This window comes from Setaria italica, chromosome IX (assembly GCF_000263155.2).
Source record: "Setaria italica strain Yugu1 chromosome IX, Setaria_italica_v2.0, whole genome shotgun sequence".
NCBI classification, from domain to species: Eukaryota; Viridiplantae; Streptophyta; class Magnoliopsida; order Poales; family Poaceae; genus Setaria; species Setaria italica.
The window spans coordinates 47,916,140-48,056,210 of record NC_028458.1 but is presented as its reverse complement, the minus strand read 5'-3'; the positions used below and the strand labels follow the sequence as shown (position 1 = coordinate 48,056,210).

General features: G+C 47.0%; 14 protein-coding genes, 1 long non-coding RNA gene, 1 other non-coding gene and 1 pseudogene across 18 annotated transcripts; 14 read left to right on the top strand and 3 right to left on the bottom strand.

Annotated features, from left to right (window-relative positions):
- Positions 1-217: 217 nt before the first annotated feature.
- On the top strand, positions 218-1,731 carry LOC101768282 (annotated as a pseudogene).
- Positions 1,732-15,531: 13,800 nt separating this feature from the next.
- LOC101769741 (galactinol synthase 2) lies at positions 15,532-17,230 on the top strand. Its single transcript, XM_004984522.3, has 3 exons — positions 15,532-16,005; positions 16,111-16,434; positions 16,523-17,230. Exons 1-3 carry the CDS (start codon positions 15,676-15,678, stop codon positions 16,889-16,891), a joined length of 1,023 nt encoding a protein of 340 aa, XP_004984579.1. The 5' UTR covers positions 15,532-15,675; the 3' UTR covers positions 16,892-17,230.
- Positions 17,231-29,278: 12,048 nt separating this feature from the next.
- Positions 29,279-31,969, top strand: LOC101769340 (ABC transporter I family member 20). Its single transcript, XM_004984521.4, has 7 exons — positions 29,279-29,555; positions 29,660-29,793; positions 29,932-30,051; positions 30,934-31,029; positions 31,119-31,271; positions 31,361-31,438; positions 31,517-31,969. The coding sequence occupies exons 1-7, from the start codon at positions 29,405-29,407 to the stop codon at positions 31,754-31,756; spliced, it is 972 nt and encodes a 323-aa protein (XP_004984578.1). The 5' UTR covers positions 29,279-29,404; the 3' UTR covers positions 31,757-31,969.
- Positions 31,970-32,826: 857 nt separating this feature from the next.
- LOC101768930 (pentatricopeptide repeat-containing protein At1g56690, mitochondrial) lies at positions 32,827-35,143 on the top strand. The gene has a single exon (XM_004984520.3). The coding sequence runs from the start codon at positions 32,944-32,946 to the stop codon at positions 35,062-35,064; it is 2,121 nt and encodes a 706-aa protein (XP_004984577.1). The 5' UTR covers positions 32,827-32,943; the 3' UTR covers positions 35,065-35,143.
- Positions 35,144-47,436: 12,293 nt separating this feature from the next.
- Positions 47,437-48,780, top strand: LOC101768532 (aspartic proteinase nepenthesin-1). Its single transcript, XM_004984519.2, has one exon. The coding sequence runs from the start codon at positions 47,437-47,439 to the stop codon at positions 48,778-48,780; it is 1,344 nt and encodes a 447-aa protein (XP_004984576.1).
- Positions 48,781-55,167: 6,387 nt separating this feature from the next.
- On the top strand, positions 55,168-56,510 carry LOC101768128 (aspartic proteinase nepenthesin-1-like). Its single transcript, XM_022829783.1, has 2 exons — positions 55,168-55,847; positions 55,928-56,510. Exons 1-2 carry the CDS (start codon positions 55,168-55,170, stop codon positions 56,508-56,510), a joined length of 1,263 nt encoding a protein of 420 aa, XP_022685518.1.
- A 3,430-nt stretch (positions 56,511-59,940) lies between these two features.
- LOC101767719 (glucose-6-phosphate 1-dehydrogenase 4, chloroplastic) lies at positions 59,941-64,903 on the bottom strand. Its single transcript, XM_004984518.3, has 12 exons — positions 64,684-64,903; positions 63,763-63,973; positions 63,207-63,463; positions 62,995-63,089; positions 62,323-62,437; positions 62,008-62,213; positions 61,742-61,850; positions 61,609-61,649; positions 61,249-61,369; positions 60,958-61,157; positions 60,405-60,605; positions 59,941-60,330 (listed from the first exon to the last, which is right to left on the bottom strand). Exons 1-12 carry the CDS (start codon positions 64,768-64,770, stop codon positions 60,090-60,092), a joined length of 1,884 nt encoding a protein of 627 aa, XP_004984575.1. The 5' UTR covers positions 64,771-64,903; the 3' UTR covers positions 59,941-60,089.
- A 313-nt stretch (positions 64,904-65,216) lies between these two features.
- Positions 65,217-71,394, bottom strand: LOC101767047 (transcription factor TGA2.2). Of its 3 annotated transcripts, none has more exons than XM_004984517.4 (11): positions 71,260-71,394; positions 70,940-71,154; positions 69,935-69,981; positions 69,632-69,826; positions 68,620-68,706; positions 68,467-68,526; positions 67,410-67,487; positions 67,267-67,318; positions 66,860-67,131; positions 66,084-66,329; positions 65,217-65,833 (listed from the first exon to the last, which is right to left on the bottom strand). In XM_004984517.4, the coding sequence occupies exons 4-11, from the start codon at positions 69,695-69,697 to the stop codon at positions 65,687-65,689; spliced, it is 1,008 nt and encodes a 335-aa protein (XP_004984574.1). In that variant the 5' UTR covers positions 69,698-69,826; positions 69,935-69,981; positions 70,940-71,154; positions 71,260-71,394; the 3' UTR covers positions 65,217-65,686. The 3 variants fall into 3 exon arrangements, with proteins under 3 accessions (XP_004984574.1, XP_022678580.1, XP_004984573.1); XM_022822845.1 differs by adding an exon at positions 69,460-69,548 and having other exon boundaries at positions 70,940-71,304; XM_004984516.4 differs by having other exon boundaries at positions 70,940-71,304.
- Positions 71,395-71,918: 524 nt separating this feature from the next.
- On the top strand, positions 71,919-71,991 carry TRNAA-CGC. The gene has a single exon. It is a non-coding gene; the product is annotated as a tRNA-Ala (tRNA).
- Positions 71,992-85,802: 13,811 nt separating this feature from the next.
- On the top strand, positions 85,803-86,877 carry LOC101766633. Its single transcript, XM_004984515.4, has one exon. It carries the CDS (start codon positions 86,119-86,121, stop codon positions 86,590-86,592), a length of 474 nt encoding a protein of 157 aa, XP_004984572.1. The 5' UTR covers positions 85,803-86,118; the 3' UTR covers positions 86,593-86,877.
- A 4,607-nt stretch (positions 86,878-91,484) lies between these two features.
- LOC101766225 (SNF1-related protein kinase regulatory subunit beta-1) lies at positions 91,485-97,295 on the top strand. The gene is made up of 4 exons (XM_004984514.2): positions 91,485-91,838; positions 95,412-95,593; positions 95,734-95,896; positions 96,530-97,295. Exons 1-4 carry the CDS (start codon positions 91,593-91,595, stop codon positions 96,842-96,844), a joined length of 906 nt encoding a protein of 301 aa, XP_004984571.1. The 5' UTR covers positions 91,485-91,592; the 3' UTR covers positions 96,845-97,295.
- A 6,651-nt stretch (positions 97,296-103,946) lies between these two features.
- Positions 103,947-106,264, top strand: LOC101765806 (ESX-1 secretion-associated protein EspI-like). The gene is made up of 2 exons (XM_004984513.2): positions 103,947-105,230; positions 105,374-106,264. Exons 1-2 carry the CDS (start codon positions 104,273-104,275, stop codon positions 105,748-105,750), a joined length of 1,335 nt encoding a protein of 444 aa, XP_004984570.1. The 5' UTR covers positions 103,947-104,272; the 3' UTR covers positions 105,751-106,264.
- Positions 106,265-109,614: 3,350 nt separating this feature from the next.
- Positions 109,615-111,864, top strand: LOC101765144 (calmodulin). Its single transcript, XM_004984511.1, has 2 exons — positions 109,615-109,831; positions 111,159-111,864. Exons 1-2 carry the CDS (start codon positions 109,756-109,758, stop codon positions 111,530-111,532), a joined length of 450 nt encoding a protein of 149 aa, XP_004984568.1. The 5' UTR covers positions 109,615-109,755; the 3' UTR covers positions 111,533-111,864.
- Positions 111,865-112,082: 218 nt separating this feature from the next.
- Positions 112,083-112,556, top strand: LOC105915188 (proline-rich receptor-like protein kinase PERK2). Its single transcript, XM_012849130.1, has one exon. It carries the CDS (start codon positions 112,083-112,085, stop codon positions 112,554-112,556), a length of 474 nt encoding a protein of 157 aa, XP_012704584.1.
- Positions 112,557-116,227: 3,671 nt separating this feature from the next.
- On the top strand, positions 116,228-117,063 carry LOC101764734 (light-harvesting complex-like protein OHP1, chloroplastic). Its single transcript, XM_004984510.3, has 3 exons — positions 116,228-116,502; positions 116,609-116,731; positions 116,841-117,063. Exons 1-3 carry the CDS (start codon positions 116,356-116,358, stop codon positions 116,907-116,909), a joined length of 339 nt encoding a protein of 112 aa, XP_004984567.1. The 5' UTR covers positions 116,228-116,355; the 3' UTR covers positions 116,910-117,063.
- Positions 117,064-123,178: 6,115 nt separating this feature from the next.
- Positions 123,179-124,480, top strand: LOC111258489. The gene is made up of 2 exons (XR_002679010.1): positions 123,179-123,317; positions 123,743-124,480. It is a non-coding gene; the product is annotated as an uncharacterized LOC111258489 (long non-coding RNA).
- Positions 124,481-132,870: 8,390 nt separating this feature from the next.
- LOC101764329 (asparagine synthetase [glutamine-hydrolyzing] 2) lies at positions 132,871-139,521 on the bottom strand. Its single transcript, XM_004984509.4, has 14 exons — positions 139,309-139,521; positions 138,178-138,316; positions 137,779-137,874; positions 137,523-137,664; positions 136,015-136,110; positions 135,548-135,642; positions 134,942-135,103; positions 134,693-134,773; positions 134,390-134,611; positions 134,069-134,203; positions 133,876-133,956; positions 133,699-133,785; positions 133,508-133,615; positions 132,871-133,405 (listed from the first exon to the last, which is right to left on the bottom strand). The coding sequence occupies exons 1-14, from the start codon at positions 139,386-139,388 to the stop codon at positions 133,163-133,165; spliced, it is 1,767 nt and encodes a 588-aa protein (XP_004984566.1). The 5' UTR covers positions 139,389-139,521; the 3' UTR covers positions 132,871-133,162.
- Positions 139,522-140,071: the final 550 nt, after the last annotated feature.

The window sequence follows — 140,071 nt, the reverse complement described above, 5'->3', positions numbered from 1 at the left end:
GAAAGAACGCCCTAAACAAATCTCACACTTCTCGCGTGCTTCCTCTGGAATTCCATGTGACCAACGCTGCCGGGGACCATTTCGCTCTCCGACTAGTATCTATTTAAACACTCGCTAACCCACCGCGGAAACCCCAAGAGCAAGCACAAATCAACCACGAGACAGCTCGGATCCGAGAGCTCGCGCGTAGCCCGAGAACCGAAACCTCTGCAACGACATGGCTCCCGAGCTGGCCGCCGCGGCCGTGGAGCCGGCGACCAGAGCGTACGTGACGTTCCTGGCAGACCGGTTGGATCAAAGTGATCCAAATGAAGATTGGACTCCACTATTGCCTAGATCTCGTCGAGTAGATTAACATTCATATATAGAACGACTGATTTGAAGTTCAGATGAGGGAGATACGATCTTCACAAGATCAGCACCCGGGCAGACCGGTTGCCCAGGCCGGTCTGACCGGTCTGCCTCTGTGTAATCCGAGTAGGACTTATGTTAGCACGAGTTGTATTAGGATTTTGCCTTTTGTGTGGGGAAGACCTTCCCTCCCTATAAATATAAAGGGATTCGGCCGGTTGAGGACATCCAACCCAATTGACAAAAACCAATCTACTATTTTGTATTTTTTTCTTTATTCTTTTGCTATAACTTTTCCAATCTACTACTTACTGTTCTTCCTTCGTCTCGACGATGTTTGAAGACGCTTTAGATGGCCTGCCGATCCTAGAGCAACCCTGCGTGCGCATGCCCTGACGGGATCCTTCCCGGACGAGTATTCGAAGGTCTACCGTCGGCTTACCTGACAACCGGTTAGACCGGTCCCTGTAACCGATCAGACTGGCCCGCGTCGAGATGCTGCAGTGAGCCCCTCCACGCACGCACGATCGTGTGCGTTCGTATATTGGCCTCGAAAAACGTCAACAGAACCAATCAAGAATTGCGCCATTCATGCATGGTTGGAATGCGTAATACTGTAATGGAGTTCTTGATTTTTTTCATTCGTTCAGTTCGTGGAATATGAGAGGATTGTGTACCTGGACGCGGACATCCAGGTGTTCGAGAACACCGACGAGCTATTCGAGCTTGAGAAGGGCCACTTGTACGCGGTGATGGGACTGCTTCTGCGAGAAGAAGTGGAGCCACACCCCGCAGTACAAGGCCGGCTACTGCCAGCAGCGCCCGGACAAGGTGCCGTGGCCGACCGCCGAGCTCGGCCCTCCGCCGTCGCTCTACATGAACGCTGGCATGTTCGTGCACGAGACCAGCATGGCCACCGCCAAGGCCCTGCTCGACACACTCCGCGTCACTCCACCCACCCCCTTCGCAGGTGAGGGGTCGTCGAAGCAAGGCGCTCATCGATTAAGCTCTGCCAATTACATGCGTATGCTCAGTGCTCTTTGGTCTCTTGAAATTTCCAAGGACTTCCTGAACGTGTTCTTCAGGGAGCAGTACAAGACGATCCCAAACGTGTACAACTTTTTGGTGGCCATGCTCTGGAGGCATCCCGAGAACGTGCAGCTGGAGAAGGTGAAGGCCGTGCACTACTGCGCCGGGGGATCGAAGCCGTGGAGGTACACGGGCAAGGGGGCGAACATGGACTAGGAGGACATCAAGATGCTTGTCAAGAAGTGGTGGGATATCTACAACGACGAGACCCTCGATTTCAAGGACCTGCCACTGGCGCCCGCCAACGCCGACGAGGCGGTTAAGTACGTCACCGCGCCCACGGGCGCGTGATCCCGTCGCTTGCCGCCGGTGGCCGTGCTATACCTGGTGTGGTCAACTGAACACTGCAGAAGGGAGCACCTATGGTGTTACAAGCTGGCTTATGTGTTCTAAGCAGGTGCACAAAAAAAATTCTAATCAAACTATTAATGGATTGATGATTTGGTCATCTATGTACGCATATAATTTGAGCTTTACCAAAAACTTATGCAAAGAGGAACAAAATTCATCACATGAATAATCACGAATTTAAGATCAGAAAAGGACAGCTTTTATCCTCTCTCAAGTGTTGATTTCTCTCTTTTGTTTTCTTTCATAATTTTTTATTCGACCTAAAATTTTACATATACATAGATGATTTTATCCTGTATCCGTCTATAATTTAGTTGAAAATTTTCATACACCGATTTAGGTGCTAACGTGTTTGGCAACACGATAACACCTAGCTAGCGGACCGATAACACCTAAAGTGTTTCCGAGAAGGGTAGTCTTCATAAGGCATTATTTTGCCTTTGTTCATGATTGTAGATGTATAATATTCGATCAATTTTATTCAATGTATGTGTGCGAAATACTATTGAAGCTATGGTGACCTAAGATATATAGGTGCTAAAATATACTCTAAAGATAAAAGACCTATGTCTCAAAAATAACCTAAAATACACCTTTCTTCTTAGGGTTAAGGCTACACACGTCAACTAGATAATCTTATCAAAGCATTCGTGGAGGCAAAATGCGGGACTACTCAAAACAGAAGCTACTCAAATCAATGAAATTAAAACTAATTAATCGCTTCAATTAAACAAAATGAATTAGTACCCCCAAGAAATTCACTTGAAACCACAGACAAAGAAAACAACAAAATTCACCAACAAATAATTCCAAAAATAGAAAAATACAAGAAATTTTAGATATATTAGGGATCAAGGCAAAATAGGTATTTTGGTCCCTGAACTTTGCACAAGGGTCAAGTTCGTCTCTCAACTTCCATGTTAGCCAATCTAGACCCTCAATTTTTGTTTTTATCAAACTCGTCCCTTGTGCTGATATGGAGCTCCATATTAGCATCAAACTAATGGGAAAAGTCTTTTATACCCTTGGCTACTTCTTTCCCTCTTCAATTTCCACCATTAGGAGTACATTAACATTATGATCCAAAATAAATATGAGCATATATGTGTTCATCGGGAGAGTATGAATACATATGTAGAGCATATATACCGTACCACAAGTATGTGAGCACATGTCAATTTCAAAGCATGCGTATGTATATATACCAAAATAATATGAGCACATACTTGTTTGATTACATACAGTTTGCATATCAAATTCGTACGAGCACATGCATGGCTTAAAGAGTATGAGTAGATACATTTTTTAGAAATCATATTTTGTGTTAGTTAAAAAAATATATTGTTGTGTGTATGTAGTAAGGGAGTATGAGCACATACATATTTGACCTACAAGAGCTAAGGGTAAAAGGGACTTTTTGCATTTATCTCACGAAAATATAGAGCACCACATTGGCATAAGGACGAGTTTGATCTAAAAACAAGAGTTGACGAACTAAATTGGTCAATTTGAAAGTTAAGGGATGGTGCAAAGTTCAAGGACCACGATGCCTATTTTGCCAGGGATTAATTGAGCATAACATTATTCTTCGGATTAACTCAACATGTGTGATTACACAACTATCATCAAGGTTTCTTGAACTCACCACGTGAATGATGAGGAGCGCCATGGCTAGACCTTGATCAGATGGTCCTTCCAAACCTCAACTCTCCCTTAGCCCCATGATTCTGAGTTAGCAGGTGAGGATCGCGTCATGCTTCCTTGTTAAGTCGTATTTGTTTCTAACAACATGATAATATTGTTGGATAATTAAGCAATTGTTGTATTAATTTTCAAAATAAATAAATCATGACAAGGGATAATCCTAGCATGCCAAACTCTAACATACTAGAAAATAGGAACAACATAATCAAGATCTTAGAAAACAAGATTAAAAACTAGATCAGATCACATTGCACGTACCGAGCAGAGATGACAAGATGACGACGGTGTTACAGACGGATCGTAGCAGCCGGCATTGAAGATGATGAATTTGAGCAGTCGCGTGAAGCATTTCCCAAAAATATTATTCCCCCTCTCCCGGTGCACGATCCCAAGGATGAGTGGTTCCGGAGACCCGCTCTCCCACTCCCTGGTGCACGCCAACGTAACAGAATGGAGAAGACTATAGTGGTAGTGCAGTAGTGTAGAAGAGGCAAAACCTCACTCGTATAGACAACCTTAGGGATACCCGAACTAGGGGCCTTCCCGTATAATGGTCTATGGTGCGGCTTTTTCATGAGGGGGATGGTCCATATTTATAGGGAGGAAAACCCCTACACCCTCATCTATTAGCAGTACGGGACTAATAGATGGTGTACCTCCTCTAAGGTAATGTGCCTTCGAGATTTATTAAGGATTATTTATATGGGCCAAGCCCATAAATCTAACAATCCTCCACCAGATCTCAAATACCCATTTAGATGTTTTGCATGTTTCTCACTACTGTTTGATATACCGGTGTTTCAGCAAGAACTGTTAAGTTGAACTCTTGCCTAGAGCTTCAAGCTACACTCATCTACAACTTGACAATGGACTACGTCTTGAATTGCTAGTTTTGCGCGGACAAGTTTCACTCAAAGTTATAACCAGTACATGGTTACCAGTAGCCTACCCCGCGGGTTGAGCATATACATCATACTCCCTGGTCTCTTTCATGAGCTTATTAGAGATCACCCAAGTCTCATAGACTACGACGTTTAACAGCCGGACTCATATAGGTTCGTACTTTCAAAAATGCTTTGTAGGACAGCATCTTCGCTTATCGAAGCCAATAGAATCACATTAAGGCATATAGCCAACCTACCTTACAACATACCTGCCTTACATTATTTGAGAGTATTTCATCTTCACTTAGAGAGGGTTAAATAATTACTCTCCTTAGTTAACAAAAAGTTTGTTTTTCCTAGATCCTAATTCACGGGATCTCCGATCACATAGGTTGGGTTGCTACTATGACAACTCAAATGGGTCACATACCCACCTCCCTCGATACACTTTCTATCACATTCCGTGATAACCCTTTTGTAAAGGGATCTGCTAGGTTTTTATCTATTTTAATATAAGTCACACTTATTACTCTGGAGTTTCTCAATTTTCTGACAGACTTCAGTCATCTCTTGACATGTCTTGATGACTTCGCATTATCCTTAGCACTATTCACTTTGACTATCACAGTTTGATTATCACAGTTCATAAGGATGGCCATCACTGCACAGGCAAGTCTATCAAGAGCTCACGCAGCCATTCTGTCTCAACAGTGGCTGTATCTAAAGCAGTAAGTTCTGCCTCCATGGTTAACCTCGTCAAAATGGTTTGTTTGCAAGACCTCCATGATATTGCACCACCTCCAAGGGTAAACACATACCCACTCGTGGCATAAAGCTCATTAGCATCAGAAATCCAGTTCGAGTCACTATTATCCTCAAGCACAGCAGGGTGCCTAGAACAGTGAATCCCATAACTCATAGTGCCCACCAAGTGGCGCATAACCCTTTCAAGTGCATGACAATGATCAATACCCGGGTTTGACATGAACCTGCTCAACTTGCTCACATCAAAAGATATGTCGGGTCTCGTTGCGCTAGCTAAGTACATGAGTGAACCGATAATTTAACAGTATCTCAGTTGATCTTTCACAATTTTCTTATTCTTTCGAAGTATCACACTGATCATAAGGAGTTGGAGAAGCCTTGATATCCATGTAGCCAAAGCGGCTCAAGATCTTCTCCATATAATGGATTGTGAAAGAGTAATCTCATTCTCATCCTTAATCAGCTTAATGTTCAGAATAACATCAGCTTCTCCAAGATCTTTCATATCAAAACTCTTTGATAGAAAACACTTGACCTCATTGATTACATCAATATTGGTGCCAAAGATTAGTATGTCATCCACATACAAGCATGATATAAGTCCTCCCCCCACCATGGTGATAGTACACACATCTATCAGTCTCATTTATGAAAAAGCCCACAGAAGTTAAAGTTCTGTCAAACTTCCCATGCCATTGCTTAGGCGCATGTTTCAAACCATACAAAAACTTTAGTAATTTACACACCTTACTTTTTTGACCCTTCACCACAAATCCATCAGGCTAATCCATATAGATCTTCTCATCCAACCCTTCATTTAAGAAAGCTGTCTTGATGTCCATCTGATGGACAATAAGATCATATGAGATAGCCAAAGAAAGTAGTGCTCGAATTGTGGTCAGTCTAGCGACACGTGAGTAAGTATCAAAGAAATCTTCGCCTTCTTTATGTGTGTAGCCTGTGGTCACAAGCCATGTCTTGTACTTCTCAATAGTACCATCAGGCCTAAGCTTCTTTTTGAACACCCATTTACAATCCACTAGTTTGCAGCCATAGGGTCATTCAGTGAGCTTCCAGGTTCCATTAGAAAGAATCGAGTCCATCTCATTATGTATAGCTCCTTTCCGATCATCTGCATCTGGAGATGCAAATGCCTCAGCAATGGATGTGGGTGTATCATCCACAAGGTACACAGTAATATCATCACCAAAGGATTTTGCAATCCTCAATCTCTTACTCCTTCTAGGAGCTTTACTGTCATCCTTCTCACTGACCTCCTTATGCTCATCAGATTGTTCAGAAGACTCAATAGATGCAATTGGTTTAGGAATTATCTCAGAGGGAAATGTAGAAGTGCTATGCATATCTTTCATAGAAAAAATATTCTCAAAAAATATTGCATCACGATATTCCATAATAGTATCAACATGTATATCAGGTACCGCTAATTTAACTACTAAAAATCTATAAATAATACTCCTCTAAGTATATCCTAGAAAGACACAATCCACTATCTTATATCCCAACTTGTGCTTCTTAGAAATTGGTACATTGACTTTCGCCAAGCACCCCAAGTGTGCAAATAAGAAAGTGATGGTTTTCTCCCACCTACAACTCGTATGGAGTTTTCTCTTTATTGACATGACATGAAGTAAATAAAGCCTCCCCACACCATACCTTAGATAAACCAGCATTGTCTAACATGGCGTTAACCAGATCAGTTAGCGTGCAGTTTTTCCTCTCAGCAACCCCGTTTGATTTGGGAGAATAGGGAGGCGTCCTCTCATGAATAATACTATATTTCTCACAGAATTCATCAAAGATTTTAGGAAAATATTCACCACCATGATTTGACCTTAGAAGATTGATCTTTCTCTCTAGTTGATTCTCAACTTCTGCCTGATAGATTTTAAAGTAGTCTAATACTTCATCCTTAGTTTGCAACAAATAAACATAGCAAAATATAGTTGCATCATCAATCAATGTCATGAAGTATCTCTTTCCACCTTTTCTCAACACACCATTCATCTCACAGAGATCAGAATGTATGAGTTCTAGAGGTGTCAAGTTTCTCTCCTCAACCACCTCGTGAAGCTTTCGAGATTGCTTCGATTGCACACAGCTATGGCACTTAGAACCTTTGGCAATGGTGAACCTCGAAATTAAACACATGCTGAAAAGCCGAGACATCAAACCAAAATTAATGTGACAGATGTGAATGCCAAGTACTCGCATCATCATTAACATTGCCATAAATATGGTTCATAGACTTATTACAAAAATTTGCAAGGGAAAAGCGGAACAAGCCTCCGCAATCATAACCTTTACCAACAAATTGTCCATGTTTCGACACGACTAATTTATTGGACTCAAACACTACCTTAAAACCATCCTTGCATAGGACTGGGCCGCTCACAAGATTCTTGTTGATAGTAGGGACATGTTTGATGTTTGACGTTTCTATGTTGCACGATATTTTCCGAAGTAAACTTCAGATCTACGGTACCAACACCATGAACAGAAGCATGTGACCCATTCCCCGTCAGGACGGAGAAATCCTGAGCGACCTGGTAAGAAGAGAACATAGATATGTCAGCACACACATGAACATTGGCACCCGTATCAAGCCACCAACTGGTAGATTGAAAAACTGAAAGAACAATTACCTACCCGTCTTTAGTGTTGCCTATGGTCACTGTGTTGACATACTTGGATCCAGATCCATGATTAGCCCTTTTATCCTTACGATCTGCGCGATTTGGACAATCCTTTGAGAAATGTCCCAGTTCGCCGCAGGTATAGCAAGACAACTTGGTTTTGTTCATCTTCTTCTTCTGGAAGGTAGTAGTCTTGACGACCTTGTTTTTTCCTTTATTCTTATTGCGTGGGAACTTCTGCACCATATTGTCGCTAGACTAGCCTTGATCTCCTTTATCAACAACATCTTTCACTCGAGCCTTCTCCTCAACATCAAGAGACGCTATCAGGTTTTCAATTCATATCTCCTGTCTCCTATGTTTCAGAGTTGTGGCGAAATTCCTCCACGTGGAAGGCAATTTTGCAGTTATGCATCTAGCCACAAACTTGTCAGGTGTCTCACACTTGAGCTGCTCAAGGTCCTTCATAATGCACTGCACCTCATGCGCTTGCTCTACCACAGAACAGTTGTTCACCATCATGTAGTTATGGAAGCTCTCGCTGAGGTACAATTCATTGCTTGCATCTGTTGCACCATCATTTGTAACCAAAGCATCCCACAACTCTTTCGCATCCTTTCGAGTCCACATAGTCAGTTCGCCTTTTCTCGTGTCTTAGATGTGCATCTCATTAAACCATAGACGGACCTTTGATTGCCATCTCTTAAAGTTCACACCAGAAAACTTTTCTAGCCTCGGTGATTCAACAAAACCAGCCATCATAAAATCAGTAGATTGCCGGTTTTTGAATTGTTGGATAATTAAGCAATTGTTGTATTAATTTTTAAAATAAATAAATCATGGCAAGAGACAATTCTAGCATGCAAAACTCTAATATACTAGAAAACAGGAACAACATAATCATAATCTTAAAAAACTTGATTAAAAACTAGATTAGATCACGGCGCATGTACCGAGAAGCTGTGATGACGAGCGGCGCTGACGGGACGATGATGGTGTTGCAGACGGATCGCAGCAGCTGGAGTTGAAGACGACGAACTTGAGCAGTTGCGCGAAGCACTTCCCAAAAAGCTTATTCGTCCTCTCCCAGTGCAGGATCATAAGGACGAGTGGTTCTAGAGACCTGCTCTTCCACTCGCCGGTGGACGCCGACGCAACAGAATGGAGAAGACTACAGTGGTGGCGCAACAGTGTAAAAGAGGCAAAATCTAACTCGTATAGACCGCCTTAGGGATACCTTACCTGAACTAGGGGCTTTCTCGTATAATGATCTATGGTGCGTCTTTTCCATGAGAGATGATCCGTATTTATAGGAAAGAAAACCCCCACACCCTCATCTATTAGCAATATAGAATAATAACGCTAGTGAGCTTTTAAAATTTATTAAGGATTATTTATATGGGCCAAGCTCATATACTAACAAATATTAAATATTAAGTACCTATCACATTTCTCCGTTGAATTGGTGGATCGTGAGTTTGTGACCCCGTGTCCTCGTATCCTCCTCTATTGTCGCTCATATACTCTCGCGGTCTCTCAAACCTAAGAGTAGACAAGCCTAGTCCTACCATGTTATCATCACTCCCCTTCACCTGAAGTTCACCGTGCCAACCTCATTGACCTCCCACAACGGTAGTCTTTAGCTGCTTCAGACGCGAGCAAGCAGTGTTCAGGCAAATGAGCACTAAAAGACTTGTAACAGTGTCTGTATTACCATGTATTACCATGCAGTCAAGCTAAAATGGTAATTTGTGTCTCCAACATAGAAGGAAGTGACAGATTGCAGATTTGTCCTTATTTTCGGAAGGTATTTCTCAGGTTACTGATTTTTTTTAGACTGATTCTCTGGCTACTGATGTGATACTTGGATGCTAAACTTTCAGGAATTGGCCCATTCTTCTGGTAGCCAGGCCCCAACAAACTGGGCTAAGGAGTGCTATTTTCCGACCAAAAGGCCCACTTTGCATTCTGACGAGAGAAGCAAAACCAAAAATGTCATTTCTCTGACAATCACTTCTTTTACTCTTTTAGACCTCCACTCTCTAATACAAGTTATAGTATCTGAGCATATACAACACAACATACCCAACACCATACACATGCTAACTCACACGGTCACACCTCCAAGACGTTTACACTATATCACTTTATTAGCGGGTGGCCTCGAGCCTTTGCTATTTCCATTACGTCCTTCGACATGCACATACGAGGCTTTACTCTATGAAATTTTTAACTATTACTCGAGTGTTTTTTTTTTCATTTTGAGATGGCTTTGCGATTTTTGATTAAATAACAATTGTTCAAATATTTGTACTGTCACTGTGTCAGATTTCTAACTGTTAAGCGGCTAAATATTTGTTCGTCCCTAGAGGCACTAGCACTAGCACAATTAACTCCGACTGGGCACCTCTAGCGTCGTCGACATGAGCTGGAAGTTAACAAATGTCAGTGACAAAAACTCGTCTGAGATTGAAAAAAATAACTCGCCTTTTGTGGTTACTACAAACTGACATAGATTACGTGCCGTCTCTTTATTCGTTGAAAAAATTTGAGCAAGGGCACAAACAAAATTAGCATTTTTTTTCTGGAGTACATTAGCACCTTTCGATTAAGAAGAAAGCAGTTTACAGACACAATATTGATGAAGTCAAACAGAACTTGGCCAGTACGAGAGCACAAAAGATCAAAGAAAGAGAAACATTGAAAAACACACAAACAACCACCACACGACTTGAAGCAATAAAAGAAAACACACTCGACCCACCGGACAGAATTAGCTAGTAGTCGATCTATGCGCTCTTGATGCTGTATTGGACACGAGTCACCATCGATGCGCAGTCACGGCGGTACGCGTGGACCGTCGCCTCGTCGGCACGAAAGCTCCCCACATGCCTGGAACCGAAAGTCAAAAAACCCGCCGGCCGCCGGGACCTGGCTCGAAGCCGCGAACGAATGGCTCGCTGCCGTGCGGCGAGCGGGTGCGCTGCCGTGTTCCGACCGACCGCGCGCGCCCAGGCTCGAGAACAACCGGCCAACCAACCGCCGTAACTGCTCTGAATCCGCCACGGAGAGCGACGCGAAAGGCCCCCCACGACCACGAACCGGCCATGTGCCATTCGCGGCAAATGGCGTTTGCCCAAGCGGCGGAACGCGCCCGGCCGGCCGGCCTCCCGCGCGGCGACCGCGACCGACGACGCCGACCATTCGCCGAGGTGTCCGCCCCCACGTCGAGCAGCACGCACGTATCGGCATCACGTACCCGGGCGCGGTCGAGGCGGCCACACGTAAGGGCGAACCCCGTCCGCGCCGTCGGCGGCTGAGATCCCAAGCCGGCCGTGCGGGCGCGTGCGCATCGCGGTCCGTCAAGGTCGGCTACCGGCCACCGCCAACGCGCGGGTAAACCGGGAGAGCGACTGGTGCTATCCGGATAGCTAGCTGACCACCACCCGGCGTGTGCACATACGCACGCGTCTGCGGGGGCGGTGACGGACTGACGGTGCACCGGGGGCGCCGGGCTGTTGAGAGGTTGGTAGAACACGTACGTGCGACCAGATCGAGGTGACCGGAGCTAATTGGTCAGGTTGAGATAGCGCCAGTAAACTGCCATTATCCATTCCCAGGTAGAGTAGAAGGCTGGGGTGACGTCATGGAAAGCTCGCGAAACCTAGGCACGTTCTTGGCTGACCTTTTTTTTTTGATAAGGAGCTGACCGTTGAATGTCTCGAGTCGATGTGCCCGCTAGCTTATAATACTCTCACACATCGATACATGCTTAACGATCGCCGATCCAACGATACATTCGTGGCTACGTTGATTTGAAAGTTGTTTATCCAAAGCAATATCCGAATAAACTACATGGCTGTTTGGTTCCAGAATTAAAGGGCCTGTTTTCTTCCACTTGTTAAACTTTAGCACCCGTCACATCGAATGTTTAGATACTAATGAGGAGTATTAAACGTAGACTATTTACAAAACCCATTACATAAGACGAATCTAAACGGCGAGACGAATCTATTAAGCCTAATTAGTCCATGATTTGACAATGTGTTGCTACAGTAAATATTTGCTAATGATGGATTAATTAGGCTTAATTAGGCTTAATAGATTCGTCTCGCCATTTAGATTCCACTTATGTAATTGGTTTTGTAAATAGTCTACGTTTACTACTCCTAATTAGTATCTAATCATTCGATGTGACACGTGTTAAAAATAAGCAAAGGGAACCAAATGCCACCTTAATTCATTTATGCAATTGGTTTGTAATTAACCTACATTTAATACTCCTAATTAGTATCTAAATATTTAATATGTAGTCCCTGTAACCAAACACCCCCGTACGTGGTAGTACTTGGGTTTCTTTCTAAGTGTAGTCATGTCTATTCGAAATTAATCAACTCCAAGTAGATCCACTGTAGAAGACGACATGCTTACTTCTTTTTGCCTTAGGGGGTGTTTGGTTCCACATCAAATGTTTAGATACTAATTATGAGTATTAAATATAGGTTAATTGCAAAACCAATTGTATAAATGAAGGCTAATTCGCGATACGAATCTATTAAGCCTAATTAGTCCATGATTTGAACTAATTAGGCTTAATAGATTCGTCTCGTGAATTAGCCATGGCTTATGCAATTAGTTTTATTGGAGTTCTTCTAATTGGTATTCAAACATTTGATATGACCTAAACTAAAAATTAGACTATGGATACAAATATCTTCTTAGTATAACTATCATGGTCACAACTTGTGATGCTGGCTTGCTGGATGAGGGCCTGATGAGAGAATTTCTTTTTGAATAGTGAGGGAGACCTTATGAACTCAAAAGTGGGCAAACGCTCGTTCACTTAACAGGTATTTTTTAAATTTGCTCCTTTTGCCAAGGCAACGATAAGAAGGTCCTAAAATTCCTGTCACATCAAATATTTAGATACTAATTAGGAATATTAAATATAAACTAATTAAAAAACCAATTGCACAGATGGAGACTAATTTGCGAGATGAATCTATTAAGCCTAATTAGTTCATGATTTGACAATGTGATGCTACAGTAAACATGTACTAATGATGAATTAATTAGGCTTAATAGATTCGTCTCGTGAATTAGCCTCCATCTGTGTAATTAGTTTTATAATTAGCTCATATTTAGTACTCCTAATTAGCCTCCAAATATTCGATATGCCATGAATTTTAGTCCGGACTAAAAATTCAAACACCCCTAACGTGAGATGTATATAAGTTTTCTTTGAACTACGTTATCGGGAGTCTATCAGCGCGCGTGTCAGGAGGGCCACCGGCGCTCGATCCCTGACAGCTCACGACTTTCCTTTTTGAAAAATTTAAAATCCCGCAACTTTTTATTTTCAGAATAACTTTGATGCATAACTTCACGATATAATTTTTATAAGATAATTTTTTAGCACAACTTCAATAACGTGCAGAACTGACAGCTCACGACTTTCCTTTTTGAAAAATTTAAAATCCCGTAACTTTTTATTTTCAGAATAACTTTGATGCATAACTTCACGATATAATTTTTATAAGATAATTTTTTAGCACAACTTCAATAACGTGCAGAACTTATATGTATAAACTTTGAATTTTGTTTTTTAAAAAACTGTAACCTATACGAATAATTTTTACACATAACTTTTTTCCTAACAACAATTTAGATGATAAATTTCGTAATACAACTTCCATGATATCTACACGTAACATTTGTCATAACTTTTGAGCGAATGTTGTTAAAAAAATTTATGCTTTCCCTGCTATATAAAAAATTGAAAAAAAAACACAGGAGGCCCGCGTGGGACCCACCGGGAGCTTCTGTCGCGCGCGTCTAAGGCGATGTTTGGATATGAGATGCTAAACTTTAGTATGATCACATCAGATATTCGGATGCTAATTAGGAGGACTAAACATGAGCTAATTATAAAACTAATTGCACAAATGGAGTCTGATTCAGGAGACGAATCTATTAAGTCTAATTAGTCCATGATTTGACAATGGACTAATTAGGCTTAATAGATTCATCTTGCAAATTAGATTCCATTTGTGCAATTAATTTTATAATTAGATTATATTTAATACTACTAATTAGTATTCAATCCGATGTGACAGGTGTAAAGTTTAGCGAGGTGTCATTGCCATGGTTGTCGGTGCAATGAGAAAAATGGTGAGAGATCGGACAAGAAGCGTCGCGACTCGCGGAGCTCCACCAAGGTGGCGACCAAACCATGACCGACCTGCATGCTCCATCAATCGCTTGGTCAGCATCAGGAGCACGTCAGAACGGAGTACCATTTCCGGGACGGCAAAGCTCGCACCCCCGGGAAGGCGGGAATCCAAGAAGCTGCGGTGCCGGTCCACGTGTCGCCATACTGGCCAAGAGAAAGGTACGGCGTGCCCCACGGAGGCCCACATCAGCTCTAGGCGAGACGGCAGCCGCCCGTCTCGCGGGCCATAGGGCCTTCCTGAACCTCCGACTCTTGCGACGGTGCGCTGCTTGACGATGAGATCGGACGGCCGTCGATGCGTTTTGACGTGTGGTCCTCGTCTCCGGGAGCTCCAGAAGTTGAGGGTCGTTGGAACCCAATGAGGCCGGAATACAATACATGGTTCCGGAACCATCCTGGCCTCTCGCGGCCTCGCCTGTGTTCCCTGGGTCTTCGAGTTGTTTATACCCAGCCAGCATGGCACGATGGAGTAACGACATGAGGTCACGAGAGCCGTGTGAGAAGTGAGAACTGGGAAAGAACGGCTGATGTGGATGCTCAAGAGACAACGTGGCACATTGTGAGGACGAACGGAACTCTGCAAATGTCCCACTCCCACCAGTCCACGCTCATCCCATACTAGTGCTACTGGCACGCAGCAGGCCCGTCTCGATCACAAATTCTCGCAGCGCCAACTGACAAGTGAAACTGGACACCAGCTATACGTACCTGTTCCACAAAAAATGAGAGAGAAAAAAACTTGATGAGAACAGAGAGCACCATTCGCTTTGCTCATGAGCTAAAAAACCTTAGCTGACGTCAAGAAAAAGGAAAGGATTTTCTCAAAAAAAGAAAAAGGAAAGGACGTAACGATATCAGACTATATTCACAGAATGGATTACGTAACGATTATCGAGTATCTAGGTAAGGATATGCTTAATTATCGTGATACTCTGCACTTATTTGTTTCTCGTTTTCAAGTTCAGATGTCAATGAGATCTAAGGTGGGACGTCTCTGAAAACCAAATTAAAAGCGTTCCCTGATCCGACGACAAGGAATATACTAGTAATTAAATCCACAGATCAGGGAGCCAAGGTAAAAACGGATTATCCACAATAAAGTGTTGCCATATATATTATGCAATTAAAAGCAGGATCCCACGCCAAAAAAAGGACAGTGAAAGCAGGATCATGGAAGGATAATTAATTTACTAATCAACCACCCATTAGCGAGGGGAAATGGTAACGTTGAATAAACAAGGCCGCCCGGCCCACCACTCCAGAGAGCCCGAGGAACGAACGCCGTAAACAATTCTCCCCGTTTCTGGCGTCTTCCTCGTGGAATTCCGAAACTGCCCCACCGAGAAGGTTCCGTCCACGTCGTTGTGGCCGTCCGATCATTACACGACGAAACACGTACGCCTCAGATCCCACAGCCCCTATGCCCCGTGACCGACGCGGACGGGCGCCATTTCGCCCCCGGTTATCTATTTAAACCCTCGACCACCCGCTGCGAAAACCCCCAAGCCAAAGCTGAAGCAACTCAAGCAAGCAACAAGAGCTTAATCCACACACAAATCAACCACTGTCCACTAACCAGCCTCCAAATCCCACCAAACAGAGCTCGCTCGTAGCTCCCGAGAACCGAACCCTCTGCGACGAGATGGCTCCCGAGCTGGCCGGCAAGATGACCGCCAAGGCTGCCGCCGCCCCGGCGGTGAAGCCCACGACGAGGGCGTACGTGACGTTCCTGGCCGGCGACGGCGACTACTGGAAGGGCGTCGTGGGGTTAGCCAAGGGCCTGCGCAAGGTGGGCTCGGCGTACCCGCTGGTGGTGGCCGTGCTGCCCGACGTGCCGGAGTCCCACCGCCGCATCCTCGTCTCGCAGGGCTGCATCGTCCGCGAGATCGAGCCCGTGTACCCGCCCGAGAACCAGACGCAGTTCGCCATGGCCTACTACGTCATCAACTACTCCAAGCTCCGCATCTGGGAGGTAACTGACGAACTGATCCATGGACCACTTGGCCATTCTCGCGCTTAATTCTGCGATATAATGCTTTGCTCGATCGATCACTCACTTGACGCCGGCTTTGTGCAGTTCGTGGAGTACGAGAGGATGGTGTACCTGGACGCGGACATCCAGGTGTTTGAGAACATCGACGAGCTGTTCGAGCTTGAGAAGGGCAGCTTCTACGCGGTGATGGACTGCTTCTGCGAGAAGACGTGGAGCCACACCCCGCAGTACAAGATCGGCTACTGCCAGCAGTGCCCCGACAGGGTCGCGTGGCCGACCGCCGAGCTCGGCCCTCCGCCGGCGCTCTACTTCAACGCGGGCATGTTCGTGCACGAGCCCAGCATGGCCACCGCAAAGGCCCTGCTCGACACCCTCCGCGTGACTCCACCCACCCCCTTCGCAGAGCAGGTGAGCGATCAGCGCAGGCGCCGCTCATTAAGCTCCGCCAGTTACATGTGTGCTCATCACTGTTCTTTGGTCTCTTGTATTTTCGCAGGATTTCCTGAACATGTTCTTCAGGGAGCAGTACAAGCCGATCCCGAACGTGTACAACCTGGTGCTGGCCATGCTCTGGAGGCACCCCGAGAACGTGCAGCTGGAGAAGGTGAAGGTCGTGCACTACTGCGCGGCGGGGTCGAAGCCGTGGAGGTACACGGGCAAGGAGGCCAACATGGACAGGGAGGACATCAAGATGCTGGTGAATAAGTGGTGGAACATCTACAACGACGAGTCCCTGGACTTCAAGGGGCTGCCGGCCCTCCCCGCCGACGCCGACGAGGTGGAGGCCGTGGCCAAGAAGCCGATCCGCGCGGCGCTGGCGGAGGCCGGCACGATGAAGTACGTCACCGCGCCCTCGGCCGCGTGATTCCCGTGGGCCTTGGCTTCCCACCCACCGGTGGGCGGTGGCCGTGCTGTGGCTGGCGCGGTCATCACTTCAGAACATTACTATGAGATCTTTTATTTTCCATTTGTTTTTAATTAGGGTGCCTAATTTCCGCTCAGTTCAGTTCGCTGTTGAGTGTGAGCTTACTATACCATTCCAAGGTGTAAGTGTTGGTCAGGATTGAGCTTTGTGAATACGCCCTTTGGTCACAGCTTAGAGTATTTGTCCTGTACCGGGGGATTATCTGTATTTTGGTTGGTAAATTATGATATATAGTAGCAAGCCGCGAAATTATGGGCAATCTTTTCTGCTCTGTGATTCTGTCAGATCTGATGTCACTTGCATGTCTGGTGGTTGATGCTCCGTTGCTTCTTTTTTTTCCCCCTTTTCTTTTCCGGACCTTCGTTTTCCTCTGTTCTAATGGCGGGCCAGCTGCTCTGAAGTCCACTGCAGATGCGTGTGACGCACGGGCAATTTCTTTTGCGCTGAGAGTTCTCCCTGACGTTTCTGGATAGTTCTCACGTTGTTCTCGGATGCATGAATTGTGAGTGTGACGTAGCCTTGGCTACGGCATTATGCTACGGAGCAAGCAAAGTGCTCCGGCTAGACGCCCTTTGCGAGCATCCGATGGCCCCGCGGCAGAGGCCAGAGAGGCGCGCATATTTTTCTTGTTTGCGCGGCGGTCGTCGACGTCTCTCGCTCCGGCGGGAAGCGTAGAGCACGTGCGCGTTGCTTTAGGTAGGGCTGGTGGGCCGTGAGAGCAGCAGGACTGCAGGAGCATCAGGTGGGGCCCTGATTAAGTGCACGCACAGTAGCCTGGGCCCGTGACGATGTTGGTCACGACTCCGTGGGACCGTGCGTGTGGTGTGGAGAAAATAAAAGATCCTCCTTGCCCGCGCCTCTCGTGTATGTGCATGCAGGCGTAGCCGCGCAGGCGATGTTGACGTTACCGTTTGCTTCGTCGGGTGCCCAGCAAACCGAATTAAAATGGCGGATGAGATGATCGACTGCTGGCTGTGGGGGAATTCTTTTGCTGTAGTGGAGTAGGGGTGCTGATGATTTAAGCTTAACCTAAATCTACCGCACGGATTGTCAAGCGTGCAAGTTTTTCCTGTGGATCACGGAAGAAAGCGACCACATCAACCATTCAAAACTCCAACAGGAGCGGACTCGACGCATCAAATCGGCAGCGTACACGTGTCTCCACTCACTCGTTTACCTGGCGCGTTGGTAAGTGAAGTCCCTCGGTCAAGTGCCACCTCTGCCGATATTCTGGAATCCGGGAGGAGAGACAGGACCTGCGAACGGGGTAGGTCAGGAAGTCCGACATGAACGGATGACAAATTATCCAAACAGATTTGATCTCGGCGGCTCTGGTTGCAGCTGCCGCCTGCCATAGGCAAGTGTTTCGCCGTCCTTTCGGGTCTATCGTCCTCGTCCCTGCGGTCGCGCCATACCGACGTGCACACGTACGCGTCGTCGTCGACACTGCACGTACGCTGCGTGGTGTTCGCGGTGGTTTTGGCCTGCAGCGTGCGTCAGGATAAGGTCAAACAGGTCGGTGTGTGCGTACGCACCGCCCGGTGTACGTGCAGCGTGCTCGTGGCGCGCTCGTGCCGTGCCGTGGAGTCCTGGAGTTGAGCTACCACCGCCCGACGACACAGGCTCCGATCCCGGAGGATCGATTGAACAGCAGACACGTCCGTACGCAAGGCTGCAGAGAAGGGGCGCTGCCCGTGCGGAGGCCTCTCTCTCTCCCCGCTCGGCGGCACGTGATCGATGTGTGACATGGCGGGCATGCTACTGCATGCGCGGAGGCATGCGTCGCGGCGTCTAGGCAGGCGGATATTGGCCGGGGCCTCCGTCCTTTTCTCTCGCCGGACGCGCCATACCCGCGGGAGCACGCGGCAGCCACGCGGGCACCATGCACGGTGGCGGCTGCCACCCGGAAGCAAAGCGCTGGCCGGTGCGCGCGGCGGACACCTGATTGATGCTACTGGCTTCCTTATCCACCCGTGACCGGACATCGGCTCGTCGTCCTACTACAGCGTTCCAGCATGCTGTCGGAAGTCAACAGGACACGACGTTTTATTTTTGTATAAAGGAGCAGTACACGACGTTATTCGATTCACTCCCCAACAAACAGACGAACCGTTGCACACGCGTGCCCAGTGGGACTCCCTCCAAAATGAAACGAGCCGAGATCGTTCGGTTGCATCGTGACATTTCCGTCGGTTATCGCTACAATTGCACAGCAAAGATATTTTGCCGCTAGTAGCTATCGTTTAGGTAGCCTGTATGGCATCACCAACAGCGATCGGATAATAACACCGGACCTCACATAAGATCAGTGTTCTGGCAGGGGACACGCGATGAAAACAAATGACATGCTAACCACAGTACGTTAATGTTTGGCCCGAAAGGCGATTTTTCTTGAGAGGACAGGGATATGCAGTATATGCTGATTGCTAAGCGGTTGAGACAAGCCAATCCCAATTGGTGTCAGATTAAAGAAACACGTGCCAGTCCTAATCAAAGGACATATTTTGAAGGTTGCAACAGTTAATTAAGCTTCATTGCACACATGTTTCTGAAGTTAACTACCCGTTTGCGGTTTGATATGATTGATCTTGATGACGAACTATATTGCTCTATGGTTTAGGCGTTTAGCGGCAACTAGCCTATCAAAAGTTAATTGCCAGGGACGTTTGGGGTGGTACTCCATCGTAGTCCTAATCTTGAGAGGGTGTGTCTGCTGGACACGAGGCTAGCTTGTAGTGGCTGGACCAGAACACGGCACGAATGCTATCCAAGGACTAAGAAGGATTACTTGCGACTAATCACACAAATCATAGGACCACACTTTCATACTTTTCCCTTAGCAACGAACCTCGATCGCAAAAGGTCATTTGGACTTGTTATCGATCTGCACACGTTCTCTATTGTTAAGTATATACGGGCATACGGCTACAATATTTATGAATTGCTAGCGTATATACAGTATAACCTAGCAAGTAACCACTCTGCGACTCTGCGACATATTTATCAATGTGATGCGTCGATGGAATCGTTCTGGATCGGAGAGGACCTGGACTCGTACGTAGCACAGGGCCGTTGAGACTAGCCGAGAGTGACAGGGGTCAGGAATCAGGATGGCCATATATAATGTCGAGGATTGTTCACATTGACAAATCGACGTGCTGCACCGCACCGTTACTACGTGGAGAGGGAACGAAGAGATCCGTGTAGCTTGCGTGCACTGCATGCTGGGTTTCACGCTGAATGGATCAGCCTCTTGGCTTCATTGGATCCCGATGGAGTCGTTTTCACGATGCTTCGGCGACCGGCGCCGGCCACAGACGTAGCGGCCAAGCTGATTAGCCGATCGAGGCAACAATTTTTTTCCCCGCGTAAAAGTCTAGTACTCGCGATTTTCTTTTTTGGCCGGTGCTTAGACTTTTATGAGCTGACAGGGCCGTGCACGTGGTGGATTTGTCTTCGGTCGCCGTCGCCGGCCGGGCCAGTCCGGGACGGCGACACCGCGGAGCGTCCGTGGGCGTCGGCCGGGCGTGCGAATTGAACAACGGGGTTGATGGCACTTCGACGCGTACGTCGATCGATCGGTGGTCGGCGCCTGTGGTTGTACGTATTGGGAAATTAAATGGCGGCGTTTTACGTGCGACTGTGCTAACAGGCACCGTTGCCGTCCTTTTATACGCCGGTCGACTTGATCGAGCGGCTGCGCGGCAGGCACGCTCTGACGCATAGCCGCATGGGCATCGATCGCGCGCGGGGGCGCGTCACGCGTGCATGAAGACGTAGGGGGCGGGCTGTGACACCGATGGAAAACGGACCTTTAGTCTCAATTAGTAAGGGATAAATTTTCCAAAAATACATTCAGGATAAAGCAATCGAGATGCAAAAGGATCTTTAGTCTTGGGTCACTCAACCGGGACTAAAGATCCTGTTACGCTAGGCGCGGGACAGGCTCCTTTACTCCTGGTTGAATTTACCAACCGGGAGTAAAGGTCCCCTTTAGTCTTAGTTGGGTTTTCCAACCAGGACTAAAGTCCTGTTTGAAATTTCAGGCGCGCGCCATGCAGGTGCCTGTAATTTCATGCATGACGTACGTACCCCTTTAGTTAACCTTTAGTAGTTGAGACTTCTTTTATAATGAAAAATCTATTTAAACGAATCAAACTAGTATTTATACGATTACTATATATACAATTCTTACTATATATACACAATTCTTAGTGTACTATACAAATCTGAGTGTATTATAAAAATCAAACTATCTACGATCTTTCCGTCGAGGTGTTGCTCGGAGCGTCTAATTTTCGTCCATCGTAATAAAATTCTCCTTGTGGATTTACCACCTCGTCCACCGGGAATCCAATGAAACCTTCACATATTGCCGCTACTCTTTCCTTCTTCAATAGTCCCTCTTGAATATTAAACATCTATAATTTTGAAACATGTGAATTTTACACGAACAATTAAAGGAGGTAGAAAATAATTAACTATTTATAGTTTTATTTTACGTACTTTATAGTTGTGCAGCATTATCTTTTCCTTGGATCCTGCAAAACTGTACATGTGCTCATAGACATAGTAGCCACATAGATTATTCCCGGGTTCCTGTCTTAAGCACTCCAATGGGGAAAAAACAAGTTATGAAATATTCGTGCTATAGAATGTACAAAATATGCAGACTTCATACGTACTGGGAAGTCTATGTTCCATGTAAGTTTTTCTTTGAATGGACCTTTGTGTGTCCTGATAAATTCTCTCCATGCGCTGCGGATTAAAATAATGAACGATATAGTGTTAGGTGAAAATTTAGGAAACAAACTTTTGCATAGAGATAAAGGTCCAGAATTATTACAAGCCTAGCATGTCTTGCATGTCTTGGTACTCTACCGGATCTTTCCTCAACGAATCAAAGACAATAATGTGGTTTCTTTCAGGCTCAATTATAATGAGGATCCAGTGGTAGCTGCGTACATAAATGTTCATATATATTAGAGCTAACTAACATTAACCAGATAAGGAAAAGAAAATGAAAACATACGGTATACATACACTTACTTGAAGTTGTATGGAAGTAGTATGAAATCGTTGTAATTTTGTTTGTCTAGAAAATTGTATACTTCCACCAACGTTTTGTCTGGCGCATTTTGTATCTATTTTTGGTTAACTACGGATGGATCCATGAAGCCAACATGGAGTTTCGCTTCTAGTCGGCACATCTGAATTAGCATTCTACACAAAATGAAAGATGAAGTTAGTACGACGACGCACGCACAAAAAATAATGATATGAGCCAAAATTTACATGAAGATAAACGGACACTTACAGAACCCAGGCACTGATCAGAGAGACGTCCAGGGTATCATGATGGTACACTTCGTATATACCCTTGAATTCTAGCCATAGGACTTTCTCGCCTTCGCCGTAAAAATCTATTGGTTTACCTTAAGGCCGAACATCTCCCTCGAGTTGGCGAACAAGTTCAGGTACCATTGGTAGAATTCATACATCTTTGTTGATAGTTTCCGTACCAACTTAGGCCTTACCAAAGACTTGCCTAGCTCAAAGGTCCATTTTGGTTCAACCGGCGGTTTTTTTTCTTCGACCTATTTCTTGAAAATACCTTCGACCCTTTGCCTCTGCCTAGTGGTGTTCCAGTGCCCAAGTGCTTTTGCGGCGATCCTTGCAAGGTAGCCAAGTCGAAAAAGAGGACACGTATAGGCAGAGGTATTGGATGTGTTCCAACTTTCAATTTGAGCCTACGCTTCATCAGCGTCGGATCAACAAGATGGTGAGTAATCGATGTTGTTTGTTAAGTTTTTTACTGTCCTATGACATCCTGCATGTTTTTTTTATTTTGTAACTATTTCGTTTGTTGCAGACTCCTCCACCGCTCTATGATTTTGAGCAGTGGATTGACACTGAGATCAAGCCTGAGGATAAGGAGGAGATGCAGTACATGTTGCGTTGGGTGGCAGAGAACAAGGAGAGGATGGAGAAGAGGCTCAGAGAGGAGGCTGCAGAGAAGGAGCACAAGGAAGAGGAGGAAAGGAGGCGTCTTGCTGCAGAAAGGGAGGAGAGGGAGATGAAGCTTGAGCATGCACCCCGAGCGAAAGCAGCGATCGAGGAGAACCCCGATGCCCTGAGGAAGGGAAAGTGGCCTCATTGTACTCAGTAGGCTCTGTTATTGGCTAGTACTCCATTGTGTGCGGTTGGACCTATCGTTGTGTGTCCATGGTTTATTCATGAACAATGTTGTGTACTGTTGGACCTTTCATTGTGTTGTGCTTAGGTCATGTACTCCGTTATTTGCCGCACAATTTTCATTCGTAGTGACCAATTATTTTAATTGTGTGCTTTTAATTCTTAATTGGGAAATGTTTAGACTTGTATAGTGAACGCATGCGAACAATGAAAAGCATTTAACTTCTTATCTAGATAGAGCAATCCTCGCACATAAAGATAATCGTACACATCATAATCCTACAAATGATAAAAAATAACAAGTCGTCCTACGCACTAAATGCGTCCTCGCTTGAAACGAGGCTCGCCGTCACCACGACCACGCCTCGCTGCCAGCTGCGCTGCTCTGGTCTGCTGCCGGTCGTACGTCCAGGGCTCCGGCAGGTGAATGTCGTGAGTCGGACGTCCTCCCGCTCCCTCCGCAGGTGGTGTCACAAGGTACTGGGTCGCGCCCTGTGTAGGACCCTGTGGTGTCCCGAGGTACTAGGTCGCACCTTGTGTAGGACCTTGCGGGGCGTCTGCCAGCTGGGAGGGACCGAGCAGGTCAGGGTCCACTCTGAAAAGGTCATCGAACCAACCCTAGCCGCTGGACCTCGCTGCCTCATTGTGTGAGTCCTCCGAAACCCATCCCTGGTCTGTGTCGCCTGTTATAATCACAAAGGAAATGGTTTTGTTAGTTTCGTTGCGTACTTAAAATGGAGTATAAAAAATGTATGCATCACGCACCTGCTGGTCGTATCTTCGGTGCGGCTGAAGATGGATAAGAGGACCATGCAGATTGCATATGCGGGGCAGGTAGTGAGATGTTTCGCGAAACGACATGTCGAACGGTGGACGGACCTGCTGTGACGTGCCAAGATGGTGGTGGTGGTGGTGGTGGTGGTGGTAGTGTGGCATCGGATGTCCCGGCTGTTGACGGACGAACAGGCGGGTGAGAGGACATACCAGCCTGCTGAGTAGGAGCTGGAGAGGACGCACAGGGGTAGGGAGCTCGTGGTGGAACGAAGACGTCCCCATGCCTGCCACGACAGCTAACGGCATTGATAAACCTCCTGCAGACGTCTCTGGCCCTCGTAAGCAGCGAACGGTGCTAAAGAGAATTCAGCACATCGAAGTGCTCGATGCCGTACGTCAGCTGTTTGTCCAAGTCCCCAATAATGTCGAACTGTTGGGGAGCCAAAAAATTTGAAGTTAGTCAGACCAAATGATGCAAGTTTAGTAAGAACAAAAATTACAGTAGCTTACTGCGTAGTCGTAGTTGACGTCTCTCGCGCGAGGGTATGTTTGCGTGACTGCAGCGGTCTCCATCGGTGGCTCGGCCGGAACGAACAGGACCCGCGTCCTGTCCTCGGTAAGAACCAGCGAAGGTACGCTGCAAAAGTGTCTACGTCGTGTGCCCGGACCTCCTGGACCACCTCGTCTAGTGCGGTCGCCCACGGGACGACCCAGTGAACCATCCTCGGAGCCCATAGGACTCGAGGCCCACCACCACCACCACCCTGATGGCTAGCCCTAATGGAACCATTGTTACACGAGTTACATAAACGAAAAATTCTTAATGCAAGGGGAATAAAAATGCTGGATTGTACCTGTGAATGGAAGCCGGAACGGCTGACGTTACCGGAAGCGGGGAGTGCTGGTACAGCCCAAACTGCCTCATCACACGGTGAACCGCGTAGTCCTCGACGTGGATGTCGTAGACTACTGGACTCCTCGTCCTCCAGTACGTCATGTCCCGATAGCATAGCGAAGACAGGCCATACGGGGCACGAGCCTCCACCTCTTTGAAGCTGTAGGGTCTCCACCTCACGTCGGTGTCGACCAGAGCGTCGAACATACCGATGAAGTCCGGGTACGACTTCTTTATCTGCACCCCCGTCCAAACCACCTGCAACAAATATAATCAAAATTTCTCAGTTAGGACCTTAAAAATTCCAAAGTGTAATATGAATCGAAAAATAATAGTAGAAGAACCGTACCCTCCTCAGGAACCACAACGACCCGATTGTGGGCTTGTCGACATTGTCCTTGTCGAAACCCCTAGGGTGGGGGGACATGTCCACCCGAGGACACCCTATCGGGAACCGCTCGTAGGTCCAAAGCTGAAGCAGCAGCGGGCAGCCTAGGAAGATTGGCTCCGCTGAAGTCACCTTCACGCTGCCCGTGCAGAGACCCCTGTACGTGGCTGCCAGCACAGCTGAACCCCAGCTGTACTATGGAACCTCGGCGAGCGGGGCCTCCGCAATGGCCCTCACGTAAGGAAGAAGGTGCTTAGGCACCGAGTTCCCCTGTGATGTGCAGAAGAGGGTCCAGCAGAAGAGCCACAGCAGGTACGCCTCCAAGTGACGCGCTACTGTGGCCTCATTTGCATCCTCTCTCATATACTCGGCCTGCAAAATAATTTCAGACTTGTGTCAACAATAAGAAAAATTGACAAAAATTATTTGGACTTCCTGCTAATTAAATACTCACACTGAGCTGTTGGAGCCATGCCTTCGTCGGGCCGTGGGAGTTGCTGAAAGTGTGGTACTGCGGGGCACCGTCTACGCGGGGAACGTCCGCAAACCGACCTAGCAGCTTGTCGCGCCATGCAGGTGGGACGTCCATCGCGGCTACAGCGGCCCCTGCACAGGGAAGGTCCAGTAGCATCGAGACGTCCTCTAGTGTGGGGTTAACTCACCGATCGGGAGGTGGAAGGTGTACGTCTCCAGCCGCCACTGGTACAGCAGAGCTGCTAGCAGTGACATGTCGAACTGCAACCGTGTGACTCTCTCGCGGCCACGTCACGCTGACCAGTCGACCATGTCGCCCTCCACAAGCCTAGCCACAGGGAGATGGCCCACTGCACTCAACCTGTACCATGAAAAAAATTAGTTAGTTTAAACAAATTAATCGTTGAACTTAACACACAAGTATTACTAAGTATGATGTACCTCGGGATCCAACGTCGGTCGATCGGCATGGTCGCAAGTAGGATACAAGCTCGAAACGTGGCTAGGGTGGTACCAACTACGGCTGACTGGAACGACCTGTGCTGGCCGTCCAAGGCAGGGTCAAGCAACTCAGGGGTCTGGTACGCCTGTGCACCTGGGTGCGCCGCCATAACTGCAACACAAGTATTGAAAGAATAAGGAACTGAAACACGTAAAGGAAATATAACATTACATTATGTTACATTGCAAATAAACAACATACAAGTCATTTCAATAAACATTACATTACATTACAATACGATAAATATTACAATATGTTATGTCCTTGTCCACAACGACAAACATTACATTACATTACATTACGTTATGTCCCTGTTCTTGAATTGGCTGTGAAAGTTTGCACCCATATGCCTCATGCACCACCTACTCTTCAAGTCCAGCCATATCGACGCCCTGAAACGCTCTTGACTTCCGTTCTTTAGGTCGTCGATTGCTTGTATAATACCTTTGTGCCGATCATGAATGAGACAGACCTCCTCGACATCCAACACAATCATGTTCTTCACCCTCTCGAGGAACCAGTACCAGCTATCTCCAGACTCCTTCTACACAAAAGCGATCGCAAGCTGCAACACCTGATTGTTGCCATCGGTCCCAATAGCTATCAATATTGTCCCTTTGTATCTTCCAGTCAGAAATGTGCCATCAATGCAAATGACTGGTCGACAAAGCCGGAAAGCCTGAATGCAAAGACCCAACGCAAGGAATGACCACTGTACGACCTGTTTGCCTGGAAACTGAAGAACTGGATATGCTTTCAAGTCGTAGAAGTTTCCAGGATTTCTCTAACAAATGGTGTGCAACAAGGCAGGGAGGTTGTCGTAGGATGCTTTGAACGTACCCTACTTCATCTCAAGCGCTTTCTGCTTAGCACGGTAAGTTTTGTTGTAGCTAATTTTGTACTTGAACTTCTCCTCTATGGCACAGATAATGGACTTGAGCTCGAAGCTTGGATTCTCCACTATCTGAGGGTACATGTATTGAGCAACAAATTCAGCAGTGAGGTTGCGGTGTGTTCCTTCCAATTCAGCCAGCAAGCATTGGTGCTCAACCACTTTAGTCACCTCCTACTAATCCTTCCATTTGCCCTTGTATGCATGCACCCTGAATGGGCAATCATTTCGCACACACCGGTCATCATACACCTTCAGACTGCTCTTTTCCACCCTGAACAAACGCTCCAAACACGAAGTGGACCATCTCTTAATAGCCTACTTCACTTCATCCCCACTTTGGTACACAGCCCCCACGCATACCTCATTCTCTCTGTACTCCCAAGGAATATTTTTCCCAACATTGACCTGTAGGGCGGAAGGCTCGTAATTTGACCAATTTCACGGTACAGGATAATCGTCTTACTCATCGGACGAGTCCTCATCCACGGCACCATTGGCCTCCCCTCTTTCCATCTCCATCTGCTCTACTAACTCAGGAATTTCTTCCCCTTCATCAGCCTCTCCATTTGGTTCCCGAGATGCTACATCATGTTCTACATCTCCACCTTCTTGTTCTTCGTAATCAAGTTCTTCATTTCCACCCGCATTACTCAGCATATCTTCTTCCGCTTCCACTTCATCACCCCCGACTTGTTCTTCAATATGAGTGCTATGTCCACCCTTCATGAAAAATTGGACATACCATATGATTGGTAAACCTCTTCTCATGCAACCATTTATGTAAGCCCGATAGTTCGGAGTTCCTTCAAGCGGAACCAACTCCCAAAAGTTTATGTCGGGCCGTCTTTTCACTACAACCCTCACAGACACATCCGCTTGATCTCTGTCAACACCTAAGTCCCTACAAAGCCACTTGCATATGTCCTCCCAAGTTCTCTCTCTTGCTCTTAGAACACACTTGGTGAAACAGGGAAATCCACTTAAATCTACCCCTTCTGGACCATATCTAACCTTTCCCGGCCCATAGTACACTTGAATATTGACACTATCCGACATGCCTGGCAACATACATGAAACAGGCAGTCCAAATTAATCTCACCACTATGCATAAGTTAACTACAATAACGAGCTCAATTGAATAAACAAACAACTGTGTAACACTAAACCAAGCTTACTAACTAACTTTATCATAGGCATGCACCACAACAAATAAATCTAATAATGTTATCGAAAAATTATATTGTAATACCTAACCAAAAAATCATAATTTACTAACTACATTTATCACAGTGATTTACCAGAACAAACAAATCTAATATTGTTACCGAAAAACTATATTCGAATACCTAACCAAAAAATCATAATTTACTAACTAGGTTTATCATAGTCATTTACCAGAATAAACAAATCTAATATTGTTACCTAAAAACTACAATGTAATAACTAACCAAAATATCAGAATTTACTAACTACATTTATCATATGCATTTACCATACCAAATAAATCTAATAATGCTGACTCTATTATACTGTATAAGCTAAATCAGTTATACTAACTAAGCTACATTTTCCTATATCTAAATACAGCTAAAAGTTTTTAGTCTAAATCTAGATCCACTGTTATTCCTAAATCTAGATCTACTAATATTTCTAAATCTCAGATCCACTAATATTTCTAAATTTAGATCTAAACTAAACTAAACTATACTATACTATACTTAACTAAACTACGAGATTAAAAAGATTTTTTACCTAAGAAAGACGAAAAAAATTCCTTCCCCCTTCCCCCTCCTCCTCCTCCTCTCTTCCCTCCTCCTCCTCCTTCTTTATTTCTTTTTTTCTTCCCTCCTCCTCCTCTCCTCTCTTTCTTTTTTTTTCTTCCCTCCTTTCCTCTTTCTCTTCTCTGGCTCGCTGCTTGGTGCTCGCACTGGTGCGGGAAAGGGGAGGGGCGGGCGGCTTTTATAGAGGGCGATTGTCGCCGGCCCAGGCGACGGAAAGAGTATTATCGCCGCCTGGGCCGGCGACGGTGCCTCGAATCGCGCGCGACAGTTACGGCGCCTACTGATCGTTGGACGGGAGGGCCTTACCGCCGGCTGAGATTGGCAATTTTTTCATCCGACTATATATTTCTGCAAAATCGAAAAAAAATATATAAAAATAAAAAAATTCCACGTCTAACACTGGCCAGCCACCAACCGCGGCCCAACTACCGCCTACCCCTTCACTTCCTCGGCCCGCCACAACGCTCGTTTCGCTCCTCTCTCTCCACGACCACCGACGAAATCATCCCCTGCTCCTCCGGCCACCGCGGCGAGCGGCCCCCAGACCCGATGGCGCCAACGGTGGAGATCAGCCACCTCTCCTTCACCTACCCGGGCATCGACGGCCGCCCGCCGCCCGGCGCGCCGCCGCTTATCGAGGACGTCTGCTTCTCCCTCGACGCCGGCCAACGATGCCTTCTCCTCGGCTCCAACGGCGCAGGTAACCCCCCACCACTCGCCTTTCCGACCTTCCTTCTCCTTCGTTTCTCTCGGCCGTTCTGGTGTTGATTGGGCGCGGCGGCGGCTTCGTTGTCCGTGTGGTAGGCAAGACGACGATACTGAAGATACTGGGCGGGAAGCACATGGTGGATCCGAGCATGGTGCGGGTCCTGGGCAGGTCCGCTTTCCACGACACGGCGCTCACCTCCTCCGGCGACCTCTGCTACCTCGGCGGCGAGGTGAGCTAGCGGTTTGAGAAATCCATCTCCCTTTGTTCGCTCTCCTGCTTCAATTTCAGTCCTGGATATGTAATGGGCGTGCCCAATTTTGCCGTCAGATTTTCCATTGAATCTAACCTGTGTCGAATTGTGGTGCAGTGGAGACGCGACGTGGCTTTTGCCGGCTACCAGGTGAATATTCAGATGGATATATCGGCGGAGAAGATGATTTTCGGTGTTGCTGGTGTTGATCCAAAGAGGAGAGATGAGCTTATCAAGGCAGGTTAACTCTCAAAACGTGTAAAACATTAGCAGATTATATCCCCATTTTTTCTCATGGAGCAGTGCCCTGTGCCCATGTCATTTTCTGATACAATTTTTAGAAAACTGTACTTTCATACTTCTAGCTTGATAAGTTTTGTACAGATGTACAGTTTTATGCTAATGCCGATTTGTTCTAGTTATTGACTTGCTCATTACCTAATAGAATTTATGTTTATTCAGTCTAAAATGTGCCATGTGTAGAATGGTTTGCCATGTGGGAATAAAATTCTGTTGTTCTGAACCTAGTGCGCCCTCATCTTTTCCCTGTAATTGGGAATACCTCGACTCTCATTGTCAGAATATGGTCACATTTTCTCACTGGTCATCACATACTGGAACACAATATATTTTTGCTATTTGTGTATTGGTTTGCTTCTCAAATGCTTGCCATTTTGGGTTCGACACTTATGTTTTTTCTCTCAAATAGGTACGAATAAGCACCAATCCATTCATACTTCTGATGTAGTTGCAGGCTTGGATTGGAAACACCCAGTTGCAAATGCAAACTCTGTCATTTTGCCCTGGGAAACCAACAGAAAAGATCTTAATATTCATGTTACCTTTGCCTATGTAAACCTATGGGTACAACTCTTAACTTAGGTAAGCTGAACATACTTGAGTGTTAAGACTAAATGGCATTGCACTTCAATTTCGTTGATAATGAGGTGAGATTGGTGTCTTAATAGATTTTGGATATGCTTAGTTTGCAATTCTTGACTTGTTTGGAGGACCTGTTCATTCATAATTCAATAAACCTAAACTTTAGCGAAGTCAATTGTGTCCTTGGTCTGCAATAAAGGCCTTGTTTTGTTCATCTTCCTTACTGTCATGTTTCAGATTTTAGACATCGACCTTGCCTGGCGCATGCACAAGGCATCAGATGGTCAGAGGAGACGAGTCCAGATTTGCATGGGACTTCTCAAGCCATTCAAGGTTTGCTTTCCTTTCCCATTTCATCAAAGGGATTGACCATGTTGTCATCCACACCATGAGATTTAATAAATGAAAAAAACGCAATGTAGGTTCTCCTTCTTGATGAGATCACAGTTGACCTAGATGTATTGGCAAGATCAAATCTGTTAACATATCTTAAGAAGGAATGCGAGGAAAGAGGTGCAACAATCATCTATGCCACACATATTTTTGATGGTCTTGATGATTGGCCAACACACATTGTAAGCTCCCTTGTATCTCATTCTTTATAAGCACAAGTAATTCTTGTGGAGTTATGGACATAATGATAATTATTGTTGTTGTATTTCAGATTTACATTGCTCATGGAAAGCTGCAGTTAGCACTGCCTTTGGAAAAGGTGAAAGAAATGAGCCAGTTATCTCTCATGGTAAGTAGCATCCGCCCATACGAAGCAGTATGTTTCAGCATAACATGGTCATTCATCAGATTTGCGTTTGCATTTCAGAGAACTGTGGAGAGTTGGTTGAGGAAAGAAAGAGACGAGGACAGGAGGAGGAGAAAGGAGCGAAAGGAGAAAGGGCTCCCGGAATTCGACAAAGTTGTTGAGGGTAGCCGGGTTATAGGTGATCCAGCAAAGAGCGCTGCCAGAGTCGTAAACAACGGTTGGGCAGCAGGACGGCTCACCTCAACAATCGCAGGAGAGGAGAACTTCGTTTTCAGCTCTAACAGCGTTCTTAGACAATGATATTGTTTTGTAATTTGCTCTTTGTTTATTTAAAATGGTGAATAACAGTCTTGTAGATCCAATAGATACACCATGGGAGCTTTGGCACTTACAACGAAATTTCTGGCAGTAAAGGATAATGATGTTTTCTTGGTACTTGGATTTGCACATTTGCACTTCTGTATGTGTATGTAACAGCATATAGTTCGATTCCACAATACTGCGTGCCCAAAATTTTTGAGTTCATAATTTAGAGGATACATGTTATTTTTTATTTTACTTTCACCGAATTAATTTGCAATCTATTTGTTCTTTACCACCAGTATAAAGGTGGTTCTTCAACTTCAAAAGTACAGAAGCATGTCTCTTAGGCGTGTGTTTAGTTTGAGAGTTCAACTGGGTTGGAACGGATTTGACCCACGTGGACCTGCGTTTGGTTGAAAAACGAAGTGAGTTGGGTCCGTCCTTAAGGGGAATATTCCCCTTATGGGTCGAGTGCGTCCGCCCAAAATGAGTGGACGCATCTAACCGTGTTGCTCCGTTTCGTCTGAGCAGGCGCAGGCGCAGGTGTGCGCCCCTGTCTCCGACACGGCGCACGGCGGCGGTCCGGCTCGGGGAAGGCCGCGCGGGTGGTCCGACGCCGAGGGTGGCCGGCACGGAGAAGGCTGGCGTAGGATAGGCCGGCGCAGGGAAGGCCGACGGCATGGAGGAGTGGACGGCGCCGGGGAGGTCGGCGCAAGGGAGGTCGACGCGGGGGAAGGCTGGTGGTGGGGAGGAGCAGGCGGTGTCGAGTAGCAGCCGTTCGATGGAGGAGCAGAGGTGAGTGGAGGGTGGATGAAGAAGATAAGGTGAGGTAAAAAAAGAAAGAGGATGATATATGCGCCCCGCAGCTGAAGGTGGGATCCGTTGCTAACAGTGTTAAAATGGCATCCATCCCATCACTCTCAACCCCCTCAACAAAAAAAGACCGGAACGAACCCACCCCTCTCATCAAATACAAGATGGGTTGAACCCAACACACAAAAGTGAAATGAACCCAACCCGTTCCATCTTATCGAAAACCAAACACATGCTAAGTTAATCCCACAATAACCAAAACCAAACATGCTAAATTAATCCCACAATCACCCTCATCGTCAATTCTACGAGGCAAGGCATCCGTCGGTAAAGGCCGACTTCCTGGTGCTCGTCCCTGTCGCCCACCCGACATGCGCCTCCCGCCCGTCCGCTTCCTGCCGTCGAGCGCGGCGCCGGCCGTGGTGGATGCGAACGCGCGCATCGCCCGGCTGGCGCGCGCGGGGAACATGGAGGGCGCCCGCGCCGCGTTCGAGGCCATGCCTCTCCGCACCACCGCCTCCTACAACGCCCTCCTCGCCGGCTATTTCCGCAACAACCTCCCCGACGCCGCGCTCCGAGTCTTCCACCGCATGCCCTCGCGGGACCTCGCCTCCTACAACGCGCTCATCTCCGGGCTCTCCCTGCGCCACCACACTTTGCCCGACGCCGCCGCGGCGCTCGCCACCATCCCCTACCCGCCCTCGGTCGTCTCCTTCACATCCCTCCTGCGCGGGTACGTGCGCCACGGCCTCCTAGCTGACGCCATCCGGCTGTTCCGACAGATGCCGGAGCGCAACCACATAACCTACACGGTGTTGCTTGGTGGCTTCCTCGACGCCGGCCGTGTCGACGAGGCCCGCGAGCTGTTTGATGAATTGCCTGCGAAGGATGTTGTTGCGTGGACTGCCATGCTATCTGGGTACTGCCAGGCTGGCCGGATTGCTGAGGCTCGCGCTCTGTTTGATGAAATGCCAAAGAGGAACGTTGTGTCATGGACTGCCATGGTCTCCGGCTACGCTCAGAATGGGCAGGTGAACCTTGCTCGGAAGCTGTTCGAGGTGATGCCTGAGCGCAATGAGGTGTCGTGGACTGCAATGCTATTTGGGTATATACAGGCTGGGCGTGTAGAGGATGCTGAGGAGCTGTTTAATGCAATGCCGGAGCACCCATTGCCAGCCTGCAATGCAATGATAGTTGGGTTTGGGCAGCGGGGGATGGTGGATGCTGCCAAGGCAGTCTTTGATAGGATGTGCGAGAGGGATGATGGAACATGGAGTGCAATCATCAAAGCATATGAGCAGAATGAATTCTTGATGGAGGCATTGTCTACCTTCCGCAAGATGTTGCATGATGGCATTCGCCCAAACTACCCATCAGTCATCAGCATCCTCATGGTATGTGCAGCCCTGGCTGTTCTTGATTATGGGAGGGAGGTGCATGCTGCAATGCTGAGGTGTTCCTTTGACAAGGATGTCTTTGCTGTGTCAGCATTAATCACCATGTACATCAAATGTGGGCATTTGGATAAGGCCAAGAAGGTTTTCAACATGTTCGAGCACAAAGATGTTGTGATGTGGAACTCGATGATAACTGGTTATGCCCAACATGGGTTGGGGGAGGAAGCACTCCACATATTTAATGATATGAGGTTGGCTGGAATGCTGCCTGATGGAATTACGTACATTGGGGCCCTTACAGCATGTAGTTACACAGGAAAAGTTAAAGAGGGGAGGGATATTTTTAATTCTATGGATACAAATTCTGCTGTCAGACCTGGAGCAGAGCATTATTCTTGCATGGTTGATTTGCTTGGTCGAGCAGGACTTTTGGAGGAAGCACTGGATTTGATTAAGACCATGCCAGTTGAACCAGATGCCGTCATCTGGGGAGCTCTGATGGGGGCCTGTAGAATGCACAAGAATGCTGAGATTGCTGAGGTTGCTGCTAAGAAGCTCTTAGAGCTAGAGCCTGGAAATGCTGGGCCATATGTCTTGCTCTCTCACATTTATACATCCACTGGGAGGTGGGAAGATGCTTCTGAGATGCGAAAATTCATTAGCTCAAGGCATTTGAACAAGTCTCCTGGCTGTAGTTGGATAGAATACGACAAAAGGGTGCATCTCTTCACATCCGGTGAAGTGTCAGCACATCCTGAGCATTCTATTATCCTTAAAATGCTGGAGAAGTTAGATGTATTGCTGATGGAATCTGGATACTCAGCTGATGGGAGCTTCGTGCTTCATGATGTAGACGAGGAGCAAAAAACTCATAGCTTGCGGTATCACAGTGAGAGGCAGGCTGTGGCATATGGACTATTGAAAGTTCCGGAAGGAATGCCCATTCGTGTCATGAAGAACCTCAGGGTTTGTGGTGATTGCCACTCTGCGATAAAATTGATTGCAAAGATAACTTCTCGGGAAATCATACTGAGAGATGCAAATAGATTCCATCACTTCAAAGATGGGTTTTGCTCATGCAGGGACTATTGGTGAGGTGAATGATGCAGTATATTTTTTTGCTCCACATCGACTCTTTGATGATCCTTTCATAAGTTAAGTCTCGGTATATTAAGACGCTCTCCATCGGTCTTCCAAAGCATAAATTAAATTGGCGATAAATGCTTCCGTTTTTAGATAATGATAATTGAGGGACAAGGGTATCAACGGGTCTCCACCGACCAGGATACTGGTCGGTCCTAACAAGTGGGCTCGCTCGACCGCCCTGCGGGCTAAGACATGAAGACACGTGGAGCGCAAGCTAAAAGACCGAGCGAATCAATTCAGCTCGGATATCACATGATACTTGTTATAAACCGACTCAGATTGCTTTCCACATAACAACCGACTAGGATTATATCTCCGATTATAACTCTAGGTTGTCAGCCTATATAAGGCGGCTAGGGGTGCCCCCGATGGTAACGCAACTCAAGTAATCCCACCTCACGTTAACTCTTCGCACCTGCGATCAGCAATACAATCCACCAGAACACATGATGTAGGGTATTACTCTTAGGAGTCCCGAACCTATCTAAACCTTGCGCCCCTGTGTTACCATTCGAGTTCTTGGTCTTACGATCTTCCCCGCCTACAAATCTACCACCTGGGTAACCCCTTGGTGGACTGCCAGTCACTAAATCCGACAGTTGGCGTGCTAGGTAGGGGTGATCGTGAGATCCTCCCCAGCGAGCTTGATGGCATCCCGCCCCAGCGTCATCTTTCCGGAAAGTATGAAGGAATCCTTCGCCAACCCGATCCAGCTCCGCTTTGGGAGCATGCCGGTGGACTCCGACTCTACCGCCTCCATCACCGACTCGGTCTTCGCCGCCAGCTCGGCATCCGTTGGATCTGCGTCAACGGAGCAAGACTTTCACCCGAGGATCATCACGCTGCTTACCTAGCAGGTCGGTGATATCTCTCTCTCAGAGAGGATCCCGCACATCCACGCGGCAACCCGCCCACCCACATCCTCCGATCTAATTGCGGGGCTAGATCGTATCAGCAACACCATCGCTAAGTGCATCAACCTCGCCGAGACGGCACTACGCCCGGAAGGTCGGCGCCGGGCTCTCCCCGCGCCCCTTTTGGCATCAAGAACTCGGCTGCCGTGTTTTCCGAAAAACTCGTGCAGTCTTTCCAAATCCAACCTGATGGCCCCGGTCGACCAAGAAACGCTGCAGCTATACATTTTCGCGACAACACACGTTGTGAGCACGGTGCTAGTTGTAGTTTGTGAAGAATCCAGCCACACCCACATGGTGTAAAGGCCGGTATATTACGTTAGCGAGGTCCTAAGCGACTCCAATATCCGCTACACACAGGTCCAGAAATTGCTCTACGCAATCCTGATCACCTTCCGTAAACTGTGTCACTACTTGTCGGTGTTTAGACCCGGCAGCCTACCGAGGGGGTACCCGAGGTAGTGTTTTATGCGTGGGGCTTGTCGAGATCAGGAACTCGATGGTGAACTCGACCACACGATTTAGATAGGTTCGGGCCACTTATGTCGCGTAATACCCTACATTCTATGTGTTGGTTGGATTGTATTGATTGAACTTGTTTGGAGGGGGTTCCTGCCTCACCTTATATTGCTGGGGGCAGGGTTACAGGTCGGTTGTTTACAAGAGTACTAATCGGATTCGACTAGAAAGTAATACCCTAATTACTACGAGTAGTTTCCTAATCCTCGACTAGTTATTGTCATCCACATAGACCATGTCGTCCTACACCATAGTCTCCATGTCTGACACATCTCGGTGTATAGCCCCGTATTGTAGGGCTGTCCAAACCTTCTGGTAGGCTCATAGATGTATGACATACACTACTTCCAAGCACACAAGATCCGAGTCATTTCCTCCTACCTGATCGGTGAAATCCTGCACAACAGAGACGTCCACGGCTGGGTCATCAAATGGTCTGTGGAACTCAGGGAATTCGACATCGACTTCTGCCCACGTCATATGATCAAGTCCCAGATCCAGGTCGACTTCATCGCTGAGTGGACCGAGATTCAAGAGCCGCCCTCCCTAGAGAGGCCGGAACATTGGACGATGTATTTCGACGGCGCCCTCAACCTTGAAGGAGCTGGCATTGGGTCGTCTTCATTGCCCCGAATGGCGAGCAGCTCAAATACGTCCTCCAAATCCACTACAAGGCCACTAACAACGGCGTCGAGTATAAGACCCTCATACAGGGGCTACGCCTCGCCGCCTCGCACGGCATTAAGCGCATCCTCGCGTTTGGCGACTCCAAGGTTGTCATCGAGCAGGTCAACAAGTCCTGGGAGTGCACTAAGGAAACCATGGATGCCTACTGCACCGAGGTCCACGAATTTGAGGCTCACTTCGACGGTCTCGAGTTCCATTACGTCCCTAGGGAACATAACATCGCCACCGACGTCCTATCCAAGCTTAGCTCAAAACGTGCTCAAGTCCCGGTCGGCGTGTTCGTCCAAGACTTGAGAAAACCCTCTATCAAGATATTGGACCTGGACCAAGCTGACGGCAATGCCCAGGCTCAAGCCGACCCAGCGCCCACCGATGTCCTGATGATCGAGGCGGAGGATGACTAGCGCGCACCTTTCATGGCATTCATTACTGACAACATGTCCCCAAAGTACAAAGCCGAGCATGAAAAGCTCGCACGACGCAGCACCAACTATGTTGTGATCGGTAAGGAGTTGTACAAGAAGGCCGCATCTACCGGCATTCTGATGAAGTGCATCCTCCGCAAAGAAGGTCTTGAACTCCTCCACGAAATCCACTCGGGTTCATGCGGGAACCATGCTACCTCGAGCAATCTGTCGATGTTTTATACCGGCCGTCTACCAAGGGGTACCCGAGGTAGTAGAATGTGTAGCGGGGGATCATCGGACCTGGAACTTGAAGGTAAAAGCGAGGACACGAGACACGGATTTAGACAGGTTCGAACCGATAGAGTAGCGTAATACACTATGTCCTGTTTAGGGGTGTTTGTATATTGCGCCCTGCGCTTGGGTGTTGAGATGTGACCTGCCGAGCTAGGTACCCCTGCCCTCCTTTATATACTCCAGGGGGCAGAGTACTAGTCGGATTACAAGGAGGACTCCTAGTAGGATTACACGGGATGAGTCCTAGTAGGATTACAGGAGAATCCTAGTAAGAGTCCGACTTCTTCCTTCCTTGCGGGTACTGGGGATGTATCCCCGACAAGCCCCCGAGCGCTTCATAGTCGAATGCAGCAGTCTTCGAGTACTTTTAAGATATTCACCGAGTAGTCTTGGTGTTCCTCGAGTACTTTATTTGGCAGAATCTTCAAAGCTTCTCAAAGCTGCCATGAGGCTATGGTGTGCTCCAAGCCTTGATCATCTTGATATTGTAGTCTTCATGTATGGAGGGCGGCGAAAGTCGCACTCCATATGGAGTAGCCCCTGAGCCTTAAGTTGAATCGCAGAAATAGACTGAGGGTCAAAATCTTGAATCTTCTTCCGGCTTGAAAAATTATTGGGTGTAGCTTATCAGCCCTCGAGCCATGAATTGATTGAATAATCAACTCAAGGATCTTAACTCTTCACTCCAGTCATCATCCGAGTAGTCTTGCGGCGTCCAACCCCCGAGCTTATGTGTTAGGTGAGCCGTAGGAGCCACGTCGAGTAGTTATTGGCACTTAGCCCCCGAGTTCGGGAACTAGTCTGTACGCTTGGCATCCTGGAGCATCATCACCAAAGTTTGATCTGGAAGAAAAGATGCGTACATTATGTAGCATTTTTGCAGAATATTGAAACTGCTGAAATTTATTCAGCGATCAATCTAAACATTGTGTCATGCTCTTGTTCCGGTCATACTCTTCCCGAGTAGTTAGTTTGTTACGTTTTAGGCTCTCAGTCCCCGTTTAGCCGTAGCCGCTGTGTGTGTGAGAGCTGTGTCTCGTGTAGGCGTATGGGCATTGCTGTTTGCACGTGTATGTGTGCTAGCATTTGGCGTCACAAGTGCACCCGAGGCTTTCACGAGTTAAGGCGTGTTCTGCTCGAGAATAGTGACCTTAAGAGAAGACAAAAAGGAAATAGTCGTTGTTGCGATAAAAAGAGAGCACGGTAGCGCGAGAGAGTTTGCTACCCTCCGGCGAATAGAGCGCGTGTTGTGCGCGAGAGTTTCTAGCGAGTAGAGCGTGTGTTGCGTGCAAGCGGAAAGTAAGCCGGAAAATAATTTAGAAAAGTGACTTAGCTTGATTCGTGGATGATTGTTGATGAAGCCGTGACGGTCGTTGATGAAGCCGTAACGATTGTTGTCGAAGTCGACTAGTCGGAGGCGATTCTGACTAGTTGTCGACGATGCGAAGTTTGCCCCGACTAATTTTTTAGTCGAGACAAGGAGTTGGAGTAGTCCGCCCTTGACTAGCCTTGTAGTCGAGACGAGTAGTAGAAGTAGTCGTCAGCGAGCGTCGTGATGTGGTCGGAGTAGTCGTCGGTGAGCGCCACTACGTACTCGGAGAAGTCGTCGGCGAGCATCATGACGAAGTAGTCGTCAATGTGTTGCCGAGCGAAGTAGTCGAGGAGAGTAGTCGAAGTCGTTGCCGAGCCACCCATAGTCATCGGCGAGCTCGCAACGTAGTTGAAGTCGTCGACGAGCTGCCTGTAGTCGATGGAGTCGTCGGCAAGACGACAGTGGTCGTCGACGTGCCCGCGACATAGTCGAAGAAATCATCGGTGAGCTGCCCATAGTCGTCGGCGAGCTCGCGATGTAGTCTGACTTTCGAGTTGTAGTCAAACTCAGAGTCGCTTTCGGACTTCGAGTTGGAGTTGAAGCTGGAGTCGCCGTCAGACTCCGCGTTGCGGTCGAACCCGGAGTCACCGTCAGACTCCGAGTTGTAGTCGGACTCGGAGTCGCCGTCGGACTCCGAGTTCAAGTCGTGGTCAAACCCGTAGCTACCGTCGGAGTTCGAGTTTGAATCGCGATCGAACCCGAAGTTGCCGTCGGAGTACGAGTTTGCAGTCGAACCTTGATCCGAGGTTTAATTTGTCGATTTTCTCGACGAGATTTTCTGCTTCTTGTGGAAGAGAGTTCCCGTCGAGGCGCTTCTTCTCCTAGTTGTCGATGATGCAGCATTGGAAGGACCTAGTGCCGTCGGTGATGCAAAGTCAGGAGTCGAAGACGAAGGTTGCGCCCGCTTCGAAAGCGAACGCCGGCTTGAAGATGAGGTCCTTCAGGCTCGGCCGATGGTTTCGACGATCTGCCCCACGGTCAGTGCCAATGTCGGTGTTTTATACCGGCCGTCTACCAAGGGGTACCCGAGGTAGCAGAATGTGTAGCGGGGGATCATCGGACCTGGAACTTGAAGGTAAAAGCAAGGACACGAGACACGAATTTAGACAGGTTCGGACCGCTAGAGTAGCGTAATACCCTACGTCCTGTTTAGGGGTGTTTGTATATTGCGCCCTGCGCTTGGGTGTTTAGGTTTGACCTGCCGAGCTAGGTACCCTTGCCCTCCTTTATATACTCCAGGGGGCAGAGTACTTGTCGGATTACAAGGAGGACTTCTAGTAGGATTACACGGGATGAGTCCTAGTAGGATTACAGGGGAATCCTAGTAGGAGTCCGACTTCTTCCTTCCTTGCGGGTACTGGGGATGTATCCCCGACACAATCTAGTTGGAAAAGCATTCCGTTTTGGTTTCTACTGGCCAACTGCTATTGCCGACGCAAAAGAGCTCGTCCAGAGGTGTAAAGGGTGCTAGTTTTTTCTCCAAGTAGCAACACCTCCCAGCACAGGCCCTACGCACCATCTCGCCATCCTGACCCTTCACTTGCTGGGGGCTGGATATGGTCGGCTCTTGAAAGACTGCTCGGGGCGGATACACCCATATCTTCGTGGCAGTTGACAAATTCACCAGATCGAAGTCAAAGCTGTCACTAGCATAGAGTCAGCCAAAGCCGCTCATTTCGTCGAAGAGCTCACACACAAATTCAGGGTCCCCAATAGGATCATCACTGACCTGGGCAAACAATTCACAGGATCCGAGTTTTGGGAATTTTGCTAGGAAAACGTCATCGACGTATACTACTCCTCAATAGCTCACCCACGATGCAATGGCAGGTCGAACGTGCGAATGGGATGGTCCTTCAATCCCTCAAGTCTCGCATATTTGACGATGCATCCAAGTATGCCACCAAATGGCTCCGTGAGTTACCCCACGTCATTTGGGACCTCTGCACCCAAAAGAGTCGGGCCACAGGCTATACCCCATTGTTCCTCGTCTACAGCTTAGAGGCTATACTACCAACAGATGTAGCCTTTGGTGCCCCGCGGATTCAATACTATGAGGAAGGGAAAGCAGAAAAGATTCGGCAGGTCGACATCGACAGCCTGGAAGAGCATCGTGTGGCGGCCCTCATCTAGCATGCACGGCATGAGCAGCAGATTCGACGTTACCACGACAGGAACGTCCAGGAACGCTCATTCAACGTCGACGACCTAGTGCTCCGCTAGATCCAGTCCACCAAGGACATGCACAAGCTGTCGGCCCCATGGGAGGGTCCCTTCATCGTTAAAGAAGTCATCCAGCCCGGCACTTACCGGCTACAATGGGCGGACGGCTCAAGTGTCCCTTACCCGTGGAACATTCAACACCTGCGACGCTTCTACCCTTAGGACATTCAAGCTATATACTCTTTATACCTTTTACATTGAATAAATAAAACATCAGAGGTTCTTTGTACCTACTACCTTCTTGCTTTCTTACTCGGAGGTTGTCCGACCTGATCGACAGACCACACCCTCGCCTTTACACTCGGGGGGCTTCCCCCGCTACGCGCCGACCTCTGGGTCCCAACATTTCTCCTACCCCTCTCAAGGTTGTGCGACTAACTCGTGTGGATGGCGTCCTAGCATGCGAAACCTAGACAACCTTGCATTTGCTTCCTCTACAAGCTCGAGATCCGCTCTCAGCAGAGTGCTGTCCAGGCAAGGCTAGATGCTTAGCGGCTACAGGCCTAGGCCACAATGTGTCCTGTAAAACATACCAAGGGAGAAAAGGAGTTTTGCCTTTACATAAGTTATTTGACTAGTTTACTTGTCTCATGACACAGATTGATACACATCATAGTTTTTCTATTACAGGGCCAACTCCTTGACTACCTCCTCCGCAGCCTGTTGGTACTAGTCGGCCAACTTCGGAAGGCTATCAGGATCGAAGCCCTTGGCTACCCCCCTTCGACGTGCTCCCCCCACTCGAGGGAAATGCGTCTTGAGAAGCGTAATGACATTCTTCATGCACTCCACGACGGTCTCCTTCATCAGCGCCTTCAGCCGACCAGGAGCACTCCTTAGTCGGTCCAGCAATGGCGTCGGCTCGGCAAGATTGGCCTCGGGCTGGATCATATCCATCACATAGCCCGCGGCCGACCGCAGGCCTTCCAGCTCCACCTCCAAACCTGCAATGACCACCTAATCATGCTAGAGACTGTGCATTGTGGGAACCAAGCACCGGTCCATATCCTTGCGCAAGTTGGCCTGATAGGCAAGTTTCTGCGACACAGCATACTCATGGTGCACGGCTATGTTGTGGTATTGTTGCAGTTGGGCTTTGGCGGCTTCGCACTCATTGAGGTCTCTCTTAGTCTCTCCTCTTTCTTCTGGACATCTGCAAAGTAACGGAACTCAAGAAAAGATACCGGTCTCATCTACTGAAGCTAGATCCTCTATAAGGGATGAAGCCGTACCAGTTAGCAAAGCGCCAAGGTTGTATTGGACCTCCTTGGTGATCTTCTTTTGCTCCTCCAGCTCCTGAGCCTTACGTCGGAGCTGCTCCACTGCATCCTCCTTGACTACAGCCTCGGGGCGGAGGAGCGGGTAATGGCGGCGCGGCGGCGGTGACTACAGCCTTAGGGTGGAGGAGCGGTGGATACGGCTTGCGGACGCGATGACATGACCTAGGGCTCTCAGGTGCGGTGGCGACGACGTTGGTGGCGGCGGCGCTTGGGGGCGAGTAGAGTGGAAATGAAAATGGAACCGTGCTCCTTCGGCTTTTGAAGAAGTTGACGGTGTAAACCTAGCAACGGAATCCGCGGATCCCCTGTTACGGCGCACGCGATAGACGGAATCCGCGGGTTTTTCTTTAAGTCTCACGGCGTGCCCTCTTGGCTCCGCCAGTCCTCGCGTTCTAGGGTTGGGTGCCCATTTTAGGTCGGCGTGCCCCCGTGGCTCCGCCAGTCCTCACGCTCGGGGGCTGGATGCCCATTTCAGGTCGGCGTGCCTTCGTAGCTTCACCAGTCCTCGCGCTCGGGAGCTTGGTGCTAATTTTACGACGGAAACAATACATTAGATTCTTGACCATTGGACCGATTACGTTAATCGCTTCAATGCTCAGGGCCTACTCCATATGGAGTGCGTCTTGCAACGCCCTCCATGTGTTTCCCTTCGCTCTACAGGATACCAAACATCCCGAAGCTCAACAATCGCATAGCCATGCACATTTGGTCATAAGCCTGTGGAAGCTTCAATTTTTTTTCCTTTTTTGAGCACTGCGCAACCCCTCCATCACTATGACAACACCGCACCTTCAGCCGAGTACATTACAAGCTTCATTGCGCATCCGTTAGGTTCATGTTCGACTCTACATCGCTCGCGAGCTTGAGGGATAAGGATACCCACGCGTCCCCACTGATCAGGATACTTGTCGGCCCTGACAAGTGGGCCCACCCGACCATGCCGTGCGGGCCAAGGCATGAAGACGCGTGGAGCACAAGCCAGGAGGCTGGACGAATCAATTCAGCCCGGATATCGCGGGATACTTGTTGTAAACCAACTCAGATTGCTTTCCAACCGACTAGGATTAGATCATATCCGATTGTAACTCTAGGTCGTTAGCCTATACAAGGCGGTCAGGGGTGCTCCCCGAGGGTAACGCAACTCAATTGACCCCACCTCACGTTAACTCTTCGCACCTGCGATCAGCAATACAACCCAGCAGAACACAGGACGTGTGGTATTACTCTTCGGAGGCCCGAACCTGTCTAAACCCTGCGCCCCTGTGTTACCATTCGAGTTTTTGATCTTACGATCTCCCCTACCTACAAATCTACTACCCGGTCCGGTCACTAAATCCGACAATAATGATGATAAACTACACCAACAAAAGGTATCATTATGCCTTGTTTAGTGATATCTTGATTATTTAGGAAACACATTCGGGATTCAATTTCCACTGAACATGATGTACGTCCAGTATCAGCACATGGTCAACTAATCAACTTGTTCTCTTTGAGTTACCTTTGCAACTATAACAATGTAATGCAGGCTGCTGCACAAAGCAACTTGTATCTTAGAGGTCAGATTAATGTGAAAAGCAACTAGATATATACTTGTTATCCTTACAATATCTATAACTGCGAATCATGTTCTGCAGAGCCTGTGGTTTCAACATGGGAAATTTATCATTTCAATTGATACAGTCTAACAGAAAACAATGAGGTGAAAAATTATCTAATTAGTTCCATATTTCGCTTGGAATGTAACGTGTGCACTCATTTAAGTTCATATTTTTCATTTCACATTAAAACTTCAGATCTTAAGATACCAATATCCATTATGATGCTTGGAACCACTGATGCGGAAATAATATGTACTAGCATTCAGCATTCCAGCTCAAAGCACCTCTCACCAAATTCGGGGAATAGTCACAAAATGAGAGTACACAAGTTTGAATGGTTATCCCTTCAGAAAATTAGTTGCAGAGATTGTGCAGGGAGATTCAGCTACATTCTTTGAGATATTATCCTGCTGGTAAGCAGCGGATCAAGGTAAATCAAATAGCTTTCTACTTAAAAATGTAACCGTGTTGATTTGTATCTGGTCACACCAAAATTTTCCAACAATGCAACCCAAGTCTAGAATTATTCTTGTGCTATATGTAATAAATATATAAAGTTTCAGATAAAAAAATATAAGCTAGGTTTTATGGGTCAAACTAGTTAGTCTGGTCTTTGCTGCGGAACAATTTGCACCAGATTTTATTGTGAAAGCCAAAGTCATTGTGTTGATTTATGAACTGCAGGTACCAGTATGAAGAATGAGGCATAGCTTTATGACATCCGCAACATTCATAGTCCTCATTCATGAATCTAAACGGCACACTGGCTACGATAACATAATTAAAGTTATCACTGTCATTTGAAAGTTGACTTTGATTGAAGAAAACTTTAATTGTTTTAGTGGTAACCAGCATAAAAGTATTTGCTGACGATTGTTTCAAAGGGAAAGATTGAAGGGCCTAGTCCAAAGGATGGCTGCAATTGCAATAAGGTGACCCTGTAAATCTCAAAAACCTACAAATATTTTGACACATGTTGCAGAGAGCTTCAACTTCGGTGCTCATTATAGAAACCTATAATTATTTCATACTTTTTTGCAAAAAGCTAAAACCTTCTCAATATGAATCACCCGTGAGCCTCTATGGCATACATCAGTGGACCCATGATGTCAGCCTCTACCTTTGTGAGAAAGTTGTAATTTCCCACAACAAATGTTAACATAGTTGTAGGCTTGTGTAATTAGCATAAAAAGTTTAGTTTCCTGCAACATGTCTCAAAAGAGTCGTTGGTTTTTGAAATTTACTCAAGATAACCTGTGCAGCTCTTATAAGCTATAAATTGGTTAGATAAGCTCAGCTACAAGCCCACATTATCAATCTGCAATTTCCATGTTCCACTGCATTAAGGTTCGACCCACTCCCAAGTCTAGACTCTGTTCCTTTTCCATTCTGCCTCTGTCAAGTGTCAAGTGGGAGGAAGAATGGTCTGCATTCTGTATTTCTAATCTCTTTTCCTTTTTCACGACGTACATCAGTTTGACAAAAGATACTTGAGGCTGGAGAAATGACCATCTATCAACGGCAAAAAGAGCAAGTCAGCAACACGGTATAGAGATCTACGCATGAAAGACCAAACACCTGTACGGGCTGGAATAATGAAAATTACATATCCGTGACGATATTGATTTCTTTGGGATCTTTTTAACAAGGGTTGAGGGTTGCGATTTGCGAAACATAGAGCCTAGACAGTGGCACGATGTGATACTAAATCTTTTCCTTTTATGTATACTACATCCGTAATGCACGTCGTTTTGACTTTTCTAGACATAGATTTTACTATGTAGAACGGAGGGTTACTTAAATCTGCATGTCAAAAGCCTGCAAATATACAGACACATGCTTGCAGGAAATGGAGCAAGTGCAAATGAAGGAGCTTCAGAAGATGCCACTTGCTTGCTTTGACCTTTTCTTGCTGCGATGCGGCTGCCCTGAAGCTGAACGCCAACCACGCCGACGCCAGCCGCGGGCTGCTGTACCCGCCTGCCCGTGCCGGCGTGCCGCCGTGTGGAGCAAGGCCGCGCCGCGCGGCTGCTCCCGGCCCTCTCTGGCGGGCGCTTCGCGTAGTAGACCCAGAACGTACCTGGACCTGGTGCAACATCGCCATCGGCACGCTAATTTGCGGGCCTAATTTGGTCCGCGTGCAAATATGCCCAGAGCAAGTTTTCCCATTTCCACAACCCGCGTCTTGGTCTTGGTCTTGCTGCTCAGCGATGGATGTCGCCGTCCCGCGCCATCGCGACGGTATGATGTCATCTAGGAGTAGAAGCCTTCCCGCGGCGCTGTTTCCCTTTTTCTCGCTCCAAATCTGCCGACCGGCATGCCCCCGTCGTCTGTCCTAACCTTCTGCATGGTTTTCTTCCACACGCGGACATGCTAGCCGAACTGCCCCGCCCATGGAGAGAGAATTCAAGATTAAGAGAGAGGGCAGCCCCGTCCAGGTATCCGACTCAACGAGAGAGGAGGTTTCAGTGTCTACATGTCAAAAACATGACGTCGAGAGAGGGGTTAGCTAACGATGCGAAACCAAGTGAGCAAGCTTCCAGATCCAGAGAATGTCTCGCACGGTCCTTCTCCGTTGCTATCTTATTAGCCTGCAAGTGGGCAATTATTTAGGTGCATTTTTTCAGCACGAGTGCACGACGGTCGGTCCGGTACGAGAGCAGTAGCTGATTACCACCATTAGCTTTGGCGGATTTTGACACGCGCACACCACGCATATGCGCCACCGCATGACACATGAAAAAGCTGTGTCTGTTACTCTTATTGGTCGCGTCTTGATCTGCGAACCGCGCGTGCTTACCTAGCTACACGGTTCGGACGCGCTCGGGATGTTTGAACAAGGATTAAGATACCATTAACTGGGCGATCGACAATTCGACATGGCACAAGCATGAGATGAGCTGATGCAATCCAACAGTTGTAGAAAACACTGCATCCTATATAAAGGGAGGGCCAGCACATCCTCGTACAGCACACCTAAGCATACGCATCAGCTAAGTAGCTAGCACGCCAATCACTTGAGCGATGAAAATGCACAAGCTAACCCTCCTGCTCGCGCTGCTCGCGGCGGCGCTGGCCATTTCAAGCAGCGACGCCGCGGGCGGCGGCGGGGCCATCCGGACGCAGCTCACCCGCGCCGACGCCGGCCGCGGCCTGACCCGGCGCCAGCTGCTGCGGCGCATGGCGCTGCGCAGCAAGGCCCGCGCCGCGCGGTTGCTCTCCCTCTCCGACTCGTCGTCGTCATCGCCATCGGCCAGCGCCTCCGCGGTGCCCGGGAAGGACCAGCCCCTCGACACGGAGTACCTGATCAGCTTCGCCATCGGCACGCCGCCGCAGCCCGTGCAGGTGACACTCGACACCGGCAGCGACCTCGTGTGGACGCAGTGCCAGCCGTGCCCGTCCTGCTACGCCCAGGCGCTGCCTTACTACGACCCGGACCTCTCCGCCACGTCGGCGGAGCTCACCTGCGACTCCCCACCGTGCCAGCAGCTGGACCTGTCGTCGTGCGGGACCCACAAGTGGGGCAACCGGACCTGCGTCTACACCTACTACTACGGCGACAAGTCGGTGACGAACGGCCGACTCGATGCGGACACGTTCACGTTCGACGGCTGCGACGCGGCCGTGCCCGGCCTCGCCTTCGGGTGCGGCCTCTTCAACAACGGGCTCTTCAGCTCCAACGCGACCGGCGGCGGCATCGCCGGCTTCGGCCGCGGCGCACTGTCCCTGCCGTCGCAGCTCAGGGTCGACAACTTCTCCTACTGCTTCACCAACGTCACCGGGTCGACGCCTAGCCCCGTCCTGCTCGGCCTGCCGGCGAACCTCTACGGCGACGCCAGTGGCGCCGCGGTGCAGACCACCCCGCTCATCCAGAGCTCCGTGATCCCAACCTTCTACTACCTCTTGATGAAGGGCATCACGGTCGGGTCGACGAAGCTGCCGGTGCCGGAGTCCGCGTTCGCGCTGAAGGGCAACGGGAGCGGCGGGACGATCATCGACTCCGGCACCTCCGTCACGTTGCTGCCGCCGCTTGTCTACGGGCTCCTCCACGACGTGTTCGTCTCCCAGGTGAACCTGCCCGTGACGAACGACGAGCCTCTGTGCTTCGCGGTGCCGTCGTCGAGGAAGAAGCAGCAGAAGGTGCCGAAGCTGGAGTTGCAGTTTGAGGGCGCGACGCTGGACCTGCCGCGGGAGAACTACGTGTTCGAGATAGAGGAGGGTGGCCAGAGCAACATGTGCATTGCGGTGATGTCGTCCGGCGGGGACATGACCATCATAGGCAACTATCAGCAGCAGAACCTGCACGTACTCTACGACCTCGCCGGTAACAAGCTGTCTTTCGTCCCTGCTCGCTGCGACAGGGTTTAGACTCGGCCGCTCGCGCCGTGCTGTGCCCGGTGTACGACATTTTCCATATTTTTCCTTTCATTAATTCTTTACGTGTAATGATGTAATTGGATGCCATATATACACTCAGTAGCAGTAATGTAAGAATAAAGTGGGAGAATTTGATTCGTGTTGCCACGGTCACCCAAATTAGTTTTCACTACACAGATTTGCTCCTTCATTATATTTGGCGCCCAGCTAGCATTTGGTTTACCTCAAATTTGTAACACACCGGACCTGTTTTGACTTCGCTCATGTATTTTTAGTTCTACTTTGTGATGCGTCGTCCTTCGGTTTCACTTGATACTTACTCATTACCACAAGAAAGATCGACCTTTCTAGCCTGTACCCTTACATCACATGCATACATCATTTCTTGACAAAATGTTGCACAAAGCGATTTGCTCAATCCAAAAATATGGCTCGTCAATTGTCATCACACTTTTTTGCTAGGCTACTGAGGTTTAACATTTTGTGGCACGAAAATTGGGACATGTCTGTTCAAGGTTGCAGATTATGGACTGCAGCTAAGAGATTTTTACTATTTTCAAACTGAGGGGAAGCAAATTGTTGGGTTGTAACAATCTGGCTTGTTGATTAATACAATCTGGAACATGTTTATTTCAGCTTATTACGTATTGTAATACTAGGCCATAAAAGATTTGTGCTGGCGGTTACAAGTGGTCTGTGCTGGCGGGCCGAGCATCCGCCAGTAATCTTGAGACAGCACAAATGTCGTCTATACTGGTGGGTGCCCGCCCGCTAGCACAGACCGCTCTGTGCTGGCGGGCGACGTTAGCCACCCACCAGCACAGATGCTTTCTATGGTGGCGGGTGGTTACATCACCCGCGATCACAGATGGTTTCTGTGCTGGCGGGTTCTTCTGCCACCCGCTAGGAATATGTATTTTCCCATTCAATATATTATTTCCCATGAGTTATTTATAATTTCTATTTCTCGCTAGTTTTTGACATCCGTTTTGCAATTTATAATTTCTATTTCCCACTAGTTTTTAGCCATCAAATTGAAATATGTATCTCCAACCACATAACAACAAACTTGAATAATAAATAATTCATATTATTCAAAATTACATCGTAGATAATATATAATTCACATTATTAAAAATCCAACATTTGGAATAGAGCTATTCTTTGCCACTAATATTAAAACTACTATGCCCATCTATGAAGATTTGTGCACTCATCCGCCATCAACACGCTATCTTTATCAAAGAATGCTCCATCCTCATGACAAATCTCGCGTAGGATGAACCTCGCCATATCTGTACAAATGTTGTCGATTTGTTTGTCTTCGATCTTGCTATATTTTCTGTCGATGGTAGGCATCTGCAAGTATCCACAGACCTCATTTAGGTGTTGCTCGATGAAGGGCTCCACTATTGCGAGCTGTTGTAGAACACTTAAATGCATTTTCTCCAATTGCTGGTTGTCCTTGTCTATGAATCTTTTCATTCCAATGGTACCTCTCCCGGACAATCTGCTCTCGTATCAAGATTCTGGTAAACCAATAGCTCTCTTATCTTTTATGTAATTTATGCAGCAATCAACACTCTCTTCTATATGGTAGCTCTCAATCATGCTGTCCTCTGGAAAGGTCTTATTTCTCATGTATCCATTGAGAGTCGACATGAACCATTCGTATGTCCACATCTGATGGAAGTACATAGGCCCTAGTTCAGTTATTTGCTAGACCATGTGGACCATGAGATGTTCCATGATATTGAAAAAGGACGGAGGGAAGCACATCTCGAGTTGGGCCTGAGTTTCCGACACAAATAGTTGAAACCTAGCCAACTCGACACAATCGATCACTTTCTGCGAAATCACGTTGAAGAAGTAACACATCCGTGTGATAACCATCTTTATCAGTACTGATTTGATAGTCCGGATCGCAATAGCGAGAAAAATTATGATCATCACATGGAAATCATGAGAGTTATAGCCGGCAAGCGTCATGCCCTTCAATGAGACTAGTGACCGGATGTTTGATGAGAATCCGGTCAACACTTTCAACCCGCGCAAACACTTGCATATAGCCAATCTCTCATCTGGTGTTAAGTTGTAGCTAGCCGAGGGAAGGTAATGCTTACCATTAGGAAATTCTTGCAGGTGGAGCTCTGGCCTGATTTGAAGCTCAACCAGATCCTTATGTGATTTTAGTCCATCCTTTGCCTTGCCCGATAAGCCTAAGAATCCGATGGTGCTATCGAATACATTCTTCCGCGTCTGCGACATCTGTAGTTTCAACCTACTTTCTTCCCCGTTTTGAATTATTAGCACCACCTAATAACTTCTTACCCAGTTTGAACTTGACCTTCTCGAATATTTCAAATACTATTTTACCCGTAGCCGGTTTTAGAGCAAAATGATTCTCATTGGTGCCATCGAAAAATTCCTTCATCCTGTAGTATTTGTGCATCTTCAATAAGAAGCGGCCGTGCCGCATGAACACTGTCTTCATAAATCCTTTAAGGTACACATATGATGTTCGATCCAAGCAAACTACGCATGTTGTCTTACCTTTTACCTGACCTATCAGGGCAAATAGGGCTGGATAATCATTGATGGTAACAAAGATAATGGCCCTTAGTGTGAAGTGCTCATGTCTGTACTCATCCCACATCCGAACCCTATCTTCTCAAAGCTTCTGCATATCTTCCATCAATGGCTCAAGAAAAACATCTATGTTGATGCCAGGTTGCTTCGAGCCTTGTATGAGAATGGTTAACAAAAGAAACTTTCTCTTTTGATACAGTCATGGGGAAGGTTGTATATGGTCATCAGCACTAGCCATATGTTGTGCATGCTGCTTCTTTCACCAAACGAATTCATGCCATCTATACTCAATGCGAACCGTACATTCCTTTTTTCATCTGAAAACTCTGGATGATTGGCATCGAAGGTCCTCCACTGGTGAGCATTGGAAGGATGTTGAAGCTTTCCGTCATCCTTTACTGGAGCATGCCAAGTCATCATTTTAGCGGTCTTTGGGTTTGAGAACAAACGCTTCAGACGGTCCACCACCGGCAAGTATCATGTCACCAAGGTAGGGACTCTGCGCTGAGTTGTCGTGTGAGTACCTATACAGGACTCGTCCTCCACTTGAGCATCAGCACTTTTCTTTGCAACCTTCTTCCTCTTATTCTCGATGGAGGAATCGATACGATCCTCATAAAAATCAGCATTACTTTTGTAACGGCTAGCATCGCAATTTGGACACTTTTCCAATGTCGTGTACTCACCGCAGTACAATATGTATTGGTTCCTACACGCGTGTATTCTTTGCACGCATCTTCAATGGATTGATAATCTTCTTTACTTCGTATGTGTTTTTTTGGCACAAAGTTAGGCTTCGGGAGCAAATTGCCCAGTAGAGTAAGGAGATCATTGAAACTATTATTAGAACAGCTGAATTTAGCTTTCAGGATCAGAAAATGAAGGATGAAACGCAACATTGTCCACTCCTTCCCACATCGCACATACATACGGTCCTTTGCTGCCTTCTTGAGTGTCTCAAAATTCTCTAACCATTTAGCACTCCTTAGCAACACTTTCGATTCAATGTGGCGCAACATGTCCTTCATATCAACATCATGTTCCTCATCCAGTTGTGGTTCCACACCTGTATTTGTTTGATCACCATTTTGATCTCCACGGTCATAATCATCATCCATCATAACATGATCATTTTCGTTTGCATCATCACCGCCCACTTCATCACAGCCATTATCGATGTCTATGTTGTTGAAAGTACATCCTGCCTCACAATGGTGGGACCAAATTGTGTATCCATCCACAAAGTCTCGCTTTATCAAATGCCTCTTGATGATATCAGTATCCTCCCATACCACACGGACAACGTATTTGCTTTGTCTCACAAATGCGAGCGTGCTTTTTCGCAGCCTCCACAAACTTTGATACCTCTAACATGAAAGTATGCGAATGTCTCCATATGCCATACATCCATTCTCTATAATCCATCTTTAACAACCTATGACAACAATTCTATGTTATATTAACTAATTTAATGAGCTATGGGTTGCAATTCTATAAATTGAATTAAATTATGGATGCAGTAACTAATAAGTAGGAAGAAATATAATAAAAACTAATTCTATATTACCTTAAATGAAACTCAATTAAATCATGGATGTAATAATTAATAAGAAGAAGAAAAAAAATCAAACTCAATTATATATTGATTCAATCAACTTCATTAATTAAAACTATCGAAATTAAAGGTAATAATTAATAAATAGGAAAACTATAATCAAACTTAATTCTATATTACATTAAAATGACAAACATAGTATTGTAATGGTTATAATATGAACATAGAATTTTATTTACAAAAATAATTTATCTCTAGTTATTTTCTCTCTCTTCCCTCCTCTCTCTTCTAGGTCTAGATCTAGATCTAGATAACAACCTAATGAAGTTAGAAATGATGGATAGAAGTTGAAAAAAAGGTTGGAATGGCACAAACTCACCTTATATAGCCACCTCCTTCAAAAAAATCAAGAGCAAAACATTCCCCCTTAGATTTGGTGTTTTTGGAGGTTTTCCCGAGCTCCTCTCGAGCAAGCTCCGAATGGAAGATTGGCTGGGAAGAAGATGCCCGCAGCCTTATCTGGTCGAGATCTGTGCTGGCGAGTGCTTGGGTCGCCTGCCAGCACAGTGACTTCTGTGCTAGCAGGTGCTCCCCCGCCAGCCCAAGAAATTTTTCTGCTGGCGGGTGTCAATCACGTCCGCCAACATGCTAAATTCTCTGTACCAGCGAAATCAAATCTAGCGTAGTGTAACAACAACAACCTAGAAGGCAAAACAATCAGAGCCTAAGTTATGATAGCAACTCTTTTTTTTTTTTTGAAAAAACTACCGGGCCGGAGCGCACCCAACTGAACCTTTCATTGATCAAGACCAAACCGAGGGAGCCGAGGCTGCAACAGAACGGTTCCAAGTTTTACAGACACAACTTAGCGTTCCGAGTAAACACTTAAACTATCTTTACCTAAGGGCTTGTTTGGACTTTGGATAGAGGAGGATTGGAAGAGAATGAGGGGGATTGAGTCTAAAATGAACTAATTTCCTCTCTAATTTCTCATGTTCCACTTCAATCCACTAGTATCCAAACAAAATCTAAATAGGAAAAAATATATCTCTAATTAGTGCAGAGGCTGAAAGGGAAAAAAAAGTCCTTGAGGACCTAAACTTTGATTTTTTTTCCTAAACTGTCTTCACCTAAATAATGCAAGGAAAAAATATTTTGCGCTTTCAGAAAGAGGGAGACCTTATTGCAAACTGTGTAAACGTTGATTTCCTCTTGAAAGAGTACATGATGACTTCAGCTTATGTATGTTTTCCAACAATGCGCAACTGAGTGAATACTTACTTCAACTAGTTGAAGCGTCTGCAATGCCTCGTCACAAGAGCCGTGTTCAAGGAAGCTCTCTACCTGCTCCATCGCTAGATTTGTCTATCGCAGGTCTTCTCTTCCTACTTATATTTTGCTTGCAAGTAGATAGCTAGAGAAGCTTTTTTCGCTGCAAAGGTCGTCTGGATTGGTTCCTTTGAAACAATTTGGCAAATTTAGATTAGTATACGCGCCAGGAAGAATTCCCGTGGAATAACCTACGTTTTTTCCTCCAAGAATCCAAAGCTTGCCTAACATATTTAGAAGACGTCAGGCAACTGAATTACAGTTGACAACGATTAAATGATGAGAGAGGAACGATGACGAACCAGTGCAATATATCAGCCACTATCTATAACGAACATATATGTCACATAAATATAGCATAATAGATACCATACCAAATGAATCAACTACTCCCTCCATCCCAAAATATAGCTACATTTAACCAAGAATATTTCTAAAACTAATTTATTTCAAATAAAAAAGGTTACATATGGTTTCACGATAAATCAGATCAAGCTAGGAGGTTTCACGATAATCTAATAATATCATTTTTATGTTATTATTCTCTATGAGAGATACATGCGCATGTTCATACCTTCAAATACTTTCACATCTTCGGAAACTATAAGCATCTACGGCAGATCTTAAGATTGACAGAATCCTACGGGCACCTCATTATATTATTGATGGGCATATTACTTACCACTCTATAAATAATGTCATTTAGTCTTAGAATAGATCTAAATAAAATACAAGTATCCTTTTAGAGTCGAAGACTCGGCACTTATTTCACGAGCAAAACAGTACTTTAATAACATTGACACGGTATATAGGACTAGCAGACATATGGAGATAAACACACCCATTAGTTAAGCTAATTAGCTAAAATACCTTAACGCTGAATTCACTTCAAGCAGCCGATCAACATGCCGAAGCTAGCCCTCCTGCTTGCGCTGCTTGCAGCGACGGCCATCTCTTGCGGCCATGCCGCGGCTTCGGCCGTCAGGATGCAGCTCATCCACACTGATGCCGGCCGCGGCCTGACACCCCATGAGCTGCTGCAGCGCATGGCGCTGCGGAGCAGAGCCCGCGCCGCCCGAATCCTCGCCGAAGCGGCCGGCGCCCAGGTGACCCCAGGGGAGATCGCCGGCGCCGTCCCCGACACGGAGTACCTGGTGCACTTCTCCATCGGCACGCCTCCGCAGCCCGTGCAGCTGACGCTCGACACGGGCAGCGACCTCACCTGGACGCAGTGCCGTCCGTGCCCGTCCTGCTTCGACCAGGCCCTGCCCTACTTCGACGCGTCCCTCTCCTCGACATTCGCCGGCGTGCTCACCTGCAGCTCCTCGCCGTGTCAGGCCCTGCCGCTTACGTCGTGCGGCACCGATAGCTCGTCATCGGGCAACGAGACTTGCGGCTACGCCTACTCTTACGGCGACGGCTCGGTGACGGTCGGCCTCCTCGTCGTGGACACGTTCACATTTGTCGCTGACGCCGCCGCCGCCCTGGCCTTCGGCTGCGGCCTCAACAACACCGGGACCGGCATCGTCGTGGACATGTTCAAGTCCAACGAGACCGGCATCGCCGGCTTCGGCCGCGGCGCCCTGTCCCTGCCATCGCAGGCTCGCAGCTCAAGGCTGACAACTTCTCCTACTGCTTCACCGCCATTACGGGGACGACACCCAGCCCCGTCCTGCTCGGCCTGCCGGCGAACCTCTTCAGCAGCGACCCCGGCACCATCCAGACCATCACGCTCATCCAGAACCCTGCCCGTCCATCCTTCTACTACCTCCCGCTGCAGGGCATCACCGTCGGGTCGACGAATCTGCCGATCCCGGAGTCCACGTTCGCGGTCACCGCGAACGGGACGGGCGGCACCATCATCGACTCCGGCACCGGCATGACGTCGCTGCCCCACGACGTGTACGGGCTCGTGCTCGACGCGTTCGTCGGCCAGGCGAGCCTGCCCGTGCTCAACGCGACGTCGATGTCGGTGTCGCAGCTCTGCTTCACGGTGCCGACGGCGGGCGCGAGGCCGGACGTGCCGAAGCTGGTGTTGGAGTTTGAGGGCGCGACGCTGGACCTGCCGCGGGAGAACTACATGTTCGAGATCGAGGCCGCGGGCGTCAGCGCCACCTGCCTTGCCGTTAACGATGGGGGCGGTGCCATGACCATCATAGGAAACTATCAGCAGCAGAGCATGCACGTCCTCCACGACCTGGCCAATAACAAGCTATCCTTCGTCCCTGCTCAGTGCGACCAGGTTTAAACTCAGCTTGCTCGCGTCGTCCTGCCCCATGATGGACGTTGTAACTACATCGCTTTTCCTTAAAGCCGACCCCTTTTCTCAGCATCATCAGTCGGAGACTCGAACCTAATAAGTGGATCTGGAAAGGTTCCACCGTAAGATACCTAACCGACTAAATTATGTGTATGGATTTAACCATCTAAATTATGTGTATGGATGTATACATATGTTGTGAAAGAATAACGGTGATGAGGACACCACGAGTACATCTACACCAGCAGCACCTCAGGCGCCTCCAGTTGCTCCTCCACCTCAGGCGCCTACAGTTGCTCATCCAGTTGGGCCAATCACTCGAGCCCGTGCGAGAGAATTAAACTTCATCATGCTGTTAAGGAACGAAGGCCCATCGGAATAAGAAGATGGCCCAACAGGGCAGCCCAGGTGGGGCGCCTAGGGTTGGGCGCCGTGACCCCTTCGGACTCCAGGGGCTGCGCCCCCTTTATTTAGTCCGAGTCCTTTTTGTTTACGACTTGAGTTTTGTTTTACATCTAGCTTTAGCTACTCTTGAACACGCGCAAATACACGCTGTCCTTGTGATTCAGAACTCCACCTTCGAGTGATATTTAGATTGCTCGCCTCTCTTTCTTGTTCGTTCTTTGATTGCGGACAGGAATCGATCTTCGTGATCAGGCTGATCTCGCACCGGCGAGGTTGGTAACCATCGGGAGTTGGTTCAGCGATTGCATTGGCGCTTCGGGTTCGCTCGTCGTAGTCGGATCGTGAGGGTCTACTTCCACCAAATCGAATTTATCTCCACTCACCGAAAGATCGGGCACTCCGACTCTATCAAGTGGTATCAGCTTTCCAGGTTGATCGGTGAGTTTTACCGAGTGTTTTTCCCTTCCTACAGTCCACAAAAACCAAAAGAAATTTTTTCAGGTTAGATCCTTATCCCAGCAACCGTTTAGCCTCGCACATTCTTTCAATAAGTGTCTTTGTTGAATTTGTGTGCCTACTCGTTCAATTGTTGTTGGTTACTTGTGTTTAATCTCTTGTTTCTCGTTTTTCCTCTAACCCTAGTTTCCGCCGCCGCCGCCGTTCCGCTGCTCGCCAACCCTACCACGCCACGCCCACTGCCCCCCCTTCGCGACAACCGCGCCGCGCCATCCCACCCCTCCGATCGCCCCCTCCCCTATCCAAAAAAAAAAAGAAAGATAGAAAGCAATCAGAAAAAAAAAGGAGAGTGCAAAAAAAAGGAAAGAAGCGAAAAAAAAAGAGTCCAACAGGGAGAAGGAAGGTGATCCGGTTTTGTTTCGGTGGAAACTCCTTGCGCGCGCTGTGAACCCCCCTGGGTCACGACCCTCCGGGGCAACTCCGTAACCCCCCCCCCCCCCCGCATACCACGCCCTTTCCCCACGCATCCCGTGCCAACTTTTCATATCCATATCCCTCTTTCTTGGTACATCTTTCTGAGGTTCGCCTTACTCTAGAGAGAGAGAGAGAGAAAAAAAAAAGTGTGTGCCGCAATTTGATATTTGAGATCCTCTGTGTTCATATTATCAGTTTTGGGGCACCCTCTGTGAAAAAAAAACAGAAATAAAAAAAAAAAAGAGGTGCGCCCTCTCCACCTTGCCTCCGTTCTTTCGATTTTCCTTGTTACCAGCAACTCTTGTTACGTGTTGGCACTATCTTTCAACTTTGCATTATTGTTTGATTGTGCTAATCCTTCATTTGAGTGCAGCCTTCCCAGAACTCCACATAGTTCTACGACGAGCATATTTTGTTTCTCCAGGCAATCGCTCCTCCAATCTTTCATGAGTTCCACCGGTTGGTTGCAATTCGCCCCTGTGTGCGTGGTAAGAACGGATAAGAATTTGATAACAGCACTAGTGTGAGCGCCTTGTGAGCTGTTACACCCCTATTTTGTCGTCGCTTGTGTTCTTGTCTTTGCGCTAACCATGGCAGATGATGTCGACGCGGGGGCTAACCAGCTGCAGGGCATACGGGCGCAAGTTGAAGGGCTTGTCACCGACATTCAGACGATTCATGAACGGCTGGACTCGACGATCTCCTCGACGACCGAGCGGTGTGATCAGCTCGACCTTGCCCAGACGGCCGCTAAGGCCACACTCGACTCAGTTGTGGCAAGACTCGATGCATTGCACACTACAGTCGCAGAGTTGCAGCAGGGTTATGGTGGTGACTCGGACCAGGACGATGGCGACCACCGAGGCCGTGCCCGCCGCGTGCCACGCCGTCCCGGTGGTAATGATTCCTTTTCCAAGATTAAATTTAAAATTCCACCTTTTAATGGCAAATATGATCCTGCTGCATATCTTGATTGGGAATTAGAAGTTGAACAGAAATTTTCATGCCATGATATTCTTGCTAATTCTCAAGTTAAAGCTGCTATTAGTGAATTTACTGATTTTGCTTTAATTTGGTGGCGTGAATATAAACACAAACATCCCAATACCATTCCAACCACTTGGGAGCAATTAAAAACTGCTATGCGCCACAGATTTGTGCCTTCTTATTATGCTCGCGATTTGCTTAATAAAATGCAACGTTTTCAGTAAGGTTCCAAATCTGTTGAGGAATATTTCCAGGAATTACAAATAGGAATGATTCGTTGTGGGTTATTGGAGGAAAACGACGCTGCTATGGCACGTTTTCGTGGTGGTTTGAACCGCGAAATTCAGGATATACTTGATTATAAGGACTACACCGATATGACAACATTATTTGAATATGCTTGCAAAGCTGAACGTGAAGTGCAAGGACGCCGCTCGAAGACATATTCTAACTCTTTTGCAGGAAGAAGCTCGCCATCCAACTCCGCACCCGCTCTCCCTGCGCCACCCACGCCCACCACGACACCGCGCGAGCGAACGGCAAAACCTGCAAGCGCTGCCCCTTCCACAGGCACCGCCCCTCCCACAGGCCGTACACGGGATATTCAGTGTCATCGTTGCAAAGGATTTGGCCATGTGATTCGGGACTGTCCGAACAAGCGCACTTTGCTTCTTCGTGACGATGGTGAGTACTCTTCCGCTAGTGATTCTGAAGATACTTGACATGCGATGCTTGCCACTGACCATGCAGCTATGGAGGTACATGTCAACCCGGACGACGCCGATAGGTATGAAAGTCTTGTTGTGCAGCGTGTTCTTAGTACACAGGTCGCCCCGTCCGAGAAGAATCAGCGACACACTCTTTTCCATACCAAGGACGTTGTGCAGGAGCGGTCGATTCGCATCATCATCGACAGCGGCAGCTGCAACAATTTGGCGGGATACCTGATCCTCTGTTGTGAAGGAACATGTGTTACCTATACATACTTCCTTCAGTCAAATTTATTTGATGTTTCAAACAAGGGAAGCAGTCTGTTTCCTGTTCTTTTTGTTGTCTGAACGTCAAAGTTAAATGATTGGAAGTAGTGCTACAGCCCAGGAAAGAAACTAATTTTTGCATTTCTCCTTGAAAGTCGTTGAACAGGTCGGTTACAAAAGGCATATACTGTACATCATTGGCTGCGATACAACAGCAAAAAAATAGGAAGGACATCTCATTCGTCGAGCAACTGTGCCGGATATCAACTCACCAGTCGTCATCCCATCGTACCCCATGTTTAGCAGCGAGGTAGTAAGCGTTGATAGGCCCTCTACCCCCAGCCTCGTAGAGCTCAGGAGCAACTATGTTCTGATCGATCTCATGGATTATCGGGGTCAGCACGTTCCATGCAGCAGCCAGTTCATCGCTGCGCATGAATAGATGACTGTCTCCATCTAGCACATCCAGGAGAAGATGCTCATATGAATCTGGAACCTCCGTATTGTACCTACACAACAAAAGTCATAGTTTAGTGCAAGTTCTCTAGAATAGATCATAAGGTGATCCAAGAGATATCCATACTTATCACGGTAAAGCAGGTTGAGTTCTGAAGCATCCAGTTGGAGCCCAAGCCCTGGGACCTTGTTGTTGACTTTCAACAGGATCGCTTCTTCAGGTTGATCGCGTAGAACAAGCTCATTTGTGTCAAGATCTATGTCATGGCCAAAACGTTCACGGTAGATATTACCAGGGACATGGCGAAACTGAATTCGAATCTCAGCTCTGAAGGAAAAAAATGATTAGAGACCTTCAGTCATGCTTGATCGATTTGTCAGGTGATATATTTTTTTCTATAAGAAAATGGTGAGATTCTTTTATAAGAAAATGGTAGTCTTGCAATAGTTATCAATAAGATGCTCAGTATAGGGTGGACTACTGAAGAAGTGAAGATAGTTGATAGAACGGTGCATGCTATGTGCTAATATGCATATGAATCAATTTCTGATTCTACCTTTTGAGGGTATAAAAAAGGAAATAAGTTTATAATAACACAATACTACAATGAAGTGACTGAAATCAGAAATTCACTATTGAGACATTTGCTAATTGAAGTTATGGATCTCATTGGGTGTACCTATTCTTCATAAGCCCCATGCCTGTCTTGATCAAAAATGGCACCCCATCCCAGCGTGCATTGTCAATGTACATAGCAGCAGCAAAATAGGTTGGTGTCATGGATTTTGTATATCTGTCAACTTTATCAGAGGTGTCTTTGAGTTGACCAAGAACAACATCCTCAAGGTCCACTTTACGAATTGATCTCAGCACCTTCACCTACATAAATAAAGTTCTTATGATTCTGTAACGAATGTCAGCATTTTCTAACCTCTACAACAGTAATTTTAAGAGGATTATACTGCCTTACCTTTTCATTTCGGATGTCCTCTCCATCAAGACTTACAGGTGGTTCCATGGCAAATAGCGCTATTGTTTGAAGAATGTGACTGTGAACTATGTCACGAATTATCCCATAATTTCCGAAGTACCTGCAAGTGGATATGACTGTCAATTAAATGATCCAAAATTACAATCCCAAAATATGAATATACATTAATAAAGAAAATGAAGATAAGTTAAAACCCTGTTAAGAGACAATTGTAAAGGTTAAACAAACCCAGTAATGAGCTAATCATGCAGAGTCAGTATTAAAGAGTACATTTTATTATACCACGAATGGTTTGCAACATTCAAGAATGGTAAGAGCAATGTTATAGCATTAACTCACCTCCCTTGTATTTCAGTTGCTGTTTCTTCAGAAAAAATAACCTGTACCAATTCACATGCATTGCTACAAGTCAATGTATATACAAAATGATAAAGCATATGCAAAAGTGAGCCTTGAAAAGTTGAAGTTGTACCTGCACATTCCGTATGTAAGTTCGGCTCCACAAAGGTTCAAACACCAAATTAGAAAATCTCAAGACAGTAAGATTTTCGATCAGATCCTTCCCCAGAAGGTGATCAATTCTATGGGTGACAGACATGAAGCAATAACAAATTGTCAAGTTCTTCAAACATTGCAGTTAAGAAAAACAATCACAAAGCATTGTAATTTGACAATCCATTCATTCAAAAAAGGGAAGACAGCTAAGATTGGAAGGATAAAAGATGGAAATCATAGTACCTGTAAATTTGCTTTTCCTCAAATCTTGACAGCAGAGATTGTGTTACCCGGAGTGAGGACAAACCAGTAAAGCCAAATGGTTTCTCAATAATTATCCTATTCCAGCCTCGCTTAGTTTGGGCACTGTCAGCCAGTGGCAATGCTACGTCAAGAAGTGCCTCTTGGGGTACAGCAAGGTAGAATATTCTGTTTGTTGCACGAGTACCCTGCGAAATAAAAATGGAGATTAATGAAACTTTATAAACCAAATATCAAGTTCAAATATAGAACACGAATTTCTCCAAAAGATTCAAGAACTGTTATGAGAAATTCTACCTCTATCTGTGCCATCCTTGAATTTAATCTAGCCATCCCATCTTTGTTGTCATGTCCGGCATCTATATAATACGTCCTTTTAAGGAACTCATTTAACTTGTCACCACAGTTTTCGCTGCATTCACAATAACATTAGGATCCATTCTTATTAGTTAGGCAAAGCTTATTTGCAGCAGTGAAATTATGTCATCATAACAGAATTGCATCCTGACGTCGAAATATATTGGGGGGATATATTTAAAAACTATGGAAAGCAAAACATATCAGCATGATGCATAAATCATTGATTTGAAAAATCTTGGAATATCGTTTCCAAAAAAAAACTTGGAAGCAAAATGATTTTGCTGACAAGTCAGACATCCAAGTTGAAGCATTAGTAATTAGGATTGGCAGATACATGGGAAACTTGGGAAGGAAAGTATACCAGCATATTCATAAATTTGGAAGAACCAAAATAACATTGGTGTCAAGTGCCAACATAACCAACAGGTGATTTGGTCCAAAAATATATGTTGCAGATTAAAAGGTTGGTTTGGCTATATAATTCTTATATGATTTCAAAGACAAAAGGGGAAATATTGTAGATACAAATTCCAGTGCTAATGTTTTGCTGACGTGTTTTGTCAACGCGGCAGTCATGACAAAAGAAATTATCGTATCAAAAGAACATACTGGTGATCAACCCGGCAGGTCAAATTGGCTTCAATCATAGATCTTAAACCTTCATCTGTTATTTTCTTCCTAGAATATCCAAATATGCCTACACTCTGCAGTATAAAAAGAATAAAAATGAAAGGTGTAACATGTCAATGGCAGTCATACATACAAGTTACAGCAGGACTGTAAATTCAATTTTCCAGTAGCGGAAGCTGATATGTTCATACCCGAGGAAGAAAACCACTGTAATACAGAGCAAATAGTGCCGGGAAAACTTTACTTCTTGCCAGCTCACCAGTAGCTCCAATTACAGCAATGCAAAGAGATGGTTCACTGTCGGAATGGTCATTAGACAAAGCATATTCTTCCTCTTGCACAGGAGAATGGGTTTCAGAGGGGTTGGATCCCAGATCCATCGGATTTTCCTGAACAGTTGAACTATCCAAAATATCAGAGCTTGTACTGGCCATTTCACCTCCAGAATCTGCACAAAGGGGGAAACAATAAGCTGTACATGAAGGCATAAAGACAAAAGAAAACGGCCAACGAGAAGTTTGCAATAATAATAGTAAGAGGATTTCAGGGAGAAATTTCTCTTGAGCATGTCTTTTATTGACAATGCTAATGCAAATTGAATGTTACTGTCAAAGGTATGAAGCAAACCAGTGTCAGCAGCGCTGAGGGGAATCATAAGGCATTACGACAATAATAACAATTATGATAAGCACATCTGCACACATGCAAAGTAATGGAACAAACGACAACTGATTTCATAATACCAACCATAAGCAAGATGTGTGTTCCGATGAGTTATCTTTTCGGTCAGCGATGCAGCCTCCAAGTAATCATGAATTTTATCATTCCCTCGAGCATCTGGATTTCTTTGAAGTTGCCATCCATGTCTTTTTAATGCCTTCCGGAGCTTCAGTTTTGCAGCAACCCAGCACCTCAATCCACAAGCTTGTATTCTGAATCTGGCAGCAGGTGCTGCAACCTACGTGCAGAAGCATCAGATGCCACAATCAGCAGATGAATTGTCAACGCGTAAAATATCAAATAAATCAGATTGATGTAACTTTGTGTTAGCTGCCAAATGCGAACCGCTGTCTCTAAGACTCCAATTGACCAATGGTTGGGGGAAGGGAGACAGATTTTTTATTCACTCACTGCAGTATAATCAAAACATAATCATTTCTTGAGAGATGGATTGATGCAACATGAGTTCGGCCAACCAAGTGCTCGTTTATATCAAATCAGAGTCCCTTTTTATGAGTGTGTTGCGTGAATATGCCGAGCACGTTGACACGTACAGTCCAACGCGCCACTGAACTGGACCGATGCCCAGCAAAAAGGAAAACAGCATCAATTGGAAGTTTGGAACCCGTGATGAAAACGAGAGCGTCTCATCAGCTCTAATTTCCGTCCGTCCAGAGCCAAGATGCCCAGAAACGTTCACAAGGATCACACGCTCGCACGGGCGAACCAAAGCCCCGCCAACCACTCCCATCGATACAAGAGGCAGCACAGCGACGGGCACGTATCGCTCCAGCATGCCACCAAGCCAGCGCCCAGTGAATCGGCCGAGGCATTTCGTCGAGCAGGTTAAGCGCACGGCGTCGGAGCGAAAGAAAACAAGCTGCTTCATCCCGCCACCAACCAAGCAACCGTATTACCGTACCACGGGCGCACGAAGCGGGTACTCACCGGAGTGAAGCGCAAGCTCGACAGCGAGGGCTGGAACTGGAAGGACGCCACCGGTGCTGCGGACGCTGCCGCGGCGAGCCCTGCCATCTTTCAGCGCTCTTGGTCCTGCTCCTGCAGCACTTGTCTGTCCCCTTGGTTGGATCGCGTGGACGTCTGGAATGCGGAAGGAAAAGAGGACTATTGCTCGTGGCAGCTTGTGAGGGGTGAAATGGATAGCGACAGTGGAAGCTGTACCTGTAGCTTTTAGCTTTCGCCGCCGTAGGTGTACTGAGTAGCGACACGAGTACTGACACGTCACACGTCGGGTAGGTCTAGGTGAATTTTTTTTTGGTAGCCCCGTGGATGCTTTACCAGAATTTAAATTCAAACAAAAGTACTGGATTTAAATGCACAGGTGCTACCTTCGACGTGTTTGAGCAAAAATGTGAATTTTGCGCAGAAATTTGTAGGATGGAAAATGAAACTCATGAAGGAATCATTTATCGTTTACAGAATCCTCTACCAAAATGTTCACTAATTGTACTGACATAGAATTCATCCACCAAATGCGTAGCAAATTTTACCTTCATATATGGAGTTCGAAGCCTGATAGTATTGTGGATCCCTCCTCTTTTTTTCTCTCTTTTTTTTTTGGTTCTGGGCACAACCGCACCAGGACTTCAAGTTCAACCAATCAACCTAATATTCAAAGCGACATGCTGCTCTTGCTGCTGGTTCCAACATTAATTGACGCTGGATATTCTTCCAGCCTTGTATGTACTTCTATTTTTATTGCTAACACAATTGCAATATGTCAATCATAAATTCATGATAACTTACAAGTTACTCCAAGCTTTACCCTAAATTGTACAACACTGAACCGCAATCTGAGACCAGAAGATGTTAATACAACTTGTACAGTGAGGACTGAACCTCCAGTCATCTGCAAATGTGTTGCGAGTTTGCAGCCAGCAGTCCCACACTCGCAGATCAGTTCATGTAGCAGACACCCACGCTGGCGATGTTACTCCCGTGGCCTAGCAAGCCAAAGAGAACTCAGGGCGCGCAAACGTGAGAAGTAGTCATGGATCGCAAGGAGCGCCCGAGCAGCTTGTCGGATCGTCAGAATGCGTTGCATTTGATGCAAGGTCTGCTGTCGTAGATTATCAGCCTAACATAAATAAAACATGTTCCCTTCAGAGCTAGAAACATTGAGAGCAGTACAGATTGCTCAAAACTGGGATAAATATGTCAAATCAACAATCAAGTGCCTTGGTTTCTTTCCTAAAATTTGTGGAATTCTCAAGCAAACATCTTAACTGACCAGTAAATTAGTTTCATTTATTCTTTTATCTATCAAAAGCAATAACAGCAACAGAAAAACTGCATGTTTGACAGGGTTAGGATTTCAGAAAGTTTACCTGACGAAGGAAATTCTCGAGGGTGCCAAGTTTGCCCATGGCCATAGCCATTTGACCCATATAGTTTGCCACGTTCCCGGAGGATCCTGATGGACCAAGGGACCCAGCCAACGTTTCTGCCAAGGATTGCTGCAATGCTTCCATTCCTTGTGACAATGCATCCTCAGCCTGCTGGGAGGATTGTTGGAGATTGGATAGCCCCATCAATTGCTGCTCCGTTAGTGGCTCAAGCTGATTCACAAGGAGCTGCAATTTTACAACAGTGTAAGGAATAGCCAAACAGTTCAGCTTGAAGCAGAAGCACCCATTGAATGGTACAATAATAAAAAAAATCACGCCCTACTAAGGAAAATACTCCTGCAATAGGCTTTAAATCCTTCCAAACACAATTAGAAGTTGTTTTGGCATCTACACAAGCACATGTTGTCTAGGAAAATTAAAATTAGTTAGTTCTATTACAGAGAGTTATAAATTGATAAATGACACTTAATGTGGGGGTGACATGCAGGACCTTGAGCTGCAAGTCATCGATATATTAGACGATACTTTGTGATTCTATATTTGTGACAATATTTAGCGATATTGCCAAAAAAAGTGGCACATTATGAAAGTAATTGTACTGATATGTGGTAAACAAGGACCCTTTATATATTTCTTGGGGGGGGGGGGGGTGCGGGGTGCGCAGGCAGCCATTGAGAGGCACGGGTTCTAGAACGAGTTATATTTGCAATCAAAGCCAGGTGTAATATAATTCTATCTATATCATATGCATGCACCTTTAGAAGCTCAGACGAACGGAAACCCCCAAGCCACAAGAAGCACCTTTCAGCAGGTGTTTTCCACATGCCTGAAAGTATATGGAACACATCAGCCTTCGCAGCAACGCCCTTCAGCCTGAATATCTCATCATAATGTGCCATTATCCCATCCACGATAAGACGGAGGTCACTATCACTTGCATGAGCATTTACTGCAGTCCTCAGCTCATTTATCTGCTTATTTTGCTCCTCTTGCCATCGAGAATACTCTAAATCAAAGGTCATAGCTCCTGCAAAGAGATTAGTTTTTCAGTTGTACTCCTATGAAGAACTTGGGGTTTACAATGATGTAAGGTTGCAAAAGCAATTAGCGAAAGCATGTGTGTGCGTGTGCATGAGAGGGAGGGAGGGAGGAGGGAGCTTACCATTTCCACTCATAGCATGAGTTTGGTCTCCAGAGCTGGATATGAAGATTCCCTGCAATGTGATATCCAAGTAGCAAATTTAAATAAAACCATGGAGACATGCCAGTAAAAATTGCACTCCAGCATCAACCAAATAAACTCACCTGTTGTCGAGCTTTCTGGAGCTCTTGCTCTAGGCTTGCAAGTTTTAGCTTACTGCTCTCAAGCTGTTGTACATATGCCTTTGAAAACAACAGGTAGTGTTAGAAAGGGCTTATAGGAAAACAATAAACCCAATAGTGAACAGACAAAAAGCTAGAGGATACACTTCAATTTACACAATTCAGTTGCTTATGTCTAAATTGTAAATTTTCAAAGTTGGTCGTTGATTAAGAAAGAAACAAGGAGTGCCTTGGTGGTTACTCTTTTTTTCTCAAAGCAAGGGTACCTTCTGTATTTATGCAATTTTCCAATAATATCATGAAACAAGAAAAGAAAATGATGAGATCACAAGTACTAAATCACACACACTTGCTGACTTGCAGGTTATCCAAGTAGTTGCAACACAGTATGGTACTAGCTCCCTGATCAACAACATCAAAATCATCCATACTACAGTATTACAAACAGTGGTGGATGTCAGGAATTGGGCTAACATCTCTCTGCCTAATCCATTACAATTTACAACCCAGCATCTTTGCTGTGTGCAATCATAGAAAAATTCAATATGGAGTTTTCATGTTCTACAAAGTCATTCTTCTTCTATGTGGAATTGTTTTGTGTGGAAGATTCGCGACAATGTGCAAATGTTGACACAGTGGTAAAATATTATATACAATACTGATTTTACTGAGCGGGAATCTTTTTTCAATACAACACACATAAATTCCTATAGTTTAAAATCGATTTTAGAAACCTATATAGGTGTCAATACTCAGAGAGTTGATTCATCAATCAAAACCAAATTATTAGCCTACTAATTAACAAGGTAATGATCAGAAGAATATTAGGGCGTGTGGTGACAGGGGCAGGCTGAAGCTCAAGTAGAATGGACTGTGGCTTCACCCCTGGTGACAACTAGGCAGATCCGCTTCACAGTCCTGACTCACACATGCACACATACATGCATGCATCAGTGAGACGTGCACACAGACATGCCGCACCAAAATACAGGAACAGCTCCCAGATGTGCACAGCGCAGCACAGGCATGGTAATAGTACCTTTTTTCTCAGTCGACTTTTTCTTGCTGCCTCACGATTTTGGGCAAGCCGCCGTAAAACCTACAGAACAGAAAATTCATTTTCTAGAGACCATGACTGAAAAATGGTAAGAACAGTAAAAAGACATAGAAGAAAGAATTAATAATTTAATACCTTTTGGTCCATAGGTTTGTCAGATCTGTCAGACCGATCAGATGAATTAGAAGCCATGACAATAGCTCCACTCTGTCCGTTTTCTAACTGTAAAAGTTGGTTAAGAAAAATTACAGAGATACAGTGTTTGTGCATGAAACTATAAGGTAGGAAGTTGACATGCAGCAGTACACAGATGAAGGAGGTTTCTTTATATTGGAAGTCAAGATCATAGATGATGGAACAAGTAACATGTACCGACTTCAGAATGACATGAGCACTTTGTACAGGAATGAAGTTGAAAATTTGTAAAATAATCTGACAAAGTAGGAGATCATCCATTATGCCTCCAAGGCCCCAATTCCAAACACAAAGGGTTCCATTCAACTAGTAATCAATTTTCTTGGCAAAATTCACAAATGTAGAAGATGTGCTTAGTGTGAACAAATGTTGCAATGTCAACTAATGCTTGCAAACACAAAAAAAATTTAGCAAACTTGGAGCTATACGAAAGCAACTTGGTGGCAAACAGTAATACAGAATCAGTAACAGATGAAACAGATAAACTAGAGAGAACAGTTGGGAAATACAAGAAACAGCCCTGTTTTGTAGGGATTTAGTGTACCTCAATCACCAAGGATATTTACCAATTCAGGTACCATTTCTTATTTTCGTCAAAGTTTTCATTTCACGAAACTTTCTAGTGTTCACACTTTAAGACACTCCAAGTGAAACTTCCCACTTAATGAAACCAATAGTCTAACATCAGGTTTGCCAAATTTAAAAGTTAATATAATCTGTTACTTATTTGTTAAGACATAAGAGCATGTGAGTATAATGTTTGCAGATAGTTAAACAGACATGGCAAAATTATGTGCGTCGGAGAACATAAGCTCAGCTCATCATTTATTGGATAATGAATACGGTCCAATTCTTCACATCCTATTACGCTATAAGAAAGACCAAAGTTTAGGCATAATGGCAACATTATGTTCACTTCTAAAATAATTCGGATGGAGAAAAGAGGGGTTACCCTTTGATTTTTATCGTCAGTGTCTACAACAGTTGAGGTGTCAGTCCTCGAACTAGCATCTGCCATGCCGGGTTCTCACCAGCTCCTAAGAATGAGACAACAAATTGCTTTGTTGTCCCCTTTTTGTTTTTCTCTTATGACAGGATGATAAGCAGCCTGCAGTTGGCACATCCACCCACCCGGCAGACCAGCAAACTATCCATCGCAAGAAACAAGTTTCCAGGTACATCAGCAACATAATAAAGAATATACAGCTAGAAATGACAAGAATGGTAGTCCAACTAAGCACTGGCATATTCATACCTTTACCAAAAACAGCAACAGGTCAGAGTTAACTGCATGTTCCAAACCTGGAAACATCAAACAAAAGACATTTAGCTGTGGTTCATAAAGGAAAATCAAGGTAATGCCAGCTCCTGTCCAATTGTCCATAGCAGCTCGTAATTCCAAAAGAACAACTAGTACAGCTCCACACCACTAAGACGTAAGGTATCGCAGGACAGCAAGGATAGTTTTGTCTTAGTGCCCAACGTTAATTACTAAGCTTATTCCTAAATTTCCCAGCTCATACCCCAGCTTGAAAGCTTTTGTGGAAGCAAAGACCAGCCTAAAAATTCGCAACTGGGAGCTGTGCAACGACTGCACACACGAGTCCAAGCATCTATGAGCAAGCTACTGTAAATTTGGCCATTACCCAATCAGTAATTATACAATATCTGAAAACTGCTAATAAATTAGGGGAAGCATATAATACATGTAACCAAGAGAACAAGGGTCTGTCTTAAGTGCAGGGGGCGGCTGATGGAGGAGCTCGAGCAGCTCATGCTGGTTTAAAGGAGATCGGCTGGAAGCCGACTAGGCAGCTTTCACTAGCTCGTAAAGGGAATTCGAGTTGATCCTTCCAGATGCTATCTTGCCTTAATAGCAGCGGGAAGCTCCAACGCAAGTACGCAACGAGGACAGCACGACACCACTGTGGCACAGGGGACAACTCAGACGTGGGGCATGGGGATTCAATCATTCAATTCCAAATTATTTCAGAAAGAATAAATGCGCGCACACCACGGCGACCACCAAGTCGTCCTGTTTCGTTTCAAAAAAAAAGTCGTCCTGTGGTATCGACTGAGATTGGTCTTTGGCGCTGAAGTCGAACAAACCTGATCGAACCACGGATAGATTTATCACTAGGGTACTACAACTCTCGGACAACAAATCCGCAACTAACATAACAGGGGGGGGATTCGATTTGACTGCACACAATTCCTTCAGCGAACAAAAGGAGCTCTTAAGCAAGCTAGGGTTACTAACCGAAACGAAGAAATCGAACCAGGTCCGGGTGGATCTCCACTCCGCGCAAGTCCAGTACCAGCAGAGAGGCGAGGAGCAGGAGGGCAGCTGCTCTCGACGAGAGACGACTTTTTGTGGAAAAGGGCGCCTGCTTAGTACCACCGGTCGCCGGCGGTCAGGTAGCCGATGATGAGGTGCCAAAAGTTGCGAGGAGGAGAAGAACAGCAAGTTTTTGGCTGCAAAAGATGGAATTGAGGGAGAAATCAGAGAAGAAGAGTAGTGGGGAGTAGGAGAGGAGAGGGGAGGAGGTGGAAGAAGGGTGCACGGGGATTTCTCCGCACAGTGAATCGGGAAAGCCGCCACCGCTCCGTGACATCACACCGTGGACTCACACGATGGGGAAGAAAAGGCTTTTGCAGGCCGCCAGCATCTCTCTTGGCCTTCGCTTGCTGCTTTGACAAACATTTCTTTTTGTCTTGCTGGAGTAGGTACTACTGTACCTTGTGGCAAAGAAAAACGAAAATATAAATAAACTTGACTAAAATGATGATTGATGCGCCTGAACTAACTGGAAACTGTTTCGGTAGCCGAGCAAATGGTCATCAGGCGACTTCAAAGTTCAAACAAAAAGTTCCTCTCCATCTATGCAAAAAGAAGAGTTAAAAAGGTCATTTAATTATCCTTTTGGAATTTCAAGGCAAACAAAAATGTTCGCATGAGTTGAAAACGGATGTAGCATGAGAGAACATATCCGTTCTTTTTTTTTCTCATCGACCAGAATGAGCTTGATCTTGAAATGCTCAGTTGATTTTTTAGAGAACTTTGAGACTATTTTTTCATATGATTTCAGTCTTTACACAAATCAATTTCCCCCGACGCATATACCACTTCCAAACTTCCATGCATATACTCTAACGAAGTTAACGGTTAACATTTGGTCCTTATATCTAATAAGATATGAAAAAATAAATATCTTAGTATATAACAGCCAACACAGACGGGGGGTGTAGCTCATATGGTAGAGCGCTCGCTTCGCATGCGAGAGGCACGGGGTTCGATTCCCCGCACCTCCACTTTTTTTCCCTTTCGTTTTTTTGGCCCTGCCCGTTTCAGTTTGCTGTTGCACTTTGTGGGATGCACACGCGTGACTTCTCCGAAAAAATGTATCTCCAGCGTCCAGCACCCAAAAAAAATGTATGCGCTGGTAGTAGAAACAGGAGAACCTTGTTCAAAAAAGAAACAGGAGAACGTGGGCTCCTGGATCAAAATTCGCCAGCCGCTGCCTTCGGAATGCCTCCAGAGTCCCAGGCAAAATCGAGATTATCCGAACCTGTGAAGCTTTCAAGCAAGAGAAACGCATTATGGTCGCCGATAAACGGTGGGCCTGTCTAGTTCCAGATTCCCGCCCCAGCGAGAATGCGAGATAATGGGCTGGAAATGCTCCGTCTTTTTCCCTGCTACGATTCTGTTCGCCTGCCCAACGGGCTAAGGCTGTTCAGTTCAGTTCGGCATGGTCATCGTTCCTCTAAAGAAAGAATCAGTGTGGCAAACATCTCCATCCCTCATTAATCCACTTGTTAGACGTTGAACATGGCATCCGATCCGATCATCACTCAGTTCGTCACGGCCAGATAAAAACCACGCACCACCATTTTTCACCGTTCAAAGAAGCTAAAGCTCACGTTGCCTCTCCGGTCAGTCCACTATATCCATCACGCATCCACTAGCCAACATTGCAACAGTGACACGTACATGATGCCCGTTATTCTCTATCTCTGGCCCAGCAGCATCAAACTCTCAGCCGGCCTCAACTCAACTGCCCCCACTCGATCGGTTCGCTTTTTCCAGAAATCGGTGAGAGAAAGAAAGGGCAGGATTCCTTCGTGCGCGAGACATGGACGACGACGACGACCAGCTTACTAATAAACTCATCGGCCTCTAGAAGGTCAGCCTGCGTACCGTACGATACAATACAACTACCCGTGTTCATCCTCCAAGGCTGCATCGTTCATGACAGGGACGGGTTAGTTTAGTTAGGCCGTGCTGATCAAGGGTTCAATGTCCCCCACAGGCCACAGTTTTCTCCGCGGATTCATCAACTGCTGCGCCTGCGCGAGAAAGGAGGGAGACATCATTAATGGTCATTGATCAACCATGCATGGCGCATGCTAATCGCTAGCTGCATGCTCCTTAGTTTGAGTCGTCGGCAGTTGACAACAATCCCGTCAGGGGAGGAGACATTTTCCGCTGGTCTCAAGCTTTGAACGGTTCTTGACCAACCGTGGACTATCGACTCGTAGCTGTTGCCGCTGCAGGGAAACGATGTACCAACAAAACTAACAGCGAACCCAACGAAGCATAGAGGAGACCGGCGGATGGAATGCAATCTGTCGCTGAAGTTTGGCCGCTTCAGATTGACAGGAAGATTGTGTGTGCATGCACAGCATGACAGCAGGGCCGGGGTCAGCCAGCCTCGTTGGCGTAGGCGCGTAGCTCGCGCGCATACTGATTTGTGGCTCCAGGTCCTCTGCCTTCGTGGGCACCAAGCTACTGATAGCTTGTTATGGTGTGCTAGTGATCTTTCGGAGAAATTCACTGACACGCTGCTCCAGTCACTCCCTTTCTCATCAAGGTACACGTGCATAAAAAAATGTGCAGCTATGTGCGTGTGAAAACTGAAGTTCTCTAGAAAAGATAAGGGAAGGAAAAACTCCGTATATAATCTATACTACTACCTCCGTTCCAAATTATTATTCATTTTGGCTTTTCTATATACATAGCTTTTTTCTATGGACCTAGATATATGTATGTCTAAACACGTACTTTCTCCGTTCCAAATTGTAGGTCGTTTTGAATTTCCTAGGTTCGTAGATATTATTATACACCTAGACATACACTATATATAGATGTATAATAATTTCTATTAACTTAAAAAAGGTAAAACGATTTACAATTTGGAACAGAGGGAGTAGCAAAAGTTAGATATCTAGACAAGCTGGAACGAATAGTACGGAGTAATTTAGGACGGAGGCAGTATGTTGGCGCAGTTGCCTGAGGTTATTTCCGCGCGTGATTGATATTTTAATCACTGATTGATTGGATCAAGTGACTAAAGCTGTTGTTTCATCTTTGAAGTTATCAGTTCAACGAGCGCCGTTCAAAGACGGTGCCCGACCCCGAGCCGTGAACTGCTTTGACCTCCAGGTGATTTTATTTTAGTAAAAATTAAAGATGTTGGTGGTTAAGCAATATAACCAAAAAAAATTGAGTTGCTCGTTAATTAAATCGTTCGGTCTCTGACTGACGAAGCTCCTTGACAGCCATATTATTAGCAGTTGATTATCAAGGCGTCACGTCATGGCCTAACAAACCTGCTGCAAGGCCCAGTTGATGAAGAAATGGACAAAATACGCGCTCAGATTTGAAAAGTTATATATTTTATTTAGGAACAATAACAGGTGGTATGATACCTAGCGCCTTCAATCTCCGTATGCAATGGATACGACCTGAACTCTAACGAGTTGAACCACCACGGCGGCGGGGCAGTGAGTTTTTCTCTCTCACAAGTCCGGGCAAAGATCTCAACAGGTGATTCCGTGATTGTGTGGGCAGAGACCAGAGAACGAGAATCCATCCAGTGCTGCAGTATAGCTCCAGGTACAGATACCATCCAATAAGGCATTATTAACACACTGCAAGTCTGCAACAGTGACGGGAGACGGCACTAGTCCTGCGCACGAGGGTTCGTATTATCGTCCAAGTGGGGAGGCTACTGTCCTGATCTCTCTCCCAGACCTTTTAGCTGCGCGGGACAGGGACTGCGCCTTGACTAACAGTGGAAAATGCCCTGCCATGATCCCGTCGATCGCAACGGGCAGGTCGTTGCAAGATCAGGCCCAGATGCGGTCAATTCGAACTTACCCCTTTCCTCATCTCATCTATCTGTCACAGAATTCCCAAGTGGCCTTCTCGCGCCTGTCTCTCTCCATGACTCCATCTCCCCAGCCGCTTTTGCCTTCCGTCCTGTTCCAACCGTGGCTTCCTGCCTGTTACAGAGTCTGGTCCAGGGTCGCCACCTCCGTGCGGCTGATTGCCTTAACGGAATGATGGAAGGCAGTGACGTCATCGGTCTGCGCTAACCGTGTTACCGGCTTATTACCGCGCCTCCTGTACACGCAATCGATCAAATTGTGTACCGTCGCGTCCGTCCAAACGTGTCGCTGAGCACGCGACTTTTATTTGGCTCGACGTGGCACGCGCATTTACATTGATGAGGAGGAGAGTTCTGTTGGAGCTTCCGTACGTCTTCGTTTGCCAAATCACGAATGCATGAATTGAACTGGCATGTTGACACCATTCAAATTTGAGCAGGAGATGGTCGTCTTGAGCGAGCGTTTTTTTGACCTCGCAACTCGCATACATGCATGCAGGAGCTGGGACAGGAGCACCAGAAAGTACCTCGCAGTTACATGCTTAACTAGCAAGTGACACGAGATATGTGGCAATGGAGACGCAATCTTGGACCAGAAAATTATTTGTCAAATTCCTCTTCCATATCCTAAGCAGTATCTAGCTATTTGGATTTATGCACACGGCCGGATATGAATCATCCTAGCAAAATTAACCAGTCCGTCGGCCTATGCACACAGCTAATCGAAATTGATCATCTTTGCTCTTATCTTTTTTTTCATTTTCCAGGTAATACCGTATATCTTTAATTATATTTAATTATTATGATAGATTTCAGTTAATTAATACTCTATTTTATTTATGATGTTCACAGTTTTCACTCTGGAGGACCGGAATTATTGCATGAATCGTGATCTTCCAAGTTCCAAAGGCCTGAGGTGGCGTTGATGATTGGTCATGCATGCATGCATATACTGCTCCATCATCTGACTGCTGGAGGATGTCGTCAGCCAGTGCATCTGCTGGATCGACCGACTGACATTTTCGACTCCAAACCGAACTCTCTTTTCGTTTAGCCTTTTGGATACTCATCATACGACCCTCTTTGCCTTATTATATGTATGTACTGATGCGTTGAATCTGATCAGGTCATAAATGTAGCTGGCAGGGTAGTACGTGCCTACATGAAAATATTATTGGTCTACCATGCATGTTAGTGATATGCACCGTTAATTATAAGGTAAAGGCCGGTAGCACATGGTGTTTGACCTAGCATATAGTATTATGGGGGATAGGACTGATCAGTAAGTCATGTACTCCTAGTGAAACAGATGGCATAGATTTATGCAGCACTCGTCATCATCGTTAATTAATTTAGTATTCATGCGACCGATGACTAAAGTGCATGGTAGTAAAACTGCCACGTGTGCCGCTGGATCATGGTCTCTCTCTCTCTCTCTGAAGATGGTAAGGTTGAGAACTTGAGATGGTGCATATATTATATATACATCTTCAACAACATCAATACTGTACTGCAGATCAAATTAAGTTATGGAGAACTAGAGTGTGAACGCACAGTGATACCGGTCAGAGAGCGCATATACGCTTAGTGCATGCACCTCCAACAGTACGGCCTCAGCATGAGGCACGCACAGACCCGCCAGCACCGGTAGAAAACTCGAGTTGGCATAGAACAAATCTCCTGAAAATTTATCTGGGATAAACCAATCGAGACAAAAGGGGATCTTTAGTCCCGATCTTTCAACCGGGAGTAAAGCCACCCTTTAGTCCCGGTTGGTTTTAAAAACCAACCGCGACTAAAGGGCCTACCACGTCAGGCGCGGGACAGGACCCTTTACTCCCGGTTGGTAAAGGGCGCCCCTTTAGTCCCGGTTGGATTTTGTAACCGGAACTAAAGTCCTGCCTGAAATTTCAGGCGCCTGCATGGTGCCTGTAATTTCGTGCATCACGTACGTACCCAGCCCTTTTGTTAATCTTAGTTGAGACTTTTTTTATAATGAAATCAAACTAGTATTTAAACGAATGAAACTAGTAACTATACAATTACTATATATACAATTCTTAGCATACTATACAAATCTTAGCGTATATATATACAAATCAAACTATATATCTACAATCTTCCTGTCGAGGTGTTGCTCGAAGCGTCTAAATTTCGTCCATCGTAATAAAATTCTCCTTGTGGATTTACCACCTCGTCCATCAAGAATCCAATGAGACCTTCACATATTGCCGCTACCCTTTCCTTCTTCAAGAGTCCATGTTGAATATTTAACATCTATAATTTGGAAATATGTGAATGTTACATGAACAATTAAATATAAGGAGCTAGAAAATAATTAACTATTAATAATTTTATTTTACGTACTTTAAAGTTGTGCGGCGTCATGTTTAGTCCCTTGGGTCCCACAAAATTGTGCATGTGCTCACAGATGTAGTAGCCACATGGATTATTCCCGGGTTCCTGTCTTAAGCACTTCAGTGGAGAAAAAATAAGTTATGAAATATTCGTGTTATAGAACGTACAAAATGTGCAGACTTCATACGTACCGGGAAGTCTGCGTTCCATGTAAGTTTTTCTTTGAATGGACCTTTGTGTGTCCTGATGAATTGTCTCCATGGCTGCGGATTAAAATAATGAATAATATAGTGTTAGGTGAAAATTTAGAAAACAAACTTTGCATAGAGATAAAGGTCCAGACTTATTACAAGCCTAGCATGTCTTGCATGTCTCGGTACTCCACCGGATCTTTCCTCAACGAATCGAAGACAGTGATGTGGCTTCTTTCAGGCTCAATTATAATGAGGATCCAGTGGAAGCTGCGTACTTAAATGTTCATATATATTAGAGATAACTAACATTAATCAAGTAAGGAAATTGAAAACGAAATTAGACGGTATACACACACTTACTTGAAGTTGTATGGAAGTAGTATGAAATCCTTTAATTTTTATTTATCTAGGAAGTTGTATACTTCCACAAGGTTTTGTCCGGCGCGACCTGTATCTATTTTTGGTTAACTACGGATGGATCCATGAAGCCAATATGGAGGTACGCTTCTCGTCGGCACGTCTGAATTAGCATCCTACATAAAATGGAAGACAAAGTTAGTACGGTGACGCATGCAAAAAAAAATAATGATATGAGCCAAAATTTACATGTAGATAAACGGACACTTACAGAACCCAGGCGCTGCTCAGAGAGATGTCTAGGGCATCATGATGGTACACTTCATATATATCCTTGAATTCTAGCCACAGGACTTTCCTGCCTTCGCCGTAAAAATCTATCGGTTTTACCTTAAGGCCGAACATCTCCCTCGAGTCGGCGGACACCTTCATGTACCATTGATGGAATTCCTACATCTTTGTTGATAGGTTCCGTACCAACTCAGGCCTTACCAGAGACTTGCCTAGCTCAAAGGTCTATCTCGGTTCAACTGGTGGTGCAACTGGCAGCTCAACTTGCCCTAGACATTCATCAAGTCCCACCTGTTTCTTTATGAATTGCAATACTTGTGCTTATTGATCCAAGGGCATTGCTGCTATCTTTTCAACATCTTTTTCTAGTAGATGCCCGAGGTCGGGGACAGCACCACTGGAAGATGACTTTCCTTTTCTTTTTTCCCTCTCATCAGCCTTGACTAACGCCCGTTCGTACTTCGATAGTAGTGGTATCCTCTTCTTGGCTCCTTCTTCCATCCTGATAAAAAAAATTAATTATCTTTGATTTACTGGTGGTGGCTCCATCTCCCTTGCTTTTTTTTCTTCGGCCTGTTTCTTGAACCACTCCCTGGCCTCTGCTTGGATTTTGGCCCACTATTCCGCATGAGTCATTGCCTCCCAGCGTTCCTCATGAGTCACTTGAGGCTCCTTTCTTTTCTTCTTTCTTTGTCTTGGCTTAGGAGGTGGTGGTCGCGACTTCTTAAGTGGTGCTGCAGGTTCCTTCCTCGGGGCTGCTCTTAGTCCCGGTGACGGTGATCGGGGAGGGGTGTTGTTATTGTCGTCGTCGCTCCCACTACCAGGATGTGGTGGAGATGGAGATCTTGATCGAGCAGGAAGCGACGGTCCTGGAGCAGGTTGTGCTGGAGATGACGGTCTTGAGCTTTGAGGAGATGGTCGCTGCTGGGGATCTGCAGGGAGCGGTCTTGAGCTCTAAGGAGGTGCTTCCGTGCCGGGGATGATGATGTAGCATTTGCACCATAGAATGATCCCGTGAAGCGCATCTCCTAGTGTCCTTTCCCGACACCTCCTGGGATGTCGAGCTCTAGGTCTTCATATTGGCTCTCAGCGATCTACTCTAGGCTGACGCTAGCGTAGCTAGGTGGAATCTCCATGCCATGGCTTGTCTACCCTGCCAGGATTGGTAAGGCACTCCCGTACGCCACCTGTACATATAGCAGAAGTAAATAAGTTATTAAACTCCGATCCTGAGGCGTGGATCAATTGAGAAGATTGCCCTTGAAAATGGATTACGGATGAAAATGGATAGCCCCTAGGAATCCATTGAATAGTCCTTCTTGTTACTACATTGGAAGCATGGACAACATACGAAGCCGTTCTCTGGGTACAATAATTTTTTGTGATCATCTATCATATGCTGCACCTTTGCTGCTTCGTTCTCAGTTTCGCAATCTCTGTGTGCATCTCATAGCACCTGACCAAGGTCATCAATAGGGCCATCTTCTGCAAACTCATCTTTATCAGCCTCACTCATTGTAGTATCTGCAAAAGCTTGGCCCGCAGCCTAATCCGAAATGTTGTCATCATCCTCCTCCTCTTTGCCATCTTCCATTACAGCCCCTCTTTTGTCGTGCTTGGTCCAAACCAAATAGTTAGGCATACAAGTGGTTGTGAATAGTTCCCTAGGAATCCATTGAATAGTCTTTCTTGTTACTGCATTGGAAGCATGGACAACATACAAACCCGTTATCTAGCTTGTTCGTTTTGGCCACTTCAAAAAAATAATGCAAGCCATCAATAAACACCTTGCTTCGTCTGTCCACATTATACATCTATTGCCGATCCGTCTGCATTGTATTATGCATGAAAATGGATTACACTTGAAAATGGATTACGCATGAAAATGGATTACGAATTTTTTTTCCTTTTTTATATGCTTTACAACTTATCTACATGCTATTCACGATTGAAAGCATGTCAAACTTTGTAGTGCAAATAATGCTGTAAATTTAGATATAGATAGAAATATACATATTTAAATTTCAGATCCAAATAACATGATACACTACGACAAGCCATCTACTAAGCATTATCTAGGAGGACTTTAAGCATCCTTGGATGGCGAAGATGAAGGTTCCGGTGACCGAACCTCATCCTGTGGTTTATTTGCGCCTCTTGCAACGGTAGTACTAAGTGGACGTGAAACACCCAGGACTGACGGTGGAGCATAACGATCACCAAAAGGAGGTTCCTGACCCGCCGCAACAGCATTTTCATGACGTTTTTGCAAAAAATGAAGCATTGCTTTCTCCCAGGTGCTCATTTTCTTCGGCTTATCATGAGGGCCAACTATGGTTTTCCCCTTGCCGCGAGAGGAATGACGACCGCCCCCACCATCACTACTACCTTCAGCAACAGAAGCCATCTCTATGTACAAAAATTCATACCTTAGCACTGCAGAACTTGTTGAACTTGAAGACTGTGATCATCTCGGCGAGCATGTTCTCCACTGGGTAGCACCGTACTTCGCAATGGAAGAGCTCCGATTCTACGAGAAAGGGGATACGGTCTTCCACGATGTTCGTTACCGCTCTTCCTCATAGAATTGGAGCTCCTCCTTGATGTTTGTTGCTGCTTGGCGGAGAATATGCTTACCGAGATGAACACGGTATGCAAGTTCAACAAGTATGGATTTGAAAAATCATATTGAATTTGACAAGATAAACCGTCTAGACAAGGGTAGCATCATTCTTAAACCGCTGCAAGGATGCATACTATATATGACACATATGACATGCTAATTTTGTCCTCATAATTAATATTGAAATCCTCTCAATTCTACCTTACATTTACACTCCAATCTCCCTCACATTCTAGCTCAAAATCCTCTCCATTTTCTACTTCACATTCTAGCAAATAAACTATCCATCTCCATTCTACACATCAACTTGTTTTAACTAATACGAATCGTATATAACAAGCAAACTATCCATCACATTTTAGCTCAAAAACATGTATAATACAAATTTCTGTTCATTCTCCCTCTTTCTAAAAAACAAACTCATTTTTCTCCCTCTCTAAAGCATAAATCAAAGCATAACAAGAGGATGAAGTAGCTAACCTTCGCAACACTTTGGATGAGTGAAATTCCTATGGAAATGAGGGAAAAAATTCGGGCAGCACCTCCCTTGCCTCGGCGCCACCGGAGAGTAGGTGAAGCTCTCTGTCTTTGTGGAGTGGAGTGGCTCGGGTTGGAGGAGGAAGAAAGGCCTCTATCTTGGGATTTAATGGGGGTGAGTTTTTATCCTGGTTAAAAACTCCAACCGGGAATAAAAGGAACACCTTTTGTCCCGGTTGAAATTTACTCCGGTCGGTAATTCCAACCGGGACAAAAGGGTTGGAGGCTCCGACCGGGATAAAAGGGGCACGCCACTAACGCCTGGACTCTGGCCGATACAACCGGGACTAAAGGGCCCCTTTAGTCCCGGTTGCAAATACCAACTGGGAGTAAAGCTCCGCTCCATTCCAGCCTACCATGGTGCGCCCCTTTTATCCCGGGCCAACTTTAAACTGGGACAAAAGGGGGCGCATGGAAGGTCAGTTCTCTACTAGTGCAGTCAGCCAACCAGGCATCATGAGTATCATTTGTGCATAATTGAGCATCATGAGTATCATTTGTGCATAATTGAGCATCATGGCCATGCATTTTTTTAAGTTCATATAATTGTTGTTTATTGTTGAAATTCAAACTTGTAACGTAACTCAAATTTTTGCTATGCAATTGTGCCTCCTATTATTTTATTTAAATATTAGATGCAATTTGATGAATTTAAAGTATTTTTACTTAATTTTTCAATGATGTTTTCCCATGTTAAAAATTCATTTAAGTTTCAGTTTTAGCTATTTTCTTTTGTCAATTGCATGAAAACCTGATCAGTTCTGAAGGTGATTCTTATGGTATTGTTTTCTTTGTGATTTTATCTTTCAAATGAGTATTTTTTGGGAGATTTTTAAGTGCCTATAGCTGGGTCGTTTGAGGTGGAGAAGTAGGATTGTTTGAAAATCGGTAGGGCCCTCACGTCAGTCGCCCCTTCCTCCTCTCCCGCGTCAGCGCGCCCGCCCGTTGAGCAGTGATGGTGGCACCTGCCGTGGTGCCATGGCCAGACTGGCCACCGTGGCTTAGCCCACGTGAAATCCCGACCATGCTCTTATCCTGCTCCTCCTTTATAAGCCCGATGCCAGCCTCCGCCGCACCCTAGCCACCTCCTACCTCCATTGCCGCCGCCACCACCTCCAAGCTCTCCGCTGTCGCCAACCCAATCCGCCACCGTTGGCAAGTCTCGGTTCGATTTCTTGCAGACAAAGCACCCTAGCGACGTCGTGCATCAGTTTTACCTCTCACCCACCTTTTTCCCCGCCGTGCAGGCCTTCCAGTGGCGAGCGTCCTCTGCCCATTGCTACTGTTCCTTCGCGTGCACTCATGTCCGTTAGCTCCCAAACTACTGACGGTGAGATAGCATAAGCTGGACGCTCCCCTCTTCTTCTTTTGCGCATGTGTTTGTGCTCCTAGTACCCCTCTCCAAGTCCTGCAGCACGGCAACCTGCCATCTTGACTGGCCCTTCCCTCTATGTGTGCCTCTGTATGTGAATGAACTGAAGAAGGTGAAGAAGATGAACAGTACAACCTAATAGGGAGTTACATGTTGGTACTTGTGTGTCCATGAGTTTGCAAAAATCATAGTAAAATATCTATAAATACAAAAATGGTGGTTCTTATTTTGTTGGGTTCCAGAAGAGATCTAGTTTTATGCAAAATTGGGTATGTGCATGTTGCTGTTGTAGATATAGTGCTATGATTTATCTTTTGTTAAATTTGCTAAATTCCTAATAAATCATGTGTTGCTCCAAAAATTGTGGAACCAATTTTGTTAGCTTCCATTTATCATGTATGCTCCAGATTTGCAACTTGTATTAGTGGAATCTATGGTTTTCATGCTGTTTTAATTCTAATACTTGTTTGTTGTCTTAATCTTGTTATTTGCATGATAATTAGCAGAAAAATGATAAAATGTTGAAACCACTTGTGTTAGCCTGTGTCTTCTGCATAGAATCCAGGAAAAATGATATTTATGTTTTTATGGTTGATTTACATGCCTTTTCTGATTTAATATGTTTAATAATAGTTTATATTGTTTATTTTATACCTCATTAATGAAAATAGATTTTAAGGTGAATCCAACTCTCACTATCATGTTGTGTGATCCTCTATCAGTGTAATTTATTTCATAATTGTTTCTCAATCAGTGATTTTAATCTTGCAAATCATGCTTGGTAGTGGATTAATCATTTAAGGTGATCATTCCATTTAATCTTGATGATGGTTACTATTGTGGTTGTGATTGTTCTGTTAACAATTCATTCCTTACTATTTTTATTATTTTTCATGCATTTCATGAGCATTTGCACTCCTAGCATCATCTCTAATGCATGCACGCATTTCATTCATTTTAGAGAGCGAATTGGCGGATAACGTGACCGTTGAGCCTGAAGCTGAGGCCAAAGTAGACGTTGAGGTTGAACCCGAGGAAAACTAAGGCAAGCAGCTATGCATACTTATCCTATTTTTCTAAATAAATTTGTTACTATGTATAGCTATGGGATGCATGTGGGTTATCTATCTTATTGTATTGTTAGCACCTATGTTGTTGATATTATGGCCTCCATTGCTTTGTTATTATATACCTTATCGCTCGAGTAATATGGGTATTAATGAATTAATCTTGTTAATTGCTTAGCCATGCTTAGACATAGAATGATCAATTTGGTAAGGGAATGGTTACAAGTTAATCAACACCGAATCTAATAAGATTCTCTAATGTTGTTGAATAAATGAACATGATGGTTAATTGGATACGAGATTTGAGTGGTACGTAGGGTCGCGAGACTGGAGTCTCGGTGACATAGATCGCTTGAGTCGATTAAGGACCGTTCGTTGTTGATGTTGGTTTGAGCACCCTTTTTTGTGCTACCACATGTTCCTGAATAGGATGAGTAAGCTTAATACCTTACTTGACTCGCTTTATGAGGCACAATCCTAGATGTGTGGTCCTTGGACTATGTAGAGGAGCCTAGGAGTGTCCCCGGTGGATCTAGGTCGTCCTCCATACAAACTAGGCATGTTTTACTCATAGTTTGAAGCGGTTTGGAAAGGGTTGGCATGAGTACCCCTTGCGCACCATTGATCGGGTGTGCGAGCCCTAAGGTCCTCGAGTCGTGTAGGTAAACAGTACAACCTTGCAAGGTTAAATCAATTTGAATTGCCGCGCTTTCGGTTATGAGCAAGCTCCAGTCCCATGAATTCATCGTAGAGTCATCGGATGCTTATGATACTTGTTCACATTTATGCTCTATGTTACCATGTTGATGTAATTGTTTTCAACTAAAATTTGTGGTGGGGTTGGGGCAAGATAAATAAAATATGCTAGCTATCCATAGGGTGTTATTCACATGCTTATGGTCAAAAATTAAGGATTAGATGAGATAGGCTTTTGCAAATCTACTTAACCTTACAGCCTTCAACTCTATGCATGATCTTGTTATATATTTGCGTAATACTTGCGAGTACCTTCTTTTACTCATGTTGCTATCGCTCACTAAAGTTGCAGGTGAACCGGAGGCCGTGTTTGGTCAATTTTACCCCGCCGATCCGAGAGTGGGTGATGAGTGACTAGAGCGGTCATTTGTTGCTTCGATAGTGTTCTTGGGCAACTACATTATCGTTTCTTTTGTGTTTATCTATCGTATCCGCTGCGTAGATGTGTTCTTTACATGAGTTAGATATTAGGAAAACTTAAACCTTAATGTTTAACACCATGTTGTTGTTGTCATGAGAATTTCAGATTTGAACCATGTATGTCATGAACTTATAATCTTAATTGTTGAACTTGTGTAATGTTTAAAATTGTTTTTTATGGTTCATGTGGTGATGTGCGATTTGTACAGTTAGTATTGGTCGATCTTGGGCATGTGTGAAATACCTACCGGGACTACCGGATTTGTCTCTTGTTACGTTGAATTGCACTAAATCTTGCATCCCTAGATGTTAACTGTCAGTTGACACGTCGTAAGATAAGTAAGTGTCGGCTCTCATCTTATTGGGATCACCGTCAATTCACTTGTTCGAGTCCGCCAAAACTGTTGTTCCTGTGTGTGAACATGCGCCGATGCGCACATAGATCACACGCAGCGACACGTATCGATCGATCGCTTCGGGACATGGATGTCGTCGCCAGTCGCCACCTCCAACTCCAAAGGCTCCAACGAAACGGAACATCTAAATCTTCGTCCGTCCTGCCCGCGCGACGTGGATCGGAGGGAGAGTCGTGCGTGGACCGCAAGACCGACGACTCGACTCCCTTGTAGGGCTCGCACGCGACATGGCATCCGAGCTTTCCTGCAGCTGTGTGTGTTGTATGCTGCTGCGCGAGTAATTAATAAACTGCAGCCGCGCCACAAAGTAAATCCTCCTCCGCGCGCGCATGTCAACATCTCCTGCGCCCCTTTCTTCCAGGAACCTTCTCTCTAGCTAGCTCCCCGATCCAGGTCGTCGATCTCACCAACTCTCACGATCCAAGCTGAGCGAGAACGGCGAAGCAAGAAGCCGTCACACCCGATGACCGTACCGCCACCACACAGGAGAAGGAGAGAAAAAAAAGTGAGGATCAAATCAAAACCCCATGTGCCCCAATTCATTTTCCCTTCCAAAAAAAACCACTGCAGATTCCGGGAACCTGCCGCCCGGACCAGTGCAATCCACCGCCGCGCCCGGGAGCACTGACCTCGTCAGGAACAAAAGCTATCACCTCCTCTAAACGATCTTGCGGCGCCACCCATCAGGCGCGCAAGCCTATATAAAGCGCGGGCAAACCCCCCCACCTCATCTCATCTCACTCCAGACTTCCAGAGCCAGCTGCAGCTAAGTTTGATTTGAACCAGCAGCTTAATTTGATTCAGCGATCGATCTCGGTTGGAGTTCTGCGAACGCGCGTGCGTAGGCCCACACGTACGTTCAACGGATAGTTGAGATCATGGACAGCAAGCTGGGCGTGCAGCACAGGCACCACCACCACCACCACAACGGCGGCATCTCCAAGCCGCCGGTGCACCACCACTACGGCGGCAAGAGGGGCGCCGGGAGGCAGGGTGGAGGAGGCGGCGGGAAGGGGATCAAGGTGGTGTACATCTCCAGCCCCATGAAGCTCACCGCCAGCGCCGAGGAGTTCCGCGCCGTCGTGCAGGAGCTCACCGGCCGGGACTCCAACGTCGCCGACCACGACCTCGCCGGCGGGGCCTACTACGCCGGCGAGCCGGCGTCCTCCTCCTCGTCCTACTCGTCGTTCGGACGCGTCTCCCCGACGGAGGCCGGCCCATGCGCTCTGCCGCCGACGATGGCCACGGGGGCGAGCGTCGGCGCGGAACGCGCGATGGCCGCGCCGCCGCCGTTCCAGGGCATGTACGATCAAACGGCCGGGAACTTGCTCTACGGCCAGGACTACTGGTAGGGAAACGTACGGGATCTTATTATTTCCCCCCTTTGCGAGATTGAGATTCCACATGCCATGCCTATGAACATATGTCGAGCACGCCCCGTATATATACGTAGCGTGTGTATTTCCATAAGGTAAGCGTGTGCGTGCATGCTTTCATGTTCTTGGGTCGTCGCATCGTCGGCTCATCGATCGATGATCTTGTACTGCGTATATATGGGCCATATGTTGATACTAGCTAGATGTATCTATACGATTGTTTTGCCTTTTCAAATTGGATCTTAATTTCTCCGCTCTTCATTCTTGACTTCATGGTTCAGTGAATTTAATTGCGTGCTCCATCTCTAGCTAAATATACCATATATAGACGGTTAAACCCTCACCAAATCGTGGTGGAAGGGAGCTCGATCAGACAGCCATGGCGGTGGCGTGTGACGCGGGAGAGGGGCAAAAGATGAAGGCATCCATTTGCACTTTACCCCGGACCCCGCTGCTACGATTATCCGGTGTTGTTCCGGTGGATCAGTTTTTTTTTAAAAAAAAAAAACGGCATACGTCGTGCCTCGCGTCTCGATTGATCCGTAGGCCCGTACAAAATGTTGTTGTTGCAACGAAATACCCCCGCATCATTTAAGATTTTGAGTAACCCGCCCTTCGCACTCAGCTGGTCAGAAACTCAGAATTCAGAAGTACGCGATCATCTTAAAAAAATCAGAGGACCGCGATGGATTTTAGTTTGTTTTGTTCTTTACTGGTTCGGCCAACTTGGGTGCAGAGAATGCGGCCCCATGTTATGTTGGATTCTCTCGCTGCTCACAATAGAATCCGGCCCACGTTGTACGCTGGAAAAAGTCCTATCTACCTCCTCCATGGATTATGGGCTGAGTTTGTGTTTTCAGCCTGGACATGAAAACCGTCCGTTATAGTTGCTCGTACTCTCGAAACCGGACAAAGGACCTCCTCACCAAGAACCCACCCTGGTTTTATCCGACGTGGCGCCACGTCATCCTTCTTATGCTGTACGGTGGGCCCCACGTGTCAGCCTTTATCCTCTTCTCCTACCTCCCCCCTCCCTCCAGTCTCCACCAGAGCTCGCGTAGGCGCCCGTGCCCGAGCCCGCAATGCTGCCGATGTTCCCCACGCGCGGACGCTCCGGCTCCACCTGCGCGCCGCTTCTCCGCCCCCGCGAGTGCCGCTCTGCCCTCCCGTCGGACCAAAATTAGCCACGGCAGGAACTGGGACAGCTGGCCATTTGACCGAGAAGCTACTGCAGCAGCTGCTCGAATCCTACGCCTGCAGATGATGCCCCGTCGCAATTTCAGTGTGTATTCGTGGGGTGTTGCTCACATCCTCGCAAGTATTGAAGGGCAATTTGCCGTCATGTTGGGGAATTCCATCGAGCACGTGATGTGCATTGTCTAGTATAGACAAACATAGACTATTCTGTTTCTTCAACAAATTTCGCAACCAAATCGTACATGTGCATGCCCGCCCGTGTGCATGAAGGACAGCTTCATCACGCACAGGACCTTCTGCGACACACTCGCGGAAGAGAGAGAGTGAGGGATGTGACCTCGGGCATGGACGAAGCGACCTTCAACACGCACGGGCGATGACCACCACGTGGCCCGCCCAAACCCCGCCGTCTGCTCTATCTCCCTGTGCCTACTGCCTCACGGCACGAGCAGGTCATCGTCGGAGAGAGGAGGTAGAAGAAGCGAGAGAGCGGCACGAGCGAGCGGCGGCAAGCCGACGAATCCGCGAAGCAGATGTACGCTCAAGACCCACGTTCGCATGGAGCGGGCGGAGCATCGAGACGACCGAGCGCGCGGATGGGAAAAAGGAAGGAGAAGCCAGAGAGGCTGACAGTGGGACCCACTGCCAGCTTGGAACGTTGATGTGGTGCCACGTTGGATAAAACCTGGGTGGATTGGGGTTGAGGAGGTAACGTGTCCGGTTTCATGATTACAATGAGCCACAACGGACAATTTTTATGTCCAGGGTGAAAATAAGAACTCGGTCCAAACTTCAGGGAGGCGAATAGAACTTTTGTTTTTCTTGTTAGGTCAGTTTAATACTAAACTTGGAGTGGTTTGATTGCCCATCGTCAGATGCTGTGCTTGTTGGTGGGGATGGTCTTCTCTTTTTTTCTCAAAAGGAAGATATATTAAACCGCAGCACAATACATCCCCTTTTACAAACAAGATCTAAAGAAAAGGAAAATTACAACTAAGTTCCTAGAGTTGTTGTTCATCTTCCTCACCAACTCTGGGCTCTTGTTCGTCATCTTCACCACCTCCTCCTTCTAGATCCGCCTCCCATCTCGCCAAGGGACTCCAAGCTTTGGTAAAGCTACAAGATCCAACGCCTGATACTCCACCAAGCGCATCGATTCCGCTGAACGAATATTGGTCATCACCTTGACAAGATGGAAGAGGAACAAGAGATCCGCCATCACCAGCCAAACGACCAGTGATCGAAAGAAGAGTCCGCCATCGCCGAGGATCCCAGCAACTCGGACAAGCCACGCACCAACGGGGATGCTCCAAACTCCCACCCTTTCGCCGAGAAAAAGGAGAGGTAAACTCACTCGGTCATCGCCGGTGATGTTGAAGAAGCTCTCACTCCATCCGCCGCCGAAGCACCTCGCCATGCAGCCGTCGAAGCAGAAGCCATCCATACCCTCGTCGGATCCAAAGCCGAGGAAACAAAAGGCCCCATCCAGCGACAACGTTGCAGGGAAGATCGATCCTACCCTTTCTAAACCTAACCTAGACTTCGAAAGCAGAAAACTGTACACCGAGCACCATATCCGCAGCTCTTCATCACCTACGACACCTAACGGGCAGCCGGACGCGGTGGAGAGCCGGCGAGATCGGCACCAGACAGCAAGGCGCCTCGGTTTCGCCCTTTTAGAATGTAGCAAGGGGAAAGGTCGAGAGACAAGTGCTACCAGTGCTGGTGGGGATGGTCTTCTGTTCCCGCTTCATCATTAACAAACGAAAAGGGATGATATTATAATTGCGCAATACTTCAGGCTCCAACTTTGATTGTAACGTCGCTCTATTCTTTGCTATTCACTTGACCCTTTGCGCGAATATTTATCAATTATATCATCATACAGGTGGTTCACCACTGTACTTATTTTGTCAGGCTCTGCACTGATGGTGATTTAACTGCTTGTTTTGTTTAGGGGGTTTGGATACACCCGCTAAAGTTTAGCACTCGTTACATCGGATGTTTAGATACTAATTAGGAGTATTAAACATAGACTAATTACAAAACTAATGGCACAGATGGAGTCTAATTCGCGAGACGAAACTATTAAACCTAATTAGTCCATAATTTGACGATGTGGTGCTACAGTAACCATTTGCTAATGGTGAATTAATTAGGCTTAATAGATTCATCTCGCGAATTAGCCTAGGGGATCTGCAATTGGTTTTATAATTAGCTCATGTTTAGTCCTCCTAATTAGCATCCGAACATCCGACGTGACGCTGCTAAAGTTTAGCACCTAATATAAACATCCGCTTTGTCTTTCTCACTGCCCCTAGATTCCGAAACATTTAGCTGGTGGCGCTTAACAGAGAAGTAACCAATTGTTAGTTGATTTTTTTCTTCAATCTTCAAGTACTAAAACGTTCGAAGCCAAATGAAAATGCTACGGGGAAGTACGAAACATATAGCTAATCCGATGGAATTCGGCAGCCATTTTATAATAATACAAACCTCAAAATAAATTTATAATGATACAAACCTCCAAAAAAATAAAAAATAAAATAAATTTATAATGATACGTGGATCCAAGAGCACATGGCTGCGAATCTGCGATTGGTGCAAATAATTCGAAGACTTGGGGGAAATTAGGTGGACAAGATGTGGATTGCACGTCATATCTAGTGGCATCTATATGTTAAGGCACAGGCGCACAACACCGTGTACAGCAGTCGAGCTGTGCCATTTATGGTCACAAAACAACAACTAGTGGGTAGTATAAAATACAGAAACAATCTTTGTTCATATGCGTTGCTAGAAACTATATATTTGCCTAAGCAAGAAATGGTGATTCAAAATGGTGGCCTCATGGTCAATTACTAGCAATGATAGTGCTGGCAATTTTCCTGGCCGTTAGCAAACAAAAGGTGTATAAGCCATTGCCTCTTATCTCCGATTTCTCTTAACTCGGTTACTTAGTTGTCTTTGCTGCCAACATTATTTTAAATGGGCCTAAGAAGTGCATGCATTCAACAAATTAATCAAGGAACTAATAATTGACTGTACGTGGGCACGAGTGTTGCAAAAAGGAAAGGGAAATTTTTTTAAGGTCTCTCAGTTATCCCTAAAGTACCTTTACTATCTCCCGTCACTAAAAGATGACGTTTTAGATAAGAGAAATGACAGAAGGTAGAATTTCTTTCGAAGGGTCCAAAATTAATTGTTAGAAATACCGTGATCACTCCAACTTGATTCCTTTAACGATTCTCGAACACGAGGTTTGTCAACATAACACGTCAGGTTGACAGCTAAACTCAAGCCATCCTGAAGAGACTGTCGATGACACGCGAGATTGCAAGTTTGCAACCACTTATGCCGGGTTTCGGGTCCCAGAAGCTTGCACCCGACCCAGATTCCCCTACCCCCAACGTGCGAGCCGTGACCCGGCCCCAGTCCACGTCACCCGCACATATCAACCAACACGAGCGCGCGCCATGGTCCGTAACACCAAATCCTCCTGCACCACAGAGCAACAGGATAGCATGGGACCCGCGAGGCAGTGGTCGCTAGCCCACGAGCACCGGGTGCACGTGTGGCGCCACGCTTCCCGGGCGCCGGGCAGTGGCACGCGCTTAATTACCAGCAAAGTGAAGGCCGTATTAATAGGAGCCCCGCAGCCCCCGCCTTCCCTTCTTCTTCCCCCCTTCGCCCAGCGGCACCAGGCCCGCCCTGGTGGCATCTACGTAATTTCGCCGCCTCTTCGCCGCCGCGGGGGCCGGGGGGTGGGAGGAGGAGGCATGGGCAACGCCAGCGGCCGCGAGGAGGACGCCGCGGCCGTCGACGGCGACGGCGCCGACGTGGAGGACGGCGGCGGCGACTCGTCGGTCCGCTCGTCGGAGCGCGGCTTCCCGCCGTACGGCAGCGGGGGAGCTAACCACGTGCGGCGCGCGTGCTCGGTGGGCGTCGTCGGTGGCGGTGGCGGCGCGGGATCACCGCCAGGGAGCCCCGGCCGCTCGCTCTCGCCGCGGATGTTCGTGCCCCAGGTCAGATCACGAGATCCCGCGCCGCTTTCTCGGTTTGCTTGCTCGTTAGGTTGATCCGTAGTTTGCTTTCCGATGCTTGTTTCGCTCGGGATGTGGTCGGGCGTTGTGGAGGTGCCCCTGATTTGGTGGGTTGGGCTAGGGTCCAATGCGAGGAGTGGCCACGATCTGTTGGTGGCTGGAATGGCTGGATGTCATCCAAATTCGCTTCTGATGGATACCATCCATCTTGTGGATGAACTGTCTGATCTCTGAACCTATTAATTGCTGTGCGCGTGCATTTTCGTCAAGTTATTTGCATGATTTTGGTATTTAGATGCCCACCAACTAGTTTAAGTAGTAGTTTCCCCTTCCAATGCACCGAAACATTTTTTTTGGCGCCTATCAGATCATGGCCAACTTTAATTGGTCGTTCCTTAGCAGTAGATTTTGTCCGAATATTTCCTTGATGATACTTTTGCCAGAATATTTCCTTGATGATACTTAGACTGTCAGACAGACTGTTGCTGAACAGGGAGCAACCAGTGGATGCAATTTGCTGATTGGTTATAAATTTATAGTAACAGAGTGATTATTTCTAGGATTCACACTAGATTGTCTAAGCATCTATTAGATGGTTTAATGGTGATGTGAGAAGTTAGCGTTTGTACAACTAGTTTATTTGGTGAGCTCTTCTTTTCATCATGTATGTCCATCATCAATTAATCATTTCTGAGGATCAGGAAGTCAGGTCTCTGGCGCGCATATCGACATTGATATATACCTGCCTTGTCTTATGAAGAAGAATTTAAGTATCCATTAAAGCTAGTTTCGGATAAGTACCGTCAATGGAATTTTTGTTCAATTCTGGTACTTTTCAATTTTATTTTGATAGTTTAGCACGATCATATCTTGAACTGTCGGATTCAGGTTCAATAACTCCTAATTGAAAACTCCATAATGATCTGTTCAAATAAGACCTAGCTTCGTACTGTTTTCATACTATTATTACTGATAAAATTGGATTGATATTACAGTCACTGTGCTTCTCTATTCTCGTTAGAAGTCATACATTTGGTGTTTCCTAAGAGGATTATAAAATCCATACCCTTTCTGAACCAAAATTTGTGTTGCAGTTCCTGGGACTTTGCTCGTATTTTAATGATGTTTATATGCGTACCGGTATGCTGACATCTAATGTAATGCAGCATCACATCAAAATTCTGCTCATACCTTCCCAGTTTCTGTTTTACTTGGATAAATTAGCCTGAAAACACTGAGGCAAGATAACTTCAGTTACTACTCACTGCATTCATTGCTCCATTTATGATGTTCTGTCCACTGATGTTGGCATCTTGATAAGTAGAAATGGTTCGATGTGTTGTTTCTTTCTCAGCAGTGTCTTGATTTTTTAAATGGCGTTGTTTATTCTGAAGTCTGAACCACATGAAGCACTGGTGGTGTACGGATAGATACATGGAAAATAAACCATGTGAAGGTTTAACTGGTTAGGGCTTCAAAGATAACTAGCAATCTTACCCATATATGCTTATGGTAATTGTTGAAATTTGATCTCAAACTTCTATGATGAAAAAGCGAATGGCATTAAGCATAGGGCTTCAGAACTGCACAATATGGTATTTCTCCTTTCCATAATGTATTTGCAATTGCAGATTTTGAAAGCATCCTCTCTTTTTTTTTTTGGTGGCACAAAACTTAGATAGCTATGAGAAATAGGAAAGATCAATTACATGTGGATGTGGTGCAATTTGTGGCATTATGCATATAGGGTTTCAGAGGAAAACTAAAAAACATTCATATGAATATACATGGTATTTTATTGCTAATTACTCCCAAAACTGTTTCAAGTAATAGTGATAAGTATTTTTTTTCCTTTTCATAATGTCTGTGAGTAGAGACAATATGGCTTTGTGCTCCGTGGTTAGAACCTCTAAGGGGCCCCAACGGTTTGGACTTGAGTAGGTTGAAAAAAGACATGCATCCTTGGCAAGAACGACGTTTGACAGAATATATGACCCATGCTCCTTTAGGCTCTTTAAATTCCATGGGTGGCGTAGCTACCGAGATCAATGCAGTTAATTATGTCTCTCCTAGAAGTTGGTTAGCGACTTCCCATTTTGTTCTAGGATTCTTCTTTTTTGTGGGCCATTTGTGGCATGCAAGGAGAGCGCAAGCTGCTGCTGCAGGCTTTGAAAAGGGAATTGATCGTGATTCGGAACCTGTTCTTTACATGACCCCTCTTAGCTAAGATTTTTTTTCCTACCTGTTCTACTTTTTTTTTGTTCTGGCTCGGTTATTTCATCTACACGAGCCATTCATGCTTGGAAAATAAGTACATAGACCGTAAGCAGTGAGTAGTAAAGTTTAACCTTTCATACCAGTGCTTTGCTATGTGACCTAATTAAAGGCCAGCTACAATTTTCTGAACCTTGTGAGTTGTGATCTGCCGGTTATAGGGTTTGTTTAGTAGCTTATCAGAAGGGTGGTTAATCTTTTGTGGTGGCTGGCTACTGCCACAACTGTGGCAAACTTAGGCAAACAAAATGTCATACAAGTGCTATGTCACTACGAAATTACGGTGTTCGTGTGCGCGCGTGCGTGCACAATTGTAGTGGCTACAGGAATGTGGCTACATGACAGTTGATTGATCTTTCATATGATACCACTCAACTATTTTGTGACTTTTATTGGGAATTGGAGCTGCTCCTTTGGTGGCATCACAATTGGGTTACAGTACACAAATTTGAGCGTTAAGGCTAATGCCCAAAAAAAGAAAAAAAAAAGAAAGAGCCTGATGCATGAATACTTCATGTGCATCTTCACAGCAATTGAACAGGCACAGTGGATTCACTTTTATTACTCTTATTTGTAGTGCCACACCACTCGCTCTAAACCTCAGAGCATAGTGATTTTCTGTGCGATAGAAGCCCAAAAGCAGTTCTCTTAATATCTTATTGATGTCTTCTTTTTGTTAATTATTTAGAACTGGTGGAGTTTCTTTGATCTCGTGTTCTTTTTGGAAAATGGATTTACTCTTCTTTTTTTAAAAAAATGGCTGCTTGTTTTTCCTCTCATGATACAATATTTCTTTGGGAGCAAGTTGTTTTACAAGAATGTAACACGTAGCATCTAAGTCTCATCTTTCTATAATACAGATTCCAATTCAATGGTTTTGTGTGGTCTCAACTATTTTGAGGAAACTGGGTATGTTGCTTTAGTTTTTGTTGGCCTGCACCTTTCATCAACGAAAAAAGGATAAGCTGGATGCCTGGATGTTTGGATCTTCCAGCATGAAAATCGAATTATTATTAATAGAGGAAAAAGCCCATCAATACTGTGATTAAATATAATGCTAAAATGTGATTTTTTTTATGGCCTAGGATTTAGTTGAACAACTTTCTTGTCCACCATCTTTAGTATGTACCTACCTCCTTTATCCCCCACCTCAATTGGTCCATTATAGACTTGTCTAACATATATTGTGTAATCAGTCATGTGTCATCTGTTTCTTAACTAAGTGCGTGAAGTAGGAGTATTTTCAATATATTGATTAGGCCTGTTACTCCTGTATTGCAGACCCCTGTACCTCCACTGCAAAGAGCTGCTGATGTAACCCCAGTATTCAACCAGATACTGATGAATGAACAAGAAGAAGAATATGATGGCCCCCCTCCAAAGGAAATTCCTGCTTTAATTGTGTGGACCCTTGGAGGAAAGAGTGTATATGTTGAAGGATCATGGGATAACTGGAAATCAAGGTACAATAGTTTAATTTATAATCCCTTTAAGTAGGACTGTAGCTTCTGAGATTGTTCTTATATATTAATTGATTTAAGCAGAATTGTAACTTCAGACTGGCAAACCTGATCCTGAGATTGTCCATATATAAATGTTGCAGAAAAGCCATGCAAAAATCTGGGAAGGATCACTCTCTTTTGCTGGTACTCCCATCTGGAGTTTACCGGTACAGATTTGTAGTAGATGGAGAAAGGAAATGTCTTCCTGATCTTCCCTGCGAAACTGATGCCATGGGCAACGCGGTTAACCTTCTTGATGTTAATGTGAGTATTCTTTCTTTTTCGTTTTTTTTTTTTGCACCAAGGACCTGAGCACTTTCCCAGAAAAAAAAGTAGTGGGTGAAATTTACAACACTAAGCATGGCATTGCTGTTAACCATATGCATTTTTTTGTCTTCCCTCGCAAAATAAAGAAGAATGTAATTTTGGTCTTAGGTTAACTCAAGCTATGCATTCCAAATCAATATTTTGTTATAAAAAACAACTGAGGAGACAATATAGTTTATTCCTTTAGTGCTTGAACTGTGCTATACAGTTTTTTGAGAAGACTTACACTTGGAACTTCAGTGTACTAATTTTGATGTTTAGTACTCCATCCATTCCAAATTGTAAATCGTTCGGCTTTTCTAAATACATAGCTTTTCCCATGTACCTATGTTATGTCTAGATACATAGTATACATTATGTATCTAGAAAAGCCAAAACGACCTACAATTTGGAATGGAGTAGTTATTTATAATCACCTTAATCTGTAGTAGGTTAAAAGGCTGACTGGGTTGAGAACTTCTAACAGCTACACATGTGCCTATTAATGCAGTATACAAGCTCCTCATGGCATCTTCTATTTTGAAATTGTCCCTTATTAATTGTTCCTTAATGCTCTTATCGTGCATGCAGGACTTTGTACCTGAAAGTGTCGAGAGCGTGGCAGAATTTGAGCCGCCTCCATCTCCAGACTCTAGCTATAGTTTCCAGGCACCAGAGGACAAGGACTTTACAAAGGAGCCTCCTGCTCTTCCATCCCAGCTCCATCTCGGTGTTCTTAACTCACAGAACTCGGAAGAAAGCTGCGCGCGGCCGCAGCACATAGTCCTCAACCACCTCTTCATCGAGAAGGGCTGGGGCGCCCACCCACTGGTGGCACTCGGTCTAACCCACAGGTTTGAGTCCAAATATGTAACCGTGGTCCTGTATAAGCCCATCGAACGATAGCCCGCACATGAAGAGTGCAAGTTAATGCTTTGACAACTCACTGCGAGAGCAGCGATGAACAACGCAGAGGTGGTGCGTGCTTGTAAAAGCTGTTGAGGTTCAGGAGTATTTTTTCCATTGCCTTTGACAGCTTGCAGAACCTCTGGTTGATGTTGTACATGCTGCACTATCATGATGTTGGCCTCCTGGTTTGTTTATCTATCCTGTTACAGAGAGCCAAGGCGCCCTTAGTTCCTACATGTCCGCCTGTCGTCATTGTTCCCCACCTCCCCAGGGATGAAACGTGTGTAGAGGTGTTCACTGAAAAACCGTGGAAATCCACAGAAGTTAGGTGCCAGAGATAGATCATGTAATTCCTAGGTTTTTGTTTGTTTTTGACTGGTGAAAGACGGTGTTGTTATGTAATAAGATCAGAGGAATTACAGGATGGCATACTTTCTGTTTTGTTGTCTGCGCTAGCGTTTTTCAGGCACGAATCCAATAATTTATTACTGTGCCATTCATGTACCGGACTGAGATTTGCCTAATCATTTGCTGCAGAGCTCGAAATCTCGTCAGGTAACAATGACTCGCATTTGTCCGGCAGTGTTTTTGCTGGGAAGCAGAAACTGTTGGACACGGTAAAAACGCCCGAAAAGGGTAACGCACTGCGCACGGGCACGAAACGTCAAATCTCCCGTCGCATCGCATCACCTCCATGGCCAAGGCCCATGGTGGTGCAGACCCGCGATCGTGCCTAGTACCTGCGCGGGTTGAGACAAGCTGTTGGGTGAGAACTGAGAAAAGGGCCGAAGGGGAGTAGTGCTCGCTCGGGGAATCCACGTGAGGTGATTCGCTGGCTCCGCTACACGGAGAGCGCCAGAGCAGTTCTACTCCAGTTTACTGGAACGCGAACGGATCATTTTCTTTGCAGGTGCTGCGGCTCTGCGCGATTGCCTTTTTTCTTTTTGCAACCTCTCCGCGATTGCCTGGGTGCCTGAGCGGCTGAGCCTGAGTCAGTCTCAGTGGCTGGCCGGCCGGGCGGCTGGCTGGCCGCACGCCCTTCAATGATGCCTGTCTCCTCTCCTCCCACGCCTCTCCCCCCTCTGTCTCGAGCACGCCGAGGCGGCCAGGCGGGCAGGCGACGCAGCCGTCACCCTCTCCCTCCCTGACTCTCATGTCAGTGCTGAGTGCTGACTCCCCTCCCCACCATCTTTTTCGCAATGATTCGGTCCAGTGTGGCGCAATCAACAACTCTCTCGTGCGCGCGCGTGGACGGTGTGGTGGTGTCGTGTCGGTTGACCGCCGGGCCGGGCCTGGCCCTACAGGGACCCGGACGAGAGCCGTCCTGAGCGCGTGTCCTTTCGCCAACGCCAACGGAACCGATCGATACGGTGCAATTCCGCGCGCCCTCCATAGGAAAGGTGGCCGCGCCATCGCTTCCGTCGCTGCTGGAAATGGGTCGGGACCGAAGAACCTCCGAGGCCGTCAGGCCGAGAAGGGGAGGAAGCGGCCCAGCCTCGACCGGGCCCTACGTAACGTGCTACAGGCCACAGCATTGTTCCCTCACGTTTGCTTGCTGGAGGAACCGTACGTACATGCTCCAAACCGTAACACATTACGCTACAATAACGGCCATCGCACTTTATCTACTGTACTGCTAGACCAAGCGCGGTAACAAGGCGAGGAAGGGAATGGGGAATCATTAGGCACCAGGCCCGGCACGTCCGTTCCGCTGACCCGGCCGTCGCCGCCGAGAGCTAGCGGACAGCGCGGGCACACCACCCGCAGACGCCCCCCGTGCCGCGGCAGTGGCAAAGCAAAACGAAAGCGTCAAAGCGCGCGAGGAATAACGGGAACCGTCAGGCTGGCACGACCGTTCTGCTAACCGGGCCGTCGCCACCGAGCGCTAGCGGACAGCGCAGTTTTTCCCTCGGGCGGCGCCCACGTCCCCTCGCAGTCGCAGCGCACGCATCCGCCTCTCGTCCCACCACCACCGCCGCGGCGCAAAACGATGCGGGTAGGTGGGCGGACCGCTGGAGAGGAGCTTGTAGGTGCCGTCGCCGACGTGCGCGGCAGCGCCAAGAAACTAGCGTTAGGTTGCGAACAGGGCAGTGCCGTTCGAGTAGGACTCCTCCAATGGTTACTGTTTAGATAAAAATATTTTCTCGTAATAGGAGAGAGAAGAGCTATCTCTTGATCAAAAGATAATCTCATACACACGCTTCAAGATTACGTGGGGATGACGTGTGGGGTCATTCATATTATGAGCTACTTTCTCCGGTTCTACAAAAAGCATGTCGTTTTGGACATAATCTCACGTACCCAGAAGTTATTAATTAAAGGTGTACTCTCTCTTGGTCCATGTGATTGAAGCCACTATCCTAGGGGCACGTGGTTGCGGGTTCGACTCTTGCTTGCCCCTTTGGCTTGCCCCTTCTTTTTTTCAGGATGCTATTCACGTTCGCGCGCTGAAGCATTTGGCGTCTGATTTTTAGATCATCTTTTTTTCATCGCTGACGAGCGTGTTGGCCTTTTTTAATTGCTTTTGCATGCCAAGCTTGCGCGCGCTGTTTTGCCGCGCGTGTTTCATGATTTTTTTGCTCCGTTGCATGCTAGCCGACGATGGTTCACCTCTTCATGCTGTTCTATTTAAACACCAGTAAGTGAAGTGCCAGCAACCATTCATAGCAATACTCCAAGCAAAAAAGATGGACTTGAACATTGAGCCGAAGGGAGGAAAGTTTCTTTGCTGGTTTCAATCTAAACCTGGACGTTACATTGGAAGATGCTATGTGTAAAGCTTTTCCTTCCTTTATTTTTCATTCCCTGCACTATCATTGTTTGAAATTTACATGTACACAAGTTTTGGATTGTAATACGTACTCTACTGTCAATGCTTTTCTAGGTGGATTCGATTTGAACTTAGAACCTCAAGATGATGGTATTGAAGATGTGATGGACTTGACCTTGGAACCTCAAGACGATGATGTTGACGGTGGGATTGACTTGAACCTTAGTGACATTTTTGTAGGCAGGAAAGATCTTCATGATGAAGATAGAAAAAAGGTCTACCAAACTTTGTTGGCAAGAAGCATGCACAGCAAGCTCAAGGGACGAAATGCTGATCTTAAGGACAAAATGGCGTTAGAACAAGTTTGTGCCATGTTGAATTGTAGTAAAAAGAAGCTGCTGCAATACATGTGTAAAGGTCTCATTAAGAGACATTCAAGTAGTGTAAAGCCACACCTAACGGATGCAAATAAGAAAGCAACGCTACAATGGTGTTTGGATATGCTTGATCAAGATAGCTCGCCAAATGATCCAAAGTTTGAGGGATTGTTTGATGTTGTTTTCATTGATGAAAAATAGTTCTACCTTACTAAGAAATCTGAGAATTATTATTTGCTTCCAGAGGAGGATAATCCTTTAAGAATATGTAGAAGCAAGAACAACATTCCTAAATTAATGTTCTTGTGTGTGATTGCTCTGCCAAGGTTTGATGAGAATGGGGTATGCATTTTTGATGGAAAGATTGGATGCTTTCCTCTAGTTACTTTTGAGGCTGCTAAGAGGAGTAGTGTTAACAGCCAGCTGGGACAATGGAAGTGAAGCTGATAGCATCAATTAAAAGAGATGTCATTAGAGAGTTCATGATAGAAAAGGTTCTTCCTGCTATTTGAGCTAAATGGCCACGTGAAAGGTGTGAATAGATCTATCTACATACAATAAGATAATGCACGTTCTCATATAGCACTTGATGATCTAGCATTCTTGGAAGCTGCTAAGGAAGGTGGTTTTCATATTAGAATCATTTGCCAACCAGCAAACTCACCGGATTTTAATATCTTAGACCTTGGATTTTTTTCGTGCAATCCAATCAATTTAATACAAGAAAGTTGCCAAAACAATTGTAGACCTTATTCCAATCGTTCAGCAGGTACAATGTTTTTCATATTTTTACTTCAAGCTCTACTCAATTCATTATTACTACAACTACAATTGTTTCCATGAAACAGACCTTTCAAGAATACTCTCCACGCAAGGCTAATCGAATTTATCTCACACTACAGCTAGTGTGGAAAGAAGCAATGAAAGTACAAGGCTCAAACAAGTTCCAAATCCCTCACATGAAGAAAGGAAGTCTCGAAAGACAAGGTGGCCTTCCTGTTCAGATCGCTTGTGAGCCTGAATTAGTTGCCGAAGCCACTACCAAGCTTGCTGCATGGAACATTTACAAATATTTAGAACAATGTCAGTATGTTACCTTGATGGTAGTACTATGTGATCCGATGAGCATTAGCATTATAACAATACGATTATTCACCTTCTGTGTTTTGTTCATTTTCCTTTTGCGAGTCCGGCACCTCCGTGTCTCCGGCCATGGAATCCACCACAAAAAGAACTTCATCGGAGTCCTCAACAGGGTCGTTGTTGATCTCGGCGATTTTGCGCTTGCTCTCAGCCAAGTTGTCAAGAAACTTGATGACATGCTCAGATAGCAAGATCGTGTCACCATCCATCTTGTGTTCATTGAGGTAGACGAGACCGTACATCCAAGACAAGATCATGTATTTGCAGTGAATAAGACCACAATGATGACTGGTCTCTTGCATGAGCACCGAACCTTGACATCATCCGCTTGGGCAAACTGGATGTCGAGCTCGCCCGTGGCCTCGGAGTTGTCGACGTCCTTTGCCAGCTCGCCCATGGTGTCGGCATCGTCAGCGTCCTTCGCGAGCTCTACCATAGCGTAGGCGTCGTTCAACGCATCGACATTGTCCGCCTGGGCAAACTGAAAGTCAATCTCGTCCATGGCTATGTGGACGGGAACAGCAAGCACTGGCGCCGGACCCGAGCGACGCACGCGAGAATAAGAGAGGAGCGGCCACATGGGAGAAGAACGTTGCCTCGGGAAGATGAGACTTGAAGAATGTTGCCTCAGGAAGACGAGAGTTAAGCGAAGCGACGCACGCACGAGTAAATGACGCGGGAGACGAAGCACTAGCATTACTGCAGCTGCATGCATGTGAGGGCATACTCATCCACAATAGGCTTAAAAGTGAGAAACGACTAGTATTTCACCACTTCGGCAACCAACTCCTAGTGACATACTTTGGCCCTGTTTGGCACGGCTCCACTCCTAAACTCCAGCAACTCCATCAAAAAATTCAGCCAAACACCCCAACTCCAAAACTCCATGGAGTTGCCAACTCCATGGAGCTGTAGTGCAAATGGAGGTGGAGTTTTGGAGCACCTCTTTTGCTACTCCAGAAACCTCTCTTTTGAACCTCCTCGTGGAGTTGGTGGGTAATTACCCACCAATACCACTGGTTACACAAAAAAACGTTTCATTCTATTCTCCCTTCTATTCTCCAGAGCCCCGCCCGTGGCCGGCCGGCCCCGCCGCCCGGTGCCGCCCGGCGTTGCCCATCGCCGCCCGCCGCCCGTCTATTCTCCCGAGCCCCACTCGCCGCCAGAGCCCCGCCCGTCGCCGCCCCCGTGGCCGGCCGGCCCCGCCGCCCATCGCCGCCCGTCGCCGCCCCGTCGCCCGTCACCGCCCACCCCGCTGCCCGTGGAGGGTCTCCCATGTGCGGCACAGTGCAGTGGAAAAAGGGGAAGAAGAAGATAGGATAGAGAGGATGACAAGTGGGGCCTTAATTGGGGGGAAACAACGGCAATCCACACTGAAATCGATCTTTTTTGGAGCTAAGAGCACCCATCTAACCAAACACCCCATTTTTGTTCTGGAGTTTTGGAGCGGAGCTGGCTCCATGTGAAGTTCTGGAGTGGAGCAGCTCCACCCGGAGTTGGAGCCATATCAAACAGGGTCTTTGTAGAATCGAAGGAAGTACAGGCTAAAAGCCAGATTATTGGAAGGGTCGTCCCTTACCGGCTCCTTGCGTGCATGTGCGCGTAGCGCGCGGGAAGGTGCTGCGGCCGGGGCCGCCACGTGGGGTGTCGCCTGAGGCGCAGCGCCTAGGATTCGACCTCGGAGTGATGGATGGATGGATGGATCCGAACGCGCGGGCCTTTTCTTTTCCTTCTGCATGGCCTCTTTTGCTTTTGCCCGCTGGATCAATGATCAGTGGATCACCCACCAGTCCATTCTGGCATTCTCCCCCGGTCCTTAACTGTGGCGCAGCCGCGCTCTGCTCTCTGCTCTGCATGCATGCCGATGCCGGCCAGTGCGTACTGGTATTGGCTACTGGCTCTAGAGGCTACCGCGTCCTTTCTTTCTCTCCGGCAATCACAACACATGATCAAAGCTAACTGATCCGCATCATTAGCAGCATCACCTGCCGCAACGGTAACAGCGTTGGATTAGGGATCGGATGGATGACGAGTACTAGTAGACCACTAACATGTGATCGCAGAAAAGGGCGCTGAAGTAGCATGGAAGCTATCTGTTTGTTCTCGCGATTCCCGAGACGTCGTTACTTTTCGGAAGCAGTCAAGCAGACCGCATACGTGATCGCAGATCAGGTGTAAACTTTGAAGCTAAGGCCATGTTTAGTTACTCCCAACTCCCAACTTTGACACTATGCAAAAAGAAGATTCCCCATCACATCAAACTTGCGGTACATGCATGGAGTACTAAATGTAGATGAAATTAAAAACTAATTGCACAGTTTTGTTGTACTTTGCGAGACGAATCTTTTGAGCCTAATTAGTCAATATTTGGACAATAATTCACAAATACAAACGAAACGCTACAGTGTGCTACAGTGCTGTAACAGTAATTTGGCACCTCCCAAATTCCCCAACTAAACACGGCCTAAAGCAACGAAAGAAAAGAGCGCAAGGCTGTGCGCGCGCGCGTGCCATCCTAGTGCGCTAGAAACTCGATCAGAATACTGTCGATCACTCAACCTTTACCACGTGCGCGCACCTGCCCAGAGCCCCAAAACTCATATGCTTCCCAAACAACAACATCGCTGACGACCAGGGTAATTAATCCAAGTTCGCCCACGACATGATTGCGACCATCATTCCTTAATCTCCACACTGCAGGTAACCGTACCTCACTGCATGGCCTCTTTAATTAACACCACCTCAATTGCGAAACGGGCAGTCGGGCACCGGCACTGCGTGGTCTAGCGCAGCAGTCCAGACTCCCAGTACTAGTGCTCTGGCTGGCCAAGCACGCGGCTAGCGGCCACTGCGGCGCGCGCAGCGGGGCGTCCAGTTCAACTCGGATACTGCCCTCCCCACCACCAGTCCACCACAGGCTTTGTCGCCGCTGTTAGCAGAGATCGCACGATATCGATCCCTAAACTGCCCTTGCCGCTGCTGCTGGGTAAGCCGTGGAAACAGGGGTGGCGCGGTCATTGCGCGCTCCACGCGCGTACTCGGCTCCAATTATAATGCCGCGGCACGCCCCCACACGCCTTGTCCCGCTGCTCCCGCTTCACTGAACAAACGGCTCAGGGGACGCAGAGCCAGCCTATGCAGCCGCCGCAGCCGGAGCCCGCGCACCGGCGGGCGTCGTCGTCCGCGTGCTCCACGGCGCCGAGGCGGGGCATTGGGTGCATGGCCGGCCTCCTCCGCCTCATCTCCCCGTACCACCGCAGCCACCACCGGAAGCGCCTCACCGCCAAGCACAATGCGGCGCAGGCCTCGGCGGCATCGCAGCCGTCCTCGCCAACCAAAAAGGCGGCGGCGGCGGCCCCGGCGTCACCTGCTGTTTCTCCAGTCAAGCTGACACAGAAGCCGCAGCAGCCGGCTCCGGCTGCTGTAAGGCGGCGGCGGTCCTGCGACGCGCCGCGGAGCCCGACGATCGCGCCGGAGCACCGGCGCTCCAGCTGCGACAGCCCCCGGCCGCCGCCGCCGGCCATCGTGGCGCGCCTCATGGGCCTGGAGGAGTCCGCGCCGCCCTCGCCCGCCGCCGCCGCGGCGCCGCGGCCGGTCGTCGTCCCGACCCGCCCGCCTCCTCCGCCCCCAGCGCCGGAGACGGCCGCGGAGAAGCGGCGGAAGCTGCTGGGCGCGCTGGAGAAGTGCGACGAGGACCTCAAGACGCTGCGGCGGATCATCGCGGCCGTCCGCGCCGCCGAGATGCGCGCGGCCGCCGCGTCCGACGCCGCCCCTGCTGCAGCGGCGTCGCCGCCAGCAGGCAAGTGCGCCGCCAAGTGGATGGTCAGCCGTGACGAGAATTCGCCGTCCCCGTCCCCGCCGACGCCGACACCGCAGCACCACAAGCCACGCGCCGGCGAGCAGCAGCAGCACCCCAGCCCGGACTCGGTGCTGGACGCCATCAGCTCCCCGAGATTCCCATGCAGGACGCGGCCGTCTCCGTGCACGGATCACGACGCGGGCGGCAAGGCCGGTTGCAGCGGTAACGGCGCCGCGGCCCCCACCGCCGTCCGATCGAAGATCGTCAAACCCTCCCGCACCCTTGTTTTCACCGGTACGTACGCCATACCTGTCACGATCGATACACACTTGCAGCGCGCTGATCGATCAAAAGCGCATGTACAGCAGCGACAGTGCCTACGTGTGTCACGTCAGATCCGTGACAAATTCTTTTTCTCGCGTCATGTATACGTGCAGGCGACTACTGCAAGATCAAGTCCTGCGACGAGTCAACGTTGCAGCTGCACCTGCACGCCGTCCATTACCCAGTTCCACTGTTGGTGGGCATGCCGAGGTCGGCCGGCGCGGAGAGCCGGCGGCACCACCGGCGGCGGTGGGAGCTGGAGGCCGCGGCGGCGGGGCGGGTGATCAGCCGCGCGATGGTGGAGAGCGTCGGGGAGGCAATGTGGGGGCCGCCGCAGGGCGACGACGAGCAGCGCCGGGAGCGCGGCAGGGTCGCGGCCGCGCTGGAGCGCGCCATCGTGGAGGACCTCGTGGCCGACCTCCTCACCGACCTGCTCGCGCAGTCCGGCCGCGGGCTCGGCACCGGGTGCAGGAAGAGATTGCGCTTCTGACGCCGAACGGGGGCTCTCGCGTCGTCTTCTTGGGGTTTTTCTTGTCGCGTGCGTCGCATGTGCTTGAATTGGGCAGGTCAAGGTCCTGGGTTGTGGGGTGTGAGTCACTCTGTAGTACGATAGGAATTAACTGCCGCCGCTGCTGCTGCCATGGATGGCAGTCGCTACGCTACAGCTCGCCTGGGGTAGCTAGCTACCCCCACCTGAGATCGGTGAATGCTGATCATGGTAGTATTAAAAGAGCTGATTCGCCGCGGCGTCAGTTGTAGGTGGAGTAATCAATAAAACTATAAAAGCAAGTGATGGCAAGCAGCGGGTGCATGCGCAAGTACATATTCCGCCAACAGTGTCGATTGACGCCGACACCACCACCACCTCTCCTCTAGGAACAGTAGTCACCCTCCACGAAGTGCAGCAGCAGCAGTACACTACAGTCTAGGATTTTGGCACCTTCATCATGCCTCGTGTTTGCTCGAATTTCGCTCTAATTTTTGCTAGTGGAGGTTTTGTAATTTGTTGGAGGACAGAGTGATAGCGTGAGATGGCAGGATGGCCAGATCAGATGGGCAGCCGTAGGAACGAGGGATGCGTGGAAGTTAGCGCGCACCCAGCGCAGGGCTAGGGAGGCCAGGCCAGCTGATTGAAAATCCTCTGTGCCTGTACCCTGTGTGTAGGCTACAGGCTACGCGGGCTACGGGCCTAGCTAGCCTACTGCTGCTGCGGCGCCCGTCCTCCCTCCGTCCCTCCGGCCTGGCCTGGCTTTCGCAATAACTTTGCGCGCTGTCCTCCGATTCAGGGACCGGCTTCTTTTACCGCGCCGCTGCCGCCAAAAACAGATGCAGTGGCAGTGGCAAGGGCAGCGCGTGCGTGCGTGCGTACTCCCTACGTACGACGCGGAGGAATAGGCCGCACCGGACACTGTCGCGTCATGCAACCGAACACGGTTCACGCACAATTGATGCCACTGTGCCCGCGCGTGCCGCTGGCTGCTGCGCGCGAGCACTGTTGGAGCGTTTCGTTCGGTTGTGTAGACGTCGATCGAATGATTGTTGCAGGGCCGCACGCAGGGGGGAGCAATGCGCGCACAGCGGAGCGGCGCGTGGTCACACAGTCTCACGGAGAGAGATGGTCGCAACAGGAACGAGGAACAGATTGTTCACGCAAAGATCGGCGACGTGCCCGGTGCCGAATCACCAATTCACCATGACACCATGTGACTCCATGTGCGCTAGGGCTCTCTGTGTTCTTGTTCTTTCTCCTGATTCGTACGTAATGATGACGTGCCCTTCAGCTCAAACGAAAAAAAGCCGTGACTATCAATGGTCACGTAGAACTCTCTTTAGTTAGCAAGTAGTAGCTGGTCAATAAAAGGAGAGGCTATATTGACACTATGAGCTAAGCAAAGGTTCGTGATGATACCATAGGTCCATGGTAGCTACAAAAGCATGATCAATCTGGTTACTCCCTACATTCCGGTTTATAAGGCACATGACAGGGCATGATCTTCTAAATTAAATTCTGACCATTCATTTATCTAATATTATATTAGTTATGGTTATAAATTTATAATTATTGGAAAGTACATTTCATTACAATCCAATCATGTCAAGTTTATATTAAAAATAAAAAAATTGTTGGTAAAATTATTGATCAAAGATTGTGAAATCTTGATATACGTGCATACCTTATAAACACGAACGGACGAACGGAGGGAGTATCTTCCGTAGTCATGGTAAGAAACGTTTATGGACTAATGGAAAGAAGTCGTAGAGAATCAAAGAAATGGAAAGCGAAAAGGGGAGACATGCAGTCCAGCCCAGTCCAGGGTTCCTCCCGAGCTAGATCCGGGCCCATACGGGACGCAGAAGAAAGACGGACAGGAGCAGGGCCTACGTTACTTTCACAAAAGAAAGCTTCATAGCAATTTTTTACTGCCACAATGCCACACCCACATTTCCATCAGCCCATCACACTGGCCGTAGGCACTTTCATCGAGTGAGCTTGGTGGCATCAGCAGGAGCCTGGGCATCCGGACCAGGTCTCACCTTGACCAGATCCCAAGCTTCCTTCCTTGTGCACCCCGAGAAGCAAATCCAAATCATCGCAGGCTTTTTGCAAAGCTTAAAGCAAGCAGGCGAGCTAGCTGATGAACTGATGATGATGGCGCCGACCGCTGGCTTCCTCTTCCCCAAAGCATCAAAGCGGAAGCCTGAAGGCTGAAGGCCTGAAGAAGACTGCACTCCCACTGAAAAAAATGAAAGAAAAATTTTACTCCACGGGCCTTCCTCCTTCTAGCCTACCAGTTGGGCTGTGGAGTTTGGGCCGCAGGCACACGGCCTATCGAATCAATAACGGTACGCGGTGGGCCCAGGTGGGGTGGGGTGCATTTAATTACAGGAAATCCCACTCAAAATTAAAAAATTAAAGGAAATTCGAAAATAGAAAAAAGGCAGGCACTCCGCGTCCGAACCGCGTCCGGGGTACGTACGGTAATCTCCGCCGCTTGGAAAACTGGAACATGCGGCCCCCCTTGTTTGGAAGTCATGGGCAGCTTGTTTCCCTGTCCCACATGGCTGCATGTTCCGAAAAAGTTCACGAACCTACCCTTGACCAGTTGACGTGACGCTGGCTGCTGCTTGCTAGTACAAGAACTCCGGTCTCCGGACTCCGGGAATATTTTAGAAAGTGATGTATGGGAGTTTTTTTTTTTGGAGAATGATTTGTGGGAGATTGAATTTACTGGTGACCGCGTACTCTATCGTCGCACACGTGCACCGGCCTACATACATGCTACACCTGCAAGATGCCAAGATGAGTCTGTTTGAGCAACCCGATGCATACTGTACATCACCCTTTCATTTTTCAATGTATTTTGATATGATATGCGTAGTTGTTTTTTCAATGTGTTGTTATTGTTTGCTAGTTGCAAAAATCACACCCATATGTATATGAGTTGAAAAATAATACCACATATGTATCACTAAACTTAAATATAATTGATGGGATATATCATGACCACAAAAAGAGTGTTTATAAGCATACATGGACAAACTCAATTTGTCATGAACGTTTTATTTAGAAAAAAACGAAGAAAAAGGTTTCAACTAATACAATATCCTTTTCAGTTTGCATGGAAAATGAAATGATATTCTCCATGTTAAGTCAAGCGGTCATGCCAACACCCAAAATAGCATTTTCTAGTGATGTACTACATATATTGAACAGTGACAGCTCGTTGCTGTCGGACCAAACCAAACTTAAACACTCTGGCGAAGCTTATCAAAATTCCAACCAAATACGACGCTGCCAAGAGAAGATTTTATGTATACAAGGTCCTCCTCCAGCTCCCTCAACAGGAAATTTGTCCCAATCCGTCTCACATTATTAAGTTTTCAACACAAAACAACTGCTGAATCATGCTGCCATGGATCACGATTCGTAGCACGACGGATCCGGCCTCAACATGCACGCAAGTACGCAACGCACGCATGAACACGATGTTGACAACACGCCTTGGCTCCCAAAATGCTCGTAAACAAACAGCCAAAACTCTCTCCGCCCCCACACCTACGCCAGAGCGTGCCTGGCGATGGACCGAGCCCATGGCAGGCACGTCGCGATCAGCGACCGTTTTTTCTGTGTTATCGCCCGCTTCGCACACTGGCGTCGTGTCAGTCCAGCCTGGGCCGAGGGGCAAGCAAAGCAGCGGCATGATTGATTAGACAGACTCAGAGAAAGAGCTAGAGAGAGAGGGGAGCCCGCAAGGCAAGGCAAGGCAAGGGCAGTCTGGGGAATTCGCGGCGCGGCGTTAACGGGGCAGGGCGTGGACGGCGGAACGGGGCCGACGGGGCGCGTGCGCGTATAAATCCCGGTAAAATTCCCCCCGACGCGAGGCCTCAAATCGCTCCCTGCCCCCGGTCGCCCTCCCTAATCTCTCCGGCCAGCCCGACACCGCTCCCTCGCCTCGCCTCGCCTCGCCGCGCGGAGAGAGAAGCCCCGGAGACCATGGCGGACCAGCTCACCGACGACCAGATCGCTGAGTTCAAGGAGGCTTTCAGCCTCTTCGACAAGGACGGCGACGGTGAGCTAACACGCCTCCCCCCCTGTCGCTCTCTCGAGCATCTCCTTCCTCGTTGCAGTTCCTACTGCCGTGATCTGTGTGTCTACCATGTTATAGGCTCGTAGTCGTAGCTGCGGAAGAGCTTGTCTGATCTTCATGTTCCGTTAGAAACCCGTGGATTACATCCTTGTTCGTGGTCTGGGTGCAGAATGTTAAAAGGAACTGCCCGGTTGTGCGTGTGCGCATAGAATTTTACCCCGTCCAGAGCCGCCGGTAGCGAGATTCTACCGAGCGGTGAACCCGTAGCAGCGTGGTGTGATGCGGCGGCACGTCTTCGCTGTTTGATTCCGCGTGGGTGGAGAGATCTCGTGCGGTTCATAAAACTCATGCTGGGAAAAGCGCCGTAGGGATCCAATTTCCAGATCGATGTGATTGCTCGTGGCCTCGTCTCGGATCCAGATGTGGCGAAGCAGTTAGGCTATAGATCCGGCCCTTTGCCGTGGACCGAGTCAGGCTGGGGTCGTTTTATTTGTAGGCGGTAGGTAGCCTTCGTCCAGATCGGTCGGTTATGTAGGGGTTGGTTTGGTCATGGCAGGCAGGGGGCACATGAGACCTGTGTAGTACCATTTGAATGCACACCGCCTCACTTCTTGACTGACATTTATGCGTTCTTGTACGGTTGTAACTGTGGGCTGCAAATTTTTCACAGGGCCGAATTAACCATGGGATGATTTACCCTCAGATTAGTAGTGTAGGCTGGGGCCATAACTCCAAGGATAGAGCTGTTAGAGTCATCGGGCCTGCTCAGATTTTGGTTCCGTAATGTGTTGTTTTGGGTTCGTATTAGAACTCCATGATTTCGCGTATATCACCATGTTTTTGGCGTGACGATTGTGATGTGTTTTAGATTGTGGTACTCAGCATGTAGGTATGAAGTACACTTGAAGAAACCCATTTAATAAGGATAAGCTTCTGATATCAAGAAAATCTTGTTTACTTGAATCAAACACTGATTTTGAATTATATCTTAGGAGGTACTCCAAAATTATATCTTAGGAGGTTCCAAATTTAGTATTAATTTGGTTTGGTGGCACCTTCCAAGGTTGGAGCTGACCATCAACCTTTTAAACAGTTAGCTACATCTCTGTCCAATGATTTTGAATTAGCGTTGTCCTTTTTTCTGGGAAGATGTTTATTGCTTCTGGCATGCTTGCTTAATGGCTGGTTTACTTATGCTGTCATTTTGAGCAAAAGTGTGTTAACTATTCAAGCTGGTTAATTATTGACTTCTTACTAGTTCATGTTATATAAATTGATCTCAAATTGTTCTCTGTTGTGCATCGGACAGGTTGCATCACAACCAAGGAGCTGGGAACTGTCATGCGCTCCCTTGGTCAGAACCCGACCGAGGCTGAGCTCCAGGACATGATCAACGAGGTCGACGCCGATGGCAACGGCACCATCGACTTCCCCGAGTTCCTCAACCTCATGGCCCGCAAGATGAAGGACACAGACTCCGAGGAGGAGCTCAAGGAGGCGTTCAGGGTGTTCGACAAGGACCAGAACGGCTTCATCTCCGCCGCGGAGCTCCGCCACGTGATGACCAACCTCGGCGAGAAGCTGACCGACGAGGAGGTCGACGAGATGATCCGCGAGGCGGACGTCGATGGCGACGGCCAGATCAACTACGAGGAGTTCGTCAAGGTGATGATGGCCAAGTGAGGCCGTGCCGATGGTACAATAGTACAATACTACCCCCGCCGGAAGGAGGAAACCGTGCATTCCGTATTAGTAGGCATGCAGCTCTTGTTTCCTTCGACTTCCCCCTGAAGAAACCGTACTAGCTGTAGCTGCTGAACATTTGAGTCCCTCTGCTGCCACCCCCTACCTGCCCTCCGTTGTGTCGTCGAACCCCTTGCTTCATGTGTGAATCTGTACGGCGTTGCTTGTTATTCTGGACCCTGATTGCGGTTGAATCCAATTTGTAGTTCTATTTTGTTCATCGAACCTGCGACTCCTTTGGTGCCGATGAACAGGCAGTTGCTGTCCCTTTATTTCCTCGTGCTGTCAGGATTGTGCCTTTTGTGTTGCCAGGGTATGTTCTTGAAGGGCCATGCGGCCGGTGCCACTTGTCTCAAATGTTTTCTCAATGGTTATGCGGTCGAGTTGAGTGATCGTGTTGGTCGACGATCGGCAGATGGACGAAGCAAGATGGGAATGGCTACTGGACCCTCACCTCAACAGGGGCTCCTATCTAGCTTCCGGAAGTTAGATGGGAGCTGTAGTTTCCAGCTCATTCAAGGCTCATCTCCATCCTCCTCTTCTTCCTTCAGCAAGCTCCACCTCCACCCCGCCCGGCGGCAATCGTGCCGTCGCCCACCGTCCGCCGCTGCCCCTTGACCCCGCCCTTCCTAGCCCCTGCCGCCGGGATCCAGCCCCACCTGACCGGTGGTGCTCCCACGCCGTGTCGTCTCTGCCACCGGCCAACCCGTCACCACCGTCGGGTCTCCACACCGCCCCTGACCCCTCCTCTTCTATGGCCATCGGCCTTGGAGCCCCCACCCCCAGCAACCCCGAAGGGGCCAGCGACGACGGCTGCTGCTGCTGCGGCGGGTCGGATGGGAAGCCTGCGGACGCTGCCACGGGGCGACGGGGCGCGGCTTCGGTGGCGGTGAAGGGGCGGAGGAAGCGGGGCGCGGTGGCGGAGATGGAGGGGAACATTCTGGAGGAGCGGACGAGAACGTGATTCTTCGAGATGGTTGGTCGGAGTTGGAGCCTCTCGATCTTGAGTTCTCCATTATGATTTCTGGTATGGAGGTAGACCACTGGATCGAATTAGCAGGTGAGCTTGGAGCCTTGGGCCGAACGTGAATCAAATCATCTTGTAGCAGCATTAAAGTGAGAAAAGGCACACAAAGAATTTGGGAGCCATTGCTTTTTTTTGGCACTTTTACAACAACAGTCCTGCCTGATCCATCAACCAGCTGAAAGAAGTAATCGGCTCTAATTACGATTTAAATCCAATCGGGTTGTCTGCACAGCGTTACTTTACTTGTAATTTTGCGGATCAGGGCTTCTGGATGCGATCAACATGTGCACAGTGTTCGTTCCGGACTCAATCTTGTTGGTGTTATCTGCAATGGGGGACTGACTGTACAATGCGCTTAAACTCGACAGGGTTGTCTGCACTCTGTATGCTACATTTGCATCACCCGTAGAGGCACAAGGAACTACAGACATAATCTCATGCTCCACGGACTCATTGCCTACCTGAAGATAAATGACCAATGCAGAGTTCAGAAGCAGCAGAACTGAAGTCCAAAATTCATACAACAGCACGTTCAAATCCTCAATCTCGACACCAGGAGGACTATAAATTTCAGACCAACCCGCACCTCCATCCATCCAACACGAAATCAACCACAAGCCCACGGCCATAGCATCCAAGCACACCCCGAAGGCAAAAGACCAATGGCATCCTGCAAGCTCATCGCCCTCTTCTTCGCCTTCGCATTGGTGGCGGCGATAACGGTGCAGCCGTCCGAAGCGAGAATCGGGGGAGACCAACTGCTCCACCCCTTGACATTCCACAATACCCCGCCGCAGTCGCTGAGTTCGTCCGGTGACGCCGTCCCACCCCACCTTTCGTCCCCGCCGCCACCGTCGCCGCCGGCTCAGCTGACGGAGTGCATGACGCCGCTGATCGGCATGATGCCGTGCATGGACTACCTAACCAACCTCACCGTGCTGGCGCCTCCCGCCGAGTGCTGCGACAACCTCAAGTTGGTCATTCGTGACGCCCCCATCTGCCTTTGCCACGGCATGACCGGCGACATGAACGACCTCATGCCCCTGCCCATCGACCCCGTCCGCATGATCATCCTCCCGCTCGCTTGCGGCGCCATGCTGCCGCTCCAAACGCTCTTCTCCTGCAATAGTAAGTTTTTCGCAACCTTTTTCTTCATGCATATGTCGTCCGTACATTATTTTGATCCGTGGATCAGATATGCCTGTAAGGAGATTGACAACAGCATGGTGTGATGTGTTTTGACAGCGCAACAAGTGCCGCCGATAATGCCACCGATGGCAGCGCCGACGCCTGCCAATCCTCTAGTGTCACCAATCAGGTGATTTATCTCCTTTGACACACACCTTATTCTGAATGATTTGTTGTAATTTGTGTTGTAATCGCCACCTAATATCCTTTTCTTTTTGTCTTCAGGTAATATATGTCATAGCAGTAGAGGATCAGAGCATGGATGGTTTGCGTCAACGTTAGCACTAGGGGTAGTGGGTACAGTCTTGTTAGTTTTAAGTTTTGTTTAGGATAATAGCATTGTTTAGGTAGAGGGGAATTGTACTTATTGGTACGATCATGTAATGATTTCGTTGATGCCGTCAACTGCGGATATATATTAGTAGATGTTAAATAAATATAATGGTGGTCTATGTTATGACACCTTGGATCTGACGATCTGATATTTGCTTCTGAATTTATTTTCCACTTGTTGCTGCTTTGCATGGTCATAAAACTACATGCAATAAGTTGGGAATTCCGAGCAGTGGACCGAGACTAGAGTAAACCCAAGCTGATCGCAGATTTTTTTCTTTTTTGAAACTTAGATTAGATATTACTGCTCTAAAAATACTCCCTCCGTTCCAAATTGTAGGTCGTTTTGACTTTTCTAAGTGTATAAATTTTGCTATGTACCTAGATACAGTGTATGTTTAGATGCATAATAATATATATGAAATCGAAAAAACCAAAACGACTTACAATATGGAACGGAGGGAGTATTTGGATACTCATCCAATTCTATTGCATAATCATAAGGCAGAGTTTTTTTAAGTTCTCAAAGCGATCACCAACAAGATCCATTGAGTGTCTCACTTCAACAAATCAAAATAACGTGTGTTAGAGCCATTCAAATACAATCACACATGTTCTCCGATGTTGTGAATCGAGGTATCGAGGAGTCTTGAATATCTATAGTCATTCTTGGCAATGAGATTGGTGTGTGATTGCTAGTATTGAAGTAGTTTAACATCTCTAAATAGGGTGACATTTGCGTTAGAAAAAAAGGTGTGACACCCAAGAGGAACAAATCAAAAGAACATTTACTTATCTACTGAGAGACATTCGCATACAATCAAGTATGTTCTCAGACTTTGTGAATTAAGAACTTGTGCGTGTATAAAGATAGTCTTCTCTATGTTGAAATCTGACAGCCCTGGACATCTGAATGATAACTCGGCAGAGCAGGCTTGCTCTACCTGAGCGTGGCTACTGCCCACACCCTCCAACAATCTCATCTGAATCCTATCATCCTCTCCGTTGTTAAAAACTCATCTCCGTTGTTAAAAACTCACAGCTTGATAGCTCGCTCAACTCGTAATCAGCTAGCTAGGTTCATTACATTATTTTCTAATGAGCTGAGCTTACGTTTCAGCTCGTTAGAGATAAGGAGTCAGCTTGAGCTAGCTCACATAACCATGTTTCTCCACAAAAATAGTCTTCTCTATGTTGAAATCTGATAGCCCTGGACATCTGAAGCTTGCTCTACCTAAGTGTGATTACTGCCCACCCTCCAACAATATTATCTGAATCCTATCATCCTCTCTGTTAAAAGCTCGCAGCTTGATAGCTCACTCAACTCATAATTAGCTAGCTAGGCTCATTACATTTTTCTAATGAGCTGAGCTTATCGTTTCAGCTTGTTAGAGATAAGGAGTCAGCTTGAGCTAGCTCACGAGCCAGACGAGCAGATCCTCTCCCAGGTCCCATCCTTGTCTCCTCGGCTCCTCCCTCCTCGTCGTCTCTCTATCATATTGTGCATCGTCCTATCGTTACTTGGACTCCGCACGGAGGGGCATCAGCAGCCGCGGAGGTGAGGCTGCAGGAGTTTAGATGCTCTAGCTTCGATTTGATTCGTTTTCTTTTGTGCAGCTTCGTTATCTCGGATGAGAGAGCACCTAACAATAGTAATAGGTGAGGGAGCCTGAATCATTTTTGTTGAAAAAAATTTCTTTTGTAAATCTGCTACATTCTAATTTGAGATGCTCCATTTACTTTTCTGCGAAGAGATCTCATGGTTCAGATACCGGCGCGCCGCTGGGTCACGCAGGATTGCAGGAGGAGTCGTGGACCACGAGGTGATCCAATTTCAACGCCCACAGCTCCGATGGGCTCGAGCCCAAATTCGAGACGCCTAGCTCCTTCCTATCATCTCACGCCGCCGTGCCGTCGTTGAGGTGGCTTCGCACCCTCACCGTCGCTGACACTGTCCAGTGCTAAGAGGTCTCCAGCTCGCGAGCCAAAATGAGGTGGCTCGAGCAACTAATAACGAGCCGAGCCGGTGCCGGAGCCGACATCCACCCCTACATGTGACCCCAAGTCCCCAGCCGCCCAACGTGGCCACGCCGCCAGCCACGTACGTCTGAATCATCTCATCCTCTAAAACATGCTGATTCTTGCGGAGTCCTAGACCCAACGTCTCATCTAGAAGGAACGGCAAGAACAGAACACCGAAAGAACAATTCCGGCAATGGCAGCAAGGTGCGCTCTTTCTTCCCCATCCTGCTTGGTTCGTCAACCCCTCTGCGGCAACAAACTCGGCAAGAAGCTCACTCCATGCCTGCCATCGCCAAGAGCCGTAAGGGTGAGAGTGAGCGCTGCAAAGCTTCCTCCGGGGGTGAGTGAAAGAAGCAAAAACTGCTCGTGGTAATCATTGCAAAAGGATAGTCTCCATTCTCCAAGGAAGTTTTCACAGGTTCCTGTTCAATTTCTGTTGCGTTCAGGTTGAGGTGCCCAGGGTGCAGCCAAAGCTGAGCGAGCCCTTCTTGGGATTCACCCAGACCGCCGAGATCTGGAACTCCAGGGCCTGCATGATTGGCCTCATCGGCACCTTCATCGTGGAGCTGGTAATGAAAGAACTCATCACAACATAATCTTCACAGAGATGAAATGCCTCAAGTGTTTTGCGACATCTGTTTGAGTTTCTGAAGAACTTTGCTTCTTAATTTAATTCAGGTGCTAAACAAGGGGATTCTTCAGATAATCGGGGTGGAGGTGGGCAAGGGCCTCGACCTTCCTCTTTAATTGCCATTGCCAAGCTGATAGCAAGTTTTACTCCCTCTTTTTTGTCTTTCTGAAACCTAGCTATTATTGCTCTAAAAATATTCTGTCGAATGAAGATGCTCATGTAACTCGGTTATTGCGTAATCATATGGCGGAGTTCTTTTAAGTTCTTGAACTGATCCTCAACAAGATCTACTGAGGGTCGCACTTGTGCAAATCAAAACCAGTAGTAAATTTGCTGCAATTCTCAAATTGACGTTTGCCCTTGCGCCTTGTATACATACATGTATACATGGGTACTGAAACCATGGCAATGGAGCGCTAGCTGCTTCAGCCTTTCCACTCCACCATGGCAATGATATTTCTTGGGTTGCACTTTCACCTGATTCATGCACTGAACAAAACCTCAGGAGACTCGCTTCTGGGCTCTGGCGAGCTGAACACGCTAAAGCTTTGCATATTGGGCTACCAGGCCTAGCGCCTAGCAATGAGATCACAACAGAGGTAAATGCTCATTTGTGTATCATTTATCATGTGGTGACTAGTCATATAGCAAATGAAATTATGTTACAATAGTCGAATGGAATTTCGATAGGAACAAAATAACAGTTTTACCCAAGCAAATAAAACGCATTCTGATGATGTGCTGTATCTATAATCAGAAGACTAGCAAGCAAGTCTTATCTTAGAGAGCAATTTAGAGAATGGTGCTCTGGGAAAAGCGAAGGGCTCCCAATGCTTCTCTCCTTTTTCACCTGCAACAAATTGTAACTAGTAACTGTTCTTTATAGCATATCATCTACACGCGATAAACTTGGCACTTTGTGTGTCTAACATAGCCAGCTTGGTGGTGTCACGCAGGTCAGGGTAGCAGCCATGGACATTTGAAAACATCTGGTTAGAAACGTAACAGCGTGTTTTAAAAAAGATAACATTTGGTAAAGATTATATATTTCTCAGAAGCTACAAATTTGAGTATATGGAGAAAGGGAAATCATGCTAGGACGATACTGTGAAATCAGTTTGCGTGCAAAAGTCTTAAGCAAACCTGCTGTCAGCATAGATGAAGAAGAAGAAAAAATCTTCGTTTGCACATATTAAAGGACGAAAAATAAAACAATATTTGCTTTCAATGAACAAAATTAACAAAAAAAATATTGCAATTGAGAATTCTGCAGCAGTGGATTGAAATACAAATGGCATGCTACATGTACAAATAAATGTTCAGTAAAATAGGAGGAGGATATACTACTATACGTACGAAAGTGGCCCAGACCAACCCCACCCAGGAGGCCCGTTAATAATAAACAACAGAAAGCCCAGGCCTCGCTCTCGAACTTGGCCCGCGTATAGTACTGAGGGGCAGAGCGCGTCCACCTAAACATTTCATTCAAAGGCCCCACGGTCGACAACGGTCACGGATAAAGTTACAGGACGGCCATTACGCCGGATCGGAAAGCGGGGAGGGGAGTACCCACACGGTGTCTTACGAAACGCACAGGGCAGTGTACCAAGCGAGGTGTCGATGCGCCTTGGGGCGCGGTGAGCCTAGGGAGCTGCGTGATCTAATGCAGCCATGTAGGATTGGCGGCGGAAGTGTGGTGGCATGGCAGACCAAAGCGCGTCGGCCCGGCAGCGCGACAGCCGAGCGGCGGGCTGGAGCGCGCAGGTACAGTGGGCCGGCAGAAGTGGCGGGGGCCCAGCCCATCGAGGCAGCAGCAGTTGCGTGGCAGGGCCGTCGCCCCCCTTCTGGACATGGGCGTAGCGTAGGCACAGTGCTCCATTCGTCGGACAAGCGTGGGCTGCGACCGGACTGGCGTTTGTTGGAACGGAACGGAAGGCAGAAGAACACAAGCGGGGTCGCTCTTGTTTCCACACGCGACGCGAGTACGCAACCGGCCGCATTCCTCGGACTCGTGGGCGGCGACCGACTCGCCGGCGCAGTCGGCTGAAATTCCAACCAAACCACCCCATCTTCCATCTTCTATATATAAAAGCAGGAGGAGCAGGCTAGCTAGGCTTCTCCGATCCTTCGATCCATGGCATCCATGGCCTCCCCATCGCCACGCCACCACGCCCTCCCACCGCCGGGCCACCACCGCCGCACGCTCTCTTCCACGCTCGTCGACGAGAGTGTCGCCGCCGCCGCCGCGCTCGTCCACAAGTGGCACCCCGACGACGCGCCCGCCGGCGGCTCCCTCTTCCTCCACGGCGCGGAGGAGGACGAGCCCCGGCGCTTCCTGCGCGCCGCCGCCGACCTCCACCGCGCCATGCTCTTCTTCGCCTCCGACGTCGCCCACGGCAGCAGCCACGGCCTCGTCGAAGCGCAGGCGCTGCTCCAGACCGCCATGCGCAGGCTCGACCTCGAGCTCCGAGTCCTCCTCGACGACATCGACAGCATCCAATCAGACCACGCCGCCGACGCCTCTCGCTCTCGCAACAACATCCGCGCCGTCGCGGAGGCCATGATGGCCGCCGGATACGGCAAGGAGTGCATCTCCACGTTCAAGACCCGCCGCCGCGCCGCGCTGACCGCCTCGCTGCGGCGTCTGCTCGGCTTCTCGCCTCCCGTCGACCACCTGCATAAGATCACCTGGGACCAGCTCGACGCCCGCATCATACCCTCCTGGCTCGCCGCCACGACCGCCGCCTTCGGCTCCCTCTTCGCCGCGGAGAAAGACCTCTGCGATGCGGTCTTCGCCGGCGACAACGCAGCCGTCGGCGAAGCGGTTTTCGCGACCGTGGCCAACGACCAGGCCACCGGCCTCCTTGCCGTCACGGAGGCCGCCGAGGCACGGGCGAGGCGCGCCCCGGAGCGCCTGTTCCGGGTGCTGGACGTGCACGACGCCCTCACCGAGGCGCTGCCGGCGCTCTTGTCCGTGTTCGGGGACGGCTCCGAGGTCGCCGCCCGCGCCGCCCTTTCCGTCGCCAAGGTCGGCGAGGCCGCTCGCGGGGCCCTGGGCAGCTTGGAGGCGGCCATCCAGAAGGAGCCGTCCAAGGCCACGGCGACCGGCGGCGCCGTGCACCCGCTGACCCGCTACGTGATGAACTATGTCGTCTTCCTCGCCGACTACAAGGAGGGCCTTGCTCTGCTCTACGACTACGATTACGACTCCGACTCCTCCGAGCAAGCATCGCCGTCGGTGATCCATCGGTTGGTGTCGGCTCTGCTAAGCAAGCTGGAGGCCGAGGCCGGTGCTACCGGGAAGCGGCGCTCAGCTACCTCTTCCTGGCGAACAACACGCGGTACGTGGCCAACAAGGTCGCCGGCAGCGGCCAGCTGCGGGGGGTCCTCGGCGACGGGTGGGCGGAGGCGCAGAGCGCCAAGGCGCGGGTGCACGTCGGCGTGCACGTGCGCGCGACGTGGGACAAGGTGACCTCCCTGTGCACGCAGCAGGGAGGAGCTGAGCCTGAGGCCGTGGAGGCGGCGGTGATGGAAGCCGTGGGCATGCAGGAGCAGTGGGTGGCGGCGGACGACGAGATGTGCGAGGCGTTGAGGGCGGCGGCGGTGCCCAAGTACAGGATGTTCTATAGGCGGCACGGCGCCGCGGTGAGGCTCACGCCAGGGGACGTCACCGCCATGATCACCGCTCTCTTTGGCGGGCCTCTGGATCTGGTTTCGCAACGCCGTCAGGAGGATCCAAATCCATACCGCGATCCAACAAGGAGGCCGCGGCAGCTGTTCACGTAACTACAGATGAGCACAAGCATTTGTTTGTAACTAGCAGAATAGAGGAAGATCATCGAATGTTATCATTACATCTCTGGCCAATATAATCACTAATGGAATATTCACAGGGCCGAATTAACCATGGGATGATTTTCCCTCAGATTAGTAGTGTAGGCTGGGGCCATAGCTCCAAGGATAGAGCTGTTAGAGTCATCGGACCTGCTCAGATTTTGGTTCCGTAATGTGTTGTTTTGGGTTCATATTATAACACAGAGAAATTTGGGAGCCATTGCTTTTTTTTTTGGCAATTTCACAACAAGAGTCCTGCCTGATCCATCAACCAGCAGAAATAAGTAATCAGCTCTAATTACGATTTAAATCCAAAGGGGTTGTCAGCACAGTGTTGCTTTACTTGTAATTTTGCGGATCAGGGCTTCTGGATGCGATCAACATGTGCACAGTGTTGGTTCCGAACTCAATCTTATTGGTGGTATCTGCAATAGGGGACTGACTGTACAATGCGCTTAAGCTCGACAGGATTGTCTGCACTCTGTACGCTCCATTTGCATCACCCGTAGAGGCACAAGGAACTACAGACAGAATCTCATGCTCCACGGACTCGTTGCCTACCTGAAGATAAACGACCAGTGCAGAGTTCAGAAGCAGCAGTACTAAAGTCCAAAATTCATACAACAACACGTTCAAATCCTCAATCTCGACACCAGGAGGACTATAAATTTCAGACCAACCCGCGCTTCCATCCATCCAACACAAAATCAGCCACAAGCCCACAGCCATAGCATCCCAAGCACACCCCCAAGGCAAAAGACCAATGGCGTCCTGCAATCTCGTCACCCTCTTCTTCGCCTTCGTCGTGGTGGCGGCGACGATGGTGCAGCCATCCGAAGCGAGAATCGGGGGAGACCAACTGCTCCACCCCTTGACGTTCCACAACACCCCGCCGCAGTCGCCGAGTTCATCCGGCGGCGCCGTCCCACCCCACCTGTCGTCCCCACCGCCACCGTTGCCGCCGGCTCAGCTGACGGAGTGCATGACGCCGCTGATCGGCATGATGCCGTGCATGGACTACCTGACCAACCTCACTGTGCTAGCGCCTCCCGCCGAGTGCTGCGATAGCCTCAAGTCAGTCATCCGCGACGCCCCCATCTGCCATGATGCCGTGCATGGACTACCTGACCAACCTCACTGTGCTAGCGCCTCCCGCCGAGTGCTGCGATGGCCTCAAGTCGGTCATCCGCGACGCCCCCATCTGCCTCTGCCACGGCATGACTGGCGACATGAATGACCTCATGCCCCTGCCCATCGACCCCGTCCGCATGATCATCCTCCCGCTCGCCTGCGGCGCCATGCTGCCGCTCCAAACGCTCTTCTCCTGCAACAGTAAATTTTTCGCAACCTTTTTCTTCATGCATATGTCGTCCGTACGTTATTTTGATCCGTGGATCAGATATGCCTGCAAGGAGATTGACAACAACATGGTGTGATGTGTTTTGACAGCGCAACAAGTGCCGCCGATAATGCCACCGATGGCAGCGCCGGCGCCTGCCAATTCTCTAGCGTCACCAATCAGGTGATTTATCTTCTTTGACACACCTTATTCTGAATGAATGATTTGTTGCAATTTGTGTTGTAATCGCCACATAATATCCTTTTCTTTTTATCTTCAGGTAATATATGTCATAGCAGTAGCAACTACCAAGAGGATCAGAGCATGGATGGTTTGCGTCAAGGTTAGCACTAGGGGTAGTGGGGTACAGTCTTGTTAGTTTTAAGTTGTTCTTAGGATAATAGCATTGTTTAGGTAGAGGGGAATTGTACTTATTGGTACGATCATGTAATGATTCCGTTGATGGATGCAACCGTCAACTGCGGATATATATTAGTAGACCAGACGTCCGCCTAGTATACACCAATACAGCTTCATGGCAGACGACCAGAAAAAATATCACAACTTAGAAGGGGGGCACAGAATTGTGCTGATTCGTGCAAATTCCTTAATAGCGCGCTAATTTGGTGAACAATGTCGTATCCAGTTCCTAGTATAGCAAAACTATAAAATAAAAAAGCAACGTCGCGACCATACTCAGGCATATTGACAAACACTTGGTGAGCAGAGGCAACTGGCAACTATGTTCTCCCAAAAATTAAGCAAAAGCTAGATTAGTAAAACCGAGGAATACCTCCAGGGGAGGATGTCGAGGCGCCCTCCGAGGAAACCCACCGCCGCGAGGTGGGCAAGGCAGACTGCGGCGGGCGGAACTGTCGCCAGACGCGATCAGGGGCACGCTCGGGGGCTCGCCAACGGCTGATTTGGTCGCGGGAAGCGCGCCACGACGAAGTGCTTCTCGTGGTGGTGGTGGTGGGGGGGGGGGCAGCGGCCGCGCTTCCTCGGGGGGCGGACGGCGGGTGCCGACGGCGAGATGCGCGCGAGCGGGGCGGCGGATGATGCCATTGCGGCGCGGCGAGACAGGGCGGTTGGGGAAACGCGCGACCCGGCTGGTTGCCTTCATGGCGCTCAGCGGCAACCGTGGCGGCGTGGGAGGTGTCTTGCGCGGCGTGATTTTTGGGACGCGGCACTGTTTCTCGGCTCCCCCATCTTCCTCCCCAAATCAGCGCAGCTCCTACACCCCCTGTGCAATCTGCGCCTGCTCCTACACCGCTGTCCCAACCCGTGATAAAAAGAAGGGCAAATCCCCGTTGGAGAAGAAGGCGAATCCTTCCAACTAATCTGGATTGAGGTAAATCCGTTGTCCTTGCTCGCTGCGATTCACTTTGACGTTGTTGGATCTTGCATATGCAAACAAGATCACTTCCATGGGGATATATAAAAATGAAAATTGCCTCTGCAAATTTACCTATTTGTGGTGAAACACCGTATAATTCCGTCATGCTTTGCTACAATTTAGCGTCAGAAGTTGCAATCTGCGTGATTTTGGAGGTTCTATGGATAGTTTTTGGATGATATGGTAATTTATACTCAAGGAAACATCACTGTTTTTGGTGTGGCAACTTATGCTTGCTAGCGTGGCAATTCGTGCATTAGGTGTGCCTCCGTTACTAATCGCATTGCATATGCTTATTTCCTTTTCTCTGTTAGATATCAACTTCTATTTTGTGTTACAATCCCTGATCCTAGCCTTTTGTTTGTGTTTTTATTTTGCAGTTTAAAGATACTTTTTAGGGGTCTATTTGATCTGAATGCTAAGCCGTTGCCTACTACTGACATTCCTGATGTGGGTGTTGTTGGGCAAGATGAGATTGATGAGGTGCCTGAAGCCCTATTGTTTAAATTTGTACCTCCTCAAGATGCCACATTGCTGCAGCTTATCAGTCTATCTATGCCAGCAGCAACTTGAGTGCACAGCAGCAACTAGGGTGCTCGGCGGCGGCAGCAGCAACTGCGATGCTTAGCGGCAGCAATAGCTTGATTCAGAGGCGCTGCAAGCTAACTCCGGCGGTGTAACAGTACTTGCAACTGCTACGTACACTTTTGGAGTTGATGTTGAGGACGGTGTTGAGGTTTTATCTACTCCACAAGAGTCCTTCATTGACATGACCTTCAACAGTTCAGATTCTGCTAGGGATTATTACAATTCCTATGCTAGGCATACTAGATTCTCCATTAGGACTGACACATCCCGTGAGTCGAAAAGGAGCGGGATAAAACAAAATTCATATTTGTGTGCCAAAGAGCTGGGGTTAAAAAAAAGGAAAAAGTTGTTGTTGATGGCCCTATTACTGAGAAAAAGATAGTAAGGGAAAGACGCACAGATTATGTTGATAGGACATGTTGTCCTGCCTGTATGATTGTAAGGAGGACATCCGAAAATTAGTGGAAGGTTGTTCACTTTGAAAAATAACATAATCATGACTGTGTGAGGAAATTCTCGCTCACAAAATACCTTAACTCCCACTGAGAAATAGCAGGCAAAGAAAGGGAGTTCATCAACCTACTCCATGGCTGCAACATTACAACTACACGAGCTTCTCAGATAATGGGCGAGTTGTACGGTAGCATTGCGCATTGCCCATACACAGAGGGGGACGCCAAGAATTTGCGTGTCGAGTACTGTGCTGAAAATAAAGTCAAAGATATGAAGGCCACACTTGATTACTTTGAGGAGTTGAAGAATGAAGATCCTGACTTCTATTACAATTACACTCCTGATGATGAGGATAGGCTTGAGAATTTATCATGGGTGGATGGTGCAGCAAGGAAGGCGTATAAGCTCTAGGACGATTGCATATCTTTTGACACAACATATTTGACAAATGCATACAATATGCCATGTGCACCTTTCATAGGTAAAAAAATACCCCCCTCGCCCCCTAACCCCAAATATGTTTAGCTCTAAAATTGCACCGCTGGCTTTCTTTGCGACTGAACCAAATTTAAGTTGCTGCTGTTGAAAAAGATATGCCATTACTGTTTTTTGTATGACTGTCGGCCATACATCTATGGGCCCACCGGGAGGCTCGGATAATCCTACAATACGGGGTTGTACACCAAGATGTATCGGACACGGAGACTACAGTGCAGGACGACGTGGTTTATGTGGCAGAGAAGGACTAGTCAAGGATTAGAAAACTACTCATAGCAATTAGAGTAGGACTCTCTAGTCGAATCCGACTAGTACTCTTGTGCAACAACCGACCTGTAACTCTGCCCCAAGTAATATAAGGCGAGGCAGGGACCCTCTCCAAATAATAATCAATCAATACAATCCAACCAACACACATGACGTAGGGTATTACGCTACATAAGCGGTCCGAATCTGTCTAAATCATGTGTTCGAGTTCACCTTCGAGTTCCTGGTCTTCGGCGAGCCCCACACATAAAACACTACCTCGGGTACCCCCTCGGTAGGTTGCCGGGTCTAAACTCCGACAGCTGGAGTGCCAGGTAGGGGTGATCGTCGAGATCAACGGGCGAGCTTGAAGGACCTCATCATCAAAATCAATCTATTGCACATGGCGTGGTTGCTGCACTCCGCCGACCAATCGATTCGACAACTCGCTGTGTTCGTGTGCTTCAAATCCCAAGCCGAGTTGAAGAAGTATTTATCGTGCCTTGAGTTCTAATTGGTTCAAGACTTATGCAAGTGATTATTGTGCCGCATCCCACATCCTCTGGAAGTACTCGGAATCCGAGTCAAAGTCGAGGCGTACGTTGTTCATCTACAAAAACTGCAGTACTGGGGAAAATATTATAGGACCGTTGTTCCTGACGCTGGTGGGAAAAAGCATTAACTGATGGTGCACAGATCCACCAAAAGGCAGAGCTTCCCTCCTTGCATACATTGGAAAGAAATTATGTGCAAATAAACTACACGCACACAAGAAGACTACCCGAAGGCTTGGCATCAAGAGGAGTGCGCATGCTACCTTGTCAATGACTACTTCAACTTTGCGAGGGCGCTTGGCAACCCACCAACGACTACCTCGACTACTCGTCTCGACTAGAAAACTAGTCGAGGATGATTATTTTGACTACTCGTCTTGACTAGAAAATTAGTCAGGGCAGACTTCACACCATTGACAACTAGTCAGAATCGACTCCGATTAATCGGCTTCATACACAATTGTCGCGGCTTCATCAACGACCACCACGGCTTCATCAACAATCGTCCACGAATCAAGCTAAGTCACTTTTTTAATTATTTTATATAATTTTTCCGGTTTGTTTTTCGCATGGCCGAGTACATTTTTGTGTACACCTCTCTGTAATACCTGGTGTTTCAATCATCAAAGGTGATTAAGAAAAGTTAAAGGTGAACTATGGAGAAAAAGCGAAGAAATTGACTAAAAGTCAAATTCAAGTTAAATTCGACTGAAATTTGAATTTTGAATTCTAAATTCAGAAAATTTGGGCAAAAATATGGAATGGAAGCTTGAGAGTGTTTAGAACTTTGGGGATCAAGATTGGAGACTAAACCTAGCCCTAAACATCTCAAGAAAGACAATGGAAAAATCAAAACAACAGTGTACTGTTCATTGTCCGAAAATAGAATTTCTGAAAAACAGTATAAGTATCCATTTTTGAAATTAATTTCTGCCACATTTTTCAAATAAGTGGACCAAAGCGACTACACAGCAATGAAATATGAACTTTGGAAAAGCATATTAGGGTGTTGTTGGTCAAGAACAGTAAAGGGACCAAATTCAAATTGAGGCTCAAAGTCAACACTTTGCCACGGTTGACTTAGCTGCTGAAACAGTAATAAGTAGCTGAGTTTGGAGCAAAATTCAGAAGGATGTAGTGCAAAAGGCATAAGTGTTTATGAGCAAAATGGAATCTTTGATAGTTGTAGAACACGAATGGATAGTAGTTGGACTAAAAAGAATGAGTTTGGGCCACTGGAAGTGAATTAACAGAAGGGTAAATGGCCATATATGGTGACTGTCGAACTGAATTCAAGTTTCAGGGCATTTCAGTTGAACTGAGAAAGAAATTCAAAATTGACCATGTTTGGATGATTATCTCGAGCAAGAGCCAAAATAAAATTTGAAGAGCTTGAGATTATCTCCAACTTTGCTTAAGAGGTTTGTGGACCGTCGGATTGAAAATCGGCCACAGGGAAAGTCTAAACATTCTAGTGAAAGAAAGAAAAGGGGGAAAGGAAATTAGAGAGGGCAAGACGTGTCGCTGCCGGCGCCCTTGCTCGCTGTCCAGCTCGACGCTTAGGGCCACCTCTTCACCACGCAAGTCTATGACTAGGCCATGGTGTCGTCCATGCGCACGGTGAAACTTCGTATAACTACCGCTCCCGCCGGCGCTGTTTACCGTGCCGCCTTTTTACCGCCGCCCGTAAGTTATCTGCTCAGCCACCGCCGCCGATCAAATTCCACCACCACGACGCCTTCCCTGTCGATTCCTTCCGTCCACACCTCCACTTACACCCTACCAACAGCCCTATCGACTTGTTGTCCAGCTTCTACGCCGGTGCGCCCGTGACCGCCGCCGTTTTCGTCCGCCACCGCAAGACCCCCTGCTCACGGTGAGCATCACTTTGCCGTCGTTGTCCTTCTTTGCGGTAAGCCATAGGTAAGTGTCGGGGGTACTAGGAAGTTGTAGGGGTAGTCGGAGGGGTGAGTTATGCCGTCGTCATGCTTGGTCACGGCCGGCAGTTAGCTCCGCCGCCCGCCGCCGTGGAGAGGGGAGCTCCGACCACCTCCCGGGGAGCTGCCGCCGCGCACGGGTGCGCTTTAGTATGGGGATGCTTTCCAGCCTAGCCCCGTCGCCGGTGGGGCACCGGCCGGTGAGCCGCGCCGCCCCCTGTCGCGCTCAGTTTTGGCGCGAGGAGGAAGACGGTGCTGGCGCCAGGGGCCCACCCGTCAGAAGGATAAAGGGAGGAGAAGAGAGGCTGGCCGGGGCGCCGTGAGGGTGTGTTGGGCCGGGAGTCCAGCAGGCCGACAGACGGGTTAGCAGGTCGGGCGCTAGAGGAAGGAGAGGGAAAGAGCAGTGGGCCATTGGGTCGGCACCAGATTAAGGAAAGAGGAGGAGAAAGGGAATCGGCCTAGTGAGCCCGGCAAAGGAGAAAAGGGCCGGCGGGTAGGAGGAATAGGGAAAGAAGGTGGGTCCGAGCCACGGGCGCAGCGCAAGAGAGAGGGGGTAGGAAGGGGGTGCGTAAGAAAAGTTAGGCCGGGGGTTTTTGGAAAATTTAGATTTTCTTTTGTAGAATAATAGATTAAATCCGTATATCACCATTTAAATCACAAAAATTTCTAGGGGTGTCCAAAATTAGTGAAACCAATTTTGTTAGGATTGTTTTATTTTCCTTTATGCATTAAAATTTTTATACCCTAGGAAAAATAATAAAATTTAGGTATTTTCTTAATGCCTTTTCTTTAAAGGTATTTAAATAAATACTTAACCTTTATTAAGTGCATAAAATATGGACTAATGTTTTCATAATCACAAATTATTGTTAACTCATAGGAAATCAGGTTTCAAGACTAGAAAATACTTATAATATTTTCTAAAAATAGAAGAAAAGGCCTAAGGTAGGGTTAGTAAAGAAAACAAAAATGGCGGGTTAATCTTTTTGGGTTTTTGTGTGTTGGCTTGCAACTTTGTCATGATAAATTGTGTAGTCCCTTGTTGGCTTGCACCTTTATCATGAAGGAAAGTTGTATAGTCTTGTATTCAAAAAGTTGCATCACTAACCCATGCATATGCTCTATCGTAGACACCGAAGCACCGAAACAGGATTTCGTGGAATTATCAGAAGGATCTCCGAAGTTTGAAGAGATCATTGAATTGATCCCCTGCGAAGCCAATCCGTCAGACAGTGCTAACATTTTTATAGAACAAGGCAAGCCCCGGTGCATTTATACCTATCTACTTTGGAAGTATTATTTCATGTGTCCAATTATTGGTTAATTACTATATGAATGCACTAAGTCTAGGAGTTGATTGAAACCTATTCTTGTGCATTATCATACCTTGTTTTAAGGACATCTTTGCTACTTGTTCAAACAGTTAGTAAGTAACCCAGGTTTAGAAGTGTTAGTTGCTCAAGTAACTTGGTTACCGAACCTTAAGGTGAAATATTTAGTCATACATGCTAAGTATGGAAAGGTAGCTTGGAAGTTGAAAGGCAGGCAGAAGCTAGAGATGTGAGATCTGTCTGCTAGTTTAATCTGGTTAAGGCCCGATCGTTGTCTTAACCTTTGATCAAGTGAATGACACCTGATTACTTACTGGTTATGGGACCAGTAAAGCCCGGTAGGTTAGCAGACTCTCTGATCGGGAATATTTCGTACCCGTGCTTGACGTGCTGGAGATTGGCAAGGGCGTAGCCTGAAACTCACATGGAGATCAGGCCAGACGTGGGGTCCCATGTGGGGGTGCGTCCCTGGGTCCGGGTAGTCTTATTCCCACCAATCCTTGGGTTTGCTCATCGAAAGGTCGTTACGTACGACCTGGATAGTCGTATATAGCTGGTGATCAGGGTGCTCTCCTGCAGGATGTAAATTGATCCGGATCGCCGCAATTCTCGGTTACGAATGCACTTGATCACTGTTAAGCATCGTGGCATAATTTCATAAATGCAATGTCTTTCCACTAATGATTTGGTGTATGACTTAATACCTTGTTGCTTGCAAAATATTCTTTTTGTCATTATTTAGATTGGTTAGGTAATAACTTAATTGGGATAAAAGATAAAGCTAAGGTCTCACTTTTAGTAAGCTCTTTCGGCAAAAATGTGTCAGCTAGTACACTAAACAATTATCATATAGTTCCAGAAAAACTATTATATTGGTTAGTCGGGTAAGCCTTGCTGAGTACCCCGTACTCAGGGTTATCCCTTGTGGCTGTTTTCAGAGGCACCGTAAGAATCCGCCGAGGAGGAAGCCCCGAAAAGCTAGGGTATTGTTACGAGTCTCGCAATACCCTCAGAAGGAAACTTAAATGCTCATCTTCCACCTGGACCGGTTTATGTTTTAACCCCTAGAATCTCTCTGACCTGCACTGTTAAGTTTATTTCAAACTATGTTCTGTAATAACTCGTACCTTATGTATGTATGTAAAAATGTAATATTTGTTGATGCTTTCCCATCGTGGAAGCGATCCTGGTGTATGGCTATGAGACGTGACGTGGATCGTTCGAGGAGTCCTAGGGACACTCGACGGACTACCGGACTTATACTGTTTTAAGTGCGTTTCAGATAATTGCTGTTCTAACAGCGATTAGGCGCAGTTAAACTAGTTTAAGTTGGGCGGTTCCGCCACACTCTCGATGGTAGCTATACTTTGCCAACTGTTCCTAGGGCATGTTGACCGACAGCCATGGGCTTGGTACACCGAATTACGGAGGCTATGGCCACGAGTTTGGTACACTGAGTTTTGGAGGCACCGCCACGAGTTTGGTACATTGAATTTTGGAGGCAATAGCCACAGATTTGATGCACTGAAAACTTGAGGAGTACTGCCTCTCCTCAGCTAGTTTAGACCCGGCAACGAACGTTCACTAAATGGACTAGCCTCTAAATGTTCATCGAATCACTGAATTTCTATGCCAATGCCTCAACCCGTTGGATGGTGTCTCCATACTCTTCAAGATACTTCGACTTCTCGCGGGAGCGCTGGATCAATGTCTACAACACAAAGCAAAGTACTCGTATAAGCACCGAGTACTAATTCCAAGACGAAGATCAAGAACAGAAGTAAAACTTACTTGTGTATACTCACCTACTTGGTGATACATATCCATGAGCGTGGCCTCAAACTCCACGATGGCCAGCGGGTCAGCTATAAGCTGGATCTTCTCCAGGTTTACCATGGGAGGAAGCAAAGTATCATCATACTCCACATGCTCTCTAGCATTTAGCGCACCGAGGGAGACTAGTGCCCAGCTATTTGATGGACCAGCCTCTAAAGGCAAGGAGGAAGTCGTCGCGTGACTAGTCGACGGCCCCACCGCGGACGGCGGGACAATTGTCAACACTTGCAGCGCCCCAGCAGCCTCCACGTCAGCTTCTGGCTCATGGGCTACATGTGAAGCCTCGACTTCACCAGCAGCTGCCACCTCCACCTCGGCCTCTGGCTCCGGCTCGGCATTCAGGGTGCATTATCTCCCTAAAAAATGCAACATATCTGAACTCTCTCCTGATGACCGTTCCTCGCACAAAGTCTATCCCCCTACCCCTCCCCCCAACATCAAACCTAAGAAACGACGGGAGGATGAGTGAGCATGCGAAAATTACTAGCTAAAAGCAAAACTAGTGGCATTTTTTGTAGAAGTTACTGACTCGTCAGTTGCTCGTCAGTTGCTAAACCATAAGAATAAGTTGCCTATCCTTCCTTCCTAGATAGGGGACTTCCCCCCAAAATGAAACCTAAAATCCGATGGGGGATGAGTGACCATGCTAGGGTGTGTGTCGCTAGGGAGGCTGGGGAGGGGGAATTCTCACCTGGGATTGTCGCCGGAGGAGGCCGTGCGCCTAGCATCGGTGCCCTTGCGTCCCGCTGCAACCGTCGCGGCGTCAGCCTGCCCTCCCATGCTCCCGGTCGCCTTGGGCATCTGGTCTACGTCGCACGCCCGCAAGCGTCAAACAGAAGGTGCCCCCCTCCCCCCGCCGAAGGCGACCCTGACAAGTCCCCTCCCCTCCACCCGTGCTTGCGGGCGCCACCGGAGTGGGATCCAGTCGCGACGGTGACCCCTTCTCTCCGCTCCTCCGATGCTCGCGGGCGCCACCGGCATGGGATCCAGTCGCGGCGGTAGCCCCTTCTCTCCACTCCTTCGATGCTCGCAGGCACCGCCGACATGGGATCCAATCGCGGCGATGGCCCCTTCTCTCCGCTCTGCTCCTCTGAAGCAAAGCAATCAGTTGCATGATTTTTTGGGAGGTTCCTTTGGGACAAAAACGGTCGGAACCGCTGATTTGGGGGTGGTCTTAATGGGCCTAGGAGGAGGCCCGCTAGGCCGAGGCAGTCGCGCTGGAGCGCGACCCGTCGTAAAGTAGCTTTTTCCTTGAGGAAAGGGGAAGGAAACGCGACCCGTCGTAAAGTAGCTTTTTCTTTGGGGAAAGGGGAAGGAAACTGACAGGCTTGCTATGCCCCATGGGTTACGGCTGTTAGATCTCGACCGTGCGTCTTCTAATCAACGGCTACAGTGCGCTACAGAATTTACGTCACCGAAGCACTCGAGATACCACAAGAATCTCAAGTTCCAAAAAAGAGAATATTCCATAAATCACACTGTTGTGCGCTTTTTTAATAACAATAAATATACTTCAGCTTTGTGTGCAAATGCGAAATGTGTTATACCCTGGCAAAAAAAAATAAAAGGACAATTCATGTGTCAACATATCAAAAAATAAAAGTGAATATACACATAGCCCAAGAAGAAGATGCGATCGGTGTTCAGATCAACATATCAGCCGTCATTGAAATAGCATTGCCCTGTAAGAACTCAGATGTATGTCTGGGTGTTGATCTTTTATTAAATATAAACACTACTGGAATAACCGGTACGTGATCAGACCATCATAGTTCCAGATTAAGGAAATGAAAACCTTGGTTGCACAAAATACAAGATAAATCTGCACAATTCACAAACAACCCCATGTGTGGGGTGCAAATTACTCCTTCCGTTCTAATCGAAATTGCAACCAAAATACAAGATAAATCTGCACAATTCACAAACAACCCCATGTGTGGGGTGCAAATTACTCCTTCCGTTCTAATCGAAATTGTAGGTTATTTTGACTCTTTTAGGCTAAATATAGTATATGTCTAGATACATAATAATATCTATGAATCTAGAAAAATCAAAACGACCATAATTTGGAACGGAGGGAGTAGGAAACTAGATTAACGATTGCAAGCTGCAACAAGATTAAGTGAAACAACCAAAGAAAATTGGTCACGGGGATGACAAATATTTACAACGCTTTGACAAGTCCATAAACAAACAAACAAACAGTGTGCACAGTAAAAACCCAACACGATGCTGCCAAGTATGGAGCACAAAGCATATCTCCGTTGCTTGACTAAATGAACTTTGCCGCATGATATGAAGATGAAATGACCAGTGAACCAACATTCTTCTGCGACAACAGAAACTTTCACCATTGCTTAGACAGCACTGGCTGGAGTGACGGGTTTCACGAGGCTTTCACCAATAGCTGGACGGAGGCTGTTATCTGTAACGGCTGCAGGAGCTGCCCCTGGAGTATCTTCGTACGCAGCATCATGAACACCCAGAGCTGCACGGCCAGATGGATCAAGGTTCTTGGACCAGGCCGCGTCCCATTCAACAGCCTTGGCAGTGCTGCATGCCACACTTGGACCTCCAGGAACAGTCGACCTTGCTGCAGGCTGTAATAATCAAAGGGTTATGTAGATGGGCAGACGCAGTGTTTCAGGTTGAAGATTATTTCAGACCGAAATAGCTTTGCAAGAGCAATGCAGCTTACAGACCTTGGGGAAGTATTTCTCAAATATCATTCTATAGTAGTACCCTTCTTTTGTTGTGGGTGTGTTCTCTGGGTAAACAAAGCTAGCATTCATCATCATGGAATCTGAGACCTGAAACACAAAGAATAAACATCAACTGCAAGTCCAAAAGGGACAAACTTCTTGAGTCGTTCAACATAGGAAATACGACATACATGTTCACTTGCATGGTCCTTCAAACCATCAATCCAACTATACCCAACACCATCACTGAACTGTTCCTTTTGCCTGTATAGAATATGCTATTCACAGAAAGTAAAACTGACGTAAGTTGCCACACCTAGGATTTAGAAAGTAACACCATGAAAATAACAAGAGAAACTTCAAACAACCTTAGGTAGATAGGGCCTCTTCTCATCATCGAATGCATTACGGATAACCCACTTCTCAATCCGACCAAGATCACGTCTTATCTAAAATTTTCAAGGCAATATTCAAAACAAAGCAATCGTGCTGATTAGAACCAAAGAAATGTATTGCAGCGAAATTAGATTCCTAATATTGTTGCAATACATATCAACATACCATCTTCCATTCAGGATCAATGTCCATTGCTATATTGATGAAACTCTTGTCAAGGAATGGAACACGTGCCTCAACACCCCAAGCGGAAGTTGCTTTGTTCGCTCTCAAGCAGTCATATAAATGTAGAGCTTTTATCTAAAGAATCAGGGGAAAGATTCTCTTGTAAGTACATCTAATTGCAGCATTCACGATTGAATAACTAAGCAACTGTACTGAAAGAGGCAATATGTTTGTACTACCCTGCTTTAAATGCTTCAAGAGTACTTCTTATTGGCTTAAAACTTTGGACAGTAACATATTTCCAGTGAAAACTTCCATTACCTTCCGACATGTTTCCTCATGGAATTCCTTCTTGTTTGGTGCCTTATGAAAATAAAGGTATCCACCAAAAATTTCATCTGAGCCTTCTCCAGAAAGAACCATCTTCACCCCCAAAGATTTGATTTTGCGTGACATTAAAAACATTGGGGTACTTGCTCTGATTGTCGTAACATCATATGTCTCAATATGGTAGATGACTTCTTCCAAGGCATCAATGCCCTCCTGATATTTTGTTGACAACAGTACATAAAAAATTCAAAGAAAGGTTTTTTCTGATGTACAAAGAAAAAACAAATTGAGAACCTGCACAGTAAAGTGGAATTCATGGTGTACAGTGCCGAGGTAGTCAGCAACTTCCCTAGCAGCTTTAAGATCAGGAGAACCCTGGAAAGAACGAAAGCAGAAGAATTCCATTACATTGTTTCTCTGTTTATATCATTATCAGTAGATATTCCTTACTCTTGTCAAAATAGTAAGCAACAAGAAAACGAAATAAAACTGAGAAGATGGCAAAAAATGATGCTCAGCACTTAGGGTAAACAAGAAACTTACCTTCAAGCCGATACAAAACGTATGCAGTTTGCTTCCCCACTGTTTGGCAAATTTTGTTTCTTCTAAGTGCCGTGAAGCAACAGATGCAACCAAAGAAGAGTCGAGTCCACCAGACAAGAGTACACCAAATGGCACATCAGTCATCAGCCTCTTAATAACAGACTGCAAAATTTGTAAATAATGTAAGATGGTATGGTAAATGATTAGTAAGCAAAACAATTTAGAACCAACTAGCAATAACTTCGAACATGTCACTTATCTAAATTCTTAATGAAGAAAGCAACACATTGAACCATCATTGAGTACATCATGACATATTATACTGGATTAACCATTGCACATACAAGATCAACTGATATACAGATAAGCAATTGAGCATTGCCCAACCAGAGGCATTAATACAACAGATAAGCATGAAAGATAGATCAAAACTTAAAATAGATTAGCACTAAAACAAATACAGCACTCATAAACATATCAATAAATTATTACTATATGCATCAAAGGATGTGAAATGAAACAAGACGACTGCATAGACTACAAATCAACTATACTTTATGTATCAATAGGTATCAAAGTAGAACATGGTAACAGGAAAGGAAATGCCTTCTCAAACATCTCTCGGAGGAGAAGAGGATTGTAAGGGGTTGAGGGAATGCTTTCTGAAAACCATGGTGGGTTGAACCATCTCCTTAGACCACCTAGAGAGGATATAAGAACTCAGGTTAGAATGCAAAACAAAAGGAAACTTCCAACATAAGTACTACCTTTTTTTAGATGTAAGTACCACCTCTGATCACAAATATAAAGTCCATTTAGGATTATTGTTGGTCAAACTTTTTAAACTTTGACCATAAATATCTAAAAGAACATATAGATCGACAACATAAGATTGATCACTCTTAAATTCACCATGAAAAGAACTTTCATAATATATACTGCTAGTCAAAACTGTTAATTGGAGATCATATCCATGCCCAAATGGACATTTTTTTAAAATTGTGATCAGAGGAAATAGTAGCTTTATTCTGGTATTATGGCTGGGATGGGAGTGTCAGCTACAAAAAGTCAACCTGTTTTGCTGGAGTACAGGTGCCCAGGTGGGAAGGTTATGAAGCGTTCACAATCATCACTCAATGCCTTCATCTCCGAAGAAAACCAAACTGACCCTGAAAACATACAACAGTATGAATTAATGCCATGTGGCAGTTATCGAGATTCAAAAAAAAAAGAAAAATTGGATGAATTGAGTTGGGTGACAACACAACACCGCATATTTCCCGAGATTGAAGAAAAGAAGAAAATAGTAAGAGTTTTTTTCTCGAACACGTAGGAGATCTGCTATCATTATATTAAAGAAGAAAAGAGGGTATAAAGAACACTTCTTCAAATACAAGAACATAGTTCCCCTAAATAACATAGCTACATAGTACTTTTTCTGTTTTTGTTATTGGGCAACAGAAAAGACTTTAGCAGTGATAATCCCACTTCCAGACTGGTAATGAAAACCAAAAGGCCCACAAGAGCCGCTCTTCGGGGGTGTTTGGATACCAGGGGCTAAAATTTAGCCCTGTCACATTGGATGTTCAGATGCTAATTAGAAAGACTAAACATGCACCAATTATAAAACTAATTGCAGAACCCCTAGGCTAATTCGCGAGACGAATCTATTAAGCCTAATTAATCCATCATTAGCAAATGGTTACTGTAGCACCACATTGTCAAATCATGGACTAATTAGGCTTAATAGATTCGTCTCACGAATTAGACTCCATCCATGTAATTAGTTTTGTAATTAGACTATGTTTAATACTCCTAATTAGTATCTAAACATCCAATGTGACAGGGCTAAACTTTAGCCCCCTGGAGCCAAACACCCCCTTCAACTATGTGGTTTTGTCTCAGTAACCGTCCATAAAACTATTGATATTTCATTGACATGCACATACCAATATTGGTCATACCCCCACATTCCTACCTCCAAGAATACAGTGTGCCAATAACCAATCTGGCATCTTCCTTGCATGCAAGCAGGATCTAACCACCAGGAACAAATGCAGACAATTCATTGTTACCTATGGGCTTGCAAGTACCACTTACAATTTCCAGAAACAAAATTCATATAAAGGCCAATTTTTGCATATTCTTGTGCACACCCAGACATTAAAAAATAGCATCGTATCCGGAACACCAAGTTAGATAATTCCTATCAGTTGGAGGCACTGTATTCCAGATGGTAAGATCTAGAACGTTTGCCAACCTGTTGGCTCTTTCCAACTTATTATGGAAATTGATAGAAAGTGTTTTTTCTACTATTTATTTACTAGGAGATCAGCATTCAAAATTCAAATTTGAATAAAATCTTCTGTGCGGTTTCTAAAGTTCGTGGCAGTAACTGGCTGGCTGCAACCAGGATTTTTGGACCATGACCTTCAAGCACTGATTGACTACTGCCAACAGTAATATAACAACAAAATTCACCATTGACAAATTTCTGAAAATAAAATTTGAGATGGATAAACATGAATAACACACCTGATTTTCTGCACGGGACAGAAATATAATTATTCTTTATACATACCATCAAGACCCCATCCCATGTATAATGGGCAGATGCCAATAGCATCACGAGCTGCGATGAAGCTTTTATCACGTGTATCAAGAAGAACAAATGCGAACATGCCATCTAACATATCCACGAATTCTTCCCCATATTCTTCGTACTGTTTAAAAGCAACATTAAAAGGTCTCAATGTGAAGATTAAGCAGGCTTATTATAGAGGATGATGTTTAGATGAAGACGAAGAAAGGGCGTAAGAAATAGATATGCAACTTACAAGATGGGCAATAACTTCACAATCACTGCCAGTTTGGAATTTATGAGTTGTCAACTTAGCTTTCAACTCTTCATGGTTATAGATCTCTCCATTCACCTGGAAACACAAACCAGACAATAAGTTGTTGTTCTGATGTAACTATACACAAACAGAAACATATTTCCTCTAGTTTATTTAGTTCAATCAAGACTTCTGGTGGGTTAATAATTAATATAATGATACATTAAGGCACGCTCAGCCCAATGATGACATTTGCAAACCCCATAACAAACTTTTGGAAACAGCTGACAGCTACCAAAAGCAGAACAATGAAAAAGTCATTTGTCGAAATGAACACTGCAGTTAGCACAAAGAAATGAGTGGATACTGTGAAATTGTATTTCCAACCCAGATACAGACCGTTACAACAACCGATTTGTCCTCATTGTACAACGGCTGGTCACCAGATGTGGGATCCACAATAGCCAACCGCTGGTGTGCAAGATAGCAATCCTGATGGCAGTGTAAACCGCTCCAATCAGGTCCTCGGTGCCGTAACCTACAAAAATTATAAATTTCATTTGAGAGAGTGCATAAGCTATTTATAAGATGCACCATGCACTATGTCTTCCAAAGAACAAAGTGCCCAAAAAAAAGCTACAGAGAAATTATACACTACAGCAAAGAAACATCTGGCTCTTGGTTCTGAATTCTGAAAGAAGACACTAATTTGTGTTCAACAGGTTATTTCTAGTAGAAGATTATGTTAATTCAAGAAATTGTAACTCTTTGATTCAACAATTGTGTGTTCCTTAAAGATGAAGAACTTGCTCATAAGTCATAAATTCTACTCACTCTGATTGCTTCTATAAATTGATTTAAACTTTTCAATTTTTCTCTGATCATAAGCCACCGTGGAACTTCTAGGCAATCTTGTTCTCTTTTCTTTCTCTTCTGCCATGCCAAATGTGTTGCATCACCCGTTGGCAATGAGAAATAATTTTAGGGTAACCCAGCAATTTCATTTAAAATTTTAATTCTTGTCACAAACCAAAACATCCATGCCACAAGCACTACCAACCAAAACCTAGAAGTCTTCACACCCAGAATCTGATCTTCCAAATTGTTCACACAAGCACACAACATAGATACCGCATCACTCGATCGGGGCACTTCACAAAGATCAGAGCCTGTCAGGGGCCACAGCCCATTCCTAAATCCTCGGAGACTAGCATTATACTATTTTTCAGGTTTGACTGTATTGCCTGGTATCGTTGATTCATTTCAGCTTGCGCAGATTCATGACAAACTGTTAATCTAAATCAAATCGACAAGTGGACAGCTACAAATGGCCAGATAATCCAGAACGTTCCCATTTCGCCGAAAGTAAAATACGTTCTCTCAACCCGCCCAAATCCGCCACCAAATTTCCGCCACCCTCTCCCTCACGCGGGCGCAAGCACCCGCCGCCCCCGCTCGCTGCGCGTACAGACACAGAGGGAGCCGATGGATAGGGAGATGGCGAGACGGGGCGGGGGCGGCGCGCCTCACCTGCGCGAGAGCTCGATGATGCGGGAGCGCTTGGCGAGGGAGACGTCGGCGACGCCGAGGACGGCGAGGATGCCGCACATGGTGGCTTGCTCCGGCTCGGGCTCGCGCTCGCCTCGCCCGCCGCTGCTCTAGCACCCACACCACCACCACCACCCGCCCCGCCGCCCGTCAGCCCCCGCGCCGCCTCGGAATGCGAAAGAGGTCTCTCGCGGAATGGTGGGTTATGCCTGGGGAGGAGGGGGGATCTAATTAGGGCTTTGCAGGGTAACCACGGCATCTCGGCCGTCGGATCTGCGGGTTAGTTGACCCACAGAGTCTATGGGTGGAGTCCATGATGCCAAGGCCCCATTTGTTACTCTTGTCACATCGAATGTTTAGATACTAATTAGGAGTATTAAATATAGACTATTTGCAAAACTCATTACATAAATGGAGGTTAAACGACAACATGAATCTATTAAGCCTAATTAGGTCATGATTTGATAATGTTTACTGTAGCAACACATTGTCAAATCATGACCTAATTAGGCTTAATAGATTCGTCTCGCCGTTTAGCCTCCATCTGAGTTTTGTAAATAATCTACGTTTAATACTCCTAATTAGTATCTAAACATTCAATGTGACATGTGCTAAAAATAAGTAAAGGAAACCAAACGTGCCCAAATCAATTGGACACACTACACGTAGAAACTACTTCTTCCAACGCACAGTTTCCTTCGAGTGAGAACCACCTAATATTATATCCTTCATCTCTCTCGTTCCC

Coding starts and splice junctions, on each gene's coding strand:
- LOC101769741 (XM_004984522.3), top strand. CDS start 15,676: ATGGCTCCCGAGCTGGCCGGCAAGATGACCGCCAAGGCTGCCGCCGCC. Junction 16,006..16,110: donor CCAAGCTCCGCATCTGGGAG/GTAACTGACGAA, acceptor GGCTTTGTGCAG/TTCGTGGAGTACGAGAGGAT. Junction 16,435..16,522: donor CCACCCCCTTCGCAGAGCAG/GTGAGCGATCAG, acceptor GTATTTTCGCAG/GATTTCCTGAACATGTTCTT.
- LOC101769340 (XM_004984521.4), top strand. CDS start 29,405: ATGGCGCCAACGGTGGAGATCAGCCACCTCTCCTTCACCTACCCGGGC. Junction 31,030..31,118: donor GACTTCTCAAGCCATTCAAG/GTTTGCTTTCCT, acceptor AACGCAATGTAG/GTTCTCCTTCTTGATGAGAT. Junction 31,439..31,516: donor TGAGCCAGTTATCTCTCATG/GTAAGTAGCATC, acceptor TTTGCATTTCAG/AGAACTGTGGAGAGTTGGTT.
- LOC101768930 (XM_004984520.3), top strand. CDS start 32,944: ATGCGCCTCCCGCCCGTCCGCTTCCTGCCGTCGAGCGCGGCGCCGGCC.
- LOC101768532 (XM_004984519.2), top strand. CDS start 47,437: ATGAAAATGCACAAGCTAACCCTCCTGCTCGCGCTGCTCGCGGCGGCG.
- LOC101768128 (XM_022829783.1), top strand. CDS start 55,168: ATGCCGAAGCTAGCCCTCCTGCTTGCGCTGCTTGCAGCGACGGCCATC. Junction 55,848..55,927: donor GGCTTCGGCCGCGGCGCCCT/GTCCCTGCCATC, acceptor GACGACACCCAG/CCCCGTCCTGCTCGGCCTGC.
- LOC101767719 (XM_004984518.3), bottom strand. CDS start 64,770: ATGGCAGGGCTCGCCGCGGCAGCGTCCGCAGCACCGGTGGCGTCCTTC. Junction 63,464..63,762: donor GAACACACATCTTGCTTATG/GTTGGTATTATG, acceptor CCCTTTGTGCAG/ATTCTGGAGGTGAAATGGCC. Junction 61,158..61,248: donor AGGACATCCGAAATGAAAAG/GTAAGGCAGTAT, acceptor TTATTTATGTAG/GTGAAGGTGCTGAGATCAAT.
- LOC101767047 (XM_004984517.4), bottom strand. CDS start 69,697: ATGGCAGATGCTAGTTCGAGGACTGACACCTCAACTGTTGTAGACACT. Junction 67,488..68,466: donor AAAGTCGACTGAGAAAAAAG/GTACTATTACCA, acceptor TTGTTTTCAAAG/GCATATGTACAACAGCTTGA. Junction 67,319..67,409: donor TCCAGAAAGCTCGACAACAG/GTGAGTTTATTT, acceptor ATCACATTGCAG/GGAATCTTCATATCCAGCTC.
- LOC101766633 (XM_004984515.4), top strand. CDS start 86,119: ATGGACAGCAAGCTGGGCGTGCAGCACAGGCACCACCACCACCACCAC.
- LOC101766225 (XM_004984514.2), top strand. CDS start 91,593: ATGGGCAACGCCAGCGGCCGCGAGGAGGACGCCGCGGCCGTCGACGGC. Junction 95,594..95,733: donor TGGGATAACTGGAAATCAAG/GTACAATAGTTT, acceptor TAAATGTTGCAG/AAAAGCCATGCAAAAATCTG. Junction 95,897..96,529: donor TTAACCTTCTTGATGTTAAT/GTGAGTATTCTT, acceptor TCGTGCATGCAG/GACTTTGTACCTGAAAGTGT.
- LOC101765806 (XM_004984513.2), top strand. CDS start 104,273: ATGCAGCCGCCGCAGCCGGAGCCCGCGCACCGGCGGGCGTCGTCGTCC. Junction 105,231..105,373: donor CCGCACCCTTGTTTTCACCG/GTACGTACGCCA, acceptor GTATACGTGCAG/GCGACTACTGCAAGATCAAG.
- LOC101765144 (XM_004984511.1), top strand. CDS start 109,756: ATGGCGGACCAGCTCACCGACGACCAGATCGCTGAGTTCAAGGAGGCT. Junction 109,832..111,158: donor CTTCGACAAGGACGGCGACG/GTGAGCTAACAC, acceptor TGCATCGGACAG/GTTGCATCACAACCAAGGAG.
- LOC105915188 (XM_012849130.1), top strand. CDS start 112,083: ATGGGAGCTGTAGTTTCCAGCTCATTCAAGGCTCATCTCCATCCTCCT.
- LOC101764734 (XM_004984510.3), top strand. CDS start 116,356: ATGGCAGCAAGGTGCGCTCTTTCTTCCCCATCCTGCTTGGTTCGTCAA. Junction 116,503..116,608: donor CTGCAAAGCTTCCTCCGGGG/GTGAGTGAAAGA, acceptor TGTTGCGTTCAG/GTTGAGGTGCCCAGGGTGCA. Junction 116,732..116,840: donor GCACCTTCATCGTGGAGCTG/GTAATGAAAGAA, acceptor AATTTAATTCAG/GTGCTAAACAAGGGGATTCT.
- LOC101764329 (XM_004984509.4), bottom strand. CDS start 139,388: ATGTGCGGCATCCTCGCCGTCCTCGGCGTCGCCGACGTCTCCCTCGCC. Junction 133,957..134,068: donor TTGATCCTGAATGGAAGATG/GTATGTTGATAT, acceptor TGAAAATTTTAG/ATAAGACGTGATCTTGGTCG. Junction 133,786..133,875: donor AGAGGCCCTATCTACCTAAG/GTTGTTTGAAGT, acceptor TTCTGTGAATAG/CATATTCTATACAGGCAAAA.